Source organism: Pipistrellus hanaki, assembly GCF_964339955.1.
Source record: "Pipistrellus hanaki genome assembly, chromosome: X".
NCBI classification, from domain to species: Eukaryota; Metazoa; Chordata; class Mammalia; order Chiroptera; family Vespertilionidae; genus Pipistrellus; species Pipistrellus hanaki.
Window position 1 is genome coordinate 52759126 of NC_140524.1, and position 144179 is coordinate 52903304.

Here is a 144179-nt window from a genome sequence, read left to right on the forward strand (position 1 = left end):
CTGCATGGTGTAATGAAATCTCGTTAGAAGCAGGATTGAGTCAGAAGCTTTGAGATGCACCTTACTGTTTTTTAAAACTGCTGTTAACAATATTCTAGCCGAAACCGGCTTGGCTCGGCGGATAGAGCATTGATCTGCAGACTGAAAGGTCCCCTGTTCGATTCTGGCCAAGGGCATGTACCTTGGTTGCCTGCACATCCCCGGTAGGGGGTGTGCAGGAGGCAGCTGATCGATGATTCTCTCTCATTGATATTTCTAACTCTCTCTGTCCCTCTCTCTTCCTCTCTGTAAAAAATCAATAAAATATATTTTAAAAAAAGTAAAAACAAAAAAACCCCAATATTCTAAACACTGTGATCTTTCAAAATGTGTTTTCTTTATTTGTTTTGTACTGTAGAAAATAATTTGCTGTAAACTGGACTTTGTTTAAAGTGATGTTGTTTATTGGCTTATCCCACTCCCATTTATGTACAGTCTGCTTAATAAAATCTGTGATAATCCTTTGCCTTAGAATAAAATCTTAACGCTAAATGTTAACTGTACTCTAATAAATCTAAGCTTCAAATTAATGTTTCCTTTAAAGCTTAAGACAGCATCAAATAAAATATTACAAAAATACTCTGTGGAGTGTTGCTGCCTATTCTGTATTTGTGACAGTGTGAGAATCTTGATCCAGGGCATGGTGACTGGCTGGGTTCTATAAATAGACATAGTAATCCTTTTAGAGAATGGGCCTGTTACCTCTCAGCTGTTGGCGGAATCCTCCCCTTAACTCTTATAGATTTTTCCCAGGACATACAAGAGTGAAGAAACACAGCCATTCCTGTTTTTTCTCTTACAACTTTTGTCTTGTTTCCTATGGAATGTTCGTATTCTATTTGTGTTGACATCATTTTCTAAAGGAGAAAAATGCTAAAACTTGCTGCAGATTGATGGAATCATGTAATTTCAGCAGGAAAAAGGACCTTGCGTTAGAGAGATTTGGTGGCTCAAGTTCTGAGGGAAAAAAGTGGATTGAGCTCATCCTGATGTCCTGAAGGTTGTCACGAATTCAGTGAGTGGAAAGGAATTGTTAACACAATTGGGGCTGGCACAGACCAGCAAAGCTAGAAAACCATTTCCTTATTAGGCCTTGGTCTTTGCCCCGAGTTAGTCAGATACAGACACTAACAGTTTTGTAGGCAGTTTTTCAGGGAGACATAGTGTGGCTCCTAAGGATTATCTCTGGTGTTGTTTCACCATCAGCAGCATTGCTTCAGACCACTGTATTTGAAAGCCCCTCAGGGCATGCTTACTTAGTCTAGTGAAAAGATAATCCTGGGGTGCACGACAACACACTTGTGCTTTGTGTGGGTTGTGTTTTGTTTTGTTTTGTTTTAATGTATTTTATTGATTTCCGAGAGGAAAGGAGAGGGAGAGAGAGAAATATCAATGATGAGAGAGAATCATGTATCAACTGCCTCCTACACGCCCTACACGGGGGATGGAGCCTGCAACCCCATCATGTGCCCTGACCATATATCAAACCTCAAACCATGTCCTCCTTGTTCATACTTCCATGCTCTATCCTTGTACTTTGAAAAGTATGTGTAGTTAGGTTATTTTTAAATGACCAGAAACGCAGGTCCTTTCAGGAATTAGGTGTTCCTTAGGCCCAGAAAATAGAGACTGGACTGGAAAGGGGGCCAGACCCTAACTCTGTACAACTCCCCACCCCCACCCCACCCCGTTGGTTGCAGTTTTTCAAATGGATGTGAAAGGCTCCTATCGGTAACTACCGCCAAGGGGTTCTAGGACCCAGCGGCTGCGCGCGGGGCCAACGGGGCCGCGGCGCCTTCAAAGCCCAGGGCCGGCCGTTGCGGGGTGCGGGTTCGCGACCCGCCCTGAGACTGTGGCCTCCGGCGCGGGCACCGGGCGCTGGGCGTGCGCGGCTGCGCGTGTGGGCGTGTCCCCGCGGCGCCGCCTCAGCGCGCGGAGCAGGTCGCCCCTGGGATCGGCTCCCGCCCTGCGGGCGGCGCGGGGCGAAGAGAGCGGGGCCGCGGGCCCGCTGCCGGGAGCCCCTCAGGCCGCCGCCGCCGCCAGCCGGGAGCGCCGCCGACACGCGAAGATGAAATTCCCGGGCTCGGTGCTGGCGTCCGTGTTCCTGTTCGTGGCCGAGACGATGGCGGCGCTGTACCTGAGCAGCACTTACCGCTCAGGCGGGGATGGCATGTGGCAGTCCCTGACGCTGCTTTTCTCGCTGCTGCCCTGCGCGCTCGTGCAGCTCACACTCCTCTTCGTGCACCGCGACTTCAGCCGCGACCGGCCGCTCGTGCTGCTGCTGCACCTGCTGCAGCTCGGACCCCTCTTCAGGTTCGTGCGGGACCCCGGGTTCCAGGCCCAGACCTTGGCCGCTCCCCCTGCCCGCGCTGGCTCCGGAGGGGGGAGGCGGCCTACCGGGAGGGTCAGGTGGTGGCGCCGGGAGCGGGCCAGGCCGGCCCACTTGGACTCTCAGCCACCTCTGTAGACCCAGGAACGTGACACACTCCTGGGAAAGTGGCAATGAAGCCGGGCGTACTGAGTTCCTGTTAGGTTCTTACCAATGAAATTACCAACATTCAGTGGGATTTGACTGATAAAACATGGCAATTTCATGTGGTTCGACCTCTTAAAAATTCAGACTTTCTCTGAGGTCAGGTGAGCTCTGGCAGGGTTGGCTTGGGTCTGACAAACCCTTGGGAAGTTTGTCCTAAATTCCAGTTGGAGCAAAAGCGGGGACAGATTATTTAATTTATTTAACACGTCGAGTTTACTGTGTGACAGGCACTGTTCTGAACGCTTTACAAATATGAATTTATTCAACTCTCATACATAACTCTAGAAAGCCACGCATCAGTCTTGTTTCTTGTGTGTGGAAATACACGGGGTTGTAGAACCATCTTCTGCCCCAGCCTGACTTATAAATCTGGTCCTTGAAGCTGGAACACAATGTTCCACGAAGACAAACATTCGTGGTGTGTTAAGGAAAGAAAAACTACTTTTTATTAACACAAAGCAAGAGAAATATATGGTATTGAAGTAGACTTTGGCTTATCCAAGGACTTGGAAGAAAATTAAAAAGGTGTTGTTTTGATGTCTTTCATCTCTGTAGGAAAAGCAAATCCAAGGGGTTCTATCTGGATTAGAAATAAATTTATATTACTGAACTTTAGACATAAGTGATGGAGGAATTGGTAGACATAGAAAGGCCAAAGAGGCATCTCAGCAGCCATAAAATTCAGCTATTCAGTTAGCTATGGACCTAGGGAGACCCCAACACCACTCCCACCCCAACCCCCACATACACAACACAAAGTTAAGCAGCAAGATAGGTTTTACTAAGCACTTAATAAAACGTTGCACTTCATATTAAAGACAGCCTTTCTCACTGACACTCAGAATGTGGGCTTGTAGTTTACACAGAGTCAGGACAAAGTGGATGAACAAATTTTCCTGAAGCTGTGGAATTTTAGAAAGGAAAAGAAACAGGTACATGGGCAGAATAAGTTGCTACTGACATCTTGAGAGCAAGGGAAGAGTTAGGGGGGGAAAGGGTTAGGGGAGGAGGAGAGGGAATGGGAAAAGGAGACAAAGAGGGTGAGGGAAATTTTAAAACTCCTGCAACCTGGAGCCATTGATAAGGAGAGAGTTCATCCCCCCTGGCCTAGTAGGACACAGCACCCTGATTGTATTCCTGCTCAGTAAAATCAATGTTATTTGACTGTGGGCAAGGCTCTCATCATGCCTAAACCTGATCTGTGAAAAGAAAACTCAGTACTGGCAGATGTTTAAGTAAAGAGACACAGAAAAGGGAACTGATGTTTGTCAAATGCTTCTTGTGCTAGATGGTTTGGTAAGTGTTTGTATGCCTCAGTTCATCAAATCCTCATCATGAACTATATGTAATTGTTCTCATTTATAGATGAGGAAAATGAGATCCTAAACTATGTCCACAAGCCTTCTTAGAAATAGAGTGGAGTGAATTATGTTCTCTACACTTTGTGAAAGAAGGCAGAGGAGAGTGGAGTGCATTTTATCAGTAGTTCAGTCTTAAATCAAGAAAATTTGGTCATTTTGGAAAAATTTAAAAACACAACCTAAACAGTTATCCAGGTCAATGATAATACCCTATCATGTCTATCATTTAATATTTTTATAAAAACTAAGAGTGACCTAAGATAAAGCTAATGATATAATATGTATAAAACAGAATGGCAAAGATAAAAGTGGTAATTTCTGATGGTGTAATTATGGGTGATTTTAATTTTCTCCTGAAAAATATAAAAAGTGCATAATTTCCTCCTTTATTATATGCTTCTCTACATTTTTCAGTTTTTACAGTAAAAGTATTTTAACTTTATTAAAAAATAAAAAGTTTGATGCTTTGAAGAGATAACTAGCCATTTAAAAAAGTTTCAACCCCATAAAAAGATATTTCCAGAAAATTCTGAATAAGTCATTGTCTTCTTTCATGGAACAACAAAATAAAATATAAAAAAACAAAGTAATAAACAAGCCCCTTCGGTCAACAAGGACTCTGTCATTCTAATGCAACTGATTTATTTCAAGGAGATATCGGACCCATGAATTTCGAGCTGAGATACACATGTGCAGTTCCAAGCCTCTTAGCTTCCAGATGAAAAAAAAGAGCAATTTAATGTTGTGTATTAGCGTGACTTAATATGTTACTGGAAATTTTTCCTGTTGACTGTTTCAATTTTAACTCTAAGATTTTACATAGGATCAACGTTATCTCCCCCCGACCCCTTTACAAAGGCGAGTCATGGTGTGTTTCTTTTCCTGCCTTATCAATTAGACTTAGTAATATTTTGAAATTGTTTTTGGAAAATTTAGCTCTGTGTATTTTTGGGTGCACACTAAATGGCCCAACATATTCTTTTTAGGTGAGATGCTGTTTTTGAATTTACTCAGTTAAACTGAATTATAATGATTATGGGCTAAATACTGCAATCTAGACCCCACTGTCCTTTCCTTTAGGGAAGCAGTGGATAGCAGCATATTTCATTTATATCAGTATTATATTTAAAACTATAATTGCAGTTTGTATGGTTATTTCCTAAGTAAGGCCGGGTTTCAATGCTAAGAACACAGAATAAATAATATCTGATTTTTTTTTTTTTTTTTTTTAAGGGCAGTGTTACTGTGAATAATAGATATTCTGAAAAACCAGAGGGTGGTGGGAAATACCTCTTAACAGCAACAACATTTGTTTATGCTTTTACAATATGTTGATTTTATAAATTAATTGGGAGAAGGAATGAATATAAATGAGTTTCTAGTTCAAGGAATTTTCCTCCATTTTAATTTACTGGTGTAATGAGGAAAAAATAGCTCATGAAAATCTATGTTAATAATATAAAACCTAAGAAGTTCTAGTAATATTTTATAGAACATTGCAAAATTATTCACTATAGTATTTTTCTTTATTGTATACCTTCAAAAGACTTTACTAATATATAAAAACCCAGGGTCTGTAATGACTGATCAAAGGCTCGACCATACACCAGAAGTCAGTCCTGCAGTCAGTGCTAGGTTGCCATTGTGAGCTAGCACTGACTGCCAAGGGGACTGCAGATCAGGCCCGGAAGAGGGGCCCAAAGAGAGAGGCAGGGTCTAATCCATAGCCTCTGTGGCAGCTGTTGATCAGCCATTGCCTCTCTCTTTCTCTCCGGGCCTCTGCAGGGGGCTGCTGATCAGCCTCGCCTCTCTGATCAGGCCTGGAACCAAATCTGAGTGAACTTTGAGGAGCCAATGGTTGCCTAGGAGGCAGAGCTTTTGACACTGATTGGCATAGAAACTGACCACTCAGAACCAAATTGGCTGGCAGGGAACGGCAGTTGGGGGCAACCAGGCCAGCAGGGGAGGGCAGTGTCCTGGAGGATGTCCAGCTGTCTGGTCTGATTAGCATATTATGTTTTTATTATTATAGATTGTTATAGATTCTTCTTGCGATAGTTGCCTCGGAATTATTCTTAGGAAAAACCCATTCCCCCTCCCCTCCTGCGGTTTTTATTATGGAAAAAAAACGTTTTTATTGAATTTATGGGAGTGACATTGGTTCACAAAGCCATACAAGTTTGAAGTGTACAACTCAACAAAACATCATCTTAACACTGCATTGTGAGCCCATCACCCCAAGCAAAGTCTCTTTCTGTCCCCATTTCTCCCTCCTTTGCTCACCTCTACCACCCCACCCCCTTTCCCTCTGGCTATCACTACACTGTAGCCTGTGTGTATGTGTGTAATATCCTATCTATTATAATAAAAGAGTAATATGCAGATTGACCTTCACTCCAACAAACAATAGCTGCCCCCATGTGGTCAAAGATGGCTGCCCCCATGTGGACACAAGATGGCCAGCAGGGAGGGCAGTTGGGAGGGACAAGCCCTGCAAGGGAGGGCAGTTGGGGGCAATCAAGCCTGCAGGGGAGGGCAGTTAGGGGTGACCAGGTTGGCAGAGGAAGGAAGTTGGGGGCAAACAGGCTGGCAGGGGAGCAGTTACACATCAATTAGGCTGGCATGGGAGTGGTTGGGGTGATGAGGCTGGCAGGCAGAAATGGCTAGGGGCAATCAGAAAGGCAGGTAGGTGAGCAGTTGGGAGCCAGCAGTCCTGTATTATGAGAGGGATGTCCGACTGCCTGTTTAGGCCCGATACCAATGGACATCCCTCAGGATGAGAGTACACACATACACATACAATACACATACACACATCCCTCAAGGGGTCCCAGATTGATGAGGGTGCAGGCTGGGCTGAGGGACACCCTCCCCTCACCCCATGCACGAATTTCGTGCACTGGGCCATATATATATATATATATATATATATATATATATATATATATATATATATATTTCCCCCCCCCCCCCCGTAATCCCTTCACCTTATTTCATCCAGCCCCCAAAACCTCCTCCGCTCTGACAGGAACATTTTTTAACATAAAGAAGACAACTTGAAAGAACTGTATGGTGAACATCCAAGTACTAGCCACCTAGATTCTATAATTAACATTTTATTTCATACATCTATCCATCTTTCTATCAAGCCATCAATCCATTTGTGTATGTGTATTTCAAAGTAAATCAGACACATCAGTACTCTTTCCTCCTTCAATATCCATATCATTACCTAAAGAGGAAATCTAATTTTAAAAGCCAGATACTCTGTCAGTGTAGAAAGGTGACTGGTTACAGCTCCTTCCTCAGGGTAGGCTTGAAATTCCAAAGCTGGTCAGCCCCCAAGCATGATTGAACTTAGTCATGTTCCATAAGGTCTTATGAGAGCAGAGAGATAGGAAATAAATTATGGTCTTTCAGGGAAATGCTAAATGGCAAATTGTTCTGTGATTTGGGGGATGAATCTCACAACCATAGCTGCTGCTTTAACTAAGGAAATTTGGGGCATCTCTTGGATGTGAAAAAGAAGAAAAAAAAAAGTGTGAGTTTATAGATAAAGATATCTATGTGCATATATATATATATATATATATATATATATATATATTTGTGTATGTGTGTGTGTGTGTGTGTGTGTGTGTGTACATATATTCTGTGTTAGCTCCATTACAGTGTGGCAAGGTAGATTGTACTTCTGCTTTATAATTGAGGGAAATGACTCAAGGATTAAATTACTTGCCCAAGACTGCACAGCTAATAAATGTCAGGAAGGCAAATTGAATATTTTTTTTCTAGTATCTGCTTGGATGCTTGCCTCAGTGGGCTTTGATGTCACCTCTCAATTTGGTTCTCAGTCAGCTCCAGTTTGCCTGCTGGAAGGACTCAGGAGGACTGCATGCTCAAAACTGGCCCTTGATGTGGATGATTTTCTAGGAGGGGCTACAGTCCAGAGTAGCCAAGTCAAGGCTTTGAGAATCAGGCTAAGTGTAAGCAGGGTAACTGAAAAAAAGAGAATCCTGTCTGCCTCTGATTATCATAATTTGCTGATTTGTTTCCAGGTGTTTTGAAGTCTTATGCATCTATTGTCAGTCAGGCCACATCGAAGAGCCTTATGTCAGCATCACCAAGAAGCGACAAATGCCAAAAAATGGCCTCTCAGAGGAGATTGAGAAGGAAGTGGGCCAGGCAGAGGGCAAGATGTTCACCCACCGATCTGCATTCAGCCGGGCATCAGTGATCCAGGCTTTCCTGGGCTCAGCCCCCCAGCTGACCCTGCAGCTATATATAAGCACCTTGCAGCAGGATATCACTGTCGGAAGATGTATGTATATTTTTTATCTCTGCCTTAATTTGGGGATCAACATGGGGAGCAAAACATAAACTTTATTTTGTTTTAGGTAAAATTCATTCATAGGTGCTTTCAGTCCTGAGTTTGCATTCCAGTTACTAAGCTCAAATATTAGTGAGTTGAAACAATAACAGTGTTTATTTGCTTATGAATCTGCAATTTGGAGAGGGCTAAAAGGGCTTACCTATGCTTTAATGTGCGTCAGCTAGGGTGGCCCAAAGATGGGAGGCTAGAATCCACTGGAGGCCCAATTAATTAAATTTCTTATTGTTGAAGCTGGCTATTGCTCATGGTCTCAGATCTTCTTTGTTTCATCTCTCTGTGTGGGCTGGTTTGGGCTTCATAGCATGGTGGCTGCTTTTTAGGGTCAGTGTCCTAAGACAAGAGAGAGGACCAGGTAGAAGAGTATCACCTTTTGTGATCCAACCTTGGAAGTCTTGTGAACTCATTTATGCTGTATTTTCTTTGTTGAAGCAGCTAGGAATCTTTATGAAGTTCAAGGGAAGAGGAGGGAAGGAAACTGATTCTTGTTGGGGAAGAATAGATAGAGCTCTGGAAGTTCACTGCAGTGACCATTTTGGAAAATACAGCTTGCTGTAGGCTGAAAATACAGCTTCCAGAGGCCTCTTTGGATTTTGCCTCTGTCTTTCAGTGATAGTTGTAAACTAGTGGACACGGTTGTAACAGCTTCTTTATGGTAAATAATGAAAATAAGAGTGCACTTCTGTCTTCTTGCAGTTTGAATAGGTATCTCAGTTTTTAAATGAACAGTGCTCTAACCTTTAAGCTACTCTCACATTTTCAAATTAAGGCAGGTTTTGGTTAAACTAGATCCCCTCCCCCCAAAAGCCCCACCTTTATGTGCATGGACACAGTGAAAAACTTTCATATGAGAACGGGAGATAGCCCCTTTCAAACATTAATATTATCCTATATAATAAACCCTAATATGCAAATAGACTAAATGGCCGAATGACCAGTTGCTATGATGCACATTGACCACCAGGGGGCAGATGCTTAATGCAGGAGCTGACCCCTGGTGGTCAGTGGGCTCCCACAGGGAGAGTGCTGCTCAGCCAGAAGCTGGGCTCACCTCGTACCTCTGCAACAGCACTAAGGAGCAGCGAGCCAAGCAGTAAGGAACAGGTGGGTGGTAAGGAGTGAGAGGTTCCAGACTGTGAGAGGGCGCAGGCCGGGCTGAGAGAGACCCCCCTCTCCCCAGTGTACAAATTTTGTGCACCAGGCCTCTAGTTAGTAAATGAAAACTAGATGTTCTGATAAGTTTTATTAGATAAAGCAAAATTTAGTTAAAAACCTTAAGTTGAAAAATACATATTGAAGATAATACTGAACTTAGAATTTTAAAAATAATAAATAATTCTTATTAATTTCACTTCCCTTAATATTATCTTTTTTTCTGCTTACATTACAAACTGAGTGGTATTCTTCATTTATGGCTGGGTCACAGGATGTTTGCCTGTTACAACTATCCCCATCATCCTGGTTATCTCAGAGTAAAGGTGATTCTTAAGATATATCAGGACCGTATGTTGAGGTCTTGAACCTTGGTGTATTAACATTTATGTTAAAGTACCTTCCACAGTCACTGGCAGATAGTAAGTGCTCAAAAAATTCCAGAGTAGCTTTGCTCTCCAAGGACTTATAACCAGAATGGACATTGACCAAGGTGAGTCATGTATGTGTATGCCACTATACCCTTTTCCCAGTTCATTGTTTTTCCATGTGTCAGGAAGGGACACAGGGAAAGACCAAATGTGATTATAGTCTGTTTTATTTTTCCAAGTAGACCCATTTTTTTTTCTCAAGTTTTTTTCCCCTCAAGTTTTTGAAAATGAAGATTGTCTTATAGTTCAGAGGTCAGCAAGTGACAGCACGTTGGTCCAATCGAGAAAAATAAAACCTATCTTATAAATGTCAGTGTCACAAAAAAAATCTGTGATATGCCCCTAAAGGATTTGGAAAAATATAAGTCCTCTGAGAGTTAAACAATAAATCGAATATATATGGAAAAAGGAAATGGGCATAGTCCTCTTAAAAATTCAGATGGCTGCCATTTATGCAGGTCTTGACTAATCCTAAACATCTCCTTAACATATCTGTGGAAGGAATTCCTCACTAGGAAGGAGAAAGGCAGTTATAATTGAAACAGAGGTAGGGGTGTGCCACAGAAGCAAACATTGATAGTGTCCATTGTGTGATTGTTACAGAATTTACCAGGTGACCAAAAATTACACAGGTGTACTTGGAGGTCCAAGATAAGGCCATTTATTTTCAGATGTTTTACATGTATTAGTACAGTGACTCAGGGGGTCAGTTCTCCAAATCCTGAGTAAGCCAATATGAAGCCATATGGATCAGACTTCTGGATCTTTCTCAGGCTTTGCAAAAAGCCCTGTATGTTGGCATGGGGAACGTGACACACCTAAAGGCCTGGCTTGGCACCAGTGCTGATAACCCGCTGCGGGGTTTGTGTATTATTCATGGTTTGCCTCTGTAAAATGTGATTATTTAGGTAAATAGGTCTTGCAAGACCAGATAATAGAGGAAGGGGCTGTGACTAGACTATAGGCTAACAGGAATGTACTGATTAACTAGGTACAGAGTCAGGCTGCTGGCCCCCCCACAAAAAAGTCTTCTTTTTCTCATTATTCCTCCCCTCCACCTCCTTGATCCTCAGCTGATTTTCAGCCTTGGGGATTTGCTAGAAGACTCAGAGCTAGGGAATAGGGTATACAGCAGCTTGAGTCATTTCATCTTCATTACCCAAGGGATTGTAATGGCAGTACAGAGATCTTGTCTGGAGTAACATCTGGGGCTTCAGTGCTTACTATCAATAATTCCCTATATTAGCTGTTCTATAATCTGTTGGCTTTCTTAGAGGAAGGGAGAGTGAGTCTACACAGGTTTCTTCATTTCCGGCTTCGGAACAGTTCAGAGTGGTGAGAAGCACATCTCAGGGTCCCATCTATTTCTTCTCCAGTTGGCCTATGGTCCTTGCTCTGCTCATGTCTGTCTAACTTCCCAACAAATCCCCTTAAGAATCCTGGCTCTGAATCCTTTTAGGGAAATGGGCGTCAGTGGGCTCCTCTGGCTAATTCCATGCTGCGGAGGGACAAAGTTTCTTTCAGAGTCAAGAGATCCTTACTCTCTGTCAGAGAGATGATGAGGTCTGGGCATGGAAGGGGGTGGGCTTGTGACCTGGAGGAGATAAACTGTGTTATAAAATTTAGTATTATTGAGCAATTAGAACAGCAACAGTTATAACAAATGGTCTGGTGGAAGGGAAAGAAAACATTTCAGTTCTAATAACTCTTATTGAAAGAAAACTTTTTTCCTTAAATGACCCTTATGTTTATTAAAGAGCCAAATTAAGACCAATTTATCTATTGCATTCAATTTGGCCTGATTGTTTGCATAAACACAAGAATGGTAACTGACCACCTTTGCCCAAATTTCATGATTGAGCCTCAATGTGCCCTGTATGGCAGGGAAGCCAAGCCATCTAGCTGCCATCAGTCCTGCCTGGAGTATCTGCTGGGTTAGGTGAATTCCTCACCTGCAGCAGCTCCACCTGGGGCCACACCCTAGGCTTCTAGGCCCATTTCAGCAGCACTTCTGCTCATTGTGGCCTAGAGTGCATGTGGGTTTTGCAGGGATACAGAGGGGCCCTCGTTGCTCCCCTTCCACTCTGACCAACCACCAGCGCCATCCACTTTTAGGGCTACCAAGTGAGATACTAGGGTTTCTCCATGGCACTCTTCTTGGCTTCAAGTGTTCAGAGTCCTGACAGGACTCTTTAAAACATGACACTCCAAAGTTTTCTGTCAATAAAACCACCATTTGAAACGGGTCTTATTGAATTTATACAAAGAAATGCATTGCCATGATTCATTCATTAAGAATTACCAAATTTTGGAGGGATAACATAGGAAGAAAAATACACTAACCTGCTTTAAGATCTTTTGATTTTCTTTGCCAGTCCTTTCCATGGACTCTTCAGAAGATATAATATTTTTCCAAATGTATTATAACAAAACATAACTGTCTCCAAAGAGAAGAAATTTAAAATGACCTGATTATGGATTTCATTATAATACAGATGGCATGGAACATTCTCCTTTCTGTAAAATACAACATTCTATAATATTATATAACCAATAACCATTAATTATAACTGTAATTATAATTTGACAAAGGTTCCTATGTACCTTCAGTATAAAATTTTCCTTCATGAGACAGAAAACAAACATTTGAGGCATTTCAGAGCCTATTGGGATGATCTAAAGCCAATTCTAGATCAAGAGAAAGTTTTTTTTTTTTTAATTCAACCTCATGTGGGATTGTCAAACTTGATTTTACCAAAAGACTAAATATTGAAGTGTATTAGACAGGAACATAGGCTAGCAACGTTCAGTTCCTATGATTAAAAGATGGTCTTTTTATTTACTAAATTCCTGATTAATATAACATAATTATTTTACTAGAAAAGAATTAGCCAAAATAAGGATTATTTCCCAATTTTATTTGTCTTTGGGTGTGGACAGCAAATGAGAGTAATTGGATTTCTCCCATCAGTGTCCCTGAGTACTTGGCATAAGCTATTTACCCTCTGTTTAGGGAGACAACATGCAAATCATTGACTCTTAAGTGTCATTGGTTTATGGAATAAGTTTTTTAGATGGTTTCAAACTGCTGTTTTAATATCTCAGGCTCCCTGTTCTGCTTGTCTTGGCTTACTGACCTGTGTCATTTAATCAATTTCCTTTTAACATTTTTTTAAACTTCTTATAACTTCCACAGACATTCTTACAACTTTTAAAAATATTTTTTCAACTTCCAGAAATAACCACTTTTAGAAACCACTTTCTTTTTCCTTCAAAATACATAATAACAGTGCTTTAGTCCTTCCATTAAGTATTTCTACTCTAATAGTCTTTCTTTCTGTCATACCCTCAGCAACTTGTACAGACCTTTTCTTTTTTTTTTTTAATGTATTTGAATTCTTCATTCTTAGAAACTTTAATATTTCAATGATTACCAAAAAAGTAAACAGCCAGAATTCTTTAGATTAACATTTATGAACACACTTTAAATGTACTCTTACTTCCAAGAAAATATACCTTCAACAAAGTAGAAGAGACCTTCTGTAATAAAAGCTAAGAGCAGGTGAATTAAAACTTGTCTAGCAGTTAATGTTTCAGTGTTTTTGTTTTGTTATTTTTTTAAATATTTAGATGTTTATAGGCATATGATGTTGGAGGAAAGGCTGGGGGAGGAGGGAGCAGGTCCAGTAGACTGTTCATAAGCCTTTAACCACTCGGATTTAAACTGCTACATTTTTCCTTAGAGATACCATCTAAGGTTACTGCTGTGGCTTCTCTATTTTTACAGGGAAAAGGGTGACTGGCTCCTTCCTGCAACAGAGAGCAGAGGCAGTCTCCTCTTGAGTGACTGGACTTTTATTATTAATATATTTATAATTATTACTGAAAAGCTTTATCACAAATTCTTCATTTTATTTACATTTAATTATTATATCTTAACAACTTTGAGATTTTTTGTTTTCTTCTTTTTGCTTATCTTTATTTATTTTTATTAAGTTATTATATGTGTACATATCTTTCCATTGCCCCACCATGCCCATACATGCCCTCCCTCACCAGAGTTTTTTGTCCATTGGTTTTGCTTATATGCAAGCATACAAGTCCTTCGGTTGATCGCTTATCTCTCCCATATCTCCCTATCCTTCCCACTGTAATTTGACAGTCTGTTTTTTGCTTTACTGTCTCTGTATCTATCTTTTTGTTCACCAGTTTATAATGTTCTTTATTATCCATAAATGAGTGAGGTATTGAGGTGTTTCTCTTACATTGACTGGCTTCTTTCACTCAGCATGATGTTCTCCAATTCCATTCAGGTTGCTGCAAATGATAAGAATTCCTTTTTTATGGCAGCATAGTATTCCATTGTGCAGATGTACCATGGTTTTTTGATCCAATCATCTGCTGACGGGCACCTAGGCTGTATCCAAATCCTAGCTATTGTAAATTGTGCTGCTATGAACATAGGGGTGCATATTTCCTTTCTGATTGGTGTTTCTGGTTTCTTAGGATATATTCCTAAGAGTTGGATTACAGGGTCGAATGTGATTTCCATTTTCAGTTTTTTGAGGAAACTCCATATTGTTCTCCAAGTGTTTGCACCAGTCTGCATTCCCACCAGCAGTGCATGAGGGTTCCTTTTTCTCCGCAACCTCTCCAACACTTGTTGTTTGTTGATTTGTTGATGTTAGCCATTCTGACAGGTGTGAGGTGGTACCGCATTGTTGTTTTGATTTGCATCTCTCGGATAATTAGTGACTTTGAGCATGTTTACATGTGCCTCTTGGCCTTCCTTCTGTCTTCTTTAGAAAATATTCTATTTAGGTCCATTGTGAATTTTTTAATTGGGTCACTTATCTTCCTTTTATTAACTTGTATAAGCTGTCTATAGATGTTGGAGATTAAACTTTTTTCAGTGATAACATTTGCAAATATGTTCTCCCATACAGTGGGCTTTCTTGTTGTTTTGTTGATGGTTTCTTTTGCTTTAAAAAAGCTTTTTATTTTGATGTAGTTCCATTTGTTTATTTTCTCTTTAGCTTCCATTGCTCTAGGGGCAGTATCAGTGAAGAAGTTCTTTTGGTATATGTCTGAGATTTTGCTACCTGTGGATGCCTCTAGTATTTTTATGGTTTCCCGTCCTATGTTTAAGTCCTGTATCCATTTTGAGTTTATTTTTGTGTATGGTGTAAGTTGGTGATCTAGTTTCATTTTTTTGCAAGTGTCTGTCAAATTTTCCCAACACCGTTTATTGAAGAGACTGTCTTGACTCCATTGTATGTTCATACCTTCTTTGTGAAATATTAATTGAGTATAGAGGTTTGGGTCGATATTCAGATTCTCTATTGTATTCCATTGATCTATATGTCTGTTCTTGTGCCAGTAGCAGGCTGTTTTGAGAACAGTGGCTTTGTAATACAGCTTGAAATCTGGTATTGAGATCCCTCCTACTTTATTCTTCTTTCTCAGGATTGCTGTGGCTATTCAGGGTCTTTTTTTGTACCAGATGAATTTTTGGAGAGTTCTTCCTAGGTCAGTGAAATATGCCGTTGGTATTTTAATGGGGAGTGCATTGAACTTATAAATTGTGTTGGAATGTATGGACATTTTGATGATGTTGACTCTACCAATCCATGAACATGGTATGTTCTTCCATCTGTTTACATCTTCCTCTATCTCTTTTTTTCAGTGTCATGTAGTTTTCCACATATAGGTCTTTTATCTCCTGAGTTCAGTTTATTCCTAGGTATCTTAATTTTTTTGGTGCAATGGTAAATGGGATTGCTTTTTTAGCCTCTGTTTCTGTAAGTTCACTGTTGGTGTATAGAAATGCCATAGATTTCTTGGCATAAATTTTGTATCCTGATACATTGTCAAATTCATGTATTAAGTCAATTAGTTTTTTGATAGAGTCTTTTGGGTTTTTGATGTCCAATATCATGTCATCTGCAAATAAGGATAACTTTACTTCTTCTTTTCCAATTTGGATGCCTTTTATTGCTTCTTCTTGTCTAATTGTAATGGCCAGTAGTTAGAGTACTATGTCAAACAGGAGTGGTGAGAGTGGGCATCCCTGTCTTGTTCCTGTTCTTAGAGGGAATGGTTTTAGTTTTTGCCCATTGAGTATGATGTTGGCTGTGGGTTTATCATATATAGCTTTTATTATGTTGAGGAATGATCCTTCTATTCCCACCTTGTTGAGAGTTTTAATCAGGAAAGGGTGTTGGATTTTATCAAATGCTTTTTCTGCATCGATTGATATGACTATATGATTTTTATCTCTCAATTTGTTTATGTGATGTATCAAGTTTACTGATTTGCGGATATTGTACCATCTTGCATTTCCGGAATAAATCCTACTTGGTCATGGTGTATGATCTTTGTGATGCTCTGCTGGAGTCGATTTGCTAGAATTTTGTTGAGGATTTTGGCATCTATGTTCATGAGGGATATTGGCCTGTAATTCTCTTTCATTGAGTTGTCTTTATCTGGTTTTGGTATTAGGGTGATGCTGGCTTCATAGAAGAGTTTGGAAGTGTTCCTTCCTCTTGGATTTTTTGGAATAGTCTGAGGAGGATAGATTTTAGTTCTTCCTTGAATGTTTGGTAAAACTCTCCTGTGAAGCCATCTGGCCCCTGGCTTTTTTTGCTGGAAGCTTTTTGATGACTGTTTCAATTTCTTCCAAAGTCACTGGTCTATTGATATTTTTAGATTCTTCCTGATTGAGTTTTGGAAGGTTGTATTTTTCTAGGAATCTGTTCATTTTCTCCAGGTTGTCCAGTTTGTTGAAATAGAGCTGTTCACAGTATTTTGTAACAGTCCTTTGTATTTCAGTGGGGTCTGTTGTTATTTCACCTCTTTCATTTCTGGTTTTATTTATTTGGGTCCTCTCTCTTTGTTTCTTCGTTAGCCTGGTTAGAGGTTCATCAATCTTGTTTATCTTTTCAAAGATCCAGCTGTTAGTTTTGTTGATCTTTTGTATTGTTTCTTTGGTCTCTACGTTGTTTATCTCCACTGTGATTTTTATTATTTCCTTCCTTCTGCTTACACTGGGCTTTTCTTGTTGCTCTCTTTCTAAATCTTTGAGTTGTAGAGTTAGATAATTTATTACCATTTTTTCTTTCTTTTTTTTTTTGCAGTAGAATTGTAGATTCATGAACTTCCATCTCAAGACTGCTTTTGCTTGTCCTATAGATTTTGTATTGTTGTGTTTTCATTGCCATTTGTTGCCAGGATGTTTTTTAATTTCTTCCTTGATTTCTCTGGTAACCCAATCTTTGTTTAATAGCATACTGTTTTGACATCATGTGTTTGATTTCTTTGGATTATTTTTATTGTAGTTGGTTTCTAGTTTTATGCCTCTATGATCTGAGAAGATGCTTGATATGATTTCTATCTTCCTGAATTTGAAGAGACTTTCCTTATGTCCCAACATTTAGTCTATGTTTGAAAATGACCCATGTGCATTTGAGAAGAATGTATATTCTATGGCTTTGGGGTGAAATGTTCTGAAGATGTCAATTAATTCCGTCTGGTCTAGTCAGATATTTCGAATTGATGTTTCTTTGCTGATTTTTTGTTTAGATTATTTGTCCAAAGGTGATAGTGGGGCATTAAAATGTCGTACTATGATTGTATTGCTATTAATCTCTCCCTTAATGTACTCCAGCTGTTTTTTTTTTTTTTTAAATGTATTTGGGTGCTCCTGTATTGGGTGTATATATGTTTACCAGGGTTATTTCTTTTTGTTGGATTGGTCCCTTGTATTTTGAAGTGGCCTTCATTACCTCTTGTTATGTCCTTCACTGTGAGATCTAATTTATCAGATATAATTATTTCTACCCCAGCTTTTTTTTTCCATTTCCATTCGCCTGGAAATCATTTTTCCATCCCTCCACCCTCAGTCTGTGTGTGTGTTTTTTTTCCCCTGAAGTGGGTTTCTTTTAGACAGCAGATATATGGGTCTTATTTTCTTATCCAATATATTACTCTATGTCTTTGATTAGGGCATTTAATCCATTTATGTTTAAAGTTATTATGGATAGGTCCTTATTTGTCACTATTTTTGTGTTCCTTCTTCGCTTCCTATTTCTTTATTTTTACAGTAGACCCTTTAGCTTTTCTTGCATTGCTGGTTTGGTGGCGATAAATTCCCTTAGTCTGGTTTTGTCTGTGAAGCTCCTGATTTCACCTTCAATTTTGATTGATAGCCTTGCTGGTACAGTATTCTTGGATTCAGACCCTTCCTTTGCATGATTTTGTATATTTCATTCCTTTCCCTTCTGTCCTGATGAGTTTCTGTTGAGAAATCAGTAGCTATTCTGATGGGGGTTCCTTTATATGTAACTTTCTGTCTATCTCTGGCTGCTTTTAAGATTCTTAATTTGTCGTTGGTTTTTTGCCAATTTAATTATAATGTGCTTTGGCATCTGTCTTTTGGGATTCATTTTGCTTGGAACTCTGCAAGCATCTGGGATTTGTGTGTGTTTTTTTTTTCTCTCTATCTCAGGAACGTTTTCTGTCATTATTTCTTGAAATACGTTTTCCATGTCTTCCTCAGTTTCCTTTCCTTTTGGAACCCTATTATTCTAATACTGTTTTGTTTTGTATTGTCCCAAAGCTTCCGTAGGCTCTCCTGCTTTTTAATTTTTTTTCTAGAAGATGCTCTAATTGAGTATTTTTTTTCCATCTTGTCTTCTAGCTCACTGATTCGGTCCTCTGTTTCTTCTAGTCTACTCGTGATGCTTTCTATTGAGTTCTTCATAGTAGCGATGCCATTTTTCATTTTTTCTTGGTTCATCTTCATTTACTTTTGGTACTTCTTCATTTCTTCTTGGTTCTTCTTCATTTCGTTTTAGTTCTTACTCATAGTGTCAAATTTGTCTTCCATTCTTTTTAGCCATCTTATAATCATTACTCCGAATTCTTGCTCTGGTAGGGTGCTTGCCTCTAACTTGTTTACTTCCTTTTCTGGTGATGCCTTCTTTTCTTTCATGTGTGGGCTATTTCTTTGTCTCCCCATGGTCTCTTTTTTCAGGTTTTCTGGTTATGGTTATGTAGTTCTCTTTCTCCAGTGTTGATTTAAAGGCACAAAATAGAACAGTACCAGGTACAACAGAAAAGGCACTGAACAGGAATGTATTTGCAATGCCAATGACCTCTAATAAAGGTGACTACTAGAGAAAGGCAAGTTTGGGGATAGGGGAGAAAGAAGAAAAAAAAAAGGGATAAATAGATAGAAAAAAAAAGTAGTGTTGAAATTAAAGTGGAGAGAGAGAGAGAGAGAGAGAGAGAGAGAGAGAGAGAGAGAGAGAAGTAGCAGACTAAGAGAGAAAAGGGGAACAAACTATATATATGGGGAGAAAATTCCAATAGAACAACCACTATTCCCAGCAAATGCCAGCAATAATACTTGGTGATTAAAACAAACTACAATACCCACTATTTTCAAGCAGAGCTAAGATAAACAGAAGTAAAAAACAAATACAAAGCAATTAAAAAATACTAAGCAACCATAACAACAAAAGAATAAGCATATCAATTTCATTAAAAAGCATAAAAATTCAATATAATCAACATTCACGCAAACAATAACAAAAGGATAGAGAGGAAAACAGTTTTTTTTTTTTTTTTAAATAGTTAATATAGCGAAGAGAGTGGTATTTATGCACTTGGAGCAGGAAGTTGGAAATTAGGTCTATAAGTATGGTGAGAATTTTAGCGGGGGGTATACAGAAAGCATAAGGAAAAACTAAAGCAGGAAAGGGTTAAGATAAACAGGAGACGAAAAGGGTAAAGGTTAGGAAGAGAGTGATGGCTTAAAGGTCGAGTTGAGATAGGGTTGAACGATGCTATAGTAGATATGAAAATAGAATGAAGAAGTGTAATCCCAATGTAAAATAAAGAGAAAATAAAATGGTACTTAAAAAAAGAAAAAGGAAACAAAATGCAAAATAGCAGTAGTAATAATGATTATTGAAACTATAAAATGTGATCATTGTAAAGGTAAAATCAAGTGAGGAAAAAAGAAAAAATTTGTTTCTTAAGTAAAAGATGTAAAAAATGAAAATAAAATAAAAAATGTAAAAAATGAAAATAAAATAAAAAATAGAAAATTTAGCATAATAATGGGCAGTATTGGTCATTCACTACCTCTGTTATTCTATTTGGTCCAGATAGTATTGCAGTTTCCTGTGTTCCACTGCACCTCAGTTTTGTAAGCTAGTCCTTGATTTGAAGTAGGCTATTTCTTAGTATTTGTGTCCTTTTATTTTTGATTAATTAAAAGTAATAAAAAAAAGAAAGAAAAGAAAAAGAGAAACCAAGATGGTGGCATAGGTAAACTCCTAACTGCAGCCTCACAGAACAATTTCATAAAATACAACTAAAATATAAAGTGGACATTATCCAGAACTACAGGAAAGTTGACTGACTGGAAATTCTACAACGAGAAGGAAAGAGAAAACCAGAAGGAAAATCAGAGGAGCTGTAAAAGCCTAAGGTACGGAGACACATTGCGTGCATGGAGAGGACAGAACCAGAGAGGAGGAGAGGCTGAGTGCCTGGCTGGCATTCCCTAGCGGGAAGGAGACAAAAGCTCCAGACTGTGCTGAGCCCCAGTTCCAACTGCACTGAACCCCAGTTCTGGGCAACACCCTCATGCCCCAGGATCATACAGAGGGAATATGGGCTGTAAGGCAGAAGCTCAGGGGAGCGGCGAAAGGCAGAGCCCCCGAGTCCCACATATTTCAAACAGAGGACAGACTGTTGATTGGATTGCCCTAGTGGGAAGGAGACATAAGCTCCAGACTGCTCTTAACCCCACTTCCAATTGCACTGAACCCCAGTTGCAAGCTCATTGGGGGAGACACTAGACTGTCTGGTAGCGGGTGAAACTCTAGGGCACCTTTCTCTCAGAGGTGCTTGCAGCGAGTACCAAAGGACACGAGGAACACTGAGACTCAGAAACCTCATAGGGCGGGGCTAACAGGAAGCCAAGGCTGTAGGCTTCACCCTGAAACTCTGCCCCATCCAAGCTGAATACTGAGGCTCTTGCAGTTTTCCAAATCTAGTCGAATAAGGCTGTCTCCTGGCATAGATACAGCTGATCCTCCCAGCCTACCAACTCAGGGAAGCAGCGAAAATGCTGAGACAACGAAACAGATCACAAACAAAAGAAATGGAGGACAAAAAGCGACTGGATATAGAGTTCAAAACCACGCTTATAAGGCTTTTCAAGAATCTCCAAGAAAAGGCCGATAAAATAAACAAGACCTATGAAGATATGAAAAGGGATCAACTAGAAATAATAAAGGATCAACTCGAAATAAAGAATACATTCTCTGAAATAAAAAATATTATTCAGAGTCCTAAAAACAGAATGGAAGATTGCAAGAATCAAGTCAAAGATTTGGAACACAAAGAGCCAGAGGACACTCCTCCACAGAAGGAAGAAGACAAGAGAATCCAGAAAGTTGAAGATAGTGTAAGAAACCCCTGGGACAACTTCAAGCGAACCAACATCAGAATTATGAGGGTCCCAGAAGATGAGCGAGAGCAAGATGCCAAAAACATATTGAAAGAAATAGTGACAGAAAACTTCCCCCACCTGGGGAAAGAAATAGACTTACAAGTTCAGGAAGCGCACAGAACCCCAAACAAAAGGAATCCAAAGAGGACCACACCAAGACACATCATAATTAAAATTCCAAGAGCATAAGACAAAGAGAGAATATTAAAAGCAGCAAGAGAAAAGCAGGTAGCACCCATATGATTGTCAGCTGATTTCTCAACAGAAACCATGCAGGCCAGATGGGAATGGCACGAAATATTCAAGGTGATGAATAGCAAGAACCTATAGCCAAAAATACTCTACCCAGCAAAGCTATCACTCGGAATCGAAGGCCAGATAAAGAGCTTCACAAATAAAAAAACGCTACAGGAGTTCATCACCGCCAAACCAGAATTATATGAATTGTTGAAGGGGTTCTTTAGGAAGAGGAAAAAAATAAAGATAAAAATTATGAACAAGAAATATGTAACTATCAACAAGTGAATCTAAAAACCAAGAGAATTAAAAAACCTCATGAGCAATATTAACTGGTGAATATAATAGAATCAGAGGCATGGAAGGGGAGTGGACTGATGATTCTTGGGGAAAAGGGGAATGGGGGCGTGTGGGAAGAGACTGAACATAATCTGTGCACCTATGGATGAGGACAATGGGGGGTGGGGAAAGGGCAGGGGGGGGTGGGAACCTGGTGGAGGGGGAAAAATGAGGAACTTTTGTAATAATATGAACAATAAAGATTTATTTAAAAAAAGAAAAATGGAAAAAAAAGTTTGTATTTCAGCCCCTAGGTGGCAGTGTTTCTGGATTTACTTCCTAGTCTTTTTGGCTGTAGTCTTCTTTCTTTATGGCACTCTCTATGGTTTGTTGAGGTAGGCTGCCTGGGTGCTGGGTCCCACATGGTCTCTTCTTACTCTGATCCCGTTTCCAGGAAGGCAATTTCCCCCTGCAGTCTCCCAGGATATGCCAAACTGGGCAGTCCTTCCCTAGGACTCAGAAGAAAGGGGGTGATGGGGACAAGGCGCAGGATGGGTCTGTGTCAAGGTGTCCAGATGTTCCTCTTTTGGCGGGACAGTCCCAATTCTTAACAATTTGTCCCACGTTCCTTGTAATTTTATAAAAGTCCCATTTTTTTGGAAGATCTCACCAAACCCAGCACTGGGTCTTGAAGGGCACGATCCTCTCTGCAGCCGCCATCACTTTCTGTGTGGCTCTGGCCGTGCAGCCGCTGCCGCTGCCACAGAGGGGACCCAGATCCCTCATGTTATCCCCGGCAAACTCTGACCTTTTTGTAGGGGATTGAAGAATTCCCTTCAATCTATGTGTTTGCTCTGATTGGGGCATCACAGCTGTTTGGTGGTCTCCTCAGTTTTGGGTTTTTCAGGCCTCAGATAAGATCCTCTTTTCTTTGTAAGATGGCGTGGTTTTCCCTCTGAGCCCGTAGCTCTGGGAGAGGTCTCTGCCGCAGTGCGGGCTGCTTGGTCAGGAAATCCTGTCCAGCAGACCCTTACCTTCTCTTAGAGGTCTGCTATCCCTTAGCTTGCCAACTAACACTCCCGGAGTGACTCTCAGACGCTCCTTCTATCTGCTCTGGGACTAGATTCAGAACATGTCCATCTGTTCGGTCGACATTTTGTCTCAGAAAAAAAAACAAATTTGAGATTTTTAAAGCCAGTTATTATCTAAAGTATTTTCTTGACCAATAACCATCATTGCCCTTTCTGTTCAAGGAAAGGACATGCTAATCTAGCTGGCAGTTGTATGCCCCGGGACCAGGGACCACCCTCAGAATGTGCTCTATCCTCATTTAAGAACCGCCCATTATTGTGGAAGCAATTTTCTTGTTACTCAACCCAGCCTGCATAGCTTACTTCCTTATGCAATTTCAAGTACTGTGTTTCCCCAAAAATAAGACATCCTGTGAAAATAAGACCTACTTACAGGTTTCCTTCTGAGTGAAATATAAGGCATTCCTCTGAAAATAAGCCCCCCCCCCCCCAGGCTAAACATGAGAGATTTGGTCCACTGATTCTGAAAGAAATGGAGTCACAAGAAATTCACCAGGATATTCAGGAATTGGATTGTTATGATGATGTTCCAGAAGATGATGACATGATTGTCATTGAATAAATGAGTAAATTCTTGATACTGTAGGATTCACAGTTTGTCTGGTTTGTGTTGACAACGTACTACCGTACCGTATACAGGTAATAAATTTCCTTTATTTCCATTTAACAATAAATGTGTACCGTATTCTTCTTAATGGAAAAATAAGACATCCCCTGAATATAAGACCTAGCGCATCTTTGGGAGCAAAAATTAATATAAGACACTGTCTTATTTTGGGGGAAACAGGGTATATTGTGTTGGTCTAATTTAGTTAAAACATATTTCTTTTTAGGGAGAAAGAATAAATCTTTGCATCACCTCAGGGCCCTTGAGATGTCACAAAGCTGTCTTCAGTTAAATTCTTGAAATCTCACTAGCGAAGAGTTTTAGGTGGGATAATACCATGAAAGAAAGAGCAAGATGAGTCCCGAAGAATTAGGATTCTTGGCAGCTGCTGGGGTGTCCTACAATCTCTGTCATGTGTTCAGCCTCACCACACACAACTGGGATTCCCCCAAAGCAGGACTTGACCTACCTTTAAATAAATTAAACAACAAAGAGACATAAAACAACAACAAACACTCTCATACTGGCATGCACAATACTAAAATTTATATCAGAGCAATGTCTCCTGTCCCTGGTTCAGGGCACTGCCCCCTCCCCGCGCCCCTCCAGCTGCCAAATCTCAGCATTCTTGGATTATTTTGGGAGAATGTATTTCCTAGGCCTGGAATTTCTTTTTCTCATCCTCAGCCATAAACTGGGGGCCCCTGATTCGCTAAGAGACATGTGCACTACAGGCAGCAGTCTGGGCCCTTCTTAAAATTCTTAACCATACATTTTTTCCCCTCTCATTTTTTAATTAAGGTATTATATGTGTACATACCTTACCATTCCTCCCCCATCCCACTCCCATACATGCCCTCATCCCCCAGAGTCTTGCTTCCATTGTTTATGCTTATATGCATGCATACAAGTCCTTCAGTTGATCTCTTATCTCCCCCACATCTCCCTAAACTTCCTGCTGTAATTTGACATTCTGTTTGATGCTTTGCTGTCTCTATATCTATCTTTTTGTTCAACAGTTTATAATGATCTTTGTTATCCATAAATGAGTTAGACCATGTGGTATTTTTCTTTCATTAACTGACTTACTTCACTTAGCATAATGTTTTCCAATTCCATCCAGGTTGCTGCAAATGGTAAGAATTCCTTGTTTTTTTTTTTTTATGTCAGCATAGTATTCCATTGTGTAGATGTACCATAGTTTTCTGATCCAGTCATTTGCTGACCGACACCTAGGCTGTTTATAAATTGCTTTGGGTAGTATGGGCATTTTAATGATGTTGATTCTACCAATGCATGAACATGGTATGTTCTTCCATCTGTTTACGTCTTCCTCTATCTTTTTTTTCAGTATCCTGTAGTTTTCCGCATATAGGTCTTTTACATCTTTAGTTAAATTTATTCCTAGGTATCTTAATTTTTTTTTGGTGTGATGATACATGTGAATGCTTTTTTAGTCTCTCTTTCTGTAAGTTCATTATTGGTGTATAGAAAGATCATAGATTTCTTGGGATTAATTTTTTTTTTGTGATTGTTTGGGGGAAGTCTTTTATTTATACTTATCGATTACAATGCTTACAGAATGTGTAATCAAAGTCAATGTCATAGCTATGCTTTATTCAGTACTCATGAATGTAGTAAGTATTGTTTATAACAGCACTTTCAGGATAGTGTACTATTATGTTGTAAGAAATACAATTTCTTAACCAACAAGTTCTACTGGATCTTGGGCATGTAAAGCAGTCTATTTTGTGATAGACATAGAAAAGAATGTAGTTTTTTTTATTCATTGACAAAAAGAAAAATAAAGATTAACAATTTCACAGAAATCATATTTTCACAGATAAAAGCATGGTATTATATAAAGACAACAGAGCTGGTTAAGTTGCCTAAAATCTGAAGCATAACAGTTAATTTAGTAGGCTGTATGGATAATGTATGACAGCTCTAAAGACAAATTTAAGTACTTGATGATGCCACTATCTTGTTTGATTTCTTGGGCATGTTGATATATAGCAGGGGTCCTCAAACTTTTTAAAGTGGGGGCCAGATCACGTTCCCTCAGAGAGCTAGAGGGCCGGACTATATGAACTACTAATTCCTACTGTAACACCTCGGCTGCGCTCACTGCCCAAAAAACCTGGCGTGCAGGATCAGACTCCTCTGCGGGCTGCATGCGGCCCGCGGGCCGTAGTTTGAAGACCCCTGATATATAGTATTTTTTTTTTAATCAATCTTTATTGTTCATATTATTACAAAGGTTCCTCATTTCTTCCCCCCTCCACCAGGTTCCCACCCCACCCTCCGCCCCCTCCCCATCCCCCATTGTCCTCATCCATAGGTGCAGTTTATGTTCAGTCTCTTCCTCCCTTCCTTTCCCCGATAGTAAATCCCTTTTCAGATAGTAAATCAGTTACTTAGCATTTTCTCATATCAATAATACCTCCACATGCCCAATGATACATTTCACACAAAAGACATTTCCAAATAGGTCAACCAGCCTCATCCAGGCCCCACCCAAGGCACTCACAGATCAACACCCCAGCGCTATACTAACTCAACACATCCAGATCTAAGCCTTCATCACTTGATTCAGCAGACCCTCAAGTTCCCACAAAAGTTTCCAGCCATGTCTGAGAGGCAACCGTGGGGCAGGGGCAGGCGAGGAGCGAGCTGTTCCGGGCCTGGCTGCTCAGGGCCTGGCCTCTGTTGCTCTGGTTTGTTCGACAACCAGCTGCTCCGGGTCTGGTCACTGCTGCTCCCGACCTAGTTGCTCTGGACTTGGCTGCTGCTGCTCCGGGCCTGGCCGCTCTGGGCCTGGCCGCTCCCAGCCTGGCAGCCGCTGCTCCGGGCCCGGCCGCACCCGACACGGCTGCTCCGGGCCTGGCCGCTTCCAGCCTGGCAGCCGCTGCTCCGGGCCTGGCCGCTCCCAGCCTGGCAACTGCTGCTTCGGGCCTGGCCATACCCAACCTGGCTGCTCCGGGCCTGGCCGCTCCCAGCCTGGCAGCCGCTGCTCCGGGCCCGGCCGCACCCAACACGGCTGCTCCGGGCCCGGCCGCACCCGACACGGCTGCTCCGGGCCTGGCCGCTTCCAGCCTGGCAGCCGCTGCTCCGGGCCTGGCCGCTCCCAGCCTGGCAACCGCTGCTTCGGGCCTGGCCACACCCAACCTGGCTGCTCCGGGCCTGGCCGCTCCCAGCCTGGCAACCGCTGCTTCGGGCCTGGCCACACCCAACCTGGCTGCTCCGGGCCTGGCCGCTCCCAGCCTGGCAGCCGCTGCTCCGGGCCTGGCTGCTCCCAGCCTGGCAGCTGCTGCTCCGGGCCTGGCCGTACCAGACCCGGCTGCTCCGGGCCTGGCCGCTCCCAGTCTTGGCATTAATTTTGTAACTTGCTACATTGCCAAATTCATTTATTAAGTCTATTAGTTTTTTGATGGAGTCTTTCCGTTTTTTGTTTTTTTTTTTCTGTACAATATCATTCCATCTGCATATAAGGACAGCTTTACTTCTTCTTTTCCAATTTGGATACCTTTTATTTCTTCTTACTGTCTGATAACAATAGCAAGTACTTCCAGTACTATGTTAAACAGGAATAGTGAGAGTGGGCACCCCTGTCTTGTTCCTGTTCTTAGGGGAAATGGTTTTAGTTTTTGCCCATTGAGTATGGTGTTAGCTGTGGGTTTATCATACATGGCTTTTATTATGTTGAGGTATAATCTTTCTATTCCCACCTTGTTGAGAGTTTTTATCAATAAAGGGGGTTGGATTTTGTCAAATCCTTTTTCTGCATCAATTGATATAACTGTGATTTTTTTCTCGCAATTTGTTCATGTAATATATCACGTTTATTGATTTTCAGGTATTGTACCATTCTTGCATTTCTGGGAAAATCCTACTTGTTAATGGTTTATGATCTTTCTGACGTACTGCTGGAGCCAATTTGGTAGAATTTTGTTGAGGATATTGGCATCTATGTTCATGAGGGATATTGGCCTGTAATTCTCTTTCATTGAGTTGTCTTTATCTGGTTTTAGTATTAGGGTGATGCTGGCATCATAGAAGGAGTTTGGAAGTGTTCCTTCCTCTTGAATTTTTTGGAATAGTCTGAGGAGGATAGGTTTTATTTCTTCCTTGAATGTTTGGTAAAACTCTTCTGTGAAGCCATCTGGCCCCGGGCTTTTGTTTGCCGAAAGCTTTTGATGATTGCTTCAATTTCTTCCATAGTTACTGGCCTTTTGAGCTGTTTAGATTCTTCCTTATTGAGTTTTGGAAGGTTATATTTTTCTAGGAATATGTCAATTTACTCCAGGCTGTCCAGTTTGTTGGAATAGAGTTTTTTTTGTATTATTTTGTAATAATCCTTTGTATTTTGGCGGAGCCTGTTGTTATTTCACCTCTTTCATTTCTGATTTTGTTTATTTGGGTCCTCTCTCTTTGCTTCTTGGTGAGCTTAGCTAGAGTTTCATTAATCTTGTTTATCCTTTCAAAGAACCAGCTCTTGGTTTTGTTGATGTTTTGTACTGTTTCTTTGGTCTCCATGTCATTTATCTCTGCTCAGATCTTTATTATTTCCTTCCTTCTGCTTATGCTGGGCTTTTCTTATTGCTCTTTTTATAACTCTGAGTTGTAGGGTTATGTGATTTATTACCATTGTTTCTAGTTTTTTTGCAGTAGATTTGTAGATCTATGAACTTCCCTCTCAAGACTGCTTTTGCTATGTCCCATCAATTTTGGATTGTTGTGTTTTCATTGTCATTTATTGCCATGATGTGTTTTTTTTTATTTTTTCCTTGATCTCTGTGGTGACCCAGTCATTGTTTAATAGCATGCTGTTTAGTCTCCATATGTTTGATTTCTTTGGATTGTTTTTATTGTAGTTGATTTCCAGTTTTATGCCACTGTGATCTGAGAAGATGCTTGATATGATTTCTATCTTCTTGAATTTGAAGAGACTTTGCCTATGTTCCAACATGTGGTCTATCTTTAAAAATGACCCATGTGCACTTGAGAATAATGTATATTCTGTGGCTTTTGGGTGAATTGTTCTAAAGATGTCAATTAATTCCATCTGGTCCAGTGAGTCATTTAGGATTGATGCTTTTTTGCTGATTTTTTGTTTAGAGGATTTGTCCAATGGTGACAGTGGGGTATTAAAATCTCCTACTATGCTTGTATTGATGTTAATCTCTCCCTTGATATCCTCCAGGAGTTTTATTATGTATTTGGGTGCTCCTGTATTAGGTGTATATATATTTATCAGAGTTACTTCTTCTTGTTGTATTGCTTTCTTTAGTATTGTGAAGTGGCCTTCCTTATCTCTTTTTATGTCCTTCACTTTTAGATCTAATTTTTCAGATTTCAGTATTGCTACCCCAGGCTTTTTTTTCATTTCCGTTTGCCTGGAAAACCCTTTTCCATCCCTTCACCCTCAGTCTTTGTTTGTCTTTTTTCTGAAGTGGGTTTCTTGTAGACAGCAGATATCTGGATCTTGTTTTATTATCCAGTCCCTTACCCTATGACTTTTAATTGTGGCATTTAATCCATTTACATTTAAAGTTATTATTTATTGGTACTTATTTGTCTCATTTTTATTCTATACCTTTGTGTTCCTTCTTTGCTTCCTATTTCTTTTTCTTTCTTTCTTTCTTTTTTTTTTTTTTTTTTTTTTTTTTTTTTTTTTTTTTTTTTTTTTTACAGCAGACTCTAGCATTTGTTGCATTGCTGGTTTGGTGGTGATAAATTCCCTTATTCTTTTGTTGTCTGTGAAGCTTCTGATTTCACATTCAATTTTGATTGATAGCCTTGCTGGGTTCAGTATTCTTGGATTCAGACCCTTCTTTTGCCTGACTTTGTATATTTCATTCCATTCCCTTCTGGCCTGATGAGTTTCTGTTGAGAAATCAGTTGTTAGTCTGATGGGGGTTCCTTTATATGTAACTTTCTGTCTCTCTCTGGCTGCTTTTTTTTTTTTTTTCTTTTTTTTTTTTTTTCATCTATTGGTATGATCATGTGATTTTTGTCTTTCAATTTGTTTTTGTAATTTATCAGATTTATTGATTTGCAAATATTGTGCCAACATTGCATCCCTGGAATAAATCCCACTTGATCATGATCTATGATGTTTTTGATGTATTCCTGGATGCAATTTGCTAATGTTTTGTTGAGGATTTTAGCATCTATGTTCATCAGGGATATTGGCCTGTAATTCTCTTTCTTTGTAGTGTCTTTATCTGGTGTTGGAATTAGTATAATGCATGCCTCATAAAAAGGGCGTGGAAATGTACCTTCCTCTTGGATTTTTTGGAAGAGTTTGAGGAATATAGCTGTTTTTAAAAAAGTATATTTTATTGATTTTTTTACAGAGAGGAAGGGAGAGGGATAGAAAGTTAGAAACATTAATGAGAGAGTAACATTGATCAGCTGCCTCCTGCAGATGTGCCCACAACCAATGTACATGCCCTTGACCGGAATCGAACCCAGGACCCTTGAATCCGCAGGCCGACGCTCTATCCAAACTGGTTTTGGCAGGAATATAGGTGTTTTTTGAATATTTGTTAAAATTCCCTTGTGAAGCCATTGGACCTGAGCTTTTGTTTGCTGGGAGTTTGATACTGCTTCTATTTAATCAGTTTTCATTAGTCTATTCAGTGTTTTCTGATTCTTCTTGATTCAGTTTGAGATTGTGTTTTTCTAGGAATTTATCTATTTCATCCACATTGTCCTGCTTGTTGGCATATAGTTGGTCATAGTATTTTCTTATAATCCTTTGTATTTCTCTGGTGTCAATGGTTACTTCTCCACTTTCTTTCTTAATTTAATTATTTGGGTCCTCTCTCTTTGTTTCTTAATGAGTCTGGCTAACAGTTCATCAATTTTGTTTATCCTTTCAAAGATCCAGCTCTTGGTTTCATTGATTTTTTAAATTTTATTTTATTTTATTTTAGTCTCTATGTCATATATTTCTGCTCCAATCTTTTTTATTTCCTTCCTTCTACTTACTCTAGGCTTTTCTTGTTTTTCTCTGTCTAGCTCTTTAAGATATAGGGTTAAACACAGTAGTTTAATGTTGATTTTTATTGCTTTTTGACGTAGGCCTATAGTACTATGAACTTCTCTTTCAGGACTTATTTTTCTGTGTCCCAGAGATTTGTGGTCTTTTTTTTTGTTTATTTTTATGAAGTTTTTTATTTCTTTCTTGATCTTGTTGGTAACCCATTCATCTATAATAATAAAAGGGTAATATGTTAATTATATTGGACGTTTTCTGGACATCATTCTGGATGTCCTTCCTGACAAAGCTGGGGCCAGACGGAAGCCAGCCAGGTCCCGGGTGCCTGCGGCAGCCCAGTGGAAGCCAGCCTGTGTCCTGGGTAACTGTGGAAGCCCAGGGAAAGCCATCCGGGGTCCCAGGTGCCTGTGAGGTGCCCAGGGGAAGCCAGCCTGTGTCCTGAATGGCTGTGGATGGTTGTGGGGAAGCTAGTTGGTCCCGGGAGCCTGCAGCGGCCCAGGGGGAGCCAGTCTGTGTTCCGGGTGCCTGTGGGTGGCCTAAGGGAAACCAGTTGGGGTCCTGAGTGCCTGTGGGCAGCCCAGAGGAAGCCATCTGGGGTCCTGGGAGCCTGCGGGCGGCCAGAGGAGGGAAGCCTGGTTCCTGGGTGCCAGAGGGAAGCTGGTGCCAGCAGCTGGAGGAAGGAAGGCCTACTCTTGCACGAATTTTTGTGTATCGGGCCTCTAGTTGTTTAATACCATGCTATTTATCCTCAGTGTGTTTGAATGTTTTTGGTTGTTTTTATTGTAGTTGATTTCTAATCTCATTACACAGTGATATGAGAAGATGCTGGATATGATTTCAGTCTTCTTGAACTTATACAGACTTGTTTTGTATCCTAATATGTGGTATATCTTTGTGAATGATCCATGTGCACATGAGAGGAATGTATATTTTGCAGCTTTGGGGTGAGATGTTTTATAAATTTTAATTCATCTAATCCAATTTATCATTTAGAGTCACTGTTTCCTTGTTTTTGTCACAAATATCTATCCATTGAGGTCAGTGGGTTGTTAAAGTCTCCTACTATGACTGTATTGTTGTCATTCTCTTCCTTAAGTCTAGAAGTTTTGTATATATTTAGTGCTTCTATATTGGGTGCATATATGTTTACTAGGGTTATATCCTTTTGTTGGATTGATTCCTTTAGTATTATGTAGTGTCCTTTGTTGTCTCTTGTGATGGCCTTAATTGGAAATTAAGGGAAGGCCATTTAACACTCTCCAGGTCTGTTCTCCACAAATCCTGAAGAAAGGGATTACCCATGCATGTCAAACTTGTAGCCTGCAGGCTTATATTATCTGGCCTTCCCTTTGCTCCTTTTCTTGGTTAATTACAATGGTATCAATTAGCATCCTTCACACATTATTGTAAACACCTTTTTTATGCCTTTAGCACATGTGTAATAGGACCTAGCCTGATAGGCATTTGGACATACTAAATACTATTTTCAAAATTGAGTTGAATTCACATTTTTGTTTCTTATGTGTGCCATATTCAATATTTCCTCATCCACTGCAGTCAGATATCACCCAGACTACTGAGTGGGAGAATAAAAGGTTAAGGGCTGGAGATTTTCAAATGGGCAAGGGGGACATGTAGAAAGTTTCAAACTTGCTGACATAGCTTTACTATAATGTGGACTATATTATAATATTATAATATAGTCCAGATTATATTGTAATAATTTGTGCATGGGTGGGGTCTTGTGGGTCCTCCCCAATGGGGGATAACTAGGGGTGAGGCTGGCCAGGGGGAGGGGCTGTGGGAGGTTAGCTGGCTGGCCCTCCCCATTTTCAGTGTGTGGGGGGGAGCAGTCAGGGGCAGGGCCAGCCAGGGGGAGGGGCCACGGGAGGTTAAGATTGGGGCCCTAATTGAGCCAGTTGGCTACCACAGTGCACGTCATAGTGACTGGTAATACTGGTAATTCCAGATGATCCATCATTCAGATCACTTTGCTATTATAAATATATAAATATAAATATAAATATATATATATATATACACACACACACACACACACACACACACACACACACACACACACATATATATATATATATATATATATATATATATATATATATATATATATATATATGAAATCATGCACCAGTGGCCTGGCCAGTGGGATCGGGCCAAAACTGGCTCTCCAACATCCCCCAAGGGGTCCTGGATTGTGAGAGAGCACAGGCCAGGCCAAGGGACTCCACGGGTGCAAGATCAGGGGCCAGGAAGGAATGCGGAAGGTTGGCCAGCCAGGGAGGGACTGCGGGAGGTTTCCAGGACATGTCCAACCTGTCTTGCTTACTTCCAATCGGCTAGATCCAAGCAGCGAGCTAACCTACTGGTCAGAGCGTTTGCCCCCTGGTGGTCAGTGCATATCATAGCGACTGTTTGACCTGTCTACTGTTTGACCTGTCTACTGACCTGGTGGTCAGTGCATATCATAGCGATTGGTTGACCAGTCAACTGTCTGCCCCGTGGTGGTCAGTGCATGGCATAGGGAGCAGTTGAAAGGCTCTAGCACATCATTAGCATATTACGCTTTGGTTGAATGGACAACTGGACAACTGGACAACTGGACATTTAGCATATTAGGCTTTTATTATATAGGATAGATAATAGTTGTTTTGTGTTTCTGGCCTTTTAAAAAAATATATATTTTATTGATTTTTTTACAGAGAGGAAAGGAGAGGGATAGAGAGTTAGAAACATCGATGAGAGAGATGTGCCCACAACCCAGGTACATGCCTTTGACCGGAATCGAACATGGGACCTCTCAGTCTGCAGGCTGATGCTCTATCCACTGAGCCAAATCGGTTTCGGCAGTGTTTCTGGCCTTTTTTTTTTTTTTTTTTTTTTTTTTTTTTAAATTAAGGTTGTTTCTGCAATTTTTCAGCATATAGGAGACAGAGAAATAGGATTGAGAGAATCTATATTTCCAGAAATAAGTAGTTTTTAAAAATGCATTGATTGAAAAGAGAGAGGGAGAGAAAAGAAGAGGGAGAGGGAGAGGGAAAGGAAGAGGGAGAAGGAGAGAGAGAGAGGAAGAGGGAGAGATCACTTTGCTGTTTCCACTTATTTATGCACTCATTGGTTATTTCTTGTATGTGCCCTGACCAGGGATCGAAGGTATCCGAACGATGCTCTAACTGAGCTAGCCAGCCAGGGCCCAGACAGAAGTAGTTTTTAATGCTTTTTTAGATTGCAAGTTATTTCTGGTATTTCTAATTGTTCCTCAGGAGACTCAAAAGTAAGTTAGATTCAGTGGATAGAACAAAATTGAATTTTCTCTAATAAAAATAATATTAAATATAAATTCAAAGTATCTTTTAACAAAATTATTACAATGACATGTTTTCTATGATTAGGAAGAATAAATAAATAAATAAATAAATAAATAAATAAATAAATTCATGGCTTATGACTTCTAGGAATTGGCCACTTTGAGTTCAACTTAAGGACATGCGGTTGTTATCATCTGCTTCTTTTATTTTATTTTTATTTTAAAAATATTTTTATTTATTTTAGAGGGAAAGGGAGAGGGAAAGAGAGATAGTAACATCAATTGATTGGCTACCTCCTGCACGCCCCCCCAGTGGGGATCAAACCCGCAATCCAGTTATGTGCCCTTGACTGGAATCGAACCTGGGACCCACAAGCTGATGCTCTATCCACTGAGCCAAACCAGCTAGGGCTCATCTGCTTCTTTTAACATTTTATGAATTCTTGTATATGTGGTCCAGGATGCAAATATTAAAGGAAGTGTGTGTATGTGTGTGTGTGTATAGAATGGTGAATATCTAGAAAGAATCTATAAAAGTTCCTAATTATTTTATTTCAATGTTTCATTATTCACTTTTATTTTTTAAAAAATATATTTTATTGATTTTTCACAGAGAGGAAGAGAGAGGGATAGAGAATTAGAAACATCGATGAGAGAGAATCATCGATCAGCTGCCTCTTGCACACCCCCTACTGGGGATGTGCCCACAACCAAGGTACATGTCCTTGACCAGAATCGAACCTGGGACCTTCCAGTCTGCAGGCCAACGCTCTATCCATTGAGCCAAACCAGTTTCGGCTCATTATTCACTTTTAAATCTTTTAAAAATGCATTTGAATTATTTTCATTAATGCTTAGTAAAAAAGGATGATAATACATTGAACAGAGAGTTGGCAAACTGATTTCTTCTCTTTCAAAATAAGAGTAACTATCAAAACAAATGTGCCAGCAAGTGATTATCAACAAGACATGTAATAACAGGTGTTTTACAAGTTGTGGAGAAAAGGGAACCTTCATTCACTGCTGGTGGGAATGTAGACTGGTATAGCCATTATGGAAAACAGTCTAGCAATTCTTCAAAATATTAAGAACATAGCTACCATATAACACAGAAATCCCTCTACTGGGTATATATCTGAAAAGATATATACACCCCTATGTTCATTGCAGCATTATACATGGTGGCCAAGACATGAAGACAACCAAAGTGTCCTTCAACAGAGTACTGGATAAAGAAGATGTGGTACATATACACAATGAAATACTACTCAGCCATAAGAAAAGACAAAAATACTGCCATTTGTGACAACATGGATGGACCTTGAGAATGTTATGCTAAGAGAAATCAGTCAGGCAAGAAAAGCTAAGAACCATATGATTTCATGCATATGTAGAATATAAAATAAACTTGTGAACATAAATAGCAGTGTGGTGATTTCCAGATAGAAAGGGGTGTGGGGAGTAAAGGGGGTGACAGAAGATGACTTGACTTTAGATGGTGGGGATACAGTGCAATTTATAGATCTTGTAACATAGAAATCTACTCCTTTAACCTTTATGATCCTATTAACTAATGTGTGTGGATGGGGGCAGGGGAGCTACAGGAGGGCAGAGCAGCAGGCAGAGAGCTACAGGAGGGCAGCAGCAAGCTACTGGCTACAAGTGGGAGGTGGAGAGCTACATGAGGGGGCAGGGCAGCAAGCTGTGGGTGGGCAGGGGAGCTACAGGAGGGCAGAGCAGCAGGCAGAGAGCTACAGGAGGGCATCAGTGAGCTGTTGGCACAACGATTCGTGCACAGGGCTACTAATCTGCACTAATAAAAGAGAAACATGCAAATTGACCGTCACTCGGCTATGTCCACCAGCCAATCAGAGTGAGCTTGTAAATTAACGCAAGAAATATGGTGGTTAATTTGCATGTGCAGGTGTGGAGCAAAGACTGAAGACATTGTACAAGGAAGAGGGAGGGAAAGTGGAAAGCTAGGTGGGGCAGTGGAGGGAGAGAAGCCCACCTCAGGGCTTCCCTCCCTTTTCTGTTTCACTCAGGCCACAGGAAGCCTTATTCTTTTAGGACTCTTCCTGCAACAGGCCTCTAGTCTATATAATAAAGAGGTAATATGCAAATCGCCCATTATGGCATCACAGTAAGACTGTTCAACAAGGCTGTGCGGGCAGCAGGGAGACTTGCATGAGGCTCACTTCCCTGCTCCTGGCACCGGGCCAGGGAAGTGAGGCTGCATCCCCCACCTTGTGCAAGAGTCCTCTTTTTCTCCATAGTGCACATGCCCAACAAACACCCCCATGACAACGCACCCCATCTGAGAGCATTCTGCCTGGGAATGCCACTAACACCCCCCCCCCCCACCAGGTGGCGGGGTGGGGGTGGGGGTGCTGAGAGGCCACTCCCGCACAGCAGAAGGCCAGTTCTTGGAGCGTGGTTGGCAGACACCAACCAGGAGGTGCGAGCGTTGGCTCTCACATGCAAGTTGAGAGCATGTGGACCCAACATGAAGGAAGGGCCCGGGCGCGACGGCACTGGACCTGGACGGTCACTGGGTAAACAACACAGGGATCCCACTGCCACAGACACACAGGGTGGCACCACGATGCCTGGGATGCCTATGGATTCTCCCAAGTGCACAATCTCAAAGCCTTCTTCCACCGCATGGACCCGACCGTCACACCACAGGGAAGCCACTGCAACTTTCTCCAGCCATCCATCTATTCATCTGCCTGGTCTGACCTGCGCGGGGACTAGCATCCTGGGTGGAACGCCCCCTCCCCAAAGGACAAGCCGGCTCCAACCATGCCTGCACAAGCACACCCATCGCCTGCAAATTCTGGATGGGAGCAGAGAGCTGCTCAAGGTGGAGCCGGCACTCTGGGGCCAGGAAAGGCCTCTGCGCGCCCTCCCTTCTCCCTTTCCCCCTCGGCATGCAACTGGAGAAAAGCCTGGCGTGCACACAAATGCACACACGCGTGCACATAACACAGTGGTCCCCGTGATGGATTCCGACCCAGGCCCAGCAAGATCCTCCCCCTGACTCTGAGGGGGGAGGCACAGGCCACAGTAGGCAAGGCACAGCTGCATCATAGCTCTGCTCCTCAATGCTGGTGTAAGAACGGCCTGAGTGCCCAAACAGGCGGCTACAGGTCCCAGAGAGGAAAGAAGTCAGTACTAAGACCGGACAAAATGCATAGAATTTTTAATTAGCCTGTAAAAAGAGTAAAAGAGTGAGGGAGGAGGGGGAAAGATGGGGAAGAAGAGAAGGAGGGAGGGAAGAACTTTATAAAGGAGTCAGTAGACAGCAGAGTTAAAGAAGAGGATGTATGAGTGAACTGTAGGAGCTATAATGAAAAGCAAATATAGTTGTGTACTGGGGACAAATTTTAAATGTAGGAGTCAGAAAAGAAAAAAAGATAAATGATAGTGAATAATTAAGCAGGTAGATAGATAGATATTAAAACAATGGAAGTAAGTAGAGAAGAATGTGTGGGAAAGGTAGAATGAGAGAGAAAAAGGGAGGAAAGAAAAGTTTTAAAGGGGAGCCAGTAGAGCTTAAAAGGAGAATGGGAAGAAGGAAGAAATGGGGGAGGGAGCAAAGCAGGCCTGAGAGGAAGTGAAATGAAAAAAACTAAGGTGGGAAGGAAGGAAAGGGGGTAAAGATAAAGGAAAGGAGGAAAGTGGTGAGAGAGGGAGGGTAGGAGAAAGATGGGAAGAAGGAGGATGATGAAACAGAAGTAGGAAATAAGGTGGAAAGAAAAGTTTATAAATGATGTGTCAATAGGGAAAAGTGTTACCTAAAGAAGAGAGAAAAATTATGTGAGAGGGAGAACCCAATAAGAAAGTCAAATACAATTGTGTGTGAAGGGAATAAGATTTAAAAAAAAAAAAAAAGTTAATAGGGGTGACCAGGCCGGCAGGGGAAGGCAGTTAGAGGGATCAAGCCAGCAGGGGATCAGGCAGGCAGGCAAAGTGGTTAGGGCAGTCAGGCAGGTGAGTGGCTAGGAGCTAGAGGTCCCGGATTGCAAGAGGGATTGGGCCTAAACTGGCAGTCAGACATCCCCTGAAGGCTCCCGGATTGGAGAAAGTACAGGTCGGGCTGAGGGACCCCCAAACCCTTGCACGAATTTCAGGCACCAGGCCTCTAGTATTTAAATATTTTTCTGTACCAAAGAGCATTTTCAGCTATACTCAGTATAGTATACATAGCTGCTATATTATAGTGATCTAAGCAATAGTCTGTACATGATTATGTAATGGATATATATCAATGTGTAAGACAATAGGAATTCTGCAAGACTTCACATACATTCCTCCTTGGTTGAGCTCATCTCCAAATGCACTGGGGGAAACATGCTTCTGTGTACCACTAAGACTTTTCATTCAGGCTTGGATTTTGCCTAGGTGTAGGCTTAAATTTTTTTTCTGTAATTTCTGGCCACAGCCAGTTGAAATTACTTACTGCTTCTCAGTGGAAAGACACACTACCCCCCTCCATATGAGTGTGTTGTCAAGGCTGTGCTTCAGTTCCCTGGAGCATGGAAATGCTGCTTATAAAACTTCTTGGGTTTACTTCTAAGGAAAAAAACCAAAACACAAAATTGTATAAAACCTTCTGAATCCTCACTCATTTCTGTAAAGTAAGTAGGTCTTGGTTGTGCATTTTAGAATTAGGGGCATTGAGCAGAAGGAGAACTGAAGTCTTCTTTGCAAAGTCCAAGCCATTTTATTTATTTTTAAAATATATTTTATTGATTTTTTACAGAGAGGAAGGGAGAAGGATAGAGAGCTAGAAATGTCGATGAGAGAGAAACATCGACCAGCTGCCTCTTGCACACCCCCTACTGGGAATGTGCCCACAACCAATGTACATGCCCTTGACCGGAATCGAACCTGGGACCTTTCAGTCTGCAGACCGATGCTCTATCCACTGAGCCAAACTGGTTTCAGCAGTCCAAGCCATTTAAAAAATTTATATCCTACAAGTTTCTAAAAGGTTTCCCAGCTGTTTACAACCATAAATGCATTTACAACAAGACCATTAAATAAGAAGAACATAATAAAGCACTTGAAAAAATAGTAGGGAAAATAGATTTGGGAAAACATTATACTGAGAATTATTGTAGCCATTGAAAAACTAGTGGAGGTAAGGATGTGAGTGCAAATATGTGTGAGTGTCTAAGGTTCAAGTGTTGGCAAAGGCTGAAAAGGCAATATTTTAGTTGTAGAGGGTCAAGTGGCCATGCTTGATTATTTACAAAGTTCACTTTCCATGAATTACAATGTTTTAAGACAGTTTGTCATTCCTTGCCATAGTTGAGACTGCAGCAAAATGCAGAACTTTGTCTTGGGGTTCTGAGTAGTCCTCTACCATTGCACTGTTAGATAACCTGATAGAGGGTTCCCACACATGGGTCAGTACTAACTTCCTTTGTGTGCCTAAGGAGCACAATGGTTTTCTTTTTCTAGCTCAACTCACTGATGCCTCTTTTCTCTGCCTGAGGCAGGATGATAAAGAAGTTGGTAGGGCAGATAGAAGAGCTTGCCCCACTTCTTTCTGATCATTGGAAGGCCATTTTACCAGTTTACCATATGTATAGTATGGTAAACTGGTAAAATGGAAGGCCTTGGAAGGCCGTTACCAGAAACCAGCTTAGTGTAGCAAGGCTTACCCAGACCCAAGTGTCTAGATAACACACTTTCAGGAAGCTTTTATATTTAGAATACTCATGTAGTAGAAAATATATATGAATTTTTGGCTCAGTGGGAGCAAGGAAGAATTAGAAATTTCTCCAGCATACTCTAGGGAGATTCTCCAGACTCTGTGGGGCCTTGGGCAATTTCAAGTGTAGCTGACTACTGCTTCTTGCCTCCTATTGATAAAAGAAGTTAAAAAGTAGGGCTAAGACCACTGGTAGGGAAATAGCCCTCATTATATTTATGTAGGAAGAATTGCCTACTAGTTCCATTTAGTTAAGACTCTAGAGTAGGGGTGTCGAACTCAATCAGAGAAGGGGCCAAAATCTAAAATCCAGCCTAAATCGCGGGCCGAATGGTTTACTGAACAGTCATAAACTGACAATGTCATAAACTGACAGCGGAGTGCAGTGATGACAGCGCGGTGCGGGCCACATTGCAAGGCCTGGCGGGCTGGATTTGGCCCGCGGGCCTTGTGTTTGACACATGTGCTCTAGAGCAAAACTGCTTAGATTTTAATTTCAGTTTTGCCAGCTGAGTGATTCCAGCAGTTACTTAGCATTTTTGTATTTCTGGTTTCTCATCTGCATAATGAGGCTAAAAACAGTATTAACTTTACAGAATTGTTATAATTAAGCATTTAGCATCTATAAAGTGCTTACAATAGTCACTAGCATGAAGTAAGTTTTTTTTTTTTAGCATAAAACAGATGAACCAAAAGAGAATTTACCACCTAGTTTCTTTAGACAAGTATTCAGAACAATGTGTAGAGAAAAATAGCAAAATCATCAGGATCTCTAGTGATTATAGAATAGACAGTAATTATCACATCATGTGTGCTTCTTATACACTGAGTGGCCAGATTATTATGATCTCTGAATGCATAATAATCTGGCCACTCAGTGTATATCCCATATAATAAAAGGATAATATGCAAATTGTCCCCTCAACCAGGAGTTTGACCAGCAGGCAGACTGGCCAACCGCCCATGTCCCCTCCCCCTGACCAGGTTGGCCAGACCCCACTCATGCACTGGGCCTCTAATACACACTGAGTGGCCAGATTATTATGACCACCCCATCAGTACTTCGTTAGGCCACCTTTTGCCTTCAATACTGTGGCCATTCTTCTTGGCATCGACTCCACGAGATATTGAAAGGTGATGCGAGGACTCTGACACCATGCCCGATGAATAGCACTGTCTAGTACTATGAGATTTGATGGTTGTGGAACCAGCTGCCTGATGGCTCTTTTAATTTTGTCCCACAAATGCTCAATTGGATTGAGATCTGGTGATTGTGGGGGCCACCTAAGCAAGGTAAAGTCTCCCTCATGTTCTTGAAACCATTCCTGCACAATACGAGCACCGTGGCATGGCGCATTATCTTGTTGGAAGAAGCCATCTCCACTAGGATATGCCATCAACATGATAGGATGAACTTGATCAGCAACAATACTTAGGTATATTGTGCTATTGAGACATTGTTCCACATGAATTAAAGGCCCCAAATCATGCCAGCAAAACATGCCCCAAACTATAACACTGCCCCCACCAGATTGAAGGGTTGTACTCATTCATGTGGGGTGCATGCTTTCATGCTGTTTCTTGAAATTCTCACATTGCCATATGCATGATGCAACTGGAAACTACATGACTTTTTTCCAATGCTCAACTGTCCAATCATTGTGTTCCTGTGCGAATTGGAGACGTTTTATCTTGGTAACTGCAGACAGCAAAAGTGTTTGAACAGGCCTTCTGCTTCCATATCCCATATGATGCAGTGTATGGCTAATTTGCCTACAAACGTCAGGTGGTCATTATAATCTGGCCACTTAGTGTGTGTGTGTGTGTGTGTGTGTGTGTGTGTGTGTGTGTGTGTGTATATAGTATTGTCCTGAAAATTCTGAGTACTAATCAGATATATAAATATGTATTGGAAGTCCTCAATTTTTTACTATACATATGGTAAACTGGCATATGTTCAAGAGAGATTTGGTGACCATGAGGTCTTATTCACTAGAACTTTAAGATGTATTTTACAGTATCAGGGTGTCATTATGGTTACATCTGTAGAACTATAGTTTTACTATAGTGATCTAAGTAGGTTTTATACTGTGTTTCCTACTTGGCATTTTGACAGGGTAGGGAAGAAACTGTTTCTGAAATAATTAATTACAATAATGGAAGAGTAGTCCTTTGCCCTAAAAAATTAAACATTTATTGAGTGCCTAGTAAGTATAGAAGTAGTACACCTAGTTGTTTTTAAATAAACATTTTTATTGGTGTGAAATATATACAGAAAACTATACTAATCATACAGATGAAACTTGATGATCACAAAGTAAATACACCCATGTAGCCCTTTACCCAAGCCAAACAGAAGAGTACCTGCACTTTTAGAAGCCTCCCCTGTACTTCTCAATCACTTTACCAACCTTCCTTCCCAAAGGATAATCACTAAGCAGAAAGCAGCGATCTAACATCACAGATGAACTTTTTTTGTTTTTTAAATTTTATATAAATGGAATCAGAAATATAGTTTTTTTTTATTTAACATTGTATTTGTAAGAGTTATCTATGCTATGGCTTGTAGAAGTTAGTTCATTTGCATTGCTGTGTAGTATTTCATTTTATGAATATACCATAATGAATAGATATACTTTCTCTTTATTAATATTTAGGTTACTTCCAACTGGGGATTATTAAAAATAATGCTGCTGAAAATATCCTTAAATGTGACTTTTAACATATATATATGTATGCAGCTCTGTTACATCTATAGGTATATTTTGAAGATATTGTGGGTTTGGTTCTAGGCCACCACAACAAAATGAATATTTTATTAAAGTGAGCCACAAGGAATTTTTGGTTTCCCAGTGCATATAAAATCATTTATGTTTACATTATAAATGTAGTCTAGGAAGTGAACAATAGCATTATGTCTAAAGAATGTACACCCTTAATTTAAAAATAAATTATTGCTAAAAAATGCCAACTATTGTCTGAGCCTGTTGGAAAAATGATGCTGATAGATTTGTTTGATACAGTGTTGCCACAAACCTTCAATTGGTAAAAAATGCAATATTTTCAAAGCACAATAAGGAGAAGCACAATAAAATGAGGTATGCCTGTACTCAGGAGTACAGTGGCTCGAACATAGGGAATACCTATCCTAAGATTTAATAGAAACTGCAAAAGTGGTTGTACCACTTTACATGCTAACAGTGTATGAGTTCCAACTGCTCCACATCCTTGTCAACACTTGGCTTTATTTTTAGTAATGCCATGGGTGTGCAGTAGTGTCTCATTTTTATTTTATTTTATTGTTTAAAGTTTTACATATGTTTCCTCCCCCCCCCCCCCCATTGACCACCCCTGGCCATTCCCACCCCTAAGGCCAAGCCCCCACCGCCCCAGTGTCTGTGTCCATTGGTTATGCTAATATGCATGCATACAGGTCCTTTGGTTGATCTCTGCAGGGGGCCTGATGTGGCAGGGATCTCCCTTTTCCGCCTCCTGCATTGAAAGAGAGATGGAAAGAGAGATGAAGGAGATGGAAAGAGAGTTAAAGGAACCGGTTCTAAGTGGAGGTGCTCAGGGATTGAGAAATAATAGAAATAAAGAGAGAAGACACAGAGATAGATTTTAAGCTGGGAGCTGGGAGGGCCGCCGAACTCCTCTGCGGGAGAGGCAGACTGACCACCTCCTAAGCCACTCAGCACATCTATTTATATCCAACCCAACAAGGGAGTTTCACAGGAAAACAAGGAGCCTGGGAGAGCCCAGGTTCCACCCACTCCTTCCACCTGGACAAATGAACACAAGCCAGGAACTAAGAACATTTCTGCACTCCCAGGGTGGGAGTGCAACTGACATGACTCTGTCAATATCCCGGGCCCAGTCAGCAACAATCTAAAGAATGTCCAGGTGTCTTCCCATTTGGCCCTCTACAGATCTATACACCACCCGCCGCCCCCCCCTCCCCCCCCCCGCCCCACTCCCCGTCCTGCTATTTGTGTCTGAATCTATTCTTGCTCATCAAATTATGTTGACCATTATATCCCACATATGAGTGAGATCATATGATATTTATCTTTCTACGACTGGCTTATTTCACTTAGTATAATGCTCTCTAGTTCCATCCATGCTGTTGTAAATGGTAAAAGTTCCTTTTTTTTTATAGTGGCATAGTATTCCATTGTGTAGATGTACCATAATTTTCTAACCCACTCATTTGCTGATGGGCATTTAGGCTGTTTCCAAATCTTAGCTATTGTAAATTTTGTTGCTATGAACATAGGGGTGCATACCAGTATATCCTTTCTGATTGGTGTTTCTGGTTTTGTGGGATATAGTGGGATTACTGGGTCAAATGGGAGTTCCATTTTTAATTTTTTGAGAAAACTCCATACTGTCTTTCACAGTGGCTGCACCACTCTGCATTCCCACCAGCAGTGCACGAGGATTCCTTTTTATCAACATACTTGCCAGCAGTTGTCATTTGTTGATTTTTGATGATAGCCATTCTGGCAGGTATGAGATGATATCTCGTTGTTTTTATTTGCATATATCAAGTGATTAGGGCCTTTGAACATTTTTTTCATATGTCTCTGGGCCTGCTGTATATCCTCTTTTGAAAAATGTCTATTTAGATCCTTTGCCATATTTTGATTGGATCGTTTATTTTCCTTCTGTTAGGTTGTATGAGTTCTCTGTAAATTTTGGAGATTAAACCCTTATCTGAAATAGCATTGGCAAATATGTTCTACTATGCAGTGGGCTTTCTTGTTGCCTTGTTGATGGTTTCTTTTGCTGTGCAGATGCTTTTTATTTTAATGTAGTCCCATTTGTTTATTTTTTACTTAGTCTCTATTGCGCTAGGAGCTGTGTCTGTAAAGATATTATTACAACATATGCCTGCTATTTTGCTGCATATGGAATCTTGTTGGATTTTTATGGTTTTCCTTCTTACCAGGGACGGTATCCACAAATTACCTGAAAGATAGGGGAAATGTGTTAATAATGTGGATGTTTTTCAATAGATGGAGTTACACATACCGTATTTTCCGGCGTATAAGATGGCCCCCTAATTTTACAGTTAAAACATAGGTTTAGGCCTATATTCGCTGTATAAGATTACCCTCCACTTCCGAGGCAACACCAGTTCTTTTTTTAATAGACCGCCTCTCTGACTCTGGCCAATCTGAGCAGGCTTTTTACTAGAACACAGTGTAGCTTCAGGTACAGAACATGTATAATTTGCATGCATAAAAAGCCTGCTTGGATTGGCTGAGTTAGAGAGGCGGTCTATTAAAAAAAGAACTGGTGTTGCCTCGGAAGTGGGGGGTAGTCTTATACAGCGAATATAGGCCTAAACCTATGTTTTAACTGTAAAATTAGGGGGTCGTCTTATACGCTGGAAAATACGGTATTTTGATATGTATGCTATTTTGTTGTATGGACAGCAAGCTTCAAAACTTCCTATGGAAAATTTGCTGAAAGCGTTAACCTCATACATATATTTACGCTTAAAAATGTCGAATTTTGTGCAAAAAAGAGCATTTGTGGGAAGTTTTAATTCATTACTTTATTTTGAAGAAAAAGTTATCATATACTTTGGGAAGCTTATGGTGAACATGCTTTATCTCAAAATACTTGTGAATGCTGGTTTAAATGCTTTAAAAGTGATGGTTTCAATGTGAAAGACAAAGAATGTCCATGTCAACTGAAAAAGTTTGAAGACCAACTATTAAAAGCATTATTGGATTAAGATGCATGTTAAACTTAAAAACAACTTGCAGAAAGATTAAACGTTGCTCAGCAAACAATTTCCAATAATTTGCAAGCAATGGGAAAGATTTTAAAGGAAGGAACGTGGGTGCCACATCAAATGAATGAAAGACAAATGGAAAACCGAAAAGTCATCAATAAAATGTTGCTTCAATGGCACAAAAGAAAGTCTTTTTTGCACTGAATTGTAACTGGCAAGGAAAAGTGGATTTATTTTGAGAATCCCAAATACTCAAAATCATGAGTTGATCCAGGTCAACCATCAACATTGACTTCAAGGCCAAATTGCTTTGGAAAGAAGACAATGTTCTGTGTTTTAGTGGGATCAGGAAGGTGTGGTGTATAATGAGCTTCTAAAATCAGGTGAGAGAGTTAATACTGATCACTATCAACAACAAATAATCCATTTGAACCACGCTTTGATTGTGAAAAGACCAGAATGTGCTAGAAGACACAGCAAAGTAATTTTGTACCTGATAACGCACCATCACACACTTCAAAACCAGTTAAAGACACATTAAAAGGTCTTGCCTGGGAATTTTTAAAAAAATATATTTTATTGATTTTTCACAGAGAGGAAGAGAGAGGGATAGAGAGCCAGAAACATCGATGAGAGAGAAACATCCATCAGCCGCCTCCTGCACACCCCCAGGGGGGTGTGCCCGCAACCAGGGCACATGCCCCTGACCGGAATCAAACCCGGGACCCTTCAGTCCTCAAGCTGACGCTCTATCCACTGAGCCAAACCGGTTTTTGCTCGCCTGCTAAGTTTTAACCCAACTATCCTATTCACTAGACCTTGCTCCTTCAGATTACCACTTGTTCCAATTGTTGGTACATGCATTTTCTGAGCAGCACTTAAAAACATATGAAGAAGTGGAAAATTCGATCTTTGAATGGTTTGCCTCAAAACAAGAAAAGTTCTATTGGGACAGTATCCACAAATTACCTGAAAGATGGGGGAAATGTGTAGCTAGCGATGGACATTACTTTGAATAAAGCACTTTTGATGTTTCTCTTGTGTTCTTTGATTACAAAATTCACCATTATTAACCGGCACACCTAGAATATTTAAGTCCCTTAGCCATGTTGAGTTTGTTTTTGTGTATGGTGTAAATTGGTGATCTAGTTTCATTTTTTATTTTTTTGTATGTATCTGTCCAAATTTTCAGCACTATGTATTGAAGAGACTGTCTTGACTACATTGTGTTCTCTTTCTTCCTTTGTCAAATACTAATTGAACATAATGGCTTGGGGGAATTTCTGGGTCCTCTGTTCAATTACATTGGTCTATACGTCTGTTCTTATGCCAGTACCAGGCAGTTTTGAGAACCGTGGCTTGGTAATATAGCTTGATATCTGGTATTGATATACCTCCAACTTTGTTCTTTTTTCTTAGGATTGCTGTAGCTATTCAGGGTCTTTTTTTATTCCAGATGAATTTTTTGAGAGTTTGTTCTAGATCTTTGAAGTAGGCCATTGGTATTTTAATGAGAATTGCATTGAATCTGTAGATTGCTTTGGGTAGTATGGACACTTTAATGATGTTGAGTCTACCAATTCATGAACATGCTATATTCTTTCATTTGTTTATGTCTTCCTCTATCTCTTTTTTCAATGTCCTGTAGTTTTCTGAGTACAGGTCTTTTATGTCCTTAGTTAAGTTTATTCCTAGTTATCTTAATTTTTTTTGTGCAATGTTAAATGGGATTGGTTTTGTTTGTTTGTTTGTTTGTTCTTGTTGTTTCTCTTTCTGTGAGTTCATTATTGGTGTATAAAAAGACCATAGATTTCTGGGTGTTGATTTTGCATCCTGTTACTTTGCTAGATTTGTTTATTAGGTCTAGTAGTTTTTTGATGGAGTCTTTGGGGTTTTCTATGTATAATATCATGTCATCTGTGAATAAGGACAGTTTTACTTCTTCTTTTCCAATTTGGATGCTTGTTATTTTTTCTTCTTGTCTGATCACTATGGCTAGCACTTGCAGTACTATATTGTATAGAAGTGGTAAAAGTAGGCATCCTTGTCTTGTTCCTGTTATCAGGAGAAATGAGTTTAGTTTTTGCCCATTGACTATAATGTTGGCTATAGGTCTGTCATGTAAGTGTTTTATTATGTTGAGGTATGATCCCTCTATTCCCACTTTGCTGAGAGTTTTTAATCAATACAAGGTGTTGGATTTTGTCAAATGCTTTCTCTGCTTCAATTGATACTATTATGTGATTTTTGTCTCTCAATTTGTTTATGTCATGTATCGTATTTATTGATTTGCAGATATTGTGCCATCCTTGCTGACCTGGAATAAATCCCACTTCTTCATAGTGTATGATTTTTCTAATGTAATGCTGGATCCTATTTGGTATAATTTTGTTGAGGATTTTAGAATCTATGTTTATCAGGGATATTGGCCTGTAATTCTCTTTTTTTGTGGTGTCTTTATCTGGTTTTGTATTGTAATTAGAGTAATGATGGCTTCATAGAAAGAGTTTGGAAGTATGCTTTCCTCTTGAATTTTTTTGTAATTGTCTGAGGAGGATAGGTTTTAGTTATTCTTTGAATGCTTGGTAGAACTCCCCTGGACCAGGGCTTTTGTTTGCTGGAAGATTTTTGATTACTGCTTCAATTATTTTTCTAGTTGTCAGCCTATTTATTGATAGTTTTTTTTTAAAAAATTATCATTATTATTCTTCCTGATTGATTTTATGAAGTTTATATTTTTCTAATAATATGTCAATATAGCCTAGGTTATCTAGTTTGTTGGAATAGAATTGTTCAAAATATGTTTTTCATAATCCTTTGTATTTGTCTGGGATAGGTTTTTACTTCACCTCTTTCATTCCTGATTTTGTTTATTTGGGTCCTCTCTCTGATTCTTGGTGAGCCTGGCTAGAGGTTCATCAATCTTGTTTATCCTTTCAAAGAACCAGCTCTTGCTTTTGTTGATCTTTTGTATTTTTTTGTGTCTGTATGTGATTGCCTCTCTGATCTTTATTATTTCCTTCCTTCTGTTCATGCTGGCTTTTCTTTTTACTCTCTTTCTAACACTTTGAGTTGTATGGTTAGATAATTTATTATCATTTTTTCTTGTAGGTTTTTTTGTTTGTTTGTTTGTTTGTTTGTTTTTTGAGATAGGCTTTTTGAGCTATGAACTTCTCTCTCAGGACTGCTTTCACTGTGTCCCATAGATTTTGGATTGTTTTCATTGTCGCTTTTTTCCATGATGGTTTTTATTTCTTCTTTGATCTCTTTGGTAATTCAATCATTGTTAAATAACGTGCTATTTAGCCTCCAAGTGTTTGGATTATTTTTATTGTAGGTGATTTCTAATTTTATGCCATTGGGATCTGAGAAGATGCTTGATATGATTTCAATCTTCTTGAATTTGAAGAGACTTGGCTTGTGTCCCAATATGTGGTCTATCTTTGAAAATGACCTTTGTGCACTTGAGAAAAATGTATATTCTGTAGCTTTGGGGTGAAATGTTCTGAAGATGTCAATTCCATCTGATCTAGTGAGTCATTGGGATTGATGTTTCTTTGCTGATTTTTGTTGTTGTTGTTGTTTAGAGGATTTATCCAGTGGTGTTAGTGGGGTATAAAAGTCCCCTACTATGATTGTATTGTGGTCACTCTCTCCCTCGATATATTCCAGAAGGGTTTTTTTTTGTATTTGGATTTTCTTGTATTGGGTATATATACTTTCACCAGAGTTATATTTTCTTGTCGACTTGCTCCCTTTAGCTCTTTTTTAGCTCTTGTTATGGTCTTCACTTTGAGGTCTAATTTGTCAGATATAAATATTGCTACCCCAGCTTTTTTTTTTTTTTTTTCATTTTCTTTCATTTCCATTCACTTGAAAATTTTTTTTCATCCTTTCACTATCAGTCTGTGTGGGTCCTTTGTTCTGAGATGGGTGTCTGGTAGATAGTAGATACTTGGATCATGTTTTCTTGTCAATTCAGTTACCCTATATCTTTTAATTGGGGTATTTAATCCATTTAAATTTAAAGTTATTATTGATAGGTACTTGTTTGTCACCATTTTTTTTTTTTTTTGCATGCCAGGCAAAAATTTATTCCAGAAGGGAAAACGGGGACTCCAGTATTTGCACCATGAACTCTACATTGTGAAATGGCCAAGTCTTGTTAATAAATACTGATTATTTATTTTTAAATAAATCTTTATTGTTCAGATTATTACAGGTGTTCCTCTTTTTTTCTTCCTCCGTAGCTCCCCTCCACCTGATTCCCCACCCCACCCCATGCCCTTACCCCCACCAATGCCCTCATCCGTAGGTGTAAGATTTTTGTCCAATCTCTTCCCACACCCCTCAGACCCTCTTCCCCCTGAGAATTATGTCTACTCCTTTTCTATGTCCCTGATTCTATTATATTCACCAGTCCATTCTGTTCTTCAAATTTTTTATTCACCTGATTTTTAGATTGACTTGTTGGTAGGTATGTATTAGATGACCTTTTGTTGTTCATAATTTTTATCTTTACTTATTTCTTCTTCCTCCTCTTCTTAAAGAATACCCTCCAGCATTTCATGTGATCCTGGTTTGTTGGTAATGAACTCCTTTAGCTTTTTCTTGTCTGTGAAGCTCTTTATTTGACCTTCAATTCTGAATGATAGCTTTTCTGGGTAAAGTAATCTTGGTTGTAGGTTCTTGCTGTTCATAACTTTGAATATTTCTTGCCACTCTCTTCTGACCTGCATAATTTCTGTTGAGAAATCAGCTGACAGTCGTATGGATATTCCCTTGTAGGTAACTTTTTCTCTTGCTGCTTTCAAGATTCTCTCTTTGTCTTTTGCCCTTGGCATTTTAATTATGATGTGTCTTGGTATGATCCTCTTTGAATTCCTCTTGTTTGGGGTTTTGTGCACTTCCTGAACTTATAAGTCTATTTCTTTCACCAGGTAGGGAAAGTTTTCTGTCATTATTTCTTCTAATACGTTTTCAATATTTTGCTCTCTCTCTTCTTCTGGCACCTCAAATATTTGGATGTTGGTATGCTTAAAGGTGCCTAAGAAGCTCTTACACTATCTTCATATTTTTGGATTCTTTTTTTGTTTGTTTGTTTTTCTGGTTGGGTATTTTTTTGTTTTCTCATATTTCAGAACTTCTGTTTGATTATTGGGGTACATTGATCTACAGTTGAGTTTCTCTATATTCTTTATTTCCAACAGTGTATGCTTAATTTCTGACTGGTCCTTTTCCATTTTTTTTAAATTTATTTTTTTTCCATTCTCCTTAAGGTCCTTGAAAGTCTCATCAAGTTTCTCAGAGAATTTTAGAAGATTGTTGAGTCACGTTATAAATGTGGTTTTGAAGTTTATGTTGTCCTGTACTTTGCTTTCCTCCATTTCTTTCATGTGTGATATGTTTCTGTGTCCCTGCATTTTGGCTGCTTCCCTGTGTTGATTGAGTGGCTTTGTGTGGTAGGTGACTTATAGAGGCAAGTACTAAAAAAAGTAGAAAATAATAATTGAAATATATATATATATATATATATATATATATATATATATATATATATATACACACACACATATATTATTTTTTCTCTCATTTTTTCATTAAGGTATTATATGTGTACATACCTTACCAATCCCCACCACACCCCTACTCCCATACATGCCCTCCCTCCCCAGAGTTTTTTGTCCACTGGTTATGTTTATATGCATGCATACAAGTCCTTTGGTTAATCTCTTATCTCCCCCATATCTCACTACCCTTCCCGCTGTAATTTGACAGTCTGTTTCTTTTACTGTCTCTGTATCTATCTTTTTGTTCATCAGTTTATTTTATTTATTTTTTGTCCTTTATAAGCTTTTATTTTTTTTATTAAGGTATTATATGTGTACATATCTTTTCATTGCCCCCCAATCCCATACATGCCCCCCCCCTGAGTTTTTCGTCCATTGGTTTTGCTTATATGCATGCATACAAGTCCTTCGGTTGATCTCTTATCTCCCCCATATCACCCTATCCTCCCAGCTGTAATTTGACAGTCTATTTGTTGCTTTACTATCTATGTATCTATCTTTTTGTTCATCAGTTTATAATGTTCTTTATTATCCATAAATGAGTGAGGTCATGTGGTGTTTCTCTTTCATTGACTGGCTTATTTGACTCAGCATGATGTTCTCCAATTCCATTCAGGTTGCTGCAAATGATAAGAATTCCTTCTTTTATATGGCAGCATAGTATTCCATTGTGTAGATGTACCATAGTTTTTGGATCCAATCATCTGCTGATGGGCATCTAGGCTGTTTCCAAATCCTAGCTATTGAAAATTGTGCTTCTATGAACATAGGGGTGCATATTTCCTTTCTGATTGGTGTTTCTGGTTTCTTAGGATGTATTCCTAGGAGTGGGATTACTGGGTTGAATGGGATTTCCATTTTCAGTTTTTTGAGGAAACTCTATACTGTTCTCCACAGTGGTTTCACCGTCTGCATTCCCACCAGCAGTGCACACGGGTTCCTTTTTCTCCACATCTTTGCCAGTACTTGTCGTTTGCTGATTTGTTGATGAAAGCCATTCTGAGAGGTGTGAGATGGTACCACATTGACATTTTGGTTTGCATCTCTTGGACAGTTAGTGACTTTGAGCATGTTTTCATGTGCCTCTTGGCCTTCTTTCTGTCTTCTTTTTAAAAGATTCTCTTCAGGTCCATTGCCCATTTTTTAATTGGGTCATTTATCTTCCTTTTATTAAGTTGTATAAGATGTCTGTAGATGTTGGAGATTAAGCCTTTATCAGTGATCACATTTGCAAATATGTTCTCCCATATGGTGGGCATTCTTGTTGTTTTGTTGATGGTTTCTTTTGCTGTAAAAATGCTTTTTATTTTGATGGACTCCCATTTGTTTATTTTCTCTTTAGCTTCCAGTGCTCTAGGGGCAGTATCAGTGAAGAAGCTCTTTAGACATATGTCTGAGATTTTGCTGCCTGTGGATGCCTCTAGTATTTTTTGGTTTCTCGTCTGATGTTTAAGTCCTGTATCCATTTTGAGTTTATTTTTGTGTATGGTGTAAATTGGTGATCTAGTTTCATTTTTTTTTTTGCAAGTATCTGTCCAATATTCCCAACACCATTTATTGAAGAGACTGTCTTTTCTACATTGTATGTTCATACCACCTTTGTGAAATATTAATTGAGCATAGTGATTAGGATTGATATCTGGATTCTCTATTCTATTCCCCTCATCCGTATGTCTGTTCTTGTGCCAGTACCAGGCTGTTTTGAGAACAGTAGCTTTTTAATACAGTTTGAAATCTGGTATTGAGATACCTCCTAATTTATTCTTCTTTTTCAAGATTGCTGTGGATATTCAGGGTCTTTTTTTTTTTTTTTTTTTTTTTTTTTTTTGTTCCAGATGAATTTTCGGAGAGTTCTTTCTAGGTCTGTGAAATATGCCATTGGTATTTTAATGGGGAGTTCATTGAATGTATAAATTGCTTTGGGAAGTATGGACATTTTAATGATGTTGATTCTACCAATCCATGAACATAGTATGTTCTTCCATCTGTTTACATCTTCCTCTATCTCTTTTTTCATTGTCATGTAGTTTTCCATGTATAGGTCTTTTACCTCCTTAGTTAAGTTTATTTCTAGGTATCTTAATTTTTTTGGTGTGATGGTAAATGGGATTGCTTTTTAAGTCTCTGTTTCTGTGAGTTCACTATTGGTGTATAGAAGTGCCATGGATTTCTTGGGATTAATTTTATATCCTGCTACATTGCCAAATTCATTTACTAAATGTATGAATTTTTTGATGGAGTGTTTTGGTTTTTTTATGTACAATATCATGTCATCTGCAAATAAGGACAATTTTACTTCTTCTTTTCCAATTTGGATGCCTTTTATTTCTTCTTCCTGTCCAATTGCAATTGGCTAGTAGTACTTCCAGTACTCTGTCAATTAGGCGTTCTGAGAGTGGGCATTTCTGTCTTTTTCCTGTTCTTAGAGGGAATGGTTTTAGTTTTTGCCCATTGAGTATGATGTTTGCTGTGGGTTTATCATATATAACTTTTATTATGTTGAGGTATGATCCTCTATTCCCACCTTGTTGAGAGTTTTTATCAGGAAAGGGTGTTGGATTCTATCAAATGCTTTTTCTGCATCGATTGATATGACCGAATGATTTTTATCTCTCAATTTGTTTATGTGATGTATCACTTTTACTGATTTGCAGATATTGTACCATCCTTGCATTCTCAGAATAAATCCTACTTGGTCATGGTGTATGATCTTTCTAATGTACTGCTGGAGTCGATTTGTTAGAAATTTTGTTGAGGATTTTGGCATCTAAGTTCATGAGGGATATTGGCCTGTAATTCTCTTTCATTGTGTTGTCTTTATCTGGTTTTGGTATTAGGGTGATGCTGGCTTTATAGAAGGAGTATGGAAGTGTTCCTTTCTCTTGAATTTTTTGGAATAGTCTGAGGAGGATAGGTCTTAATTCTTCCTTGAATGTTTGGTAAAACTCTCCTGTGAATCAATCTGGCCCCGGGCTTTTGTTTGCTGGAAGCTTTTTGATGACTGTTTCAATTTCTTCCAAAGTCTGGTCTATTGAGATTTTTAGATTCTTCCTGATTGAGATTTGGGAGGTTATATTTTTCTAGGAATATGTCAATTTACTCCAGGTGTTCCAGTTTGTTGAAATAGAGTTGTTTGTAGTATTTTGTAATAATCTTTGTATTTCGGCGGCGTCTGTTGTTATTTCACCTCTTTCATTTCTGATTTTGTTGATTTGGGTCCTCTCTCTTTGCTTCTTGGTGAGCCTGGCTACAGGTTCATCAACTTTGTTTATCCTTTCTTGTATTGTTTCTTTGCTCTCTATGTCATTTATCTCCGCTCTGATTTTTATTATTTCCTTCCTTCTGCTTATTATTGGCTTCCCCCCTCCCCCTGTTTTTCTAACTCTTTGATTTGTAGGGTTATGTGATTAATTACCATTGTTTCTAGTTTTTTTGCAGTAGACTTGTAGATCTATGAACTGCCCTGTCAAGACTGCTTTTGCTATTTCCCATCAATTTTGGATTGTTGTATTTTCATTGTCATTTATTGCCGTGATATATATATATTTTTCCCCTTGATCTCTGTGGTGACCCAGTCATTTTTGCTGTTTAGTCTCCATGTGTTTGATTTCTTTGGATTGTTTTTATTGTAGTTGATTTCCAATTTTATGCCACTGTGATCTGAGACTATGCTTGATATGATTTCTATCTTCTTGAATTTGAAGAGACTCTGCCTATGTCCCAACATGTGGTCTATCTTTAAAAATGACCCATGTGCACTTGAGAAGAATGTATATTCTGTGACTTTGCAGCAAAATGTTCTGAAGATGTCGGTTAATTCCATCTGTTTTAGTGCATCATTTAGTATTGATGTTTCTTTGCTGATTTTTTTGTTTAGATGATTTGTTCAAAGGTGACAGTGGGGTATTAAAATCTCCTACTATGATTGTATTGCTATTAGTCTCTCTTTTAATGTCCTCCAGCAGTATTTTTATGTATTTCGGTGCTCCTATATTGGGGACGTATATATTTACCAGGGTTATTTCTTCTTGTTGGATTGCTCCCTTTAGTATTATGAAGTGGCGTTCATGATCTCTTGTTATGTCCTTCACTTTGAGATCTAATTTGTCAAATATAAGTATTTCTACCCCAGCTTTTTTTTTCATTTCCCTTCGCCTGGAAAATCTTTTTCCATCCCTTCACCCTCAGTTTGTGTGCATCTTTTCTTTTTTCTTTTTTCTTTTTTTTCTGAAATGGGTTTCTTGTAGACAGCAGATATATGGGTCTTGTTTTCTTATCCAATACGTTACCCTTTCACTTTTAATTGTGGCATTTAATCCATTTACATTTAAAGTTATTATTTATTGGTACTTATTTGACGCCATTTTTATTCTATACTCCTGTGTTCCTTATTCGCTTTTTCCCTTCTTATTTCTTTTTTATTTTTACAGTAGACCCTTTAGCATTTCTTGCATTGCTGGTTTGGTGGAGATAAATTCCTTTAGTCTTTTTTTGTCTGTGAAGCTCCTGATTTCACTTTCAGTTTTGATTGATAGCCTTGCTAGGTACAATATTTTTGGATTCAGACCCTTCCTTTGCATGACTTTGTATATTTCATCCCATTCCCTTCTGGTCTGATGAGTTTCTGTTGAGAAATCAGTTGCTAGTCTGATGGGGGTTCCTTTATATGTAACTTTCTGTCTCTTTCTGGCTGCTTTTAAGATTCTTACTTTGTCATTGGTATTTGACAATTTAATTATAATGTGCTTTGATGTCAGTCTTTTGGGATTCATTTTGCTTGGGACTCTGCAAGCTTCTTGTATTTGTGTGGGTTTTTTCTTCTCTATCTCAGGAAAGTTTTCTGTCATTGTTTCTCAAAACAGTTTTTCTATGCCTTCCTCAGTTTCCTTTCATTCTGGAACCCCTGTTATTCTAATATTGTTTTGTTTTGTATTGTCCCAAAATTTCCGTAGTCTCTCCTCCTGCTTTTTAATTTTTTTTCTAGAAGCTGCTCTAATTGGGTATTTTTTCCCATCTTATCTTCTAGCTCATTCATTCCGTCCTCTGCTTCTTCTACTCTACTGTTGATGCTTTCTATTGAGTTCTTTACTGTAGCGATGTTATTTTTCATTTCTTCTTGGTTCTTCTTAATTTCCTCTTGGTTCTTACTCATATTGTAAAATTTGTCTTCCATTCTTTTTAGCCATCTTATGGTCATTACTCTGAATTCTTTCTCTGGTACATTGCTTGCCTCTATCTCATTTACTTCCTTTTCTGGTGATGCCTGCTTTTCTTTCATATGTCGGCTCTTTCTTTGTCTCCCCATGATCTCTCTTTTCAGGATGTCTGGTTTAGTAGTTCTCTCTTTCCTGCGTTGATTTAAAGCACATGTGTCAAAAACAAGGCCCGCGGGCCAAATCCAGCCCGCCAGGCCTTGAAATGTGGCCCGCACCGCGCTGTCATCACTGCACTCCGCTGTCAGTTTATGACATTGTCAATTTATGACTGTTCAGTAAACCATTCGGCCCGCGATTTAGGCTGGGTTTTAGATTTTGGCCCCTTCTCTGATTGAGTTCGACACCCCTAATTTAAAGGAACAAAATACAACACAACCAGGTACAACACAGGAAGCACTGAACAGAAATGTGTTTGCGATATTAACAACTCCAATAAAAGTGACCATTAAGAAAGGCTAATTGGAGAGTAGGAGAGATAGAAGAGAAAAAGGAAAAAAAAAGAAAGAAAAAAAAGTGGCAAAATGAAATAGGGAGAAAGAGAAGGAAAAACAGAAAAAGAGAGAGAGAGAGAAACTGGAACAATACTGAGAGAAATGAGCAACTAACTATATATATGGGAAGTAAACTTCAATAGAACAGCCCTTAATCACAGCAAATGCCAGCAACAAGTATCAGGAGATTAATACAACTTACAACACCAACTAATATCAAGTGAGGAAAGGGAAAGCAGTAGTAAAAACTATCTAAAACACCGCTAACAAAAACATACTATTAAACAAAAAGAATAAGCAAAACAATCTCACAAAGAAAGCAAAAACTTCGATATAGTTAACAATCAACATACAACTACAAAAGGATAGAGATAAAGACTTTTTTGTTGTTGTTGTTATGTTGTCTTTTTTAGGATAGCAAAAAGGGAGGTGTGTATAGGCTTGGAGCAGGGGGTTGGAAATTAGACATACACAGGGGGTAAACAGAAATAATAGGGAAAATATAGAGCAGAAGGGGTTAAGATAAACAGGACACCAAAGGGGAAAGATTAGGAAGAGAGTGATGTCATTAAGGTAGGGTTGAGATAGAATAAAGCGTTGGTGAAGGAAAGACCGTAGAACACTAATCCCGAAGTAAAATAAAGGGCAAATAATATGGCACTTAAATAAATAATAATAAAAATAAACAAAAGTAAATAATATAAAAAAGTTAAAATAGTAGTAGTAATAATGCTAATTACAATACAAATAAAAATGTATTAATATAAAGGTAAAATCAAGTGAGGGCAAAAGAAAAAAATAGTTTCTTGAGTAGATGTTCCAAATAATGAAAATAAAAACAAAAATTAAAAAATTAAAAAAAACAAATAAAATGTGCAGTAGTAAAGGTCATTCACTTCCTCTATCATTCTGTTTGGCACACCTATTTCCCAGTCCGGACAGTATTGCAGTTCCCTGTGTTTCACTGCTCCTCAGTGTTATCATCCTGTTCTGATTTTTAAGCGGGCCTTGCTTTGATTTTTCATTACAGTAGGGTCAATTTGTAATTTGGCCTCTGGGTGGCATTGTTTCTGGGTTGACTTCCAGGACTCTTAAGCCTCTTTAGCTTTTTTATTTTCTCTCTGTGACACTGATCTGTAGAGGCTGGGGGACAAGCCCGAGCCGACTTCACTCCCCTGTAATTCTCCGGATGTTCCTCCGTGTCAGATCAAAATGTGTTTTTCTTTAGATATCTCCCCTATTAGGAACCCATTCTATAATAAGGAGATACACCAGCCCAACAGTCCGGGGCTTCTTGTAACACCGCCCCAGTTCTCCAGCTTCCGTGTGCTCAGCGCACATGAGCTTCTGTCTTCCACTGAGGGGACTCTCCCTATCCACTTGAAATATGACCTTTTTGCCATCTGGTGGTGCACTCCTTTGAGTCCAAGTGTTCCCGCTGCCTGGGACCAGCTTTTTGGGGCTCGCAGCTGCTTGGTGTTAGCTGTGGCTGTGGATATTCAGGCCTCTGACAAGATCCACTTTCATTTAAAGATGGCGAGATTTCCCTGTCCAAGCCCGTAGGTAGCTCCAGGAGGGTACCCAGCCCCACTGTGGGTGCTTCCCTTGTCAGAGGCACCCTGATCAGCAGCCCCCTACCTTCTCCTGGAGTTCTCCTGTCTTTTAGCTTGACACACACACACACACACACACACACACACACACACATTATATATACATATATGTATGTATATATATATGTATATATATATACACTAGATATACGTATATGCATATATATCTACTATATATATGCAGTGGAAGAAAAGAAATGAGGAGAGGAAAAACAAATGCATAAAATAAAATAAAAAAACAACAAACAATCAGACAAGAAGAGAGAAAAAAAATTGGAAAAAATTGGCTAGTGAAGAAAGAGAAAAGAGAAGTTTTCATGTGTTTGGAGCAAGGGAGAGGAAAATAGATATATGAGTAAGCCAACAGAGACTACTTTAATAGTAATGTGTTAATATAGAAGATCAATTTTTAACAGGGAGAAAAAAGAGAGGATAGAGAAAAACTGAAGGATGAACTGGGGAAGAGAAACAGGATGCAAACGGGAAAAGTGAGGAAGAAATTGTTGACATAAAGGAAAAATTGAGATAGAGTAAAATAATGATATAAAAATAGAATGTGGAACAGTAATCCTAAGTAAATAAATAAATCTCTAAAAACTGTAAAACAATAACAATCCTATGTAATAAAAGAGTAATATGCAAATTGACTATCACTCCACCACACAAGATGGCTGTCACAAGATGGCTGGCAAAGGAGGGCATTTGTGGGTGATTGGGCCAGCAGGAGAGGGCAGTTCGGTGTGACTGGGCACACAGAGTAGGGCCGTTGGGAGGGACCAGTCCTAAAGGGGAGGGCAGTTGTGGGGGGACCAGACCTGCAGGAGAGCGCATTTGGGGTGACCAGGCTGGCAGGGTAGGGCAATTAGGGGCAATCAGACCTGCAGCAAAAACAGTTAGGCATCTATCAGGCTGGCAGGGGAGTGGTTAGGGGGTGATCAGGCTGTCAGGCAGAATCGGTTAATGGCAATCAGGCAAGCAGGCAAGTTACTGGTTGGGAACCAGCAGTCCTGGATTGTGAAAGGGATGTCAGACTGCCCTCAAGGGGTCCCAGATTGGAGAGGGTGCAGGCTGGGCTGAGGGAACCCCCCGCTTGCATGAATTTCATGCACCGGGCCTCTAGTAAATAAAAATATAATAATAAAAAATAATGTGAGAAAAAAATTTCTTTTTCCATTAAAAAAAAATTTATTGATTAAGGTATTATTTATGTGTCCTCATACCCCAATTACCTCCCCAACCCCCCCCCCCCCTCCTACTGATGCCTTAACCTCCCTGTTGTTTTTGTCCATTGGTTAGGCTTATATGCATGCATACAAGTCCTTTGGTTGATCTTAAGTAAAAGATAAACAACAAAAAAGTAAAGTAGTGAAATTTGTTTGCTTCAGCAGAGCTTCAATGTCCCATGGGGGTAGTTTTAAGACCCCTCTCTAATGTTCTGCCTGCCACATCTGTTTCCTTTCAGATAGTCAACACAGTTGAAGTTTCCTGTGATCCACAGCTCCTCTGTGTCATACACCACAACCTTGGTTTCAGGCAGGCAGGATCATTCTACCCACTGGTTTTCTGTCTACTTTCAGTTGTATTTGCACAAGTGTCTATGTCTGATATGACTCCTGAGTGTTGTTATTTCTGTATCAGTTTCTTTAACCAAATGGCCCCTCAACCCAGTTCCCCATGGTTCCCTGGGGGTATTTAGAATCTTCCTTTCCCTGCCATGCTCTGTACTGGGTCTGGCTGCACTGCTAGGAGGAGCCTAATCTTCAGGAGAAAATTGTCTGTTGAGGGCTGGAAACATGACTGTCCTAGAGCTGGTTTTCTGCTTGTCTCTCCCTATTCTCCCCCAGTTTCTCTTAAAACTACCCCCATGGGACATTGAAGCTCTGCTGAAGCAAACAAATTTCACTACTTTACTTTTTTGTTGTTTATCTTTTACTTAAGATCAACCAAAGGACTTGTATGCATGCATATAAGCCTAACCAATGGACAAAAACCATCTTCACCTGCAGTCTCAGTGAGTGTTTTTATTGAAAGACCCAGTGCTCTGGGTTTAGCAAGTAAAAGCAAGGGTGTTATCAAGTCATAGCAACCTCATCATCTTTCATTTTTCTCCTCCCAACAGTGCAAGGCCGGTATATAACGTCAGGCTGCCTTTCTGGGTGCAGTCTCCATGGCTGTGGGCTTATATCCAGAGTCCCCTGCTGCCAGCAGCCTTGTAGACCCCCTTCCACAGTCAAGGGTTACACTTACCCCAAGGGCCATAGATTTGGTGCATCAGAGTCTCCCTCTGAGAATCTAGTCCCAGCTGCATGAGTTTTTCCCTCCAGCCAGGATCCCAGATCCCACCCTTCTCTGGGCAATATCTGACCTTTCAGTCTATGGATTGCCTCACTAGCTGTGGATGTTATTTCTTTCAGCTGTTTCTTCTATCTTCTCTGTGAGAAGATGTAGGACCTGTCCATGTATTTGGCCATCATCTTGTCTCCCCCTGGACAAAATTTTTAGGCACCTGTGGCCAGGGAAGCTAGAGTCTTGCTTTTTGTTGCTTTGCTGTTGAGGCAGCTGGTCCCTGGGCATTGTGGCTGAAGGGTCCCAGGTAGTATCCAAGATATACCCAAGTGAAGGTAAGGCTAGGCTACCAATCACAGCTGCTTTCTTCTTTAAGATGGTGCAGTCTCTGTGGCAGAGCTGTCCACCCTAGGAGAGATTTCAGCGGTAGTAGAGTCTTCCTGGCCAGGGGAGCCTGGCTTGCTATTCTCTGACAGTCCTGTGAAATACAACTGTCCCTCACTCACAAATACACACACTCCCTGCATGTCCACACACTCTCCTTTTGCTCTCCCACTCACTCACACTATCTTGCTGATTGCTGTCCTGTCAGCTGCCATCTTGGATCTTTCAGTAGTGTCTTATTTTTATTTGAATTTGCATTTCCTGATGACTAATGAACTTGAGTTATTTTCCATGTTTTAGTGTCCATTTTGATGTGTGTATGTGTGTGTGTCTGTGTGTGTGTGTGAAGTAACTGTTAAAATATTTTTGCCCTCTATAAAAATTGAGTTGTACTTCCAGGCCAGTGTGGCTCAGTGGGTGAGTTTCAACCTATGAACCAGGAGGTTATGGTTCGATTCTTGGTCAAAGAACATGCCTACATTGTAGGTTCAATCCCATTAGGGGGGGTACAGGAAGCAATTGATCAGTGATTTTTTCTCATAATTGATGTTTCTCTTATTTTAAGGGTATTTCAAGAACTTTATTTTTTTTAAATGTATATATATCTCTAGAGGCCCAGTACACAAATTTGTGCACAAGTGATGTCCATCAACCTGGATGGTGATTGGGGCCAATTGGGGCCATCTCACCTAGTCCTAATCGGGGCTGATTGGGGCCAGCTGGCAAGTGGGAGGGACAAGCTGGGGAGAGGGACGGCAGGAGGTTTGCCTGCTACAGGAGGTTGGTTGTGGGGGCGCACTGATCACCAGAGCAGCTTCTGCATAGAGCATCTACCCCCTGGTGGTAAGTGTGCATCATAGTGACTGGTTGAGCAGATTTTCTGTTGACTGGTCATAACAGTAGCTTAGGCTTATATATATATATATATTACTTTTGATAATATTACAGATATCTCCTATTTTCCCTCCTTTACCCCCTCTGCTCAGCCCCTACCCACATTCCCAGGTCTTCAGCACCCTATTGTCCATGTCCATGGGTTATGCATATAATTATATAATTTTTTTGTGCTTATCCTCAGTCCCATAAACCCATATTGAGGTATATTAGTATGTACCATGCCTCCATATTTTGGTTTCTTATTTTATTGGTCAGTTTATTTAGTTCATTAGATTATACAAATAAGTGAGATCATGTGATATTTGTCTTTATCAGATTGGTTTATTTCACTTAGCATAATAGTATCCAGATCCATCCATGCTGTTTCAAAGGGTAAAAGATCCCTCTTTTTTGCAGCTGCACAGTATTCCATTGAGTAAATGTCCCACACCTTTTTAATTTTTTTTTTTTTTTTATCCATTCACCTACTGATGGGCACTTGATTTGTTTCCAAACCTTAACTTTTTTAAACAATGAAGCTATGAACATAGGGGTGCATACATTCTTTCTGATCAGTGGTTAGGGGTTTTTAAGATATATTCCCAGAAGTGCAGTCACTGCATCAAACAGAAGTTCTATTTTTAATTTGATAATCTAATGGGAGATTCCTTGCATGTGTCTTTCTGTCTTCCTCTTGCAGCCTTTTAGATTCTCTCTTTGTCCTGAACATTTGCCATTGTAAATATGATGTGTCTTGGTGTGGGTCTTTTTGGGTTCGCTTTGTTTGGGAGTCTATGTGCTTGTGTGACTTTTTTCCTTCCCCACATCATGGAAGTTTTCTGGCATCATTTCTTCAAATAGGTTTTCTAATCCTTGTTCTTCTTCCTGTTGTTCTGTCACCCCTATTATTTGTATGTTGCTTCATTTCATGTTGTCCCTTAGCTCCCTTAGGCTCTCCTGTCTTTTTATATTCTTTCTCCAATTGCATTTCAGTTAGGGAGTTTTTTGCTTCCCTGTCTTCTAAGTTGCTAATTCGGTCCTCTGCTTCTTCTAGTCTACTATTGAAACTCTCCATGGTGTTTTTAAAAAGATATATTTTATTGATTTTTTACAGAGAGGGAGAGGGATAGTGAGTTAGAAACATGGTTGAGAGAGTCTAATCATCGATCAGCTGCCTCTTTCACATCCCCTATTGGGGATGTGCCCACAACCAAGGTACATGTCCTTGACCGGAATCAAACCTGGGACCTTTCAGTTCACAGGCTGACGCTCTATCCACTAAGCCAAACCAGTTTCGGCTCCATGGTGTTTTTTATTGCAGCTATATCACTCTTCATTTTTTCTTCTCCTTTTAAAAAAAAAAAAAAAATGAGTGTTCTCTCTCTCTTTAAAAGAAAAAAAAGAAAAAAAAAAAATATATATATATATATATATATATATATATATATATATATATATATATATATTATTGATTTTCCACAGAGAGGAAGGGAGAGAGATAGAGAGCTAGAAACGTCGATGAGAGAGAAACATCGACCAGCTGCCTCCTGCACACCCCCTACCAGGGATGTGCCTGCAACCGATGTACCGTATTTTCCGGCGTATAAGACGACTTTTGAAACGAAAAAATGTCAACCGAAAATTGGGGGCATAAGACCAAAATTGCACAAAAATTACCTGCAGATCTTGATGGCAAAGTAAGTCTTTTCTTTGAAGTGGGGGGTAGTCTTACACAGCGAATATAGGCCTAAACCTATGTTTTAACTGTAAAATTAGGGTGTTGTCTTATACGCTGGAAAATACGGTACATGCCCTTGACCGGAATCAAACCTGGGACCTTTCAGTACACAGACTGATGCTCTATCCACTGAGCCAAACCGGTTTTGGCATTATTTCTTCTTGATTCTTACATAAGCTATTGATTTTTTCAACCATTTCTTCTCGATTATTACGTACGTTTTTAAAATTTTTTTCCTACATCTGGTTTATGAATTGTATCACCTTTATTCTGAATTCTTTTTTCTGACATATTGCATGCCTCTGTTTCACTTAGCTTTTTTTCTGGTGATTCCTTTTTTTTTTCTCTTTTTTTCTTTTTGGGGTTTCTTTACCTACCGATTTTTGGTCTCACCGACTAATCTAGATGTCAAGTCGTACAGGGGCTGTTCTTTGGGTAGCAGTGGCTACTCAGGTTCTGTTTGTTCCTCAGGTAGTCGTGGGAGTGGCTGTTCCTTTGTTGGCATCCACTACTCATATGGGAGCAAGCTGCACGTGGCTGCTGCTCATTGGAAGAGGGCGGGCTGCACACTGTTGTTGCTCCTCTGACGGGGTGGAATGCTCACATGGCTGCTGCTCCTTGGATCGGAGCTGGTTGCATGCTGTTGCTATTCCTCAGATAGGGTGGGCTGCTTGTGAGGCTGTCGCTTCTTGGACAGGGGCAGGTTGCTTTCTAGACTAGTGCTCCTTATACAGTTTTGGGCTCCTCACGCAGTTGCTGCTCCTCGGATTGGAGATGGGCTGTTTGTGTTGTTGCTCCTTGGGAGGGAGTGAGCTGTACATGCACTCCTATTCCTTAGAAGGGGGCAAACCACTCCCTCAGCTTCTGGGTTGCCGGAACCTGCTGGCAACGATCAGTACCTGAATGAGGGGGAGAGGATAAGAAAAAGACAGACAAGAACAAATGGGGTCGGGAGGGCTCAGACCTGAGGTCTGCCACCCAACTTTTATTTTTCCAACCTTTAAATACAATTCTGAAGGAGGAAATATTTATTTCAGGCAATCGTGCAGGTGGCCGTTTCTGCTAACATGATGAGTTCCTGTACAGATAAGTTCCTTCAGTACCTGACCTTTTACAACCATCTGACTTTTCTCTTAACTCGCAGCTCCTTCTGTGTCAGCAGGCTCCTATCAATTGTTTTACCCTAAAGCAAAGACATCTGCAGTTAGCAGGCATTCCTAGGGGTAGTAGTAATTTTCCACTTAGGTTAATTGAAAAGGGGGGCACATGGAGAGCTGTGTCCTACACCCATGCCTGCATTCAGGCATATAGGACCCCTGCATTCAGGGCAGCTCCCCACATCTGGTCATCGGACATGTTCAGGCTGTGTGTGGCTGCTGCTCCTTGGATCTTTCTGGGCTGTGCAGGATTGCTGCTCCTCTGACTTGGGCAGTCTGCTTCTGTGGCTGCTGCTTCTAGGACTGGGGCAGGCAGGCTTTTCGGGTGGCTGCTGCTCCTCGGTCGGGAGTGAGCTACTGCTCCTCATATGTGGGTGATCTGCTCATGCCACTGCTGCCCCTCAGGAGGGAGTGAGCTGCATGTGCAGCTGCTGCTCCTCAGATGGGGGCAGGCCGCTCATCCAGCTGCAGCTCATCGAATAGGGGCAGGCTACGTGTAGCTACTGCTCCTCGGATGTAGGCGGTCTGCTCATGTGACTGTTGCTCCTCAGTCCAGGGTGGGATGCTTAGATGGCTACTGCTCCTCGAATGGGGCCGGGTTGCTCTCCCTGCTGCTTTTCCTCATACAAGGACAGGCTCTTCACAGCTGCTGCTCCTTGAATGGGTGTGCATTGCATGTGCGGCTACTGCTCCTCAGACAGGGGCAGGCCACTCCCCCAGTTGCTGCTCACTGGACAGCTCAGGCTACAGGTGGCTGCTGCTCCTCAAACCAGTGCAGGCTGTGCAGGGCTGCTGCTCCTCAGATGTAGGCGGTCTGCTCGTGTGGCTACTGCTCCTTGGTGTGGGGTGGGCTGCTCATGCGGCTGCTGCTCCTTGGGTGGCGGCAGGTTGCTCACACGGCTGCTACTCCTTGGACAGGTGTAGGGTGCGGGCTGTGTGCAACTCCAGCTCCTCGGATGGGGGTATGCTGGACGGGGCTGCCTCTCCTCATTCGTGGGCAGGCTGCACTTGCAGCTTCTGCTTCTCAGATGGGGCAGGCTGCTCACGTGGTTGCTGCTCCACAGCTGTATAAGGGAGCAGGCCACTTATACAGCTGCTGTTCCTTGGACATTGGCAAGCCATGTGAGACTGCTGCTCTTAGGCCTGGGGTGGGCCCCTTGCAGGGCTGCTGCTCCATGGACAGGAGCTGGCTGTTCACGTGTCTGTTGCTCGTGTAGTTACAATGCCCTGGGCTAAAGCGTTGGGCCACTCAGAGGGGAATGTGCTTCAGAACTCACAGGAGCCTGTGCCTGAGCTAGCTGGAGATTTGTTGACCATGGGACCACAGCTGAGGTAGCAGGGCCCAGGTTTCTCTGAGGGCACACAGGGTGAAGGTGAGTCTGGGCTCCTAGTTACAGCAGCTTTCCCCTTCAAAAAGGCTAGGCCTCTGAGGACAAGCCAGCCTCCTGGTACTGTTTGTAATGGTAGCAGAGGCTGCCTAGTTAGGTGAGCCTGGTTAGCCTGCCCCCGAAGGTCCTGTGGGATCTAACTGTGCCTTACACACACACACACACACACACACACACACACACACACACACACACACACACACCACATGACCACAAACTCCTCTTTTGCTCCCTCCCTCACTTATGCTCTCTCCCTCACTGCTGCCTTCTTCCTGCCTCTGTAGTTGGGTCTGGGGTGTTATTGACCTGTTTATGGATGGAGTTTCCTCTCCAGGTTGTTGGTTAATGTGGCTCCCTCTCTAGCTCCTGGCCAGACAGGATACAATTCACTTTGACAAGATACAACACAAAGGGAAAGACAGGATACAATTCACTTTGACAAGATACAACACAAAGGGAAACAACACATGAATATACTCACAAAACCAATAACCCCACTCTAAGTAACCACTTGAGAAAAGAGAATTAGGGAAGGATAAGAGAGCACAAATGATATCAAAGAGAGAGGAGAAGATGAGAGAGAAAATAAAAATGAGAAAAAATATATATATGGGAAAACACCACAGAAACAATACATAAACCAAAAATATGCAAACACCAAACACCCAGCAAAGAGGGTGGGGGCAGAATCTATAGAGGCTGAGCTTATATAGAGGCAGAATATATTGAAAACAAGGTTAAGAATTGGATGAATATGGGGTGGTCCTCAGTTCTGTGTAGAAGAAATAGAAAGGGGATGGGTGGATAAGAAGAAAGAGAATGAGAAGAAAATAATAATAATTATGAATTTCCAAAAAAATTGATTTCAGCCCTAACTGGTTTGGCTCATGGATAGCGTCGGCCTATAGACTGAAGGGTCCCAGGTTTGATTCCAGTCAAGGGCACGTACCTTGGTTGCAGGCACGTACCTTGGTTGCAGGCACATCCTCAGTACGGGGGTGTGCAGGAAGCAGCCGATCGATGTTTCTCTCTCATCTATGTTTCTAACTCACTATCCCTCTTCCTTCCTCTCTAAAAAGTCAAAAAAATATATTTAAAAATTGATTTCAAAAGTGGTATAAAAATAAAAATAGAATATAAAAATAAAATAAAATAGAGTGATAGAAAAATAATGCAAAAAGAAATAGTAAATAAAGTAACATATAATAACAGGGAAACAAAGAAAAAAGAAGAAAACAAAAGAGATAAAATAAAAAAATAAAATAAAAATGAAAAAGTGAAGTGTTGTTCCTTTGGCTGGCTTAATATCCCAGTCTTCTGTACTGTACTGTTTCTCAGGCTCCTGTTGCTGGAACTGAAGGTTTCTCTTTAGGCCAGCCCCTTTGGACTCTCAGGGACTATTTAGATTTTTTAGGAATCTGGGTGTGGCTGTATTGGTTGCCTGGAAACTGTAGGAAGGGGCTATCTTTTCAGGACAAAATGATTGCCCGAGTCCCAGCTCAGGTATGACTCAGCGCCAGACTCGCTGCCACTTCTCCTGGACCCCCTACTCTCCCCAGACTCTAAGAATCTGCACGTTCTCCCTCACCTCAGCCATGGGTAAGTGTCTGTATCTGAAAGGTGCTATGAACTAGGTTCAGTGAAGAAAGGCTCAGGTCACAGACCGGGGAAAGTCTGTGCCTCTGCGTGCTCCTCTCCTACCGATGCTGTGTGGTCTGGCCAGCCCTTCAGGTTGCACCCTCTGGGTTCAGCCTTTTGTGACTGTGGACCCAGATCTAGAATTCCCTGTGGACCAGTAGTCCTGTGGCCCTTTATTCCACAGTGAGATGCTGTGCCTGTGTGGATTCTCTCTGACCCTCTGGGCTCAGAGGTCTGGCAGACTCTCCTGCCCAGATCCTTGATTATACCTTTCTCCAGGGATCCTCTGACCTTCCCAGCTGCAAACTGTCTTATCAGTTGAGTCTTCTTTGCTAATTCAGGTTGTATGTTATTCATTTCAGCTGCTCATTCTATTTGCTCTGGGACAAGGTTCGGGACATGTCCATCTATTCTGCTGCCATTTTGTCTCCCATTGAATACTAGTATTTTAAAAATTCATCCAAGTAATTCTGATAGGTCGCTAAGTCCAAGAGGCAGGAGACATAGCACACTACCCATGGCACATGGAAAAACACCAGGAAATCTGGAGACAGTCAGGAAATGGGAGCACTTGGGCATGGCTTTTATTGGGTTTGTGCAGGAAGGGCCTGGTTCTTGTTCTTAATGGAAATGCTTTTAGTTTTTGCCCAATTGAGTGGATGTTGGCTGCATGTTTGTCATATATGGCCTTTATTATGTTGAGATATGCTCCCTGTTTCCACTTTGCTGAGAGTCTTTATCTAAAAATGGTGCTGGATTACATTTATTGGTTTTGGAATATGGTACCAGCCTGGCATCCCCCAAATAAACTCCATTGGGTCATAGTGGATGATCTTTCTTTTTCTTCAGTCTCTCTCTCACTCTCTGATACTTTCTCATAAGTCTCTCATGCTTTTTATTTCTCCATTTTCTTCTGACTTGCCTTCTATTTAAGTATTGTAGTAATTCTCTTTATAGCCATTTCTAACCTATTAAACCCATTTGTTGATTTGTTAACTATACTTATTGTATTTTTTAGTTCTAGAATTTTCATTTGAGTTTTAAAATAGTTTCCACTCTATGATAAATTCTCCATCTTGTCATATAATTTCCAGAACATATTAATTACAGATATTTTAAAATCTATATCAGATAATCCAATATCTCCTATGTATCTCTTTCTATTATCTATTTTTATCCTTGGAATTTCATCATGATTTGTTTTTTGTTAGCATGCCACATTATTTTTAATTAAGTGTCAGATATTTGTATTCAATATAGAGATAATTTACCCTGGCCAGTATTGTTCAGTTGGCTGGGCATCATCCTGTGCACATGCATCAAAAGGTTGCCTTTTCTTTTCTTTTTTTTTTTTTCTCCTGTTCTTTTTTTTTTATCTTTTTTTTTTAAATTTACATATTTTATTGATTTTTTTTTTGCCCCCCTCCCTCCCTCCCACACATCCCCTCCCTCCCCAGAGTTTTATGTCCATTGGTTGTACTTATATGCATGTATACAAGTCCTTCGGTTGATCTCTTATCTCCCCCAGATCCTCCTCCCCTCCCCGCTGTAATTTGACAAACTGCCTGTTGCTTTACTGTCTCTATATCTATCTTTTGGTTCATCAGTTTATAATGATCTTTATTATCCACAAATGAGTAAGGCCATGTGGTGTTTCTCTTTCATTGATTGGCTTATTTCACTCAGCATGATCTTCTCCAATTCCATCCAGGTTGTTGCACATGATGAGAATTCCTTCTTTTTTATGGCAACATAGTATTCCATTGTGTAGAAGATGTACCATAGTTTTTGGATCCAATCATCTGCTGACGGGCACCTAGGCTGTTTCCAAATTCTGGCTATTGTAGATTGTGCTGCTATGAACATAGGGGTGCATATATCCTTTCTGATTGGTGTTTCTAGTTTCTTGGGATATATTCCTAGGAGTGGGATTACTGGGTCAAATGGGAGATCCATTTGCAGTTTTTTGAGGAAACTCCACACTGTTCTCCACAGTGGTTGCACCAGTCTGCATTCCCACCAGCAGTGCACGAGGGTTCCTTTTTCTCCGCAACCTCCCCAACACTTGTCGTTTGTTGATTTGTTGATGTTGGCCATTCTGACAGGTGTGAGATGGTACCGCATTGTTGTTTTGATTTGCATCTCTCGGATAATTAGTGAATTTGAGCATGTTTTCATGTGCCTTTTGGCCTTCCTTCTGTCTTCTTTTGAAAATATTCTATTTAGGTCCATTGCCCATTTTTTAATTGGATCATTCATCTTCCTTTTATTTAGTTGTATCAGCTGTCTGTAGATGTTGGAGATTAAACCTTTATCACTGGTGTTATTTGCAAATATGTTCTCCCACACCGTGGGCTTTTTTGTTGTTTTGTTGATGGTTTCTTTTGCTGTGCAAAAGCTTTTTATTTTGATGTAGTCCAATTTGTTTATTTTCTCTTTAGCTTCCATTGCCCTAGGGGCAGTATCAGTGAAGAAGTTCTTTTGGCATACGTCTGAGATTTTGTTGCCTGTGGATGCTTCTAGTATTTTTATGGTTTCCCGTCTGATGTTTAAGTCCTGTATCCATTTTGAGTTTATTTTTGTGTATGGTGTAAGTTGGTGACCTAGTTTCATTCTTTTGCATGTGTCTGCCCAATATTCCCAACACCATTTATTGAAGAAACTGTCTTGACTCCATTGTATATTCGTGCCTCCTTTGTCAAATATTAATTGAGCATATTGATTTGGGTTGAAATCTGGGTTCTCGATTCTATTCCATTGATCTATATGTCTGTTCTTGTGCCAGTACCAGGCTTTTTTGAGAACAGTGGCTTTGTAATACAGTTTGAAGTCTGGTATTGAGATCCTTCCTACTTTACCCTTCTTTCTCAGGATTGCTGTGGCTATTCCGGGTCTTTTATTGTTCCAAGTGAACTTTTGGAGAGTTCTTTCTAGGTCAGTGAAATATGCCATTGGTATTTTAATGGGGAGTGTATTGAACCTATAGATTGCTTTGGGAAGTATGGACATTTTGATGATGTTGATTCTACCAATCCATGAACATGGTATGTTATTCCATCTCCTTCCATCTTCCTCTATCTCTTTTTTCAGTGTCGTGTAGTTTTCTGCATATAGGTCCTTCACTTCCTTAGTTAAATTTATTCCTAGGTATCTTAATTTTTTTGGTGCGATGGTAAATGGAATTGCTTTTTTAGTCTCTGTTTCTGTAGTTTCACTGTTGGTGTATAGAAATGCCATGGATTTCTTAGCATTAATTTTGTATCCTGCTACATTGCCAAATTCATTTATTAAGTCAATTAGTTTTTTAATGGAGTCTTTTCGGTTTTTTACGTACAATATCATGTCATCTGCAAATAAGGATAACTTTACTTCTTCTTTTCCAATTTGGATGGCTTTTATTTCCTCCTCTTGTCTAATTGCAATGGCTAGTACTTCCAGTACTATGTCAAAGAGGAGTGGCGAGAGTGGGCATCCCTGTCTTGTTCCTGTTCTTAGAGGGAATGGTTTTAGTTTTTGCCCATTGAGTATAATGTTGGCTGTGGGTTTATCATATATAGCTTTTATTATGTTGAGGTATGATCCTTGTACTCCCACCTTGTTAAGAGTTTTTATAAGGAAAGGGTGTTGGATTTTATCAAATGCTTTTTCTGCATCAATTGATATGACCATATGATTTTTATCTTTCAATTTGTTTATGTGATGTATCACGTTTATTGATTTGCGGATATTGTACCATCTTTGCATTCCTGGAATAAATCCTACTTGGTCATGGTGTATGATCTTTGTGATGTTCTTCTGGAATCGATTTGCTAGAAATTTGTTGAGGATTTTGGCATCTATGTTCATGAGGGATATTGGCCTGTAATTCTCTTTCATTGAGTTGTCTTTATCTGGTTTTGGTATTAGGGTGATGCTGGCTTCATAGAAGGAGTTTGGAAGTGTTTCTTCCACTTGGATTTTTTGGAATAGTCTGAGGAGGATAGGTTTTAGTTCTTCCTTGAATGTTTGGTAAAATTCTCCTGGGAAGCCATCTGGCCCTGGGCTTTGGTTTGCTGGAAGCTTTTTGATGACTGTTTCAATTTCTTCCCAAGCCACTGGTCTATTGAGATTTTTAGATTCTTCCTGATCGAGTTTTGGCAGTTTGTATTTTTCTAGGAATATGTCCATTTACTCCAGGTTGTTCAGTTTGTTGGAATACAGTTGTTCATAGTATTTTGTAACAATCCATTGTATTTCGGTGGGGTCTATTGTTATTTCATCTCTTTCATTTCTGATTTTGTTTATTTGGGTCCTCTCTGTTTGTTTCTTGGCTAGCCTGGCTAGAGGTTCATCTTTCTTGTTTATTCTTTCAAAGAACCAGCTCTTGGTTTCGTTGATCTTATGTATTGTTTTTTTGGTCTCTATGTCGTTTATCTGTGCTCTGATTTTTGTTATTTCCTTCCTTCTGCTTACACCGGGCTTTTCTTATTGCTCCTTTTCTAACTCTTTGAGTTATAGAGTTAGATCATCTGTTACCCTTTTTCTAGTTTTTTGCAATAGGCTTGTAAGGATATGAACTTCCCTCTCAAAACTGCTTTTGCTGTGTCCCATAGATTTTCGATTGTTGTGTTTTCATTGTCATTTGTTTCCAAGGATGTTTTTAATTTCTTCCTTGATTTCTCTGGTAACCCAGTCCTTGTTTAATAGCATGCTGTTTAGTCTCCATGTGTTTGATTTCTTTGGATTATTTTTATTGTAGTTAATTTCCATTTTTATGCCATTATGGTCTGAGAAGAAACTTGATATGATTTCTATCTTCTTGAATTTGAAGAGACTTTGCCTATGTTCCAAAATGTGGTCTATCTTTGAGAATGTCCCATGTGCACTTGAGAAGAATGTATATTCTGTGGCTTTGGGGTGGAGTGTTCTGAAGATGTCAATTAATTCCATCTGGTCTAGTGAGTCATTTAGGATTGATATTTCTTTGCTGATTTTTTGTTTAGATGATTTGTCGAAGGGTGACAGTGGGGTATTATAATCTCCAACTATGATTGTATTGCTATTAATCTCTCCCTTAATGTCCTTCAGCAGTTTTTTTTTTATGTATTTGGTTGCTCCTGTATTGGGTGCATATATATTTACCAGGGTTATTTCTTCTTGTTGGATTGTTCCCTTTAGTATTATGAAGTGGTCTTCATTATTTCTTATTATGTCCTTCACTCTGAGATCTAATTTGTCAGATATAAGTATTGCTACCCCAGCTTTTTTTTCATTTCCATTTGCCTGGAAAACTTTTTTCCATCCCTTCACCCTCAGTCTGTGTGCATCTTTTTTTCTGAGGTGGATTTCTTGTACACAACAGATGTATCGGTCTTGTTTTCTTATCCAATCTGTTACCCTATGTCTTTTGATTGGAGCATTTAATCCAATTACATTTAAGGATATTATTGATAGGTACTCATTTGACACCATTTTTATTCTATACCTGTGTTCCTTCTTCACTTCCTATTTCTTTATTGTTATAGTAGACCCTTTAGCATTTCTTGCATTGCTGGTTTGGTGGAGATAAATTCCTTCAGTCTTTTTTTTGTCTGTGAAGCTCCTGATTTCCCCTTCATTTTTGATTGATAGCCTTGCTGGGTACAGTATTCTTGCATTCAGACCCTTCCTTTGCATGACTTTGTTTATTTCATCCCATTCCCTTCTGGCCTGATAAGTTTCTGTTGAGAAATCAGTTGCTAGTCTTTTGTATGTAACTTTCTGTCTCTCTCTGGCTGCTTTTAAGATTCTTACTTTGTCGTTGTTGTTTGCCAATTTGATTATAATGTGCCTTGGAGTCTGTTTTCTGGGATTCATTTTGCTTGGGACTCTGTGAGCATCTTGGATTTGTGTGGGTTTTTCTTCTCTATTTCAGGAAAGTTTTCTGTCATTATTTCTTAAAATACTTTTTCTATGTCTACCTCAGTTTCCTTTCCTTCTGGAACCCCTATTATTCGAATATTATTTTGTTTTGTATTGTCCCAAAGCTCCCGTAGGCTCTCCTCCTGCTTTTTAATATTTTTTTTCTAGAAGCTGCTCTACTTGGGTATTTTTTTCCATTTTATCTTCTAGCTCACTGATGCGGTCCTCTGCTTCATCTAGTCTACTCTTGATGCTTTCTATTGAGTTCTTCATGGTAGCAACATCATTTTTCATTTCTTCTTGGTTCTTCTTCAATTCCTCATGGTTCTTCTTCAATTCCTCATAGTTGTTCCTCATTTCTTCTTGGTTATTGTCAAATTTCTCTTCCATTCTTTTTAGCCATCCTATGATCATTATTCTGAATTCTTGCTCTGGTAGGCTGCTTGCCTCTAACTCGTTTACTTCCTTTTCTGGTGATGCCTGCTTTTCTTTCATGTGCGGATTATGTTTTTGTCTCCCCGTGTCCTCTCTTTTCAGTATGTCTGGTTATGTGGTGTTCCTTCTCCTGCGTTGATTTAAAGGTACAAAATACAACACTACCAGGTACAACACAAGAGGCACTTAACAGGAATGTATTTACAATATTAATAACCTCTAATAAAGGTGACCACTAGAGAAAGGCAATTTAGGGGATAGGAGAGAAGGAATAAAGGTAAAAATAAAATAAAGAAAAATTAAAAATAAAAATAAAATAAAAATTTTTAAAAAATTAAGTAAATAATATAAAATAAGAGAGATAAAGAGATAGAAAAAGAAGAAAAAAGTAATGACAAAATGAAGTTGGAAAACAGGGAAAAAAAAAAAGAAAAGAGAGAGAGAGAGAGAGAGAGAGAGAGAGAGAGAGAGAGAGAGAAGAAGCAAACTAAAAGAGAAATGGGAAACAAACTATATATATATGGAGAAAATTGCCATAGAATAACCACTGAACCCAGCCAATGCCAGTAACAATACTTGGAGATTAATACAAACTACAATATCCACTATTATTAAGTAAGGCTATGATATACAGAAGTAAAAGAAACAAACAAAAACAGAGGATTTAAAAAAAAATACAAAGCAACAATAACAACACAGGAATAAGCATAACAATTTCACTAACAATCATAAAAATTCACAATAATCAATCTTCACACAAACAATGCGAAAAGGATAGAGGGGAGAACAGTTTTTTGTTTTTTTTTAACTAGTTATTATAGTGCCGAGATTGGTATTTATACACTTGGATCAGGGGTTGGAACTTAGGTCTATAAGTATAGTGAGAGCTTTAGCATGGGGTATACAGAAAGAATAGAGGAAAAAGTAAAGCCGGAAAGGGATAGGATAAACCATAGACTAAAAGGGTAAAGTTTAGTAAGAGAGTGATGGTGTAAAGGTCAAGTTGAGATGAGATAGGGTTGAATGATTCTATAGTAGAGATTAAAATAGAATGAAGGTTACTCCCAATGTAAAATATAGAAAAAATAAAATGGTAATGGAGAGGAAAAAAAAAAAAAAAGAAACAAAAATTTCAAAATAGCAGTAATAATAGTGATGATAGAGATTGAAAAATGTAATAATTAAAAGGGTAAAATCAAGTAAGGAAAAAAGAAAAAAAATCGTTTCTTAAGTAAAAGATATAAAAAATGAAAATTAAATAAAAGATGTAAAAAATGAAAATAAAATAAAGAATAGTAAAATTAGCATAAAAATGTCCAGTAGTGGTCATTCACTTCCTCTGTTAATGTAATTGGCACTCCTGATTCTTGGACCAGACAGTCTTGCAGTTCCCAGCATTCCACTGCACCTCAGATTTGTAAGGTAATCCTTAATTTTAAGTAGGCTATATCTTAGTTATTTGTGTCCATTTATTTTTGATTAATTGAAAGATAAAAGAAAAGAAAGAAAAGAAAAGAAAAAAAGGCAGTTTGTAATTCAGCTCTTAGGTGTCAGTGTTTCCGATTTGACCTCCCACTCTTTTTGGTTGCTCTCGCCTTCTTTCTCTATGGCTCTAGCTGGCAGAGTGCCAGCTGGCTCCCAGACTATCTCTTCTGGCTCCGATCCCTTGTTTCCAGGAAGGCAATTTCCCCCTGCAATTTCCCCGGATATGCCCAACTGGGCAGACCTTCCCTAGTATTCACAAGCAAGGGGGTGCAGGGGATCAGGCTCCAAGGTGTCCAGATATTCCGCCCTTGGCGGGACAGCCGCGATTCTTAACACTGTGTCCCGTGTCCCCTGGCGTTTTAAAAAAGTCCTGCTTCTGGGGAGTATTACGTCAAACCCAGCACTAGGTGTCGCTGCAGCCTTCTTTGAGCTCAGCTTTGCAGGCCGTAGTGCGGCGCTCCGTGGAGGCGGGGCCGGAGCTCCCCGGCTTCCGTAGCTGCCTGCGCCCCGGGACCCAGATCCCTCAGGCTATCTCTGCAAACTCTGACCTTTCCGTGGGTGACCGAAGAACTCCCTTGAATCCACGCGCCTGCCCCAATTCGGGCATCTCAGCTGCTCGATGGACTTCTCCACTGTGGATTTTCCAGGCCTCAGAAGGCCAGAGCTCCTCTTTTCCTGGTAAGATGGCGCAGCCTTCCCTCCGGGAGAGCTCGCCGGGAGAGCTCACCGTAGCCACTGGAGTGCTGGCCGCCCCGTCAAGAAATCCTGTCCAGCGGACACTTCCTTACCTTCCTTGATAATTCCGCTGCCCCTTAGCTGCCAATCAACATTCCCTGAGCGACTCAGACGCTACTTTTATCTGTTCTGGGACCAGAGTCAGAACAAGTCCCACTGTTCGGTCGCCATCTCCAAGCTCCGCCAAAAGGTTGCCTTTTCCATTCCTGGTTAGGACACATGCCCAGGTTGTGGGCTCAGATCCCTGTAGGAGATGTGCAGCAGGCAGCCAATTTATGGTTCTCTCTCATAATTATTTCTCTCTTTCTCTCCCTCTCCCTTCCTCTCTAACAGTGAATTTTAAAAGAATAGAAATAATTTAGGTGAGTTATCTTTTTTCAAAAAGATATTACTTTTGTTTATGTCAGGTAATCAAATTAGCTACAGATTGCCGAAACCAGTTTGGCTCAGTGGATAGAGCGTCGGTCTGCGGACTGAAAGGTCCCAGGTTTGATTCCGGTCAAGGGCATGTACCTTGGTTGCGGGCACATCCCCAGTAGGGGGTGTGCAAGAGGCAGCTGGTCGATGTTTCTCTCTAATCGACATTTCTAGCTCTCTATACTTCTCCCTTCCTCTCTGTAAAAAATCAATAAGATATATTTAAAAAAATAAATTAGCTACAGATCAACTTGACTCATTCATAATTTGAATTAGTTGAAATTTGTACTTTAGTCTCTGGGAGGACTCATCTATTTCTGATCATCCTTACTCCCAGTGTTTCATCCTTGAGGTTCCCACCAGAAAGTTTAGGTGTATAACAGGACCATTCATTTTATATCTGGAATGTTATCATTTGCTTCCATTTCCACCAGCTTTGAGAGACTGTTAAAAGCTGGGTTTAAATTCTTATTCTCTTAGTACCCATTATCATGTGGGCAAATATCTAGGGAAAATTAGCTTTTAGAATTTTCTCTTAGGACTTTTCTTCTGAGATCTTGGTCCCAGAAGTGCTCACTGCTTTCCAATGCTTTGAACAGATGTTTGTGCAGTTTTTATTGGCAGACAAATTGAACCAAAACAAACTATTCTGCCATTACCGGCATGGAAATTTTATTGTTGCTCCTTCAAGTATTTTTTAGGGAATTTAAAAAGCATGAGAAGATTGAATTGCAATTTTTCTAAAAAAAAAAGTTAAATGTTTAATTATGGCTGCGTGGCAGGCTAATACATTGTTCTGAAATTATTCTATAGAGATCTGGCCTATGAATACTGGAAAACTTTTTGGGATACATATGGGACAATGTGAAATCTGGTGTGAATTTTTTCCATAGTTAAGAACCAAAAGCAACTAATGAAGATATATAAGTGGCGAGTAAGCACGTGGAAAGAAGCTTAACATCATTAGTCATCAGGAAAATGCAAACCAAAATCACAATGAGATACTATTTTATATCTAGTAAGATGGCTAGAATAAAAGAGTTAATAATAATAAAAATTCAAGTTAATAATAAACGAACACTGATGAGGATGTGGAGAGATTGGAACCCTCATACACTAATGGTAGGAATATAAATTATGCAATAGCTTTGGAAAACTGTTTGGTAGTTCTTCAAACAATTAAACATAAAGTTTATGGCCTAGAAATTCTACTCCTACGGACCTAAGATAAATGAATACATATTCATACAGGAATGTTCATAGCAGTATTATTCATTGTAGCCATACAGTGGAAATAGTGCAAATTTTCCTCAAGTGACGAATGGGTAAACTAATGTTGTATATCCTCATATTGGATTATTATGAATGAAGGCCCTGACCAGATTGCTCAGTGGATTGGAATGTTGTCTTGTGCACCAAAATATTGCGGGTTCAATTCCCTCCCTGTCAGGCCGTAATGGAGGCACACCAATCAATGTTTCTTTCTCTCTCTCTCTCTCTCTCTCTCTCTCTCTCTCTCTCTCTCTTTCTCTTTCTCTCTCTCTCACACTCTCTCTCTCTCACACACACACACACACACACACACACACACACACACACATTGATGTTTCTCTCTTTTTGTCCCTTCCTCTCTCTCTAAAAAATGTAGAAATATATTTTTGGGTGAGAATTTAAAAAAATAAATGAAAGACTGATATATGCTATAATGTAGATGAATTTTGTAAATTCTATGCTAAGTAAAAGAAATCAGTTGTAAAAAAATCACATATTATATGATTTCATTCATATGAAAAACCACAATAGGGAGATATATAGAAACAGAAAGTAGATTAGTGTTTTCTTAGGGCTGGTTGGGAAGTGGGATTGGAGGAATCATAGCTAAGGGTTTAGAATCTCTTTTTGAAGTGATAAAAAAGTACTAAAATTGGCCTTGCTGGGTAGCTCAGTTAGTGCATTGTCATGATGCACCAAGGTTCTGGGTTTGGTCCCTAATCAGGGCATCCTCAAGAAGCAACTAATTAATGCATAAATAATGGATGATTTGCTAAACAGTGTTTCTTTCCCTCCCTCCCTCTGTTCCTCTCACTCTCAAATCAATAAATAGAAATGTACAAAAATTGACTATTTTTTCTCAAGATTGCTTTGGCTATTTGAGGTCCTTTGTGGTTTTATACAAATTATAGGGTGGGTTTTTTTTTTTTTTTTTCTCTTTTTTTTTTTTTTTTTTTCTCTTTTTTTTTTTTTTGTGTGTGTGTGTGTGTGTGTGCGTGTGTGTGTGTTTTCTCTATTTCTATGAAAAATGCGACTGGGATTTTGATAGGGATTGCATTGAATTTGAAGATTGTTTTAGTATGTATGGACATTCTTCCAATCCATGAACAGAATATCTTTGCATTTCTTTGTGTCTTCTTCAATTTATTTCAACAACGTCTTGTAGTTTTCAATGTATAGGTCTTTCATTTCCTTTGTTAAGATTATCTAGGTCTTTTATTACTTTTGTTTTAATTATAAATGGGATTTTCTTCCTTTCAATTTCTGATAGTTCATTATTAGTATATAGAAATGCAACAGACTTTTGTATATTATTTTTTATACTATAATTTTACTATATTGATTTACTTTTTCAAATGTTTTTTTACTTTTTTCTGGTGAAATCTTTATGGTTTTCTATATATAACAGTATTTAATCTACAAATACTAACAGCTTCATTTTTTTCCTTTCCAATTGGGATGCCTTTTTTTAAAATTTAATTTAATTTATTTTATTTTATTTGCCTCATTACTCTAAGACCTCCAGTATTATATTGAATAAAGTGACAATAGTAGGCATCCTTGTCTTATTTCTGGTCTTAGAGGAAAGGCTTTCAGTTTTTCACCATTGAATATGATACTAGTTGTGGGTTTGTTTTATATAGATTTTACTAGAGGCCTGGTGCACAAAATTCGTGCATGGGGCCGGGGGGAGAGGGGGTATCCCTCAGCCCAGTCTGCACCCTCTCCAATCTGGGACCACTCAAGGGATGTCCGACTGCCCGTTTAGCCCCGATCCCATTGGGGCAGTCGGACATCCCTCTCACAATCCAGGACTGCTGGCTCACAACTGCTCTCCTGCCTACCTTCCTCATTGCCCCTAACCGTTTCTTCCTGCCAGCCTGATCACCCCCTAACCACTCCCATGCCAGCCTGATTGATGTCTAACTGCTCCCCTGCAAGCCTGTTTGTCCCCAACTTCCCTCCTCTGCCAGCCTGGTCACCCCTAACTGCCCTTCCCTGCAGGGTTGATCGCCTTAAACTGCCCTTCCTTGCAGGCCTGGTCCCTCCCAACTACCCTCCCCTGCTGGCCATCTTGTGGTGGCCATCTTGTGTCCACATGGGGGCAGGACCTTTGACCACATGGGGGCAACTATTGAGTGTTGGAGTGGTGGTCAATCTGCATATTATTCTTTTATTAGTTAGGATAGAGGCCTAGTACATGGGTGGGGATCAACTGGTTTCCCCTGAAGTGTGTCCCAAATCAGGATGGGGGTTCCCTTGGGGTGTTGGGCGGCCTGAGCAAGGGTCCTATGGTGATTTGCAGGCCAGCCACGCTACCTGGTGATCCAAGCGGAGTCCCTGGTATCTGGAATTTATTTACCTTCTACAATTGAAACTTTGTAGCCTCGAGAGGAGCCAAGCCTCCTGCTCACTCCATGGTTGCTGCCATTTCTGTTTGGATTTGTATACCTTCTATAATTGAAACTTTGTAGCCTTGAGTGGAGGCTTAGGTCTGCAAGGGCAGGTGGAAAGCTTGGCTTCCTACGTTGCCTGGGAAACCCAAGCCTCCCTTCTGTTCTCTGTGGCTATAGCCATCTTGGTTGGGTTTATTTGCATACTTGCTCTGATTGGCTGGTGGGTGTGGCTTGTGGGTATAGTGGCGTGATGGTTAATTTGCATATTACTCTTTTATTAGGTAGGATTATGTTGAGGTACTTTCCTTCTATACCCATTTTACTGAGATTTTTATCATAAATGGATATTGTATCTTGTCAGATGTTTTTTTCTGCATCTATTGAGATTATCATATGAATTTTATCCTTTTATTGGTGGATGTTGAATCATCCTAGCTTTCTTGAAATGAATCTCACTTCTTTGTGGTGTATTATCCTTTTAATGAATTGTTGTGTTCAATTTGCTGTTTTTTCTTTTGCACTGATATTCATCAGAGATATTGGCCTGTAATTTTCTTTTTTGTGGTGTCCTTGCCCAGTTTCTGTATCAGGGTAAATTTAGCCTTGTAAAATGAGTTAGGAAGCATTCCTTCTTCTATACTTTGGAAGAGTTTGAGAAAAACATCTTTGAATTATATCTTGCCAGTAATTTTGCCAGTGAAGCCATCTGGTCTTTGACTTTTGTTTTTGGGGAGGTTTTTTATTACTGTTTCAAAATCCTTAGTAGTGATCAGTCTAGGATGGTTGTATTGCCTGTAAGAATTTGTCCATTTCCTCTGTTTAATATGGCAGCATATTACTTTTCATAGTATTCTATTATAATTTATTTTATTTCTGTGATACCTGATGTAACTTGTTTTCCATTTTTTAATTTACTGACAGAGTATAGTAATCAAAAGAAAAATAGAAACACAAAACAATGGAACAGAATTGAGAGCCCCAAAATATACTCAGATGTATATGGACTACTCATTTACAACAAAGGAGCTAAAAATTTAAAATGGAGAATATAAAATCTCTTCAATAAATGGTTCTGGGGAAACTGAACAGCCATATGCAAAAGAATGAAATTATGCAACTATTTTACACTGTACACAAAAATCAACTCAAAATGGAATAAAGACTTGATTGTAACACTTGAAACAATAAAATACATATAAAAAAGCATGGGCACTAAGATTCTGGATGTTGGTCTCAGTGGTATTTTTGTGAATTTCAGTGCAAAAGTGAGGAAAACACTGAAAAAATAAACAAATATAAAAAAATAAACAAATTATACTTATATCAAACTAAAAACTTCTGCACAGTAAAGAAAACAGTGGACAAAACCAAAAGACAACCAACTGAAAGGGAAAACATATTGTCTAATAATATTTCCAATGAGGAGTTAATATCCAAAATATATGAAGAACTCATACAAATCAACTTCAAAAAAGCAATCTGATTCAAAATTAGGCAGAGTATCTGAATAAAAAGTTTTCTAAGGAAAACCCACACATGACCAGCAGGCATATGAAAATATGTTCAGCATCACTAATTATTAGGTAAATGTAAATCAGAACCTTAATTAGATATCACTTGATACCTATTAGAATGGCTATTATAAAAAAGACTAGAGGTTCAGTGCACGAAATTTGTGCATGAAAGGATGGTTCCCTCAACTCAGTCTGCACACTCTCCAATTGATGACCCCTTGCAGGATGTCCAACTGCCATTTTAGGCCTGATCCTAGGGATCAGGCCTAAACTGGCAGTCAGACATCCCTCTCACAATCTGGACCATTGGCTCCTAACTGCTCACCTGCCTGCCTGCCTGATTGCCCTTAACTGCCTCTGCCCGCCAGCCTGGTCACCCCTACCTGCCCTCTCCTGCAGGCCTGATGTATCCCCCAACTGCCCTGCTCTGTTGGCCAATTTGCTAATAATTGGTCGGTTCCTATGCCATCATCAAAAGCTTTGCCTCTTAGGCAGCCATTGGCTCCCAACAGCACCCAGATTTGGTTCTCATTGGTCAGTTCATATCCAGTCAGCATCAAAAGCTCTGCCTCCTAGGCAGCCATTGGTTCCCCACAGCACCCACCTTTGGTTCTGATTGGTCAGTTCCTATGCCAGTGTTAAAAGCTCCACTTCCTAGGCAGCCATTGGTTCCCCACAGCACCCACCTTAAGTTCTGATTGGTCGGTTCCTATGCCAGTCAGCATCTCCAGGCCTATCTCTGGGCCTGATCAAAGAGGATGGGCTTAACAGCAGCTCCTGTGGAGGCCGGGAGAGAAAGAAAAGCCTGGCTGCTGGTGAAGGTCAGAAAGAAAGAGGGGGAAAAAGAGAGAGGTAAGTACATTGATCAACAGCTTTTATTGAGGCTGCAGATCAGACCCTGACTCACTTTCTGGGTCTCAGCCAACTGGGCAGTCAGTGTTGGGTTTCCAAGCTGCAGCAGGGCACCCCAGCACTGACTTCCTAATGGTCTGCATTTGGTTGCAGGCTCGGCCCCTTCCCAAGCTTTAGGCTTGAGAAGCGGGCACCCCCTACCCCTCCTATTGCAGGCTCAGCCCCTTCCCAAGCCTAAAGCCTCTACCAAGGCTTGGGAAGGGCACCCTGACCCCTTCCAATGGCCACCTGGGAGTGACCTGTGTGCCTAGGAGGTTCCTGGGACCCAGGTATGTATTCAAATTAACTGCCATCTTTATTGGGTTAATTTGCATACTAACTCTGATTGGCTGTGTGTGTAGCGGAGGTATGGTCAATTTACACGTTTCTCTATTATTAGGTAAGACAAGAAATAGCAAGTTTTGGAAAAAATGTAGGGTAAACAGAATTCTCAAACACTGTTAGTGGGAATGTAGATTGGTACAGCCACTATGGGAAACAGTATAGAGGTTCCTTTATAAATGACAGAACCATTGGATGTCTGAGGAATGGCAGTGTGACAGTACACCTTGTCCTCTCTCTCTGAAATTTCAAGTTATCCACTATAATTCAACAAAGAATCCCTGCTCAACACAGCCACGGATTGAAACATCTAAAGGCAACAGGAAATGAACAGGGAGATGAGAAGGGAGGACCCCCCCCCCCCCCCCCCCCCGATGTAGCCCTGCAGCTAGGAGATAATGGCTCAGCTGGGAGAGTGGAGAAAGCTGGAAGTAGCAGGCACTTTCTTCAGCCTGGAGAAACAGAGGGGTGTGTGTGTGTGTGTGTGTGTGTGTGTGTGTATGTGTGTGTGTGGCACACCAGCGAGATGAACTGCAAGTTGTGAGAGTGTGAACAGTATCTGAATCTGCAGAAACCTGACACAGCACAGGGTTCTCCAATGCATCTCTCCACTGCCCACCAGGTGATGATGTCTCAAATAAATATAATCACAGAGACCTGCTGCCACTTGGACTACCAAATGCCACCTCACGTTTCCTGTGGAGTCAAGTCCAGGAGCATATTTCTTGTAAAGCCAGAGCTGTATCAGAACTGCTGTATCCCTCTGTGACTTACCCTACGGAGGTCAGTGGTATCCATTACTGTGAGGGCAAAACAAATGTCTCCCCCAAAGCATCCTGGTTGTATTATCTTACGGAAACTTTAGAGGTTCAAGATTGGGATATCACAGAGATAAAAATCTTGACATTCAGTGCCATCTACTGGAAAATATTAGAAATAACTCTTCAGATAAGGATTCTATCAACCATACTTATAGGCAGATAAATTAGTAGGCCAAGGAGAAGAATAAATACCATGAATAACCACATTAATGAGGATAACCACACACACACACACACACACACACACACAAAAAAAAACATTTTAAAAAATCCCCAGAAAGCAAACTGGAACACATGGAAATATGTGATGTAAATCACTGGTTGCCAATCAGTGGTTTGTGGACCACTGGTGGTCCATGAGGTCTGAAAGGTTGGTGGCCGCTGATATAATTGGCAAAGATTTCAAGATTGCAGCTCTGAAAATACTTAGCAAGATGTGAGAAAACACAAACAGACAATTTAATGCACTCAGAAAACAAATCAATGAACAAAACAAGTACTTTACCAAAGAGATTTAAACTTAAAAAAAGAACCAATCAGAAATTCTGGAAACGAAGCATGCAATTAAAGAGATTAAGAGTAAATTATTGGAATGGGAAAGAAATGGTGGAAGAGTAGTGGAAGCTACACTGACAATCTCCAAGGACCAAACTGGAATTACAACAAAAATGCAAAAATACCATCCTGAATAATCAACTGAAGACTAGCTGGAGAGAACCCTGACAACCAAGGATGGAAAGTGGAGACCACATAGAGACTGGTAGGAAAGCATGTAGCATGAAAGGACTGGCCAGACTCTCACAGACAGCAAAGTCCTAAGGGGATATCTCAGCTTTGGGGTGTTCTCACTGAGAACTCTGGAGTCAAAACCCCAAGCAGGGCCTCCCAATCCAAGAGCACCAGACGTGAGAAAGATGTCCACATAATAACTGGCTGTGAAAAGCAGCACGGTTGCTATCTTCCAGGGATAGATGGCTAGAAAACAAGCACCTTTTAAAAGAGCCAACACACAAAATTTTGGGTGCAGCCATTCAACTTGAGCTCTGGCACAGTAGGACAGAGTGGACTACAGCTGTGTGAGCAGAATCCAAGTTTGGGGGCTCTAGGGTTAGAGCTCAGAAGGAAGCCAGCCTGGTTTTCAGTGCTGAGTCATTCCCTCATGCTGAAGAGGACATCTTTCTCTGGTAGACTTTTACCATCCAGTCATCTTTTGCCTTGGGGTGGGGTTGGGGGAAGCAGTTGCTACACCCTGTTGGAAAACCTCTTGCCTCACAGTGTGGTCAATAGCCTGAGGAAAATCAAGACTAAATAAGAATCAAACTGCATGCAGAGTCTGGTATCTGGTTGATTTGAGTCTTTGCCTGGTCACCTTCTGGGACTGGGGATAGGAAAGAAGACCTTGGTGCAAATCTTGGTAATTTTCAAAGGCACCCTGCCTCAGCTGAGGGAGCCACATGTTGTGGATTGCTGATTGCTTTGAACAAGATACTCAGGGGCAGTTACAAACAGCAGATTGGGAGTCATATCCTATCTATCTAATACATACTCTCAAAGCAAAACAGGCAGCCAAAGTGGGAAGACAAAAAACAACACCGCCCAAATGAAATAACAAAATAATTCTCCAGAAGAAGAGCAAAATAAAATGGATATAAGAAATTTATCAGATATAGAGGAGAATCCAAGATGGCTGCTCGGGTAGGCACCTAGCCGCAGCCGCACGCAACAATTTCAATAAAATACAACTAAAATATAAAATGGACATTACCCAGAACTACAGGAAAGTCGACTGACTGGAAATTCTACAACTAGAAGCAAGGAGAAAACCAGAAGGATGCGCGGAGGAGCTGTAAAAGCCCAAGGTACGGAGACACGCGGTGCGCGTGGAGAGGACGGAGCCGGAGAGGAGGGAGGCCGAGTGCCTGGCGGGCGTTCCCTAGCGGGAAGGAGATAAACACTCCGACTGTGCTGGGCCCCCGACTGCTCTGAACTCCTGTTCTAGGCCAGATCCCGGGGACCCAGGCTCACCCATAGGGAGCTGGGCTGTAAGGCGGAACCCGGGGAAGCGGCGAAAGGAGGTCCCAGAGGCGAGCACACTGCGCGCAGAGAAGGGCCGGCCGGCTGTGCCGTAGGACTGCCCTGGCGGGAAGGAGACAGGGGCTCCAGACTGCTCTGAACTCCATCTCCAACTCCACTTCCAACTGAACTGAACCCCAGTTTCGGGCCCATTGCGGGAGAGCATAGACAGTTTGGCAGCAGGTGAAAATCGAGGGCACCTTTCTCTCAGAGGCACTAGCAACAAGTACTGAAGGACCCTGAGTCTCAGGAGTCGCATAGGGCGGGGCTGACAGAAGCCAAGGCTGTAGGCTCCACCCTGAAACCCCGCCCCATCAGAAAAGCTGCCTGCGAAAATGCCTAAACCAAATAGATCACAAACGAAAGAAATGGAGGACAAAAAGCGACTGGATATAGAGTTCAAAACCACACTTATAAGGTTTTTCAAGAGTATCCTAGAAAAGGCCGATAAAATAAATGAGACCTATGAGGATATGAAAAGGGATCAACAAGAAATAAAGAATACATTGTCTGAAATAAAAAATATTATACAGAGTCCTAAAAACAGAATAGAAGATCTCAAGAATCAAGTCAAAGATTTGGAACATAAAGAGCCAGAAGACACTCCTCTGCAGAAGCTAGAAGGCAAGAGAATCCAGAAAATTGAAGATAATGTAAGAAACCTCTGGGACAACTTCAAACGATCCAACATCAGAATCATGGGGGTCCCAGAAGATGAGAGAGAGCAAGATATTGAAAAAATACTGAAAGAAATAGTGACAGAAAACTTCCCCCACCTGGGGAAAGAATTGGACTTACAAGTCCAGGAAGCACACAAAACTCCAAATAAGAGGAATCCAAAGAGGACCACACCAAGACAAATCATAATTAAGATTCCAAGAGCAAAGGACAAAGAGAGAATATTAAAAGCAGCAAGAGCTAAGCAGGTGGTTACCTATAAAGGAGCACCTATACGATTGTCAGCTGATTTCTCAACAGAAATCATGCAGGCCAGACGGGAATGGCAAGAAATATTCAAGGTGATGAATAGCAAGAACCTACAGCCAAAAATACTCTACCCAGCAAAGCTATCACTCAGAATCGAAGGTCAGATAAAGAGCTTCACTAATAAAAAAAAAGCTAAAGGAGTTCATCACCACCAAACCAGAATTATATGAATTGCTGAAGGGGGTTCTTTCAGAAGAGAAAGTAAATAAAGATAAAAATTATGAACAACAAATACGTAACTATCAACAAGTGAATCTAAAAACCAAGGAAATTAAAAAAAAAAATCTGATGAACAATATTAACTGTTGAATATAATAGATTCAGAGGTATGGAAGGGGAGTGAACTAATCATTCTTGGGGAAAAGGGGAGAGGGGAATGTGGGAAGAGACTGAACATAAACTGTGCACCTATGGATGAGGACAATGGGGGTTGGGGAAAGGGCAGAGGGTGGGGTGGGAAGGGGGGGGGAGAAGGAACACTTGTAATAATATGAACAATAAAAATTTATTTTTAAAAAAAGAAATTTATCAGATATAGTGTTCAGAATAATGATGGCAAAGATACTAAACAGTATGAGAAAAGATACAATAACTGTGAAAAAGATTGGTCAGAAATAAAGAATGCCATAGCACTAATAAAGAACACATTCACTCAGCTGATATTGCTCAGTGGTTGGACCTGGACCTATGAATCATGAGGTCACGGTTCGATTACTGGTCAGGGCACATGCCCTGGTTTCAAGCTTGATCCCCAGTGTGGGTTAGCCAATCAATGATTCTCTCATCATTGATGTTTCTGTCTCTCCCTCTTTATTCCTCTCTGAAATAAATAAAAATACATTGTAAAAAAAAGAACACATTGGAAGGAATATACAGCAGATTAGGGAAAGCCAAGGATCAGATCAGTGAATTAGAAGACAGGATAGGAAAAAAAAAAAAAATCACTCAATCAGAGAACCCAACAGAAAACAAACAAACAAAAAAAAAAAACAAAAACAAAAACAAAAAACCCCAAGAGATCAGCTTAAGGGAAATGTGGGTCAACAGGAAACGTAATATTCACATTTTGGGAGTACTAGAAGGTGAAGACAGTGAGCAAGGGATAGAGAACCTGTTTGAAGAAATAATGGCAAAAAATTCCGCTAGCCTGGTTAAGGAAAAATTTACACAAGTTCAGGAGGCACACAGAGTCCCAAGCATGAAGAACCTAAACAGGCCTACACCCAGACACATCAAAATTAAAATGCTAAAAAGTAAAGACAAAGCGAGAATCTCAAAGGCAGCAAGAGAAAATCAAACTTACCTACAAAGGATCTCCCATAAAGCTGTCAGCTGATTTTTCATCAGACACTCCACAGGCCAGAAGGGAATGAAGTATTCAAGGATCTGAAACCAACATTGCTATATCCATCAAGGATAACATTCCAAATAAATGGTGTAATGAAGTGCTCCCCAGACAAAAAAAAAAAATGCTAAAGTACGGTACTTTATCACCACCAAACCAACACTGCAAGTAATGCTAATAGGTCTAATGTAATGAGCAGAGGGGGAAACCACAGGTATAATGAATTAAAATGCTATTAAATAAGTACTTATCAATAATCTTAAATGTAAATGGATTAAATGCTTGAAACAAAAGACTTACAGTATCTGAATGGAAATGAAAATGTGACCCAAATATGTGCTGTCTACAAGAGACCCACTTCAGAACAAAAAGTCACAGGATGAAAATGAAGGGATGAAAAAAAATTTCCATGCAAATCGAAATAAAAAATAATCCGGGATAGAGGCCAGGTGCATAAACTCGTGCATGGGTGGAGTCTGGCCAGCCTGGCCAGGGGGAGGGGACATGGTCAGTTGGCCGTCCTGCCTGCTGGTCGAACTCCTGGTCGAGGGGACAATTTGCATATTAGCCTTTATTATATAGGATTTACACTGAGTGGCCAGATTATTATGCATTCAGAGATCATAATAATCTGGGCACTAAGTGTATACTGTACTCATTAATTGGTAGAATTAACATCATTAAAATGTCCATACTACCCAAAGCAATAGATTCAATGCAATCCCTATTAAAATAACAATGGCATATTTCACAGATCTAGAACAAATACTTCATAAATTTATATGGAACCATAAGAGATCCCAAATAGCTGCAGCAATCTTGAGAGAGAACAACAGAGTAGGAGAGATCAGAATATCTGACATCAAGTTATACTACAAAGAAAGCTATTGTAATCAAAACACCCTGATACTGGCACAAGATCAGACATATAGAACAATGGAAGAGAATGGAGACCCCAGAAATTGAACCACACCATTGTGGTCAATTAATATTTGACACAGGAAGGAAGAGAATACAGTGGAGTCAAGGCTAGACCACCAACTTATACTGTACACAAAAATAAAATAAAAAAGTTTCAAATACTTTAAATGTAAGTCTTGAAACAATAAAAATCCTGGAAGTAACCATAAGCAGCAAAATCTCAGACATCTCTCATAGCCATATGTTTGTGTATACATCTCCTAGGGCAAAGGAAACTAAGGAGAAAATAAGCAAATGCACTACATTAAAATAAAATCTTCACAGCAAAAGAAACCATAAACAAAATGAAAAGGGAGCCCACTGTATGGGAGAACACATTTGGCAATAATACATCTATCTGATATGGGGTTATTTTCCAAAAGAGTTCCCATTAGAATGTTAGCTGACTTCTCAATAGAAACATTTCAGGCCAGAAGTAATCAAAGTAATGAAAAGCAAATGCCTAAATTCAAGATTACTGTATCCAGCAAGGCTATCATTTAAAATGGAAGCCTTCTGGATTGAAAAAAAAAAAAAAAAAAAAAGGTTAAAGGAGTACATGACCACCAAACCAGTAATGCAAGAAATCTTAAAGAGTGTTAAATGCCAATAATAACCTGAAATGAAAGTGATTAAATGCTCCAGTCAAAAGATATAGGGTGACTTTAATGATCAGAAAACATGATCTATATATATGCTGTCTATAAGAGACCCACCTCAAGACAAAAGATACACACAAACTGAGAGTGAAGTGGTGGAAAAATATATTCCATACAAATGGAAAGAGACAAAAAGCTGACAGACAACCCAGTTTCCTGTGCTGAGTCATTTCCTTATGCTGCAGAGGCCATCTTTCTCACAGAGACAATTGCTATAAGGCAGTATTGCCTAAGGGGGTGGGGGGAGCAGTTGACCCACCCTATTGGAAAACACCTTGACCTTTAGGAGACAGAATAACCATTAACCCCCAGGAGGAAACAACCCATCTTGTTAAAACACACACACACACACACACACACACACACCAAAAAAACAAAACAAAACAAAAAAAAAATAACTCTTGCCATACTTGTGGACAATTGCTTGAGGGCATTTCAAGAGGAATCCTATCAGTCTGTGATCAGAAGCAGTCTCTGGAGTCTTTGCCTGATCTAATTATTAAGAAACAGTGTTTGACACTTCCCTGCACTAGAGATAGAGAGGTGTAGCAGCTCTCCCTAATAAATAGTCACAAACCCAAACAAGCAACCAAAATAAGGAGACAAAGGAACAACCCACAAATGAGAGAACAAGAGAATTCTCCAGAAGAAATCAATGAGATGGAGATAAGAAATTTATATGAAAGAGTTCAAAATAATGATGGTAAAGATGCTCAACAGCATGAGAAAAGATATAGTCACTATGAAAAAAGAATAATAATAAAGAATGACATAACACAAATAACACATTGGAAGTAATACACAGCAGATTAGTGGAAGCTGCTGAGGACCAAATCAGTGAATTAGAAGAAATGGTTGAAAAAACAACAACACTCAATCAGAGAACCAAAAAGAAAAAAAAAATGAGGAGTACAGCTTAAGGGAGCTGTGGGACAACATGCTATGTAACAATATTAGAATAGCAGGTATGTCAGAAGAGGCAGAAAGGGAGGAAGGGATGGAGAATATGTTTGAAGAAATAATGGCAGAAAATTTTCATAACCTGGTAAAGGAAAAACTTATAATTTCAGGAGGTACAGAGAATACCAAGCAAGAAGAATCCGAACAGGCCCAGCCCAGACACATCTTAATTAAAATGCCAAAAATTAAAGACAAATAGCTAATCATGAAAGCAGCAAGAGAAAAGGAAACTATTACTTACAAAGGAGTTCCCATAAGGTTGAGACCTCATTTCTCATCAGAAACTCTAAAAGCCAGAAGGGAATGGCATGAAGTACTCGAGGTAATGGAAAGCATGGATCTAAAACCAAGATTATTATATCCAGCAAGGGTATTATTAAAAATAGACAGTAAAATAAAGAACTTCCCATAAAAAAAAAAAAAGTTAAAGGAGTACATCACCACCAAGCCAGCATTATAGGAAATGCTAAAGGAACTCCTGTAATGAGAAGAAGAAATAGAGAGAAACCTAGGCATACAGAATTAAAATGGCAATAAATAAATTTGTATCAATAATATATTTAAATATAAGTGGATTAAATGCTCCAATGAAAAGACACGGGGTAGCTGACTGGATACAAAAACATGACCCAACTATATTCTGTCTACAAAAGACCCACTTCAGAACAAAAGACAGGCAGGATGAGAACGAAGGGATGGAAACTTATTTTTTCCATGCAAATAGAAAAGAAAAACAAAGCTGGAGTAGCAATACTCATATGACAAAATAGACTTCAAAATGAAGGCCAGTGTAAGAGGAAACAAAGGTCACTACATAATACTAAAGGGATTGATATTACCAGAGTATATAACCATGGTAAACATACATACATGCACTATAGCCCATATATATATATATATATATATATATATATATATATATATATATATATATATATATATATATATAAAATGTATATGTATATGTATATATGTATGTATGTATGTATGTATGTATAGCCCAGTGCACAAAATTCATGCACAGGGGTCCCAAGGCCTGGCCGGCAATCAGGGCCAATTTGTGGGGTGACCTGGATGGGGGGAGGGGACCCTGCCATGGCTGGCTTGGGCTCTGTGGCCTGGGGTCAGCTCCTGCATTGAGCATATGCCTGCTGGTTGTCAGTGTGCATCATAGCGACCAGTCATTCCACTGGTTATTTTGCCATTCAGTCGATTTGCAAATTGGGCTTTTATTATATAGAATATATACACTGAGTGGCCAGATTATTATGATCTCTGAACGCATAATAATCTGGCCACTCAGTGTGTGTGTGTGTGTATTTTTTTTAGAGGCTCAGTGCATGAATTTGTGTATGGGTGGGGTCCAGCCAGCCTGACCAGGGGGAGAGGACATCTGTGGTTGGCCAACCTGCCTGCTGGTCGAACTCCTGGTCAAGAGGACAATTTGCATATTAGCCTTTTATTATATAGGATATGCACTGAGTGGCCAGATTATTATGTGTTCAGATATAATAATAATCTGGCCACTCAGTGCATATATAAAAGCCTAAGTGACCATCACAATCTAAACAGCTGAAGGGACAACCGAACAGGTTGTGTTGGGTGACCAGGCCAGCAGGGGTGTTAGTTAGGGATGGCCAAATGACTGAGCTGCAGGCTGTGTAGGGCAACCAGGCCGGCGTGGGTGGGGTGGGGCAGTGAGGGGAAACCAAATGACTGAATAACAGGCTGTGTGGGGCAACCAGGCTGGCAGGGGGCAATGAGGGGTGACCAGGCTGGCAGACGGGGCCAGTGAGGGGCAACCAGGCTGGCAGGGGTGGCAGTTGGGGTTGACCAGGTAGGCAGGGGGGCAATTGGGGATGACCAGGCTGTCAGGGGGGGGGCAGTTGTGTGTGACCAGGCCATCGGGGGAGGGCAGTTAGGGGTAATCAGGCAGGCAGACAGGTGAGCAGTTTGGAGCCAGTGGTCCAGGATTGTGAGAGGGATGTCTGACTGCCTGTGGGATTGGGCCTAAACTGGCAGTCAGACATCCCCTGAGGAGTCCTGTATTGGAGAGGGTGCAGGCTGGGCTGAGGGGACCCCCCCCAACCCCGTGTATATGAATTTTGTACACTGAGCCTCTAGTACATATAATATACAAAGGGATTTAATTGACATTTATAGAACATTTCTCCCCAAACAGGTAGAATATACATTCTTCTCAAGTGCACATGGGTCATTCACAAAGATACACCACATGTTAGGACACAAAACAAGTCACCACAAGTTCAGTTAGATTGAAATGATATCAAGAGTCTTCTCATATCACAGTGTAATGAAATTTAAAATCAACTACAATAAACACATTCAAACACATGGAGGCTAAATAGAACATTATTAAACAATGAAAGGATTACCAATGCGATAAGGAAAGAAATAAAAGGCTTTCTGGAAATCAATGAAAATGAATACACAACAACCCCAAATCTCTTGGACACAGCAAAAGCATTCACAAGAGGGAAGTTTCTATAAAAAAAATCAATAATAAACTATTTAACCCTACAACTTGAGGAATTAGAAAGAGAACAAGAAAGGCCAGAGTAAATAGAAGGGAAAAAATACAAAAGATTAGAGCAGAAATAAATGACCTAGAGACTAAAGAAAAACAATACAAAAATTCAATGAAACCGAGAGCTGGTTCTTTGAAAAGATAAAGAAGATTGACGATCCATTAGCCAAAGTCATCAAGAAACAAAGAGAGAGGTCCCAAATAAATTAAATCAGAAATGAAAGTGAAGACCTAACCATCTACACCACAGAAATACAAAGGATTGTAAAAGAAAAAAAAAGAAAGAAAGAAAAAGTACTAGGAACAACTATATGCCAACAAGCTGAAGATGAAATGGACAAATTCCTAGGAAAACACAATCTCCCAAAACTGAATCAGGAAGAAGCAGAAAACCTGAATAGGCCAATAATATCTGATGAAATAGAAACAGTAATCAAAAAACTCCCCACAAACAAAAGCCTGGGTCTGGTTGGCTTCTCAGGGGAGTTTCACCAAACATTCAAAGAAGAACTAATACCTATACTCCTCAAACATCAAAAAAATACAAGAGGAAAGAACACTTCCATGCTCTTTTTATGAGACCAGCATTATTCTAATTCCAAAATCATATGATACTACAAAGAAAGAGAATTACATGCCAATATCGCTGATGAACATAAATACTAAGATCCTCAACAAAATATTGGCAAATTGCATCCACCAATATATTAAAAAGATCATACACCATGATTAAATGGAATTTATTCCAGGGATACAAGGCTGGTACAATGTTTGCAAGTCAATAAACATGATTCTTCACATAAAAAAAAATAAAGACAAAAATCACATGATCATATCAATAGACGCAAATAAAGCATTTGACAAAATCCAGCAACCTTTTTTTTTTTTTAAATAAAAACTCTCAACAAAGTGGGAATGGCGGGAGCATATCTCAACATGATTAGCGGCCATCATACTGTACATAGAAAATCCTAAAGACTCCCCCCAAAAACTACTAACTTTAATAAAAGAATTTGGCCAAGTAGCAGAATACAAAATCAATACCTAAAAATCAATGTCTTTTTAATACTCTAGTAATGAATTCTCAGAAAAAGAAACTAAACAAACAAGCCCATTGACCTTTGGAACAAAAAAATTACCCAGTTGGCATTGCTCAGTGGTTGAGCATTAACCTAGGAAGCAGAAAGTCATGGATCAGTTTCTGGTCAGGGCACATGCCCAGGTTGTGGGCTCGATCCCCAGGAGACAGCTGATCAGCGATGCTCTCTCATCATTGATGTTCCTGTCTCTATCTTCCTCTTCCTTCCTCTCTGAAATCAATAAAAATATATATATTTTTAAAAAGTAAGATACTTAGAAATAAATTTAACCGAAGAAGCAAAATATTTGTACTCAGAAAACTACACGATATTGAAAAAAAGAGTTAGAAGAAGATATAAACAAGTGGAAGAATATATTGTGTTCATGGATTTGTAGAACCAGCATCATTAAAATGTCCAAACTACTCAAGGCAATCTACAGATTCAATGCAATCCCTATTAAAATACCAACAGCATATTTAACAGAGCTAGAACAAATACTCCAAAAATTTATATGGAACCAAAAGATATATATATATATATATATATATATATATATATATATATATATATATATATATATATCCTGAATAGCTGCAGCAATCTTGAGAAAGAAAAACAAAGTTGGTGGAATCACAATGCCATATTTTAAGTTATACTACAAAGCCACCGTAATCACAACAGCTTGGTACTACCACAAAAATAGGCATATAGAGCAATGGAACAGAACAGAGACCTCAGACATGGATCCCAACCATTACAGTCAATTAACATTTGACAAAGGATGTAAGAGCACGCAATGGAGTCAAGACAGTCACTTCAATAAATGGTGTTGAGAAAATTGGACAGATACATGCAACAAAAATGAAACTGGACCACCAACTTACACCATACACAAGAAAAAACTTAAAATGTATACTGAAAGACTTAAATATCACTCATGAAACCATAAAAATCCTAGAAGATACATAGGTAGCAAAATCTCAGACATCTCTCATAACAATATGTTTATGGATATATTCCATAAGGCAAAGGAAACCAGAGAAAAAGTAAACAAATGGAACTACATCAAAGTAAAAAGCTTCTGCACAGCAAAAGAAACTATGAACAAAACGAAAAGGGAGTTCACTGTATGGGAGAACATATTTGGCAATGATACATCTGATAAAATGTTAATACCCAAAATATATAAGGAACTCATGCAACTTAAGGAAGACAACCCAATTAAAAACGAGCAAAGGACCTAAATAGACACTTCTCTAAAGAGTATGTAGATATGACCAAGAGTCATATGAAAAAATGCTCAGCCACTGATCATCAGAGAGATGCAAATTAAAATGACACCTGTAAGAATGGCTACCATCAACAAATCAACAAATGACAAGTGCTGGTGAGGATATGGACAAAACTGAACCCTAGTTCACTGCTGGTGGGAATGCAGACTGGTCCAACCATTATAGAAAAACAATACGTATAGAGTTCCCTCAAAAAAATTAAATATGGAACTGCCATTTAACTCGGTGATTCTACTTCTAAGAATGTATCCTAATTATCCCAAAACACAATCAGAAAAAATGTATGCACCCCTATGTTCATAGCAGCAGAATTTACAATTGCTAAAATCTGGAAACAATGCAAGTGTGCATCAGTAGACGAGTGGATAAAAAAGCTATGAAATAATACTAGTATACCATGGAATACTGTGCAGCAGTAATAAAGAAGAATATCTTACCCTTTGAGAGAGCATGGAGAGTATCATGCTAAGTGAAATAAGTCAGTCAGATAAAGACAAATATTACATAAACTCACTTTTATGTGGAATCTATGTAACAAAATAAACTGATGAACTGAGTGGATCCAGAGACAGGGAATAATGAAACATAATGGGGAATCTCAGAGCTAATGGAGTGGGGGGAGGTTCAGTTGGTGGGAGGTAGTCAACCAAAGATCTTGTATGAATATATGCTTAACCCATTGACACAGACAATAGGGTGCTGAAGACCTGGGGTAGGGGTGTGGGAGGAGACAGGCTGGAGGAGGTCAATGGGGAGTAATACTTTCAACAATAAATAATTATTTTTAAATGATATATAGATACAAAGGAGAATGGCAGTACAACACAGCAAAGCCTCTATGATGCAGCAAAAGCAGGAATATGCGGGAATTTTATATCATTACAGGCCTATATCACAAAATAAGAGAAATCCTAAGTAATCAACCAAGCATTGTATCTTACAGAAGTAGTAAAGGAAGAACAATAGAAACCTAAAGTCATCAGAGGAAAGGAAATAATAAAAAGTAGAGCAGAAGTAAGTGATAGACAGTATCGATAATAATAATAATAATAATGATAAAATAAAGTAAAATTAAAAAAAACTACACAAAAAAATAATAAAAGAAAGAGCTGATTCTTTGAGAAAAATAATAAAATTGATAAACCACTGGCTAGACTCACTAAGGAAAAAGATAAAAAAGACCCATATAAACAAAATTAGATATGAGAGAGAAGTTACCACAGACATCATAGTAATACTAAAGATCATATTAGAATGTTATAAAAAAGTATATGCCACCAAATTCAATAATCTAGAATAAATGGGTAAGTTCTTAGAAATATATAACCTTCCTAGACTAAATCATGAAGAATTGGGAAATCTAAATAGATTTAGATTTCAGTAGTGAGGAAATTGAAACAACCAGCAAAAACCTTCCAAAGAGCAAAAGTCCAGGACCAGATGTATTTACCAGTGTAATCTACCAAACATTCAAAGATTTAAAACCTATCCTAAAGTCTTCCAAAAAATTGAAGAAGAGGCAATACTTCCTAATATATCCTATGAGGCCATATAATTCTAGTACCAAAATGTGGCAAAATAAAGGGGGTGGGGGGAGGAAGAAAACTAAAGACAAATATCTGTGATGAACACAGATGAAGAAATACTAAACAAAATACTAGTAAATTGATTACAATAGTATATCCAAAAAATAATAAATCACAGTCTAGTGGGGATTATTCCAGGGGCACAAGGATGACTCCATGTACTCAAATCAATCAATGTAATACACTGCATTAAAAAAACAAAAGGTTAAGTCATATGATCTTATCAATAGCTGCAGGAAAAGGGATTGATAAGATATAACATCCATTTATTATTAAAACAATAAAATACGAATAGAAGGAAAGTACCTCAACACAATAAAGGCCATTTATGATAAACCCTCAGCTAATATCATACTCACTGGTGAAAAACTGAAACCTTTTCCTCTAAGATCAGGAATAAGACAAGAATGTCCACTCTCACTACTCTTACCACTCTTAATTAGCATAGTGCTGAAAGTCCTAGCCAGAACAATAAAGCAAGAAAAAGATATAAGGCATCCAGCTAAGGACAGGAGAAGTCATACTCACTGTTTGTGGATAACATGGTTCTGTATACAGAAAACCCTAAAGGCTCCACCAAAAAATTATTAGAAACAATAAACAAATGCAGTCAAGTTGCAGGATATATAATTAATCTGCAAACCTCCATTGCCTTCTTGTATATTTACAACAAAATATCAGAAAAATAAATGAAAAGAAACAATTCCTTTTGAAATAGCAACCAAAAGAATAAAAGATTACCTCTGAATAATCTTAATAAAGAACATGAAAGACCTATATACTGAAAACTACAAAGCATTATTAAGAGATTGAAAAAGTCACAAAATGGAAAAATATTCCTTGTTCATGAATTTAAGAATCAACATAGTTAAAATGGCCATATTACCCAAAGAAATACAAAGATTTAATGCAATCCCCATCAAAATCCTAATGTCATTTCTTTTTCAAAGAAATAGAATGATAAATCAGATTTTTATGGAACAAAAGACCCCAAATAGCCAAAGCTATCCTGAGAAAAAAAAATGAAGCTGGAGGTATCATGTTAACCAACTTAAAATTATAGTACAGAGCTATGATAATTAAAACAGCATGGTATTGGCATAGAAACAGACACACTGATCAATGGAACAGAAAAGATAGCCCAGCTATAAAATCACATGTATATGGACAGATAATTTTTGACAAAGGAGCCACAAATACACAGTGGAGTAGAGACAGTCTCTTCAATAAAGAGTGTTGGGAAAACTGGAAAGCCACATACAGATGAATAAAACTGGATTACAGTTTTTTCCCATGTAAAAAATTAATTAAAAATGGATCAAGGACCTAAATGTAAGACCCAAAACAATAAGTTACATAGAAGAAAATATAGGTACCAAACTTATGGACATTGATCATAGAGAACATTTTTTGAATTTGACCCCAAAGGCAAGAGAAGTAAAGGCAAAAATAAATGAATGGGACTAGTAAATCAAACTAAAGATTCTGCACAGCAAAAGAAATTGACAACAAAACAATCAGGTAGGCAACAAATGGGACATTTTTGCAAACAGTTGCTCTTGCAAAGTTTTAATTTCCAAAATATATGGATAACTCATAAAACTCAACACCAAACAAACTATCCAATCAAAAAATTGGCAGAGGACCTAAAAATACACCTCTCCCAAGAAGACATATATATATGAAAAGATGTTCAACCTCACTGGCAATTAGGGGAATGCAAATCAAAATTACAACGAGATACAACCACACACCTGTTAGATTGGGCATTTCTGCAAGACAAGCAATAACAAGTGTTGGTAAGGTTTTAGAAAAAGGGAACCGTCATTCGCTGCTTGTGGGCATGTAGACTGGTACAACCACTATGGAAAATAGTCAAGCAATTTCTCAAAATTGAACTACCTTATGACCAAAAAAATCCCTTTCCTGAATATATACAAAAGAAACAACAACAAACAAACCTCAAAATCATGTATTCACAAAGATATATATACACCCCCTATGTTCATTTCAGCATTATTCATGTTGGCCAAGACATGGAAATAACCAAAGTATCCCGCAATAGAGGACTGGATAAAGAAGTGTTACATATACACAATAGAATTGAAATAGCACCATTTCCAACAACATGGATGGATCCTGAGAACATGAGGCCAAGTGAAACAAGTCAGAAAAAGCTAAGAACCGTATGATTTCACTCATATGTGGGATATAAAACTGAAACTTATGAACACAAACAGCAGTGTGGTGGTTGCCAGAGGGAAGGGGGTGGGGAATAAGTGGGTCCTAATATGAAGTGACAGGAGGAGATTTGGGTGGTGGTCACATGGTGCAATATAAAGATTTTGTAACATAGAAACCCACATCTGAATCCTATATGTTCATTTTGAGCCATATCACCCCAGTAAGTTTAATCCTATATAATAATAGCCTAATATGCAAATTGTTCCCCTCACCAGAGTTTCTCTGAGAGTTCAACAGCTGGACCAGTCACTATGATGTGCACTGACCAACAGGGGGCAGATGCTCCAACCAATAGGTTAGCTTGCTGTGGGAGCTGGTGGGCTGGTCTGGAAAGTGAGGCCTGAGGTGAGAGCTGTCAGGAAGCTCCCAGGGTTTGGCCAGAGCCCTGGGCAGAGGCGGGCAGAGATGGGAGCAAGGAGGGACCAGGTGATGAGGGAGACTGCTAAGTGTGATCCCAGAGCTGTGGGCAGCACAACCCTCAGCAGCCTGTGGTGTTCTCAGTGCAATTTATAATCTTCAGAGCTGCTTCTTTTTATGTGTTAAGTTACACTAACTACTCCAGGAGAGTGGGTAGCACTATTACCAGGGGGCAGGGAAGGGGGGGGGTGCATGTAGACTGGCGTGCCTGCCTAAGGCCAAGGGGCTACCTCCAGCTCCTAAGAAGCAGCAGAGAGGGGGGACGGGACTTAGCCAGAGAAACGTAGTCCAAAACTTGAAAGGAAATGGAAGGCAGTGAGGGGCCTAGAAAAGCTGCTGGGTGGGGGCAGCTGAGGACCCTGGTTCCTCTCCCACAGGAAAGGCTTCACATCCCCCCCTCCTCCCGGTGACCCGTCACCCCAGCTCTCCAAGGTTCCACCTGGGTTCTCCCCACACAGCTCCACACCACCGCATGGCCTGTACCACTTTTCCCACTCCTGCACAGCACCACCCTGCCCCACACAGCTTTTGGGGAGGCTGCAGACAGGAGGTCGCAGGAGGAGGGGGCTGAGCAGGGCCCAGCTAGATGGAAGGGGGGAGGGAGAGACCCACAGGACTAGGGACAGAGATGGCTGGGGTAGGTGGGCCATGCGGAAGCATCGCCCTTGGTTGATGTAGAAATCCTGACTCCATTTTACACAGCCCAGCAGAGTGTGTGTGTGTGGGGGGAGGGGCAAAGACAAAAGAGAGTGTGAGAGGACTGGATGGATGGAGAGCAGCAGCGTTTGATTCATGGCCTATTTATTTTTATTTTTGTTAATATGTTTTTATTGATTTCAGAGAGGAAGGAAGAGGGAGAGAGGTAGAAACATCAATGATGAGAGAGTATCAATCTGATGACTCCTGAATGCCCCCTACTGGGGATTGAGCCCCCAATCCACGAATGTGCCCACGACCAAAATCGAACCCAGGACCCTTCAGTCTGCAGGCCATGGCTCTCTCCACTGAGCCAAATCATGTTGGGCAACCCATGGCCTATTTAAAACTGCTGCAGTAGGTTGAGCAGGGGCTTTACCATGATGGTGTTACCTTATAATGAGGGTGTCTCTCCTTATGTCGGGGTAATTGGAACTGCAGTGAAGTAAAGATACACCTATGGAGCCTGCACACAATACAATTTACTTCCTGTGGCAGCAGAAGAGGGTGAATAGTCTTGGAAGGACATGAGGTCTCTAAGACCAAGGGCTGGAGGGAAAGTGGGTGCCGAGCATTCCACATAATGAGTTACAATCTATAGATATATAAAAGCCTAATATGTGGCCTACCAGCCGGTTACTATGATGTGCACTGACCACCAGGGGGCAGATGTTCCGACTGGTAGGTTAGCTTGTTGCTGGGGTCCAGCCAATCAGGACTGGGCGAAATGGCCAGACCCGCCCTGGAGCCCTCCCACGGTCCCTTCTGTGGCCCCTCCCTGGCCACTGGCCTTTATCAGGGCTTCTAGTTAATAAACAAAATTTTAAAATAAAATTTTATTTATTTTATTTTTTCAAAAAATAAATCTTTATTGTTCATATTATTACAAATGTTCCTCATTTTTTCCCCCTCCATTGCTCCCCTCCACCAGGTTCCCACCCCACCCTCTGCCCTTTCCCCACCCCCCATTGTCCTCATCCATAGGTGCACAGTTTATGTTCCATCTTTTTCCGCACCCCCCCCCCCACTCCCCATTTCCCCGAGAATCATCAGTTCACTCTCCTTCCATACCTCTGATTCTATTATATTCACCAGTTAATATTGTTCTTCAGATTTTTTTAATTCCCTTGGTTTTTAGATTCACTTGTTGATAGTTACCTATTTGTTGTTCATAATTTTTATCTTTATCTTCTTCCTCTTCCTATATTAACCCCCTTCAGAAATCCATATAATTCTGGTTTGGCGGTGATGAACTCCTTTAGTGTTTTTTTATTTGTGAAGCTCTTTATCTGGCCTTCGATTCCGAGTGATAGCTTTGCTGGGTAGAGTATTTTTGGCTGTAGGTTCTTGCTATTCATCACCTTGAATATTTCTTGCCATTCCCATCTGGCCTGCATGGTTTCTGTTGAGAAATCAGCTGACAATCATATGAGTGCTCCTTTATAGGTAACTACCTGCTTTTCTCTTGCTGCTTTTATTATTCTCTCTTTGTCTTTTGCTCTTGGAATTTTAATTATGATGTGTCTTGGTGTGGTCCTCTTTGGATTTAAAATAAAATTTTTAAAATGAAAATGAAGGAACCAGCCCTGGTTGGTTTTAATCATTTGGTTGGAGCATCATCCCATACAATAAAACATTGCAAGTTTAAATTCACAGTCGGTCAGGGTACATACCCATGTTTTGGGTTTGATCCTTGCTCCGGGTGTACTAGTACATGGGAGGTAACCTATTGATGTTTCTCTCTCTCTCTCTCTTTCCCTTTCTCTCTCTTTAAAATAAATAGAAACATATCCTCATGTGATGGTTTTAAAAAATTTAAGGAACCAACACATGATACAGCATTTCCTCTTCTGGATATTTTTCTCAAGAAAATGAAAACACTACAATAGCTAGGATTTGGAAACAGCCTGGATGCCCATCAGCAGATGATTGGATCAAAAAAACTATGGTACATCTACACAATGGAATACTATGCTGCCATAAAAATAAGGAATTCTTATCATTTGCAGCAACCTGGATGGAATTGGAGAACATCATGCTGAGTCAAATAAGCCGCATCATGCTGAGTCAAATGAAAGAGAAACACCACATGACCTCACTCATTTATGGATAATAAAAAACATTATAAACTGATGAACAAAAAGATAGATACAAAGACAGTAAAGCAATAAACAGACTGTCAAATTACAACTGGGAGGATAGGGAGATATGGGGGAGATAAGAGATCAAACGAAGGACTTGTATGCATGCATATAAGCAAAACCAATGGACGAAAAACTGTGGGGGAGAGGGCATGTATGGGTGTGGGGAAGGAGGCCATGGAAAGATATGTACACATATAATACCTTAATAAAAAAAATAATAAAAATAAAAATAAAGAAATTTAAAAAAAGAAAGAAAATGAAAACACTAAATTGGAAAGATATATGTTCCCCTATGTTCATTGCAGCATCTCTATGTTAATTGCAGCATTATGTATAATAGCCAAGATATGGAAACTAAAACTTCATTGACAGATAAGTGAAACCGATCTCTCTCTCTCTCTCTCTCTCTCTCTCACACACACACACACATACACACACACACACACACACACACACAGGAATATTACACAGCCATAAAAATGAAATATTGTCATTTATGACAATATGGATGGATCTTAAGCACATTATGCTAAGTGAAATAAGTCAGATGTACAAGTACAAAAATCATATTATTTCACTCATGTGTGGAATATAAAACAAAAAATTTACCAAACAGCAAAACAGAATAATAATAATCCAAAAGTACAGACATCAGAATGGTGCTTACCTTAGGGGAAGTGTGAAAATGAGTAAAGGGAAGAGAAGGAAACCAGACTTTTGATAGTTTATACTAGGGCTGGGGAACCTTGGTCCTGAAGGCTATATAAGGCTGTGAAATCATTTGGTCTGACCCTGCCAAGGCATTAAGGGTGAGTTAATTAAATATTTGTCCAAATATAGCAGGCTAATTTTTAAATTGATAATTCTATATGGCCTGTGAATGATGTTATAAATATCCAAATTTCCCTTGGCAGAAAAATGTTTCCCACCTCTGGTCTATACTCTAGCACCCTATATATAGTATATAGATATCAAATTATAATGCTGTGCACCTGAAATTTAGATAATGTTATTAGTCAATATTACTTCAATAAGAAAATGAGAGAGAGAGAGAGAGAGAGAGAGAGAGAGGAGAGAGAAGAAGAGAGAGGAGAGAAGAGAGAAGAGGAAGGAAGGAAAAGAAGAGGGACAAAAAAGGAAAGTTGACCCTAATGATGGTTTACATACCTCTGAAACAACTTTAAAAACACCCATTGAATTGTACACTTAAAATTGTGAATTTTATAGTATATGAATTATAGCTCAATAAAGCTGTTAAAATAAAAACAAAGCAGTATTTGTGCTATCAACTGGGAAGCGAAGGTAGTAGATGTGGGTGCAAGCTCATGTTGAGTATGATATATCTCATTCTCAACATCTTCATTAACAATTTGTTGACCAGTTATCAGGGCCTGGGTTGGCATTAAAACAGAGTGCTGGATCCTCGAAGAAGTGGTCAAGGATAACTCCAGGGTGTAAACCATGGAATCTAACCAAAACTGTGATTTCAAGAACTAACCAGGAAGATACAACACTGCCAAGATAATCAGACATAATTCTGGTTAGTCCCCACATTCTGAAACAGTACTTGAATTCCTTAGTTACTCCTGTGGTCAGAAAATCTTGCACTATTCCTACATCATCCTGTTTTATAGTTCTCTTACGTCCCTTAAATAAAATATTTTAGGGTAAAACAAATCCCAAAAACCTTTTTTAATTTGGATACTACTTCTCAGGAAATATTGGAAACAGGTACAACTTTTTTTTCTTAAAGTTTAGTTGACATACAATATTGTGTTAATTTCAGATGTACAACATAGTAATTCAATATATACATACCTTATGTTATCACTACAATAAGTATAGTAACCATCTGTCACTCTAAAAAGTTATTTTGATATAATTGACTATATTCCCTATGATTGATTGATTTTAAAACTGAAAGTTTGAACTTCTTATTCCTCTTTACCTTTTTTACCTATCCCCACCCTAGGTAAAATTCCTTAATTGAGAAAGGTATATGAAAGCAAATATATCAATATTTGCATAGGAACCCCATAACCCCAGAAATCATCCTCTGGTAAGGGGCTTTGAGAATTCCCATTGCTCACTTCAATTATGTCTGTGAGAGATTTGGAGCCTAAATATCTCATTCAGTGGCGAAAAAATGCAGTTCACAGATGTACAATTTTTAACTCATTCACTTATTCAACATACATAAATCAATAACTTACTCTGTGCCAGTCACTGTATTATGTTCTGTGATAGTAATAAAAATATGGATTAAATTCTAGAAGAGTGCATTAAACCAAAGGTATCAAGTGATGAAATTAAGGTATGCATAGATGCCTGTGAGACCCCAAAACAGTGACAGTTAACTAAGCTTGGGAGAATCTTGGAAGCATTTAGCACAACTGAACTTATGTCATCAAATAAAGGCTGAGGAAAAGCATCACTGATGAGATAACACTTTAACTGACCCTTGAACAAGTATGATTTATTTAGGCAGACAAAGAGAGGAAGGCTGTTGGCAGAGAAACAAATGAATTAGTATCCTGTGGCAAGAAGCATATGAAAATTACCAAGAAACAGAACGAGAATGGAAGGAGTAAAATAGCATAAAGCACTACTTCTCCAACTTTAATGGTCACACATATCACCTGAACAATCTTGATAAAATACAGATTCTGACTCAGTGGGACTGAGTGGAGCACTTCTAACAAACTCCATCAGTGATAGAGTTGCTAGTCTATGAGCTACACTTAGAGATCTGTTTGGGTGTGATAAGAGAAGAAGGTGAATAGTTCAAGTTAACACAGATTTTTTTTTTTATTTAGTATGATCTGCATTAGTAGTGTCATGGACTTCTAGAGAAAATTTAAGAGGAGATTTTCAGGGAAATACAAGTTTTGTTTTTGTGGGGTTTTTTAAGTCACCTCTGAAGATCTCGGAAGAGATATCTATCTGGTAGGCCCTTGGATAGAAGGGGAAAATAAAACCATGGTACAAAATGAGGAGTACAAAGAAAGTGAGAGAATGATTCGAAGAAAATGATGTGTTCACTTCTACAGAAAAAATTTCAAGAAGGTGGGGAATGAACAATGTCAACTGTTGCAGAGACATCACGTAGATACAAGACCAGAATCCAGATCACAAGGAGTTGAGGATTAGAAAGTGGATGTTTTGATGCATAACTCCAGAGGGTTGACTGAAAAGTATCAAGGAGAGTGCAGTAATGGAGTGGAAAGAAAGAAATGCAAATTGAAGGGAGGGGTTCTTCCTTCCTCCTATCTTCACTTTTATTTGTTCTTCCTTCTTTCCTTCTTCCCTCCCTTCCTTTTAGAATTGTTATAGAAATTTTCCAATGTACAATTAGATTGAGAGGATATTATAATGAATTTCCATGTGTCTATCAAGCAGCTTCCACAGTTTTATACATTTTTGCCAAGAAGGGATTTTTTTTAGATGCAGCTGACTTAGGCACATTTACTTATATACTCAGGAACAAGCCAAGATAGAAGGAACAGTTGGAAATTTGGAAGAGAAAAATTATTAATTGATGGATATTTGAGAAGGAGGCAGTGATGGATATAGTACAAGCTGTGACCCTGGCTCCACATAGTGGCAAAAACACTTTGTCTACTGAGTTGAGACAAAAAGAGCTAAAAATCACAGTCCCTCAGAAATCTGGTTAAAATTTCAATTCCCAGTCCCCTTCAGTCTTCTTCAGTTCCTTCCTTGAATCCATTCACAAATGTTTTTTCCCCAAAAAATCTATTCCACCCAAACATTTCACAAGTTCAGTCATTTTATTGAAGATCCAGTGCCAACTAAGACTGGTCACATTACAGACAACAGTCACTACCATCTTCCATCTTGGGAGCACCCTCTATTATCTCTCCAAAGCGACAGAGAAAGTGTTCCTTTTGCCCTACAACTAAAATTTCTTCCTAAGAAATCCAGGGGAAGAGAAGATGACGGCATAGGTAAATAGCTGAAATTGCTGCCTCCCACAACCACTTCAAAATTACAACTAAAGGACAAAATGGACATCATCCAGAACCACAGGAAGGCTGGCTGAGTGGAAATTCTACAACTAGAAGATAAGAGAAAAGCACACTGAGACTCAGAGGAGGTGCAGAAGTAAAGTGCAGATGTACAGAGGAGCGTGCATGGAAAGGGCTGGCAACTGAGGACGTGGGTATCTTTTTCAATCGGGAGGGAGACACAAGCTCCCAACTGCTCTGAACTCCAGTTCCAGGCCAGACTCTGGGGACACAGACTCACATGGGGAGAAACTGGACTGTCTGGCTTTGGACAGAACTTGAGGGCAGCTTTCTCTCAGAGGTGCTTGCAGCTATTACTGAGGGACACTGAGACTCGGGGGCCTTTTAGGGCAGAGCTGAGGATCAGTCATAGCTGTTTGCTCCACCCTGTTGATTACCTGAGACCCCGCCCCACCCAAACTGTGTGCAGAAGCTTTTGCATATGAATGGCCTGAAATCTAAAATTGAATTTATGAAATTTCAAATGAATTTTGAAATCTAAAATTACCTAGTAAACTGCAGCTTGGTCAGGGGTCCCCAGAACTTCCAAAAGAAGGCCCAAGGCCCCAGAGCAGCTTGCATTGCTTCACAGCTTGGTCTCACCTGGGCACCTCCAAAACCCAAACAAAGAAAAGCAATCTGCAGATCTCTCCTTAGCTCCTACTGGGTGGCCTCAGGTAGAGGCTAAATTAACACCTCCTTGGAGATCCAAGATCCAGTGTACCTAGGGGTCAGGGTAGGACCATCCAGATTACAACTTCTCAGATCCATAAGGAACACATTCAGGGGGCAGACTCAGTGAGCACCAAAGCCCCACTGAAGCAAGTCTTGCCTCATAGGGTGTCTCCAACACAGAAGTTCTCCCATCCTAGACACAGCTGATCCTCACAGCCAATTGACCTGGGGTCAACTCCTCCCAGTGATAGCAACAACAATCAAGGATTAACTACGACAAGACTGCACACAGCCCACAAAGGGGTACATCAAGAGGGCCCACTTCAGGTAACTGGAGGCTGAGCCACTGGGCTCTATAAGACACCTAGCACACAAAGCCATTCCATCAGCACAGGAAGCAGCCAAAATGTGGAGACAAAGAAACAGGTCACAAATGAAAGAAATGGAGGAAAGAAAACTGCTGGATATAGAGTTCTAAAACCACGGTTATGCCGAAACTGCTTTGGCTCAGTGGATAGAACGTTGGTCTGCGGACTGAAAGGTCCCAGTTTCGATTCTGATCAAGGGCATGTACATTGGTTGTGGGCACATCCCCAGTGGAGGGTGTGCAGAAGGCAGTTGGTTGATGTTTCTCTCTCATCAGTGTTTCTAGCTCTCTATCCCTCTCTCTTCCTCTCTATAAAAAAATCAATAAAGTATATTAATAAAAAACCATTGTTATGTTTTTTCAAGAATTTTCTAAAAAAGGCCGATAAATTTAGTGAGACCCTTGAGGATATGAAAAAAGACCAACTAGAAATGAAACATACATTGACTGAAATAAAATTATATATATTATACAGAGATCCAATAGCAGACTAGAGGATTGCAAGGACTTGAAATACAAAGAAGCAAAAAACACCCAACTGGGAAAGCAAAAAGAAAAAAGAATCCAAAAATATGAAGATAGTGTAAGGAGCCTCTGGGACAACTTCAAGCATACTAACATCCAATTTATTGGGGTGCCAGAAGAGAGAGAGCAAGATATTGAAAACCTATTTGAAGAAATAATGACAGAAAACTTCCCCAGCCCGGTGAAAGAAAGAGACTTACAAGTCCAGGAAGCTCAGAGAATGCCCAATAAGAGGAATCCAAAGAGGACCACACCAGGACACATCATAATTAAAATGCCAAGGGCAGCCGGGACGGGTTTGGCTCAATGGATAGAGCATTGGCTTGGGGACTGAAGGGGCCCGGGTTTGATTCCGGTCAAGGCCATGTACCTTGGTTGCGGCCATATCTCCAATAGGGGGTGTGCAAGAGGCAGCTGATCGATGACTCTCTCATTGATGTTTCTAACTCTCTATCTCTCTCCCTTCCTCTCTGTACAAAAATCAATAAAATATATTTTAAAAAAATAATAAAAATAAAATGCCAAGGGCAAAAGACAAAGAGAATATTAAAAGCAGCAAGAGAAAAATGGTTACCTACAAAGGAGCACCCATACAATTGTCAGCTGATTTCTCAACAGAAACTATGCAGGTCAGATGGGAGTGGCAAGAAATATTCAAAGTGATGAATATCAAGAATCTATAACCAATATTACTCTACCCAGCAAAGCTATCATTCAGAATTGAAGGTCAGATAAAGAGCTTCACAAAGCTAAAGGAGTTCATCACCAACAAACCAGTATTGTATTAAATGCTGAAAGGTGTTCTTTAAGAAGACAAAGAAGAAGAGAAAGGTAAAGATAAAAACTATGAACAACAAATACATATCTATCAACAAGTGAATCTAAAAATCAAATAAATAATAAATATGATGAACAGAATAAACTGGGAAATATAATAGAATCAGGAGCATAGAAAGGAGTGGACTGACAATTCTCGGGGGGGAAAGGGGTGTGGGAGGTTCTGGAAAAGACTGAACAAAAATCATTCACCCATGGATGAGGATGGGGTGGTGGGGGTGTAAGGGGAGAGGGTGGGGTGGGAACCGGGTGGAGGGGAGAGGAACAACTGTAAAAATACTTATTTTAAAACAATTAAAAATTAAAAAACAAAATCCAGAGGAAGAAATTGTTTTAGTCACTTAATATGGAGATTGTTTTTGGTGCCATGTCAGGAAATTAGCAAATTAATGCCTAATACAGATTAATTTCTCTGAGAAATATGAAGAGAATTCATTTGGAAAGAGTTCATTTGGCTGGAATTGTATGGGAAGAAGTTTTATAAGTGTGGCAAGAGTTTTGAATATTGCCAAAGCCTTCCTTTTAGCTTTACCTAAAGTGATGTATTACATTCTAATAATAGATGAAAACAGCAAAATGCACCCCCACACACACTCACAGAAAATGAGAATATGATTATTAGGGAATATTAGACTGCTATGAAGTGCCACTTATATAGATGGGTCTTTTAACTGGTCTCCTTTTGTGTTTACTATTGGAAGGTAAAGTTGGGAAATGGTAACAGGGAACTTTTCTTCACTTAAGTCTGAATAAGTAGGTATTTGTGTGAGCATCATCCTAGCCATTCATTAGATAACAGCTTAGTTCTACAAGCAGAAATGTACATTCTAAACATTTTCTACAAGCTTCTTGTCTCCCAAACGTATCTCTTCCTGCCTCCTCCTTTCTATCTGTGATATTTTGCAGTGAGCACCCAATACTGGGAGTGATAATTTAAGTCAATAATTTCAAGATTATTTCAATTGGGTAGTAATTTGGTAACTGTCTTGATAGAGAAAAATATATAATTTGGAAATAATCTAACAAGAGAAAAATGGATAGATGCTTAAAAATTGATTGGGTCATTACATTGTTAGAAACAATAAATAATTTGGAGTTCAAGTGCCATAAATATAAACAATATAAATACTGTGTGTGTGAATTCATAATTTATATTTTAATTACTTATGCTTCGCTCATCTTTTGCATTTGAAATATTTTTCTTATAGTGGAAAATCATAAGGACTAAAAGAAAAGTATTCAATACTAGATTCTTATGGTATATTGTAGAAATTTGTAAACATAGAGTATATGTACTACTTTACAATATTTCACTAAATTAGCCTATCAAGAAAAATAACTCAATCCGATTACCTCCCAGTCTATTCTTGTGACAGTATTCTATCTTTTAAATTTTATTAGTAGACAACAGTATTTCCAGTGAATGTTATTGATCACTTAAAGCAGTGCCAAAGACTAAGAAATATTGATGCTTTGTGTAAAATTGAGCTTCTCCCAGGCAAATAAATACCAAAGCTTTAGAGTTTTTATGCTCACCAAAGTATAGATTTTTCCCCCATTGATTCAGAAAAAAATGACAACCGTTATTCCCATACATTTAAAATTATACATTTAGGAAGAGGCAATTATATTACAATGACATTGCATTTTAAGAAGCAGCATGGAAGGTGTTACCTCAATTTTATGGGTCAGAAAACAGAACCCATAGAGATTGCCATTTCGCCAGTGTGGTTTGGCAAGACAAAGCTAAAACCAGAGACAGATTTTTGGTTCCTAACTCCAAGCCCTGACTCCTAACCTTCTTTGTTCAAGTATTTAGACTTGGTGGCAGCCTGTATTAAGTAATTATATCTATGTTTTGACCTCACAGTTTGTGCTCTTGAGTTGCAGCACATTTCTTAGATAGTAGAACTCACAGCCAATAGTGTTGTGCTGTCAAACACAGCACAGTGCTCCACTTAGATGAACCACATCTTCTTTTGCTGCTTTGTATAAACCTGGATAAACCTATTTATTAGCCATAAGTCATTTTAAGAAAAAAAAAAAAAAGCTTAGATTTGAGACTTCTTAAAACACAGATCTTTCAGCCCAAGGCAGATTGACTCAGTAACAGTGAGGTTCTCATTTCTTTAGCAATCTGTAGAATTTAAGAATATAATTGAAGAGTAGAGAATAGTTAGTATGTAAATATAAAAGGTCCTGCAGATACAGCTATTTATTGTTGATCTCCTTCTGTTGTGTACCTTCTACTGGCATATGTTGAGATCAAGAAGAAATATCAGATATTGCCACTGGACTCCCCAGAAACTTAGAAGCCAATTGAAGAAACAAAACACACCATGTAATGGGCTCTATGGATTCAGGCAGAGCAACAGGGTCAGAAAGGTGTTTTAGTTTGAGTTGACCCTGAAGCAGATCCTGAGACAAGGATTTGAGTCCATGCATATTTGGGGGAAGGTGGAAGGAGCATGGAAGAAGGGAAAGGAAACAGAAAAGAGAAGACAGCCAATAAAGGGAAAATTATTAGTCAGCTATCACCATGGATAGAGGGCTGACGCATGTTTTCCATAGTAGGATTCTTGGTGAAGGTGAGACTTGACAATGCTCTTTCTCATCTCTCCCTAGGTGTCTGCATGTTACTATCCCTATTGTCCATTGTGTATGGAGCCTTGCGCTGCAACATCCTAGCCATCAAGATCAAGTATGATGAATACGATGTAAAAGTGAAGCCTCTGGCCTATGTCTGCATCTTTCTCTGGAGGAGCTTTGAGATTGCTACTCGAGTCATTGTCCTGGTTCTCTTTACCTCTGTCCTCAAGGCCTGGGTGGTACTGGTAATACTCATCAACTTCTTCAGTTTCTTCTTATACCCCTGGATCCTCTTCTGGTGCAGTGGTTCCCCATTTCCTGAAAACATCGAGAAGGCCCTCAGTCGAGTGGGCACCACCATCGTGCTGTGCTTCCTCACCTTACTTTATGCCGGTATCAACATGTTTTGCTGGTCAGCTGTGCAGCTGAAAATCAACAGTCCTGACCTTATCAGCAAGTCTCAGAACTGGTACCGGCTACTGGTGTACTACATGCTGAGATTCATTGAGAATGCCTTCCTCCTCCTTATGTGGTATCTTTACAAGACTGACATCTATATGTATGTGTGTGCACCTCTATTGATTTTGAAGTTGCTCATTGGGTACTGCACAGCCATTCTATTCATGCTGGTATTCTATCAGTTCTTCCACCCTTGCAAAAAGCTCTTTTCCTCCAGTGTTTCTGAAAGCTTTCAGCAGTGGCTAAGATGTATTTGCTGTCACTGCCAGTGGCAGAAATCCTCAGATTCTGTAGGAAAGACAGATGTAAGGTCATCCGGAGACAGAGATGAGACACCTTCTAGTAGTAAAGTAAGTTCTATGCCTAGCCAGATCTTGAATGCTGATGATCTCTACTCTGCTTAATAGGACCTGAGTCTCTTGAGCCAAAGACATTGTTTTTTGTGTTGATTACTGTTCTTTATACAAGTGATGAGCCCTGCACAGTTAACAAAACAGGAAGTTAACTCTCACCTCCTTGTGAGTTGCTCCCATTTAGAGAACTCTTGAGTGTGTGAGAACTATGAAGAGAAGCTAGGGAAACTTCTGAGTGTTAGAGGAACAGTCTAAGGCATCACCATTCACAGACAACCATGTTCACCCAGGCATTACTGTGTGTGTGTTTTTTATTTTTTTCACTGACAAAGTACCCATGATATCTGAGTTGAGCTGGTTAGATTTATCAGGTATAAAGAGGACAGGGGCTTTCTTATTTTCTAGTTTTCTGGACTTTTAGTCTGTGTAGCCTAATGTTTTATTATTCTTGAGCATAGTTTTCATCCAAGAGCTTGGCTTGATGATCATATAAAGTTACTGGGTTTTGCCATTGGTAACGTCATTACTGTCAGAGAGGGCTGTTCAAGTTTCATTTTTTAATAGATTAGTGTTTCATTTTCATTTCATTGGGACTCTTTATGTAACCAACTGTAGCCACCTTAGACTGCTATCTCTAATTGATTTAAAAGTCTATATTGGGAGACTTTATACCCAAAGATCCATGGATACAACATTGAGTTCTAAATTTCATTATGGAAGCCCTAGACTTTTAGGAAAGTTATGTATTCCTTCAATATATTGAAGTTCTGGAACAAGAGGGTTGTTAAAACATCAAAATGATGTAGGCTTTTGTAAGCAGAATTCTTAACTTCTTGGGAAGGTTGAAGATGTGAATCAGAAAGAAGGTAGGCTTAAACCTCTTCAAGGTTTAGTCCTATCCTACAATTCTGTGGAATTCCTAGTAGGATTTGCTAGGATTTGCCTTCTTAAGAAAGAAGAAAATAAAACTCATAGTCTTTACTCCACTTCTTCCTTGCCTGTTAAGAAAGTTGAAGACAAGAGTTACTTTGGTTAAGTTAAAAAAAAAAAAAAGTTACTTCGGTTAAGTTTTTTCTAGAAAACTCTACAGAAATTTTTCATCTAGCACAGATATATAGGACATTTCATTTTTTATTAGTTGAAGCAAAAAGGTGTTGTTTTTTTTTCTTCCCACCAAGTTAGATTTTGACTTCAGAAACTTAAATTATGGAAAGTGATTAAATGACCATAAGATACTTGTCTAACATTTTGATTTGGTGTTATTATTATTTATTTTGTATAAGATCTCCTATTTTATCCTTCTATTCTCTCCTATCTTCAGTATAATTTCTGAATCCTATTTGCTTCATAAAAGGATTGTGTAGGATATCCTCAGTTGTCTTGGGAAAATGCCTGGATTGAATGCCATTATTTCCACCATAAGAACCTTGATAATGGAATACCTAGAAGCAGGTAGCCTGTCATTACGTAGGCTGGACATTATGGGTCAGTCAGGGTTGACAGTCTAAATACTTGGCTGTACTTTCTTACCCATCCAGATTCTAACGGCAAGACTGTGAAGGGACAAATTAAAAATGGTTAGTTTGAGCAGGAGTAGTTGTCAGAATTAGACAGGGATTGAAAAACTGGTACTTCCCAGCCTTGGTTTGGAAGCTTGTCTTGAAGTACATTTTTATGTAGAAAATAGGTAAGCATTTTGAGTGACCTCAAATCAAACTAAGAGTGATGGCCTGTCACATTCCCAAAGCCCAATTATAAGCCACTTATATAAGGACAAAGAGGTTTGGTAACTAAATTGGAAATTTTGTCATCTTTAAACCTTAATATTCAGATACCCTTGCTTTGCGGCCATGTGTGTCCATTCATTTTGGGGGAGGAAAACCACTAATTTTTTTCTGCATGGTGAAAATTTGTCATGGTGAACTGAAATGGTAAAATTATAGTTCTTACTGCAGATCTAGGTTGACCTAAAAACAAACAAACCTGCGAATTCCCTCATATGTTGAGTTAAAATGTGGTTTTTAGTTAGAATTTCAATTTTAAAAACTCAATGTTTTGTCTAATTAATTATATGCCACAACTTGTCATGACAGCTGCTCCAATTAAATTACTATAATTTTGATGGTTAGAAGTGAAATATTTCCTCAAAATATATTGAAATAAGATCAGCAAACATAGTTAGACTTTCTTCATTACTGGAGACTGTGCAGTATAGAGATTGCCATCTACTTGTTAAGCCCTACAACTGCTTTATGCCTCAGTTTCCTTACCTACCAAATTTGGATGATATGCTTGCCCAGCCTACCTCACAAGGTTAATGGAAAGATCAAATTAAATTATAGGTGTGAAAATATTTTTAAAGTGCCATGTATATTGAAGGAGTTTTTATTATAGTTATTCAAATCCATAAACAGGTTATTATTATTTTTTTACTGTTAGAAAAGAAACAACATTATCTGCATGAGTGTCTCTAGTGAATATGTTGGCATTTGCCCTTATGAAAGGGCAAGAGTGTAAATTGCCTTTACTTTTGGAGAAAACTCAGCCTTTGCCCATCTCTTACCATTAGTTACTTACAAAAATTGTCACCCAAACACATAGTTCATGGAGGGAAAAGACCCACTGCAATCTGAGAAATTGTTTTTGATGGCATCTTGCATAAGGGACATGACAGTACCTTTTGGTAATTTATAACTTGAGTGCTTGAATGTGGGTTTAATCTTTTCAGCATTGTAAATGGGAAAATGCTGCATTTCCTTTAAAACCACCTTGGAAAATTAGTGCTAATGTTACCTGTGAATGTGTCAGTACTTCTCAGCCAGTAAATTGTGGATGTGAATTTTATAGGCTGCTTCTCTGCAGCCATTGATGCTAATAAATGTTGTTTATGTTTCTTCATTTAATAAATTACTTTTGCAATTTCCTCTTTCTTTGCATTCTTTATATAGTCCTTTTATGACTTTTTAATTTCAGGGAATGTTTTAAAAACAGGAATTTGAAAATTATTTTGTTGTGATTAATTAGCTTTATAACCTCACCTGGAAATTCTTTCTGTATGATGAGAAACTTGAGTGTTCTAGGATTCTGTTTTGTAAGACCAACAGCCACAGAATTTCCTATGATTGTTTTTTATAAGCATTTACTCTATTTGTTAAAGCTGCATTGCTGTTCGATTACTGTGTGACACAAAGAAGTAAGGTAATAGACATCTCTTCTAGACAAATATTAATAGTGTGCTGATTCAGAAATATAAAATACCAAAGGGGTGACTTGATATTAACATAAACAAATAAATGTAGGTGATGACCCACGGTTGGAAAAATCATCAGTTATGAGACAGACATGGATTATTTCAAGAATTCCTTTTCTTCTAAAAGTGGCAGCTGCATCTCTTTGTCACAAGTTATCAGGAAATTTCCTACCTAGAGTCTACTGCAGCATACACTTGTGTAAGGAGGTTTCCGTGTTTGCCCCCTACCAAGGAGAGGTTCATTCAGAAAGATTTTTGAGATTCTGCCTGTTCTTCTGCTCTCTCTATATATCCCATTTTGAATTCTCTCTCTGAATGATGAGTTCCTGATTAAAACCTGATTAGCCTGCTTCCTAGAGCCCTGGGAATATCATCCTTCTTAGACATCTGCATTATACATACTGGTTTAATGTCTTAGAGTCAGCTTTTTATTTTAATTACCTAAATTCTGTGGTTAATAAGTCAGGTTTTCAGGGTGAGCAATAGCACTCAAGAAACAAAACATAATTTAGAAATTCCATTCTGGGGTGGTACTATAAAACCATTCCCCAACCACCCAATGAAGAAGAGAATGGTTCTCTGTTTACCTCCTTAAGCTGAGTGGCAAAATCTTTTAGGAACAACGGTGTGCAGACCTCCAAGATATGGAGTTATCACTCATTCCTTTCTACTAACTAGAAATGTTTGCACAATAATCAGAGATGTCTGGCCTATACTCTATAATCATTTTTAAACCCATCGGGATGCTGTTGTGAGTGATTTAAAAGGACTGATTTAAATTGTCACCATATTTAAATTAACTTTGTCATTAACCCCCCATCTTCTACCATGTGCAGTTGTTAAAATTCAAGCACTATTATCTACAAGGGGACCTTAAAAGACCTCCTTTGTCAATGGAAATGTTTGGAACTGTTACCCTGGAAGGTTTATTTCTCTGCTGGAATGTTTTATCGTGTGCTCATGGTATATACTTTTCCTTTTAAGAAGTCTGTTGTTCACATGTAAATCATTTGGTTTCTCTCTTTTCTAGCTTAATACAGAGTTAATGAAATTTGAATGTTCTAGCTTCAAAAAGTAAATTATCTAACTTCACAAAAAGTAGGTCATTTTAAAAATGCAAAGAACTAATAAATGTATATTATAATAACCATCAAAATAGTTTACCAGAGTTATTTCTTTTTATTGTATTACTCCCTTTAGTATTATGAAGTGGCCTTCCTTATCTCTTGTTATGTCCTTCACTTTGAGATCTAATTTGTCAGATATAATTATTGCTACCCCAGAATTTTTTTTTTTTTTTTTTCATTTCCATTTGCCAGGAAAAACTTTTTCCATCCTTATACCCTCAGTCTGTGTGTGTCTTTTTTTCTGAAGTGGGGTTCTTGTAGACAACAGATATATGGGTCTTGTTTTCTTAGTCAATCTGCTACCTTATGTCTTTTGATTGGGGTATTTAATCCATTTACATTTAAAGTTATTATTGATAGGTACTTATTTGTCACCATTTTTATTCTATACCCTGGTGTTTCTTCTTTGTTTCCTATTTCTTTATTTTACAGCAGACCCTTAAGCATTTCTTGTCTTGCTGGTTTGGTGGTAATAAATTCCCTTAGTCCTTTTTTGTCTGTGAAGCTCCTGATTTCACCTTCAATTTTGATTGATAGCCTTGCTGGGTACAGTATTCTTGGATTTCGATACTTCCTTTGCCTGACTTTGTATATTTCGTTCCATTCCTTTCTGGCCTGATGAGTTTCTGTTGAAAAATCAGTTGCTAATCTGATGGGGGTTCTTTTGTAGACAACTTTCTGTCTCTCTCTGGCTGCTTTGAAGATTCTTACTTTGTCATTGGTGCTTGCCAATTTAATTATAATGTGCCTCAGTGTTGGTCTTTTGGGGTTCATTTTGCTTGGAACTCTGTGAGCTTCTTGGATTTGTTTGGGATTTTTCTTCCCTATATCAAGGAAATTTTCTGTCATTATTTCTTCATATGGGTTTTCTATTCTTTGCTCAGTTTCCTCTCCTTCTGGAACCTTTGTTATGTTGATGTTATTTTGTTTTGTGTTGCCCAAATTTCCCTTAGGCTTTCCTCCTGCTTTTTAATTTTTTTTATTTTAGAAGCTGCTCAACTTGGGTATTTTTTCCCATCTTGTCTTCAAGCTCACTGAAGCGGTCCTCTGCTTCTTCTAGTCTATTCTGGTCTATTTTATTTATTTACTTACTTATTTATTTATTTTTCAATAAATCCTTATTGTTCATATTATTACACGTTTCGCATTTTCACCCCTCCATTACTCCCCTCCACCAAGTTCCCACCCCACCCTCTTCCCTTTCCGCACCCCCCATTGTTCTCATCCATAGGTGCACAGATTATGTTCAGTCTCTTCCCGTACCCCCCACCCCATTCCCCTATTCCCCTTTTCCCCAAGAATCATCAGTCCACTCCCCTTCCATGCCTCTGATTCTATTATATTCACCAGTTAATATTGTTCTTCAGATTTTTTAATTCCCTTGGATTTTAGATTCACTTGTTGATAGTTATGTATTTGTTGTTCATAATTTTTATCTTTATTTTCTTCCTCTTCCTAAAGAACCCCCTTCAGAAATCCATATAATTCTGGTTTGGCGGTATGAATTCCTTCAGCTTTTTTTATTTTTTATTTGTGAAGCTCTTTATCTGATTCTGAGTGATAGCTTTGCTGGGTAAAGTAATTTTGGCTATAGGTTCTTGTTATTCATCTCTTTGAATGTTTCTTGCCATTCCTGTCTGGCCTGCATGGTTTCTGTTGAGAAATCAGCTGACAATCCTTTATAGGCAACTACCTGCTTTTCTCTTGCTGCTTTTATTATTCTCTCTTTGTCTTTTGCTCTTGGAATTTTAATTATGTTGTGTCTTGGTGTGGTCCACCTTGGACTTCTTTTGTTTGGGGTTCTGTGCGCTTACTGGACTTGTAAGTCTATTTCTTTCACCAGGTGGGGGAAGTTTTCTGTCACTATTTCTTCCAATATGTTTTTCGGTATCTTGCTCTCTTTCTTCTTTTGGGACCTCATAATTCTGATGTTAGTTTGCTTGAAGTTGTCCCAGAGGTTTCTTACATTATCTTCAACTTTCTGGATTCTCTTGTCTTCTTGCTTCTGCGGAGGAGTGTCCTCTGGCTCTTTGTGTTCCAAATCTTTGACTTGATTCTTGGCGATCTTTCATTCTGTTTTTAGGACTCTGTATAATATTTTTTATTTCAGACAATGTATTCTTTATTTCTAGTTGATTCCTTTTCATATCTTCATAGGTCTCATTTATTTTATCAGTCTTTTCTAGGAAATTCTTGAAAAACCTGATAAGCATGGTTTTGAACTCTATATCCAGTCACTTGTTGTCCTCCATTTCTTTCATTTGTGATCTGTTTCCTTGTCTTGGCATTTCGCTGTTTCCCTGAGTTGGTAAGATGGCTTTGTGTGTTTTGTGTCCTATATGGTTCAGTGGGTCAGCCTCCCAGTTACCTGAGGTGGACACTCTTGGTATACCCCTTTGTGGACTGTGTACAGCCTTCTTGTAGTTCAGTCTTGATTGTTGTTGGTATCACTGGGAGGAACTGACCTCCAGGCCAATTGGCTGTGAGGATCAGTTGGGTCTATGCCGGGAGAAGCTTTATTCGACTAGACTTGGAAAATTGCAAAAGCCTCTTTGCTCAGCTTGGATGGGGCGGAGTTTCAGGGTGGAGCCTACAGCCCTGGCTTCCTGTCAGCCCCTCTCTATGAGGTTCCTGAGTCTCAGTGTTCCTCAGTGTCCTTTGGTACTCGCTGCAAGCACCTCTGAGAGAAAGGTGCCCTCGAGTTTTGCCTGCTACCAGACAGTCTAGTATCTCCCCTATTGAGCCCAGTGGGTTCAGTGCATTTGGAAGTGGGTTGAAAGTGGAGTTCAGAGAAGTCCAGAACTTTTATCTCCTTCCCACTAGGGCAATCCAGCGACACAGTCAACAGTCCGTCCTCTGCGCACATTCAGGTGCATGTCTCCAGAGTTCTGCCTTTCGCCGCTCCCCTGAGTTTCCACCTTACAGCCCAGATTCCCTCCGTAAAAGCCTGGGTCCCCAGGATCTGGCCTAGAACTGGGGTTCAGTGCAGTTGGAACTGGGGCTCAGCACAGTCTGGAGCTTTTGTCTACTTCCCGCTAGGGCAATCTAGCAGCACAGTCAACAGTCCGTCCTCTGCGCGCATTCATATGTGCACCTCTGGGGCTCTGCCTTTCGCTGCTCCCCTGAGTTTCTGCCTTACAGCCTAGATTACCTCTGTATGAGCTTGGGTCCCCAGGGTCTCGCCAAGAACTGGGGTTTAGTACAGTAGGAACTTGGGTTCAGCACAGTCCAGAGCTTTTATCTCCTTCCCACTAGGGAACACCGGCCAGGCCCTCAGCCACCCCCTCCTCTCCGACTCTATCCTCGCCCCATGTGCGCACCATGTCTCTGTACCTTAGGCTTTTACAGCTCCTCTGATTTTCCTTCTGGTTTTCTCTTTCCTTCTAGTTGTAGAATTTCCAGACGGTCAACTTTCCTGTAGTTCTGGATAATGTCCATTTTTTTATTTTAGTAGTATTTTTTGAAATTGTTGTGCGAGGCTGCAGTTAGGCATTTACCTATGCCGCCATCTTGGTTTCTCCAAAATGGTACTTCTTCTAGTCTATTCTTGATGCTTTCTATTGAGTTCTTTACAGCAGCGGTATCATTTTTCATTTCTTCTTGGTTCTTAATTTCCTCTTGGTTCTTACTCATATTGTTAAATTTGTCCTCCATTCTTTTCAGCCACCTTATGACCATTTCTCTGAATTCTTGCTCTATTAGGTTGCTTACCTCTAATTCATTTACTTGCTTTTCTGGTGATGCCTGCTTTTCTTTCATATGCAGGCTATTTCTTTGTCTCCCCATTCTCTCACTTCTCCGGATGCTTGGTTATGTAGTTCTCTCTCTCCTGCATTGATTTAAAGGCACAAAATACAATTCAACCACAAGGCACTGAACAGAAATATATTCATGATATTAAGAACCCCCAATAACTAGAGAAAGCCAAATTGGGAGATAGGAGAGAAAGAAGAAGAGGAAAAACAAAGAAAGAAAAAAAAGGAGTATCAAAATGAAATTGGGAAAATGAAAAATAAAAAAAAGTAAAAGAGACAAGAATGAGACTAAGTGAGAAAAGGGGAACAATCTATATATATGAGGAGAAAACTCCAATAGAACAACCGTTAATACCAGCAAATGCTTGCAACAAGTACCTGGAGATTAATACAAGCTGTAGCACCAACTAATGTCAAATGTGGCAAAGGAAAACAAAAGAAAAAACAAACAAAAACAAAGCGAACAAAACAAACAAAAAGAATAAAAAGACAATCCTACAAAAAGCATAAAAATTGATATAATCAACATTCAAGCAAACAACAAGAAAAGGACAAAGAGAAAAACTTTTTTTTAATAGTTAAGACAGTGAAGAGAGAGGTGTGTATGGACTTGGAGCAGGGGGTTGTAAATTAGATATATAATTAGGGTGAAATTTTACCAAGGGTAAACAGAAAGAATAGGGACAACCTAAAGAAGGAAAGGGTTAAGATATAGAGGACACCAAAAGGGGAAAGTTTAGAAAGAGAGTTATGGCATAAAGGTAGAGTTGAGATAGGATAAAACAATGCTAAAGGAAATATGAAAATAGAATATAGAACACTAATCCCCACGTAAAATAAAGAGAAAATAAAATGGCATTTTAAAAAAAAGGTAAAATACTAGTAGTAACAATGCTGATTGAAAATAAAAATGTAATAATTAAAAAGGTAAAATCAAGTGAGTAAAAAGAGGAAAAAATAATTTCTTAAGTAAAAGATGCAAAAAATGGGGGGAAAAGTGCAGTTGTTAAGGTCATTCACTTCCGCTATTGTTCTGTTTGGCATGCCTGTTTTTCAGTCCACACAGTATTGCAGTTCCCTGCATTCCACTGCTCCTCGGTATTTTAAGCCAGCCCTGATTTTTAAGCAGGTGGTGTCTTAATTTCTTGTATTCCTCTAATTTTGATTACACAAGAGTCAATTTGTGATTCTGCCCCTGGGTGGCATTGTTTCTGGATTGACTACCAAGTCTCTCTAGCTTTCTTTCCCTGTGGCACTCAATACCCTTTTGTGGGAGTGGGCTGCCCCAGAGCTTTCTCTCTGATGGTCACTCCTATCTTTGATCCCCAGGTTCCAAAAAAACAACTTTCCTCTGTAGTCTCCCAGGGTGTCCCAAACTGGGTGATCCTTGCTTAGTAATCAGAAGCAATGAAATGAAGAGGAAAAGGCCCAAGTGCACGAGCAATGGGTCCACCTGCAAGTCTAAGCAGCCTGCACACCTTTGAAACTCCTAGGCTTTCCCTTCTTGCCAGATCAAAATAGGTTGCTTTTTAGAGATCCCTTCTGTTAGCAGCACTGAGGACCCCTTTCCACATTCACGGATCATGTCAGCCCAAACAGCCATGGACTTTTCTAGGCACAGACTTCCCTGGTCCTCCAGCTCCCACAGCGTGTGCATTTCTCTCTCCCTCTGTGACCAGAGACATCATCTTATCCCAGGCGAAATCTGACCTTTCTGTGGTGGAGTAAAGAGCTCCTTTGAATCTGTGTGTTTGTGCCAATTGGGGACTGGTGTTCTGTGGCTCCCAGCTGTTCAGTGGTTGCTGCAGTTGTGGATTTTCAGGCTTCCAATAAGATCCACTTTCCCTTGCAAGATGGCGAGGTTTCTCCGCCCGAGCCCGTAGCTCCAGGAAGGTACCCAGCCACAGCCATGGTGGGGGATGCCTGGTCAGAGGAACTTCATCCAGCAGCCCCCCACAGCTAAACTCTAGGAAACTCTAGTCTCCTAGTGTTTAACTGTCCCTTAGCTTGCCAACAAACACTTCCCTTGTGACCCTCAGCTGCTCTTCTTTCTGCTCTGGGACAAGGTTTGGAACACGTCTGTCTATTCTGCTACCATTTTCTCCTTTCCTTAGCACAACTTCTTTATCCAGTCCTCTCACATGGGGCACTTTGGTTGTTTCCATATCTTGCACACCATTAATAATGCTGCAATGAACCTAGAGAATATTTGTGAATACATGATTTAGATTTTTTGGTTATATACCAGGAGAGGGATTACTGTCTCATAAGGTAGCTCTATTCTTAATTTCAAAGAAATCACCAAACTGCTTTCCATAGTGGTTGTACCAGTCTATGTTTCCACCAGCAGTGAATGAGAATTCCCTTTTTCAAAACCTCTCCAACATTTGTAATTGCTTGTCTTATTAATAATGACCATGCTATAAGGTGTAAGATGGTATCTCATTGTAGTTTTGATTTGCATTTCCTACTTGCCAGTGAGGTTGAACATCTTTTCATATATATATATATATATATATATATATATATATATATATATATATATATATATATATATGTTAGATGTTCATATGTCTTCTTGGGAGAGGTGTATTTTAGGTCCTCTGCCAACTTTTTGATTGGATAGTTTGTTTGGTATTGAGTTTTTTAAGTTATCCATATATTTTGGAAATTAAACCTTTATAAAAGCAACTGTTTGCAAAAATGTCCCATATGGTTGCCTACCTGATTGTTTTGTTGTCAATTTCTTTTGCTGTGCAGAATCTTTAGTTTGATATAGTCCCATTAATTTATTTTTGCCTTTACCTCTCTTGCCTTTGGGGTCAAGTTAAAAAAATGTTCTCTATGACCAATGTCCATAAGTTTGGTACCTATATTTTCTTCTATGTAACTTATTGTTTCAGGTCTTTGACCCACTTTGAATTAATTTTTGTACATGGGGACAGACTGTAATCCAGTTTCATTCATCTATATTTGGCTTTCCAGTTTCCCAACACCATTTATTGAAGAGACTGTCTCTACTCCACTGTGTGTTTGTGGCTCTTTTGTCAAAAATTAGCTTTCCATATACAGGTGGTTTTATAGCTGGGCTCTCTATTCTGTTCCATTGATTGGTGTGTCTGTTTCTATGCCAATACCATGCTGTTTTGTTTATCATGGCTTTTTAGTATAATTTTAAGTCAGGTAGCATAGTTCCAGCTTTGTTCTTTTTTTTCCTCAGGATTGCTTTAACTATTTTGGGTCTTTTGTAGTTCCCTACAAATCTGATGATTTCTCATTCTATTCTTAAAAAAAATAACATTGGGATTTTGATGGAAATTGCATTAAATCTGTATATTGCTTTGGGTAATATGGTCATTTTAACTATGTTGATATTTGCAATCCATGAGCATGGAATACTTTTTCCATTTTTTTTTTAGTCTTTTACAATCTCTTTTAATAATGCTTCATAATTTTCAGTATATATGTCTTTCACATTCTTTGTTAAGCTTATTTTTAGGGTATTTTTTTTTATTATTATTCTTTTGGTTGTTATTGCAAAAGAAATTGGCTTTTTTACTTTTTTTCTGACAGGTTGTTATTATATAAGAAGGCAATGGAGTTTTGCAGATTGATTTTGTATCCTGCAACTTGAATGTATTTGTTTATTGTTTCTAATAGTTTTTTGGTGGAGTCTTTAGGGTTTTCTATATACAGAATCATTTCATTTGGAAAAAGTGACAGTTTGACTTCTTCATTCCCTATTTTGATGCCTTTTATTCTTTCTCTTACCTTATTGCTCTGGCTAGGACTTCCAGCACCATGTTGAATAACAGTGGTGAGAGTGGAATTCTTGTCTTATTCCTGATTTTAGAGGAAAAGGTTTCAGTTTTTCACCAGTGAGTATGATATTAGCTGAGGGTTTATCATAGTTGACCTTTACTATGTTGAGGTACTTTCCTTCTATTCATATTTTATTGATTTTTTAAAATGATAAATGGATGTTGTACCTTATCAAATGCTTTTTCTTCATCTATTGATAATATCATATGATTTTTATATTTCCTTTTGTCTATGTGTTGTATTAAGTTGATTGATTTGTGAATGTTGAACCATCTTTGTCCCCTTGGAATGAACCCCACTTGATCATGTTTTATTTTTTAGATGTACTATTGTACTAGGTTTGCTAGTATTTTGTTTAGGGTTTTTGCGTCTGTGTTCATTCGAGATATTGGTCTGTAGTTTTCTTTTTTTGTTTTATCTTTGCCAGGTTTTGGTATCAGGGTTATATTGGCCTCATAGAATATGTTAGGAATTATTGCCTCTTCTTAAATTATTTAGAAGAGTTTGAGAAGGATAGGTTTTAAATTTTGTTTGAACATTTGGAAGAATTCACTGGTCAAACCATCTGGTCTTAGACTTCTGTTTTCTGGGAGGTTTTTGATGTTTACATTAATTTCCTACTGCTGATTTGTCTATTCAGATTTTCCAATTCTTTATGATTTATTCCCGGGATGACTTCTCTCTTATTTCTGATTTTGTTTATATGGGTCTTCCCCCCGCCCCTTTTTTAGGGAGTCTAATCAGCTCTTTGTCAATTGCATTAATTTTTTTTTAAAAAAAACCAGCTCTTCTTTGTATTGATTTTTTCTTCTCTATTTCATATAATTCTGCTGACTTTTAGTTGCTTCTATTCTTCTTTTTCTAGCTTTTTAAGATGTAATATTTGGTTGTTTACTTGGTATTTCTCTGGTTTATTCAGATAGGCATGCAATGTTATAAACTTCCCTCTTATTACTGCATCCCAAAGATTTTACTTTGTTGTATTATCATTCTCATTTGTCTCTGCATATCTTTTGATCTCATCTTTTATTTCTTCTTTGACCAAGTCATTTTTAGTAGTATGTTGTTTAATCTTCACATGTTTGTGGGTTTCTTCACTTCCTTTCTGCAGTTGATTTCTAATTTAAAGGCATCATGATCAGAGAATATGCTTGGTATAATTTCAATCTTGAATTTGTTGATGCTAGTTTTGTGACCCAAAATATGGTCTATCCTTGAGAATATTCCATATACACTAGAGAAAAATGAACACTCTGATATGCTGGGATGAAAGATTCTGGAATGTTCATTATGTCTATATCACCTAGTATTTCAGTTAAGGCTAATATTTCCTTATTGATTTTCTGTTTGGTTGATCTATCTAAAGATCTCAATGGAGTATTAAGGTCCCCAATTATGACTGTGTTTTGATCTGTTTCTCCCTTTCTGTGAGTGGGTTTTTTTTTTTTTTTTTTTTGTGTGTGTGTGTGTGTGTGTGTGTGTTTTTAATATATTTCGGTGTTCCCTGGAATGTTGCATGTATAATAAGAAGTGCTATGTTACCTTGATGTAGTGTCCCCTTATCTCTCTATAAAATGTCAATCTTTTATCTTGAATTCTATTTTTTTTCAAATATAAGTATGGCTACAGCTACTTTTCTATGGATGTTATTTGCTTGGAGAATAATTTTCTATGCTTTTACTTTGAATCTGCATTTGTCTTTGCAGTTTAGATGTGTCTCTTATACACAGCATATGGTGGGATTTTGCTTTTTGACCACTCTACTATTCTGTGCTTCTTTATTGGTGAATTCAGACCATTTACATTTAGGGTAATTATTGATGTATGAGGATTTTCTATAGCCATTTTATCTTTTATTTTCTGGTAGCTCTGTGACTCCAGAGTTATTTTGTTTTGTTTTGTTTTGTTTTTTGGTCTTGTTTTTGTTTGGTGGTATTTCATACTTCTTTCCTCTCTTTTTACGCTATTTGTCCTGGTTTGTAGGTTTTTGTGTGTGGTTACCATTATGGTATAAAAAATGAAGTTACATACTAGTATATACCATATATTTTTTTCTTTTGAGTGCATTTGATCTTCCTTTGCCAATTCAGACCTTTACCCCCTTTCCTTTTTTGTTTTTGTCACAAATTATCCCTATTTATGCTGTAAGATTTTTGGTTATTTTAATTGTAGTGTTGTGACTTGATGTTCTTTGTTTCAGATAGAATAACTCCCTTGAGTATTGCCTCCAATGGAAGTTTTCTGGTGGTAAAATCCCTCAGCTTCTGCATATCTGGACATGTCTTTATTTCTCCTTCATATTTAAAGGATAATTGTGCTTGTAATTAATTATTTTCTTTCAGACTTTTGGTTCTACTCTCTTCTGGCTTGTAGAGTTTCTGCTGAGAAGTTAGATGGAAGTCTGATGGGTTTTCTTTTGTAGGTCACTTTCTTCTTTGGCTTCTTTGAGAATTTCTTATTTGTCATTAATTCTTTTTCTAAATTTATCTTTATTATTTAAAGTATTACAAATATTCCATTTGTTTGTCTGTTTGTTTGTTTGTTTTTCCCATTGACCCCCTACACCGCACAGTCGCCCCTTCCAGATCTTCACCACTCTATTGTCTGTGTCCATGCATATAAGTTTGCCACTTAATCACTCCCCATCCCCCACTCCAACCTTCCCTCTTAAATTCATCAGTCTATCACATACTTCTGTGTCTCTGGATTTATTTTATTCATCAGTTTATTTTTTCTTCTTGTTGTTGTTTTTAATTCTTTATTGTTGAAAATATTACATATGCCTCTTTTTTCCCACATTCTCTTCTACTGCCCCCCCCCAGCACATGTCCTTGCCCACCCCCCATTGTCTGTGTCCTTTGATTATTCTTATATGCCTGCATACAAGTCCTTTAGTTAATTTCTTACCACCACCACCTCGGCTTCCCTCTGAGGCTCCACAGTCTTTTGATCCTTCTATGTCTCTGGATATATATTAGTTCATCAGTTTATGTTGTTCACTATATTCCACAAATGAGTGAGATCATACGATATTTATTTTTCTCTGACTCATTTATTTCACTTAGCATAATACTCTCCAGGTTCATGCATGCTGTTGCAAATGGTAAGAGTTCTCTCTCTCTCTCTCTCTCTCTCTCTCTCTCTCTCTCTCTCTCTCTCTCTCTCGCTTTACTGCCGCATAGAATTCCATCATGTTAATGTACCACCACTTTTTTTTTCTCCCCACACAATGACTTTTGTTGCAAATATCAGAGGGCATTTTTTTAAGGGAAAACATTTTTAAAAATTCTTTATTGTCTAAAGTATTACATATGTCACTTCCCTCCCCACTATTGACCTCTCCCAGGCCACCACCCTGTCACATGCCCTCACCCCCCTAGTGTCTGTGTCCATTGGTTATGCTTACATGCATGCATACAAGTCCTTTTGTTGATCTCTAACCCCCTACCCCCTTCCTGCCTTCCATCTGAAGTTTGACAGTCTGTTTGATGCTTCTTTGTATCCACTTTTGTTCATCAGTTTATGTTGGTCATTATATTCCACAAATGAGTGAGATCATGTGATATGTATCTTTCTCTGACTGGCTTATTTCCCTTAGCATAATACTCTCTAGGTCCATGCATGCTGTTGCAAATGGTAAGTTTTTTTCTTTTCTTTTTTACTGCTGCATAGAATTTAATCATGGTAATATGCAACAGCTTTCTTTAACCACTCATCTGCTGAGTGGACTCTTTCTAAATCTTAGCTATTTCAAACTGTGCTACTATAAAGATAGGGGTGCATATATTAGTATTCTTTCTGATTGGTACTCTGGTTAAGCAACCAGCACAATTATCCTTTAAATATGAAGGATAAATAAAGACATTTCCAGACATGCATATCTATATATCTATATATCTGTATATCTGTATATCTATATCTATATCTATATCTATATCTATATCTATATCTATATCTATCTATATCTATATCATCTATATCTATTTCTATATATCTATCATCTATATTTATATCTATATATTCCTAGAGGTGGAATCACTAGGTTAAATGGCAATTCCATGTTTAATTTTTGAGGAAATTCCATACTGTATTCCATAATGGTTGCATCAGTCTATGTTATCACCAGCAGTGTGCTAGGGTTCCCTTTTCTCCACATCCTTTCCAAAGATTGTTGTTTGTTTATTTGTTGATGATAGCATTCTGATACTAGCAGTTGTAATGTGATACCTCCTTATCATTTTAATTTGCATCTCTCTAATGATTAGAGCTTTTGAACATTTTCCCTTATGTCTCTTGGCCTTCTGTATGCCCACTTTGGAGAAGTATCTATATTGGTCCTTTGTCCATTTTTTAATTGTTATTCTTGTCTTCCTTTTGTTAAGTTGTATGAGTTCCTTATATATTTTGGATATTAACACCTTATTGGATGTATCATTGGCAAATACGTTCTCCCATGCAATGGGCTCTTTTTTCATTATGTTTATGGTATCTTTTGCTGTGAAGTTTTTGTTTTGATATAGTCCAATTTGTTTATTTTCTCCTTAGTTTCCTTTACCAAGGAGATGTATCAGTAAACATATTGCTATGTTAGATGTCTGATATTTTGCTACCTATGGTTTCTGCCAAGAGTTTAATAATTTCATAACTTATATTAAGTCTTTTAGCTATTTTTTAAAATTTATTGATTGATTAAGGTATCACATATTTGTCCTCATCCCCCCATTCCCATCCCACACCCCTCCCCTTTTTGTCCTTGACCACTGGTTAGGTTCATATGTATGCACACAAATCCTTTGGTTGATCTCTCCCCTTTATCCTCACCCTCCCCTACTCTCCCTCTGAGGCCCGACAGTCTGGCCCATGCCTCCTTGTCTCTGGGTCTGTTCTTGTTCATCAGTCTATGTTGTTCATCATTTTCCCTAGATGAGTGAGATCATGTCCTACTAGAAAAACAAAAAATGAGACAAGCGATAATGGTTATGCTGAAAGGCAAATGAATCAGTCTGTAGTGAGTTTCTGGACCAACAGTTCTTTTGAGACCCAATTTCAATGTCAAATAGTTCCTTATGTGTACATGTTAGTAATGATATTTCAGTTCTGGATGGTGGACAAATGGTGGTAATGCAGGTGCGACCCTCTCTGGTTTGGTCCTGGGCAACATGCAGCTGACTGCTACTATGACAAGGCGACATCAACGTCTTCCATCTCTGGACTGCTTCTATTTTGTCTTCATGGTTAGAGTAGTCCTGTCAATTCCTCTCTGTTGCCGAAATCCACATGGTCTTGGAGTTGTTTTCTGAAAATATACAAACATATTCTCGACCAAAAGTTAATAAAGGAATCTTTTCTATAAATTTGATCTGTGATCCTTTTTCATTTGTTGCCCAAATGATTTTCCTCTGACATGTTTTGACACCATGTGTGTTTTTCATGGGTGTCTTGCTATTAGCATTACAATTAATTTTTTAAAGTACTAATTTTCTAGATGTAATTTTCTTACAGGATATTTTTCCTTACATGATATTCCTCTACTATTCCCTGTTTTATTTAAATATTAGGAGGCTTTTGAAAATTTTATAATGTATTCTTGATAGCTTTTAAATTTTAATTTTTTGCACTATAATATGACTGCTTTAGGTTCATTACATGTTACAAAATTTTATCATGAGATGAACTACCAGTAAAAAAATTAGGAAATGATTTTTGTCCAGTACAATTATTTTTTTTAGAATATTCGCTTATTTCAATTAGCGAATTTAATTACCCTGAAAACTTGACTACTATTTTACTGTCAAATTTATTACTCTAACAACAATCTTATTTTACCCTGTAAATATTAGTGGAAAGGATTATTTGCCTTTTTGAGTAGGCCCTGAGCATTCCTGGTGGTAGACTGGATTTAGATATCAAAAACCCACTTCCCCACACCACGGGTACAAGACAACTCAAACAAGTCTTGCTGCAGTGAGAGGGCAGCTGCTGTCAGCTAAGTCTCTGTTACCCAGGTCCCGATTTGAGCTGGGCATGGAAAGTTAAGCAGCTATGGGCTCAGGAGACTTCCCTCAGAAGGGGTGAGGGTTCAGGCCACTGCAAAGTTGGGGGAGGGGTGAGGGTCTATGCCCCACCACTGTTGACCTTAAGTTCTCTCCTGATGACCCCTCTGTGACTATTCCTGTCTTAGGTTGTTCCTTCCCTGAGGAAACTTACCCGTCTCTGGCTAAACAGCCATTCTCCGGGGCCAAGCAGGGTGATGTGAGGTTCAGTTGTGTCTCCTTGGTAGCCTATGCCCCCGTGGCCTCCACGCCCAGCACCTGGGGCCCCAGCACTAATCACATATCTAGGGGAAACACGGTTTCTTCTCCACAGAGGGCCCAGCTCGCCCCACTGGGCGAGAGACAGATCCATGGTACCAGTCATCATGATGCTTCAACTTCGATATGAACAGAAAGCTCAGGTAACATCTGTGAGCAATTGGGTTGTGAGTAGAGGGTCCCTCTGGTGCCTTCCCAGGAGGCCCGCTACACAATGGAAGGGATTAAATCCTTTCACATCCTTTTTAAATTTCTGACAGTCATTCAAAGAATTAGTTTGTAAATTTGCTTGGAATAATTGTATATTATGCTATTGTAATTCTAAAATATCAAGATATGTGTTATCTTTGTCTCCAAGCACCAAAATGATGATTTTTTTAATTGATCCTCAAGGGTTCAAGGTACTATTATAAATAATGGGGGTAACACAAATCTGGGAAAATTTTTAATGACATTGTAGAATAATATCATGTAAGAATATTTCTTGCTCTATTCCATGGCAATTCCATTTCAAACTGGCTGTCCATTTCTTTTTGTATGGACAAGGTCTTAGTTACATTTTCTTTCTGGGGCAAGTAGTGATAGTAGTGACACCCTTTCTTTGGTTTCCAAACAAGCCAGAAACCTTTCTTTAATTTTATACACAAAGGGGCAGTGTTTGGATTTTGTGTCATACAAAAGGGAAGCTGGATGGAGACCCCTGTGTAATTATACTTTCTTGTCTTACCTATGGCCCTCCTGGATGACCAAGATGTTTGATATTATTGGTGACTACATTAGGCAGGGGATCAGCCCACATAAGGGCTCTTACCTATGAAGGGCCAGGAGCATATAAGTCCAAAATACTTTCCCATTTGCCACAGGTAATATTACTGTACATATGATGATTGCTAGCATGGCTAAAAAGGCATTCTCAGGCATTCTTGGGTTTCTGGTTACGACAAAATTTCTTCCCTGAGGTTTGACATTTTGGTTGATGTTTCTCTGTCTCTGGATCTATTTTTTCCCCCCCGTGAGTTTATTTTGTTCATTATATCCCACAAATGTGTGAGATCATGTGACATTTATCTTTTCCTGCCTGACTTATTTCACTAAGCATAATGTTCTCCATCTTCATCCATGTTGTTGCAAATGGTAAGAGCTCCTTCTTTTATATAGCAGTGTAGTATTCCATTGTGTAGATGTACCATAGTTTTTTAATCTACTCATCTGCTGATGGGCACTTAGGCTGTTGTGCATATATGCTCTTTAGTTAACCTTTAGCTAAACTAATCAAGAAAAAAAAAGATTTTAAATGTCATAAATGTGACTTTTTCAAATTTATGTTACATTAATATTAAATCTTAGCTATGGTGAATTGTACTACTTTGAACATAGGAGTGCATATATCCTTTCTGATTGAGATTTCTAGTTTCTTAAGATATATTACTAGAAGTGGGATCATGGGGTCAAATGGCAGTTCCATTTTTAGTTTTTTGAGGAAACTCCATACTGAAGAGACTGTCTTGACTCCATTGTATGTTCATACCTCCTTTATGAAATATTAATTGAGCATAGCGATTTGGATTGATTTCTGGGTTCTCTATTCTATTCCATTGTTATGTCTGTTCTTATGCCAATATCAGGCAGTTTTGAGAACAGTGGCTTTGTAATATTGTATATCTTGATATCTGGTACTGAGATACCTCCTACTTTGTTTTTCTTTCTCAGGATTTCTTTGGCTATTTGAGGCCTTTTTTTATTCCAGATGAATTTTTGGAAAGTTCACTCTAGGTCTCTGAAATATGCTTTTGGTATTGTATTTTAATGGGGAATACGTTGAATCTATAGATTGCTTTGGGTAGTATGGACATTTTGATGATGTTGATTCTACCAATCCATGAACATGGTATATTCTTCCATCTGTTTATGTCTTCTTATATCTCTTTTTCAGTGTTGTCTATTTTTCCGTGTATAGGTCTTTTACCTCCTTAGGTAAGTTTATTCCTAGGTATCTTAATTTTTTTGGTGTGATGGTAAATGGGATTACTCTTTAGTCCCCCTTTCTGTAAGTTCATTATTGCTGTATAGAAATGCCATAGATTTCTTAGCATTAATTTTGTATCCTGTTACATTGCCAAATACATTTATTAAGTCTGATAATTTTTTGATGGAGTCTTTTGGGTTTTCTATATATAGTATCATGACATCTGCAAATAAGGACAACTTTACTTCTTTTCCAATTTGGATGCCTTTTATTTCTTCTTTTTGTCTGACTGCAATGGCTATATTTCCAGCACTGTGTTGAACAGGAGTGGTGAGAGTGGGCACCCCTGTCTTGTTCCTGTACTTAGGGGAAAAGGTTTTAGTTTTTGCTCATTGAGTATGATGTTATCTGTGGGTTTGTCATACATGACTTTTATTATTTTGAGGCATGATCCTTTTATTCCCACCTTCCTGAGAGTTTTTATCAAGAAAGAATGTTGAAAAAAAAAAGTGTTGTATTTTGTCAAACGTTTTTTCTACATCAATTGATACGACTATGTGATTTTTATCTCTCAATTTGTTTATGAGATGTATCATATTTATTGATTTGTGAATATTGTACCATCCTTGCATCCCTGGGATAAATCCTACTTGGTCATAGTATATGATCTTTCTGATGTACTGCTGGATCTGATTTGTTAGGATTTTGTTGATGATATTGGCATCTATGTTCGTGAGGGATATTGGCCTGTAATTCTCTTTCATTGTGTTGTCTTTTTCTGGTTTTGGTATTAGGGTGATGCTGGCTTCCTTGAAGTAGCTTGGAAATGTGCCTTCCTCTTGAATTTTCTGGGGTATTCTGAGGAGGATAGGTTTTAGTTCTTCCTTGAATGTTTGGTAAAACTCCCCTGTGAAGCCATCTGGCCCCGGGCTTTTGTTTGCTGGAATCTTTTTGATGCCTGCTTCAATTTCTTTCATAGTTATCAGCCTATTGAGATTTTTAGTATCTTCCTGAGTAAGTTTTGGAAGGTTGTATTTTTCAAGGAATATGTCCATTTCCTCCAGGTTGTCTAGTTTTTTAGAATGGAGTTGTTCAGAGTTATTTTTTAGTAATCCTTTGTATTTCTGTGGGGTCTGTTATTTTGCCTGTTTCATTTCTGATTTTGTTTATTTGGGTCCTCTCTCTTTGCTTCTTGGTGAGCCTGGCAAGAGGTTCATCAATCTTGTGTATCCTTTCAAAGTAACAGCTCTTGGTTTTATTAATCTTTTGTATTGTTCTTTTTTGTCTCTATGTCATTCATTTCTGCTCTGATCTTTTTTATTTCCTTCTATCTGTTCATGTGGGCTTTTATTTTTGCTCTCTTTATAATTCTTTGAGTTGTTGAGTTAGATGATTTATTACCATTTTTTCTTCTTTCTTGAGGTAGGCCTGTAGAGGTATAAATTTTCCTCTCAGGACTGCTTTCATTGTGTCCCAAAGTATTTGCATTGTTTTGTTTTTTATTGTAATTAGTCTCCAGAATGTTTTTATTTTTTCTTTGATCTCATTGTTAACCCAGTTATTGTTTAATAGCATGCTATTAAGCTTCCAAGAGTTTGAATTTTTTGGAATGTTTTTATTGTAGTTTATTTAGAATATTATGACATTGTGGTCTGGGAAAGTACTTGATATGATTTCAGTCTTTTTGAATATGGATTGTCTTTGTGACCCAATATGTGGTCTATTTTTGAAAATGTTCGATGTGCACTTGAGAAGAATGTATATTCTGTGGCTTTGGGGTGAAATGTTATGAAGATGTCAATTAGGTCCCTTTGATCTAGTGAGTCATTTAGAGTTGCTGTTTCTTTGCTGATTTTTTTGTCTAGAGGATTTATCCAGTGATGTCAGTGGTGTATTAAAGTATCCTACTTTCATTGTATTGTTGTTGATCTCTCCCTTATCTTCTTCCAGGAGATTTTTATGTATTTGGGTGCTCCTGCATTGGGTGCATATATGTTTTTCAGGGTTATATCCTCTTGTTGTATCAATGGCCTTCCTTATCTTTTGGTATGGACTTTACTTTGAGGTCTATTTTGTCAGAAATAAGTACTTCTACCCCAGCTTTATTTTCATTTCCATTTGCCTGAAAGATGTTTTTCCATCTATTCACTTTCAATCTGGATGAGTCCTTTTATTCTGAGGTGGGTCTCTTGTAGACAGCATATATTATATATGAGTCATGCTTATTTACCCATTCAGCCTCGGTGTCTTTTGATTGGAGCATTTATTCTGTTTGTTTATTTATTTATTTTGAATATATTTTATTGATTTTTTACAGAGGGGGAAAAAAGAGGGACAGAGAGTTAGAAACATCGATGAGAGAGAATCATTGATCAACTGCCTCTTGCACACCCCCCACTGGGGATGTGCCTGCAACCAAGGTACATGCCCTTGACCAGACCTTTCAGTCTGCAGGCCGATGCTCTCTCCACTGAGCCAAACCGGTTTCGGCATAGTCTGTTTAGTTTTAAAGTTATTATTGAAAGGTACTTATTTGTAGCCATTTTTAGAGATTGTGTTCCTTCTTACCTTTTTATCTCTTCTTTTTACACCATTTCCTTTAGCATTTCTTGCATTGCTGGCTTGGTAGTGATAAATTCCTTTAGCAGGTTTGTTTTTTTTTGTTTTTTGTTTTTTGTCAATGAAGCTCCTTATTTTCCCTTCAATTTTGAATAATAACCTTGCTGGATAGAGCATACTTGGATTCACTCCCTTGGTTTGCATCACGTTGTAGATTTCCTTCCATTCTTCTCTTACCTGATGTGTTTCTTTTGATAAATCATTTGATAATCTAATGGGAGTTCCCTTGTATGTAACTTTGTCTTCCTCTTGCTGCCTTTAAGAGTCCCTCTATGTCCTGAATATTTGCCATTGTAATTATGATGTGTCTTGGTATAGGTCTTTTTGGGTTCATCCTGTTTGGAATTCTCTGTGCTTGTGTGACTTTTTTCTTTGCCACATCAAGGAAGTTTTCTGATTTTATTTTTTCAAATAGTTCTTCTAACTGTTGTTCCCCCTCCTGTTGTTCTGGCACCCCTATTATTTGTATGTTGCTTTGTTTCATGTTGTCCTATAACTCCCTTAGGCTCTCCTCCTGTCCTTTAATTTTTTTTCTCCAATTGCAATTCAGTTTGACTGTTTTGCTTCCCTGACTTCTAGTTCACTAATTCAGTCCTCCGCTTCTCCTAGTCTACTGTTGAAACTTTCTATGGTGTTTTTTATTGCACCTATATAACTCTTCATTTTTCTTGATTCTTACATAAGTGGTTAATTTTTTTCATCCATTTCTTTTTGAGTCTTGCATAAGGTGTTAATTTTTCCTTCCATCTGATTTCTGAACTCTATGACCCTTATTCTGAATTATTTTTCTGACATATTGCATACCTCTGTTTCACTTATTTGCTTTTCTGGTGTTTCCTCTTTTTCTTTTGTTTGGGGGTATCTTTGTTTACCCATTTTTGGTCTCACCAACTGATCTAGATGTTGAGCTGTGCAGGGCTACTCCTTGGATGGCAGTAGTTTCTCTGGCTTCTGTTGCTCCTTGGGCGGTTATAGTAACAGCTGCTTTTCATTTGGCAGAGTTTCCTCTGGTGGGTGCTGTTCGCAGCAATGGTGCCTCCTCTGGCTGGTGGGGGAGGCTGCTCATATAGCTTCTGTTCCTTGGATGGGTTTGGGCTGATTATGAGGTTGCTGCAGAACTGGCTGCTCCCACAGCTGCTGTTCCTTGGACAGGGGCTGGCCACGTGAAGCTGCTGTTCTTAGGCCGGTGGCAGTTTGCTCATGGGTCTGCTGCTTCTTGGACAAGAGCTGGCTGCTCATGTGTCTACTGTTCTCATGGTTGAAGTTCCCTGGGCTAACAGGTTGGGCCAGTCAGAGGGGAACCTGCTTCCAAACTCCAAGGAGCTTGTGCCCTGGGCAGCTGGAGCCTCGTTGACTGTGGGATCGCATCCTAGGTAGCATGTCCATGGAAGGTGTGGCTGTAGAGTCCCAGATATTTCTGAGGGCACTTTGTTTAGAGTTGAGGTTGGGAACCTGGTTACAGCAGCCGTACACTTTAAAAAGGCTAGGCCCCTTAGGATAAGCTGGTCTTCTGGTTCTGTTTGCAATGGTAGCAGAAGGGACTAGTTAGGCGCACCTGATTAGCCTGCCCCTGAAAATCCTGTGGGATCTAACTGTGCCTCACTCACTCACTTACACACACATACCTTACCTGACCACACGCTCCTCTTTTACTCCCTCACCCACTCATGCTCTTTCCCTCACTGCCACATTCTTCTGCCTCTGGGGTACTGTTGACCCTTTCATGGATGGAATTTCCTCTCCAGGTGTCTGGATAATGTGGCTTGCTCTCAAGCCTCTTGATCTGACTGGATTAAATTCACCTCAAAAAGACACAACACGGAGGGAACTCACAAATGTACTCACGACACCAATAACCCCAATATAAGTGACCACCTAAGAAAATAGAGCACAAATACTATGGAAGAGATAGAAGAAGATATGTGATAAGAGGCAAAGGAATAAGAGGATTGGGCAGAATCTGTAGAGGCTGAGTTTATATAGTAAAAATAAGATTAAGAATTGGATGAATATGAGGAGCACCTTAATTTAGTATTGAGGAAGTAGAAAGGGAATAAGTGAATGAGATAAAAGAAAATGAGAAGAAAAAATAATAAATTTACAAAAAATAATTTTTAAAATGGTATAAAAAGTAAAAATAGCAAATAAAAAAATAGTGATGAAAAATAATGTGACAAAAAAAAAAACCACAACAACAACAACAAAAAAACAGCCAACAACAGGAAAACAAAGAAGAAAAGAAGGAAAAAAAAGAAGCAAAAGAGGCATAATGAAAATAAATGTGACAAAAAGTGGAATGTCTTCCTTTGGCTGACTTATGATTCCATTTGTCTATGCTGTTATGTTTGTCAGTTTCTGGTTGCTGGGACTAAAGTTTACTCTTCAGGCCCATCCTATGTTCTCAGGGATTATTCATATTCCTTGTATTACTCAAGGTATGATCTGGGTGAATATGGCAACTGGGGCTTAGATGATTCAGCTATAGACCCACCACCACCTCCATGGACCTCGGTCTACTCTCCCCAGATTCCACAAGCCCATACCTTCTCCCACACCTCTGCCACGGTTAAGTGTCTGTATTCTAAAGTTCCCACGAAGCAGGTTCAGTGGGGAAAGGCTCAGGCCCCAGTGCGAGGAGGGACTGCATCCCTGCGAGCCCCTCTCTTGCTGGCACTGCATGGTCTGGCTAGTTTTCCAGAGCTGCCTAAGCTCAGATCCAAAATCCAGACTCCAAGGTCCAAAATCCCCTACCTCCCGCCGTCCTGTGGTCCTTTTTTTTTTTTTTTTTTAAACAGACTGATGCTTTACCTGTCCTCAGGGACACGGCCTGGCACCCTGTAGATTACCCCTGCCCCTCTGGCCACAGAGGCCCAGCAGATTCTCCTGCCTAGATCCTTGATTTTACCCTTTTCCAGGGACTTCTGCCCTTCCCAGGTGCAAACTATCTCACCAGCTGCATCTCCTCGCCAAATTCGGACTGAATTCCACTCGTTTCAGCTGCTCCCTTTACCCGCTCTGGGATCAGGCTCAGGACATGTCCATCTATTCCACCACCATCTTTCGATTTTCTCTTTTATCTATTTTTAGTTTATTCTTGTGTATAGTTTAAGTTGGTGGTCTAGTTTCATTTTTTGCATGTATCTGTCCAATTTCCCAGGACCATTTATTGAAAAAAAAGTGTCTTTCCTCCAGTTGTATACTCTTACCTCCTTTGTAAATATTAATTGAGCATAATGATTTGGGTCAATTTCTGGATTCTCTGTTTCATTCCATTGAACTATATGCCTGCTTTTGTACCAGTACCAGGCTGTTTTGAGTACAGTGGCTTTGTAGTATAACTTGATTTATGGTAGTGTGATTCCCTCCAACTTTGTTATTCTCTCTCAAGATTTCTACAGCTATTTGGGATCTTATTTGATTCTCTATATATATATTTTTAGAGTTTTTGTTTTAGGTCTGTGGAATATGCCAGTGGTATTTTAATATGGATTGCATTGACTCTATAGATTGCTCTGGGTAATATGGACATTTTCATGATGCTGATTCTATTAATCCATGAATATGGTATATTTTTCCACTTGTTTATATCTTTCTCTTTTTTCAGCATCCTGTAGTTTTTCAAGTCCTGAAGGTCTTTTACCTCCTTAGTTACCGTATTTTCCGGCGTATAAGACAACCCCCTAATTTTACAGTTAAAACATAGGTTTAGGCCTATATTCGCTGTATAAGACTACCCCCCACTTCCGAGGCAACACCAGTTCTTTTCTTAATAGACTGCCTCTCTGACTCTGGCCAATCTGAGCAGGCTTTTTACTAGAACACATTGTACATGTTCTGTACCCAAAGCTACACTGTGTTCTAGTAAAAAGCCTGCTCAGATTGGCCAGAGTCAGAGAGGCGGTCTATTAAAAAAAAATAACTGGTGTTGCCTCGGAAGTGGGGGGTAGTCTTATACAACGAATAGGCCTAAACCTATGTTTTAACTGTAAAATTAGGGGGCCATCTTATACGCCGGAAAATACGGTAAGTTTATGCCAAAATATCTTAATTTTTTTGTTGCAGTGATAAATGAGATTTTTTTTTTTTTTTTAGTTTCTCTTTCTGAGAGTTTATTATTAGTGTATAAAAATGCCATTAATTTCTGGGTATTAATTTTGTACTCTGAGCCGAGGCCGGTTTGGCTCAGTGGATAGAGCGTCAACCTGTGGACTGAAGGGTCCCGGGTTTGATTCCGGTCAAGGGCATGTACCTTGGTTGTGGGCACATCCCCAGTGGGGTATGTGCAGGAGGCAGCTGATCGATGTTTCTCTCTCATCGATGTTTCTAGCTCTCTATCCCTTTCCCTTCCTCTCTATAAAAAATAAATAAAATATATTAAAAAAAACATTTTGTACTCTGATACATTGCCAAATTCATTTATTAAATCTAGTAGTTTTTTTATGGAGTCTTTAGGGTATATGTACAATGTCAAGTCATCTGTGAATAATGACAGTTTTACTTCCTCCTTTCCAATTTGGATGCCACTTGTTTATTCTTCTTGTCTGATTGCTATGGCTTGAACATCCAGTACTATATTGAATAAGAGTGGTGAAAGTGAACTTTCACTGTCTTGTTCCTGTTCTTAAGAGAAATGCATTTAGTTTTTCCCCTTCAGTGTGATGTTGGCTTTATTTTTTTCATATATGGCTTTATCATATTGAGCTATGATCCCTCTAATCCCAATTTGCTGAGAGTTTTCATAAAAAATGTGTGTTGGATTTTGTCAAATACCTTTTCTGCATCAGTTGATGTAATAATTTGATTTTTCTTCCAATTTTTTTATGTGCTTTATTACATTTATAGATTTGTGAATATTGTACTAGCTTTGCATCTGCATAATAAATCCCAAATCATGCTATTTGATCTTTTTAATCTATTGCTGGATCCAATTTGCTAATATTTTGTTTAGGACTTTAGTATTTTTATTCATCAGTGATATTGGCCTGTAATTCTCTTTCTTTGTAGTGTCTTTTTCCCCCACATGGTCAAATTCTTTTATTTTATTTTATTTTTAAAGAATATTTAATAATTTAGGAAAAATATTCAACTTACAGACTTCATTGGAAAACAGAATCATGATACAATGCTTTGTATACAATATGGTCCTAATTGTGTAAAAGAAAATGCATGACTATATAGAGAGATACACAGAAATGACAAAGACATAGTCCAATAAAGAGGTACAAATTTCATTATTAGAAAACACAATAAATATTCTTGAAACCTCACTTTATAACAAATTCCCTTTTTCTCTTTACAGTTTATCTTTGGCCCTCTTGCAGTTCCTCAAATTTAAAACTTCTGGTTCCTATGCCTCAGATGACCTCCTCATTCCTTCTAGCTATTTATTTATTTTTTAATTTAATTTGTTATTGTTTGAAGTATTACATTTGTCTCCTTTTTCCCCCATTAACCTCTTTCCAGCTGCTCCCACCCTCCCTTCAGCATATGCCCTCACCCCCCTACTATCTGTGTCCATTGGTTATGCTTATATGCATGTATACAAGTCCTTTGGTTGATTTCTTACCCTCATCCCATCCTCTTCTGCCTTCTCTCTGAGGTTGGACAGTCTTTGTGATGTTTATATGTTTCTGGATCTATTTTTGTTCATCAGTTTATGTTGTTCATTATATTCTACAAATGAGTGAGATCATGTGATATTTATCTTTCTCTGACTGCCTTATTTTGCTTAGCATAATGCTCTCCAGTTCCATCCATACTGTTGCAAAAGGTAGGAGTTCTTTCTTTTTTACAGCAGTGTAGTATTCCACTGTGCATATGTACCACAGTTTTTAAATTCACTTATCTCCTGATGGGCACTTTGTTTCCAAATCTTAGTTAGCTATTATAAATTGTGCTTTTATGAACATAGAGGTACAAATATCCTTTCTGACTGATGTTTCTGATTTATGGAGGTATATTTCTAGAAGTAAGATTACTGGGTCAAATGGGATTTCCATTTCTAAGTTTTTGATGACACTCCATACTGTTTTCCACAGTGGCTGCACCAGCCTGCATTTTCTTTCTTTCTTTTTTTAAATTAAATTTTTATTTCTAATTTAATGAATGTTTTGCATAGGTGATTATTTTACATTTTTCAAAAATCTGACAGAGGAAATAAATATATATAGTAAAATATTTCCTTTCTATTTCCCAGTTTTCTCAATTCCTTTTTTTCTCCCTCCCTCCTCACAAAAGCAAAAACAGACAAATATTGTGTGATCACACTTATGTGTGGAATATAAAAAAACACACAACCCCAATCCAATCCAAATTTCATAGTTACAGAGAAGAGATTGATGGTTCCCAAAGGCAGGGGTCTGCAGAAAGGTACACACTGACAGATAAAATAAGTAAGTCATGGGAATAAAATGTACAGCATGGTGAATGGTTATAGTTAACAATGCTATACTGTATATTTGAAAGCTGCTAAGAGGGAAGATCTTAAAAGTTCTCATCCCAAGGAAAATATTTTCTTAGCTCTTAGTTCCCTATGCATACCCTAGGGTAATTTTCTATTTACCATTAGTTCTTTTTAAAATTTTTTTTATTAAATTATTATCTTTGTACATATACCATTGCCCCCCACTCCCATATTTGCCCTCCCTCTCTAGAGTTTTGTGTCCATTGGTTGTACTTATATGCATGTATACAAGTCCTTCGGTTGATCTCTTATCTCCCCCAGATCTCCCTAACCTCTCCGCTGTAATTTGACAGTCTGCTTGTTGCTTTACTGTCTCTACATCTATCTTTTGGTTCTTCAGTTTATAATGTTCTTTATCATCCATAAATACGTGAGGTCATGCGGTGTTTCTCTTTCATTGACTGGCTTATTTCACTCAGCATGATGTTCTCCAATTCCATGCAGGTTGCTGCAAATGAAGAGAATTTCTTCTTTTTTATGGCAGCATAATATTCCATTGTGTAGATGTACCATGGTTTTTGGATCCAATCATCTGCTGATGGGCACCTAGGCTGTTTCCAAATCCTAGCTATTGTAAATTGTGCTGGTATAAACATAGGGGTGCATATATCCTTTCTGATTTGTGTTTCTAGCTTCTTGGGATATATTCCTAGGAGTGGGATTACTGGGTCAAATGGGAGTTCCATTTTCAGTTTTTTGAAGAAGCTCCATATTGTTCTCCACAGTGGTTGCACCAGTCTACATTCCCACCAGCAGTGCACGAGGGTTCCTTTTTCTCTCCAACCTCGCCAACACTTGTCATTTGTTGATTTGTTGATGTTGGCCATTCTGACAGGTGTGAGATGGTACCGCATTGTTGTTTTGATTTGCATCTCTCGGATAATTAGTGACTTTGAGCATGTTTTCATGTGCCTCTTGGCCTTCCTTCTGTCTTCTTTTGAGAAGATTTTATTTAGATCTATTGCCCATTTTTTAATTGGGTGATTTATCTTCCTTTTATTAAGTTGTATAAGCTGTCTGTAGATGTTGGAGATTAAACCTTTATCAGTGATCACATTTGCAAATATGTTCTCCCATATGGTGGGCTTTCTTGTTGTTTTGTTGATGGTTTCTTTTGCTGTAAAAAAAGCTTTTTATTTTGATGTAGTCCCATTTGTTTATTTTCTCTTTAGCTTCCATTGCCCTAGGGGCAATGTCAGTGAAGAAGTTCTTTTGGCATATGTCTGAGATTTTGCTGCCTGTGGATGCCTCTAGTATTTTTAAGGTTTCCCGTCTTATGTTTAAGTCCTGTATCCATTTTGAGTTTATTTTTGTGTATGATGTAAGTTGGTGATCTAGTTTCATTCTTTTCCATGTATCTGTCCAATTTTCCCAACACCATTTATTGAAGAGACTGTCTTGATTCCATTGTATATTCATGCCTCCTTTGTCAAATATTAACTGAGCATAGTGATTTAGATTGATATCTGGGTTCTCAATTCTATTCCATTGATCAATATGTCTGTTCTTGTGCCAATACCAGGCTATTTTGAGAACAGTGGCTTTGTAATACAGCTTGAAATCTGGTATTGAGTTCCCTCCTACTTTACTCTTCTTTCTCAGGATTGCTGTGGCTATTCGGGGACTTATATTGTTCCCAATGAACTTTTAAAGAGTTTTTTCTAGGTCAGTGAAATATGCCGTTGGTATTTTAATGGGGTGTGCATTGAACCTATATATTGCTTTGGGAAGTATGGACATTTTGATGATGTTGATTGAACATGGTATGTTCTTCCATCTGTTTACATCTTCCTCCATCTCTTTTTTTAGTGTTGTGTAGTTTTCCATGTATAGGTCTTTTACCTCCTTTGTTAAGTTTATCCCAAGGTATCTTAATTTTTTTGGTGCCATGGTAAATGGGATTGCCTTTTTAGTCTCTGTTTCTGCAAGTTCACTATTGGTGTATAGAAATTCCATAGATTTCTTGGCGTTAATTTTGTATCCTGCTACATTGCCAAATTCATTTATTAAGTCTATTCGTTTTTTGATGGAGTGTTTTGGGTTTTT

General features: G+C 39.1%; 1 protein-coding gene across 1 annotated transcript; it reads left to right on the forward strand.

The window, feature by feature from the left end:
• The first annotated feature begins 1873 nt into the window (after positions 1-1873).
• On the forward strand, positions 1874-115743 carry XK (X-linked Kx blood group antigen, Kell and VPS13A binding protein). Its single transcript, XM_084870478.1, has 3 exons — positions 1874-2352; positions 7995-8257; positions 112045-115743. The coding sequence occupies exons 1-3, from the start codon at positions 2108-2110 to the stop codon at positions 112869-112871; spliced, it is 1335 nt and encodes a 444-aa protein (XP_084726604.1). The 5' UTR covers positions 1874-2107; the 3' UTR covers positions 112872-115743.
• The last annotated feature ends 28436 nt before the right edge of the window (positions 115744-144179 follow it).

Coding starts and splice junctions, on each gene's coding strand:
- XK (XM_084870478.1), top strand. CDS start 2,108: ATGAAATTCCCGGGCTCGGTGCTGGCGTCCGTGTTCCTGTTCGTGGCC. Junction 2,353..7,994: donor CAGCTCGGACCCCTCTTCAG/GTTCGTGCGGGA, acceptor ATTTGTTTCCAG/GTGTTTTGAAGTCTTATGCA. Junction 8,258..112,044: donor GGATATCACTGTCGGAAGAT/GTATGTATATTT, acceptor ATCTCTCCCTAG/GTGTCTGCATGTTACTATCC.